Source organism: Amphiprion ocellaris, chromosome 15, assembly GCF_022539595.1.
Source record: "Amphiprion ocellaris isolate individual 3 ecotype Okinawa chromosome 15, ASM2253959v1, whole genome shotgun sequence".
Taxonomy (NCBI): Eukaryota; Metazoa; Chordata; class Actinopteri; family Pomacentridae; genus Amphiprion; species Amphiprion ocellaris.
This window is the reverse complement of record NC_072780.1, coordinates 33905993-34024386: the sequence shown is the minus strand read 5'-3', so window position 1 is coordinate 34024386 and position 118394 is coordinate 33905993. Positions and strand designations below refer to the sequence as shown.

Below are 118394 nucleotides of genomic sequence, written 5' to 3'. Positions count from 1 at the left end.
GTTTTAGATATTTTTAGGAAAACACTGTAGGAGCTCTTTAAATCGGTGAAATCTGCCATGTGGTGTGGATTCAATCAGGCCTTTAAAGTCAGTAATGATGGGGGCTTAATCAGCATGAAAGTGAGAAAAGCTGCAGATTTTTAATTGTTTTGTTGACTTTAAAGTTTAAAAAGCTGCAGAGTTTTAACTGTTAATTAGAGATTTATTTAAAATTAACCGGCGTCGATTTTGGAGCATCTATCTGAAACGTAAGATACATTTGTGGACCATAACTGATTATTTTTATTCATGTTTTTGTATTTAAATTCTATTTTAGCCAGTTGTGCGCAGCAAAAACACAATGTGAACACAACAATGTTAAATTATCACTTTATTTAGACATCTAGCAGCTGTGAAGCAACATTACCAGTCATTCAGGATTATGATTTCAGTATGTTTATGAATGTAATTCCACTAGCTAGGTATTTAGCGTATAAGCGAAACGAGCTAATACGCTAGCTAGCTATTTGTGTGTTAGCATAACGAGCTAACAAGTATTAGCGTAATTCGGTAATACGTGAACCAGTCTTAATTAGCCAGCTAGCTTAGCGTATTGTAGTACTAATATGTTAATACGTGAACCTGTTTCAGATAACTGGCAAACTACTTAGCTCCCGTATTAGCGTAACGTAGTAATGACATGTATTTGCTTAACGCGACGCTACATACGAGTTAGCATAAAGTGCTAATACTGGAACCCGTGGTGCTAAATACATTTTCTACTCTGCTTGTTAGCGAGCTAACAAACAGGCAGCTACAAGACAGAAGCTTTCTTCTTGAAGAAACGATTTCAGCAGAGAGAAAAAATGTGAAACTTTATGACAGAAACGTCAAACAAGCATTTTTTTTAAACATTATTTAATTTGATTTTGATTTGTGTTTTGTCTTTGACTCGAGTGGTCATTTTGCATGTTTCAGTGGAAATTTTGTGTCTTTTTGGGGTGATTTTCCAGCAAGTTTTTCCCAGAACTCAGATGTGGTTTTCCTCCTAAATGTCATGTGTCTATCTGCTGGGCTGATGAAGTTCTGAGGCTCAGAAATGATGGAAAAGTCCATGAAAAAGTGATAAATCTGGACCCTGAAGAGGTCAGTAGGGAGGAACTGATTAATTTTTAGAGGAATGATGCAGCAGGAAGTATGTAATTTAATGACATTCAGTGCAATAATGTGTTTCTAACGTTTTTAGAATGATTTTGTGTGTTTATGTCAAATACTTTCAGGTAGTTTTTGATTTAAAGTTTAACGCTACAACAGTTGAATTTTCAGTCCATTGTTTTATTTGACTGTTTGTTTCTGTTCTATTTTCTCTATGGAAGCAAATCAAATTCATCAGATTCTGAATTTTAAAAGCTGCTGAATTTCTTACTTTGAATTTTTTTTGCATCAAAATTACGTATGTGAATTTTTTATGCCTGAATTTAGCTCATCAAAATTCTAAAAACCAGTTAAAAATTCAATGTCTTCAAAATTCGCCATCAAAAAAATTCAATGTTCAAAATTCGCCATCAAAAAATTCAATGTTCAAAATTCGCCATCAAAAAATTCAATGTTCAAAATTCGCCATCAAAAAATTCAATGTTCAAAATTCGCTGTCAAAAAATTCGCTGTTCACATCTGGGGGACTCAGGCGTAAACAATCGATCCTGGCCAAAATCGAACCAACGCCCAGCCAATCACGTGGCGCTCCTCCGGTCATGTGACGCAGACGGTTCCCCTCACAAGACCGGGGTCAACCACAGCTACCAGCATGAATGACGGCGCTTCAGTGAGTGTATTAATCCTTTTTGTCCTGTATGTGGTTTGTTTTTGTGAGAGTCAGTAAGCTGTAATGCATGCCGTTAGCTGCGCTAGCACAGCGTTAGCCGCGCTAATACAGCGCGAGCACAGCGTTAGCCGCGCTAATACAATGCTATCACAGCGCTATCACAGCGTTAGCCGTGCTAATACAATGCTAGCGACGCTAATACAGCGTTAGCCGCGCTAATACAGCGCTAGCCACGCTAATACAGCGTTAGCCGCGCTAGCCGCGCTAATACAGCGCTAGCCACGCTAATACAGCGCTAGCCGCGCTAATACAGCGCTAGCCGCGCTAGCACAGTAATGAGGTCACACAGACAGCACGTTCTGCAGCTGGGTAGTTGAGTAACAATTTTATAAACGCACAAATGGGTGGAGGTGTGATTTATGCGCCCGAAAATGCAGTTAAGTCACAGAGCAGTGTAAAGAAACTGGTCACCTAGCAACCTGAATTAGTCTAGGTAACACTTTGTTTAATATGTGTGTTTTCTGCTCAAGTTAATGTTCTGGTTTGATTCATTTTAAATTACTCCTGATCTTGAAAGGTTTTAAACTGTGCAGTCAAAGTAGTTACAACTGTGAGCGAATAGCTTGAAATGAACTGCCCTAGACTGCTCTGTTCATAACCCACCATTCTTTCACAGCAGCTATATCAAGAGTTATTGTGCAATGATAGATAAATGCAGCCCATTTTTTCGACTGTTTCCTGTTTAGTATGCGCACCCTAGATTGTTTTTGATCATTTGTTGTAGCCATTTATTTAATCAATTTTAATCCACTCCATAGCAACACCGTCTGAACTGACCAGTCTGGTGAAATTCTGGACTGGATGGGAGACTCTACCAAGAACTCTCTCTACAGAAGTAGTGAATGGCAGATACCTGACAGCCTCCACCTGCTATGAGACCTTACATTCCCAGGACATTACAAGGACTACACATCATTTAAGACTGACATCCTGGCCTGTATTTGCACTTGCCAGTCAAGATATGTTAGGTGTTGTTCTCTAGTTAGTTTTACTTGACTGACAAAACTAAGTGCACTTTTGGATTCCCTCCCCTACCTGTTCTCCCAACTCACCTGACAGGTTATCTGGCTCAAGTATGCGTGTTTCTGTCATACATTTAAAGTATCTGAAGTTAAGAATATTTCTGGTGAACAATACATGCAATCACGGCATTAAAGCAGGAGTTAAAAATGAACTGGACTGTACTGACTTTATTTTCTCACTGGTGAATGGGATGAAAATCCGTTGCAATATTACAAAACAGCAGATATATATATATATATATTTATTTATTTATTTATTTATAGGTTGACTATATATATATATATATATATATATATATATATATATATATATATATATATATATATATATATATATATATATATATTGTATTCCAAAATTCCAAATACTGTCAGAGCAAAAAATATTTTTAAATTGGCTGTCACTGTCAACCTACTTCAACAGGCATTTTTTTGCACATTAAAATTTGAGGTTGTTTGAATGACACTATCTCAGAACAATGATGAAGAATCTATAATACTGAACAAGTAGATCAATAATCTCAGATTATGGGTGAGTTGAAATATGAAAAAAATGAAGGGGTCTATGAAAAGTCCAGTCTTTGAAACCTGACATGTTGTTTTGTGTAATTTCTTTGTAAATTAGCCCTGCATCCAGTCATTACCATGACATTGGCATAATGGAACCATGACCACATATATCCTTCTGAATATAGTGGCATTTTTCTAATGGCAAATTTTCATGCTTTGACAGATACAGTGGTGGAAAAAAGTTTTCAGGCACCTTGAAAATTTTCCACAATCTCAAATATTATCGTGAAATATTTGTTGGAAAGTCTTTTGTGTTTCAAAAGGTGTGACTGCATTAGACAGACACAAATGATGCTTTTTTTGTTTATTGTTTACATGAACAACAAAACTAAATTCTACCAAAATGACCCAATACTCAAAATTTCTTATTTTTAAGGAACCAATGAATTTCAAGTTTTTATTGACTTTTTTAGGATTTGTTTCGTATTATGGCTGTGACTGAACTAATAGAAATTGCATTTGAAGACCTCAGAGGGATTCTTAATGCAATATTTCACAAATGTATGAGGTGTCCAAAAACGTTTTTCCACCGCTGTATTTAATAGCAATCTGATATGCTTATGTTAGCAAGACAAATAAATGAAGATTTCAGGCTTTTATCTTGAATTATTCTTGAGATATTATATATATATTATATATAGCCTCAAATTTTAATGTGAGAAAAACAATACTGAAACTAGGTCTACTGTCCACTTAAAAAAATCTAAAAGTATTTGACATACTCAGCTAATATTTCACAGATACCATTATCTATACATGGGACAGACATATTAAGTTCCAGTAAGTTATGAAGGTGCTCTGGGGATGTGACCATTCTTTGTCGCCCAGCTGCTCCTCTCTCTGAGTGCACAGTTGCAATGTACTGATTCCTGTTTTCTTTTTCTGAGCTGATAAGATGGTGTAGCTGTGTCAGTGCATTTAAAATAGCTGGGCAAACTTCTACTTGGTTAGATAAATTATTTAAAAACACAAGTTCTTGTGTGCAAGTGAACTCTAAGAAGTCCAGATCCAGAGGCATGCGTCCGAGAATATGCTCCAAACGAGAACAAAGTCTCACATAAAGATGATTTAACAATAGTTCCTAGAACAGAGAAAAACAAAGCTATATAATGCAAACCACCAATGGGATAAATGACTGAACCTGACTGAAAGACTAGACTGCCTCATTAGACATTTCTTTTAGAACAAATTAAGAGGAGGTTACACATACTAAACAGGAAACAGTTGAAAAATGGGCTGCATTTATCTATCATTGCACAATAACTCTTGATATAGCTGTGAAAGAATGGTGGGCTATGAACAGAGCAGTCTAGGGCAGTTCATTTCAAGCTATTCACTCACACTTGTAACTACTTTGACTGCACAGTTTAAAACCTTTCAAGATCAGGAGTAATTTAAAATGAATCAAACCAGGACATTAACTTGAGCAGAAAACACACATAATAAACAAAGTGTTACCTAGACTAATTCAGGTTGCTAGGTGACCAGTTTCTTTACACTGCTCTGTAGGGTTGCCACCCGTCCCTTAAAATACAGAAACGTCCTTTATTTGACAATTAATTGTTGCGTCCCGTATTGAATCAATACGGGACGCAAGTTGTTCCGTATTTTCATAAATGCTCCGTACACGTCTGTCACACACTCATCAAAACTGCATAATGAATAAAATAAAACACAGGAAATATTAAGGGCAGCCAGTTTCATCTTCGTAGGACCTTTGCAGCGAGGACCCGATGCCAGGTCCAGTGGACAGACTTCAGACGTCTCTGTGTGTCCCGTCCTGTCCGGTCCTGTCTCTGGTTGCCAGGTTACAGACGCTGCTGCACCCGCACGTTTAAAAATGTCTACACCTGAAACTCCACCACGTCTAAAGAAGCAAAAACGTTTGCAAATGTACAGACTGGAGTGGGAAGAGTGGAACCCCTGGCAATGGATACAAGGCAAACTGTGTTTATGTTGCTCATGGACTGGCTGAAGTAAGGCAGCATCAGGAGACAAACGTGGAGGAAATATGAGAACAGAGAGAACCCAACCAGCAGGTCACAGTTTATCATCATCTAATCATCTCCTGAAGTCCATATGGTAAGTGGACATCATGATGAGATCAGCTAGATTTCCTACAGTATATGGCTGTGAATTTACCAGAGGATGCTTATAATAATGCAGATGTGGCCGTAGACTCTACACTATTTTAGTGACTCAGTAAATGCCTAAGTTGGTTATTATTTTTTAATGCTTTTTAGTTTTTAATAAACATTTATTTAATAGCCTATATGTAATCAAACATGGCCTTTGCCTAAAAAGAATAATATTTCATTGCACAAGTAAAAGTATAGTAATTTTTAAAACTGTTCAAATTATTATATGTTGCTAAAAAACAAAAAAACACAAACAGAAAACACATCATAGTAATATGTCAATTAAAAAAGCCTATAGTATAGCATGTTCCCAACAAACATCATAGTATAGCATGTCGCTCTAAAAATCTCATAGTGTAGCATGTTGCTCTAAAAACGTCATAGAAAAGCCTTTAGTCCACAAAACGTTGTTCTGTCCTGGCTGTCTGAAGTAGGTGAGGAGCAACACAAAAACAGTCCAAACGCTGGTTTCCAGAGGGTTAGACGAGAATTTATTTGAAAGACTAAGTTTACAACAACACAACATGTGAGGGGGTTAAAAACAAATGGGTGTTAGTAAATCAAAATAAATAAACAGAACTAAAAGTGAACTTCATGTTGACATTGATGGACATTCCAACCAGGAACAAAGTAAAAGATAATCAATAGGAAAAAAAGCTCTTCCTGTTCACCTCTTAAAACCCAAAAACACACTGCAGTAGCAGCCTAAACTAAAACTACCAATGGGTTCCCTGTTTTCCTTTGTGAACAATTCAAAGGTCCCTCTCTATCTCCCCACACATCCACCAACCACTGGAACACATCTCCAAAGTTCTGCTGGACCAGCTCAGCTTCCCCTCAGAAGAAGTGCTGCCACCTGCCAGATGAAGGAGCCTTTTGAGAGGCAGCTGGGATTGGACTGTAAAACTCCTTTAACTTAACATCTGTAAACAGAACAAAAACGTATCAACAAAGTTTTCTGTTAGAGTTTGTGTTCTTCTAAGTTTAACTCCAAGATTTTAAATATTTTCATTTACTGCAAATGAATATCTACTCCAAATGTCTCACTAATAATCATTATCAGCCTTAAAAACCCACAAAACACCCCTCTATACTCCACCACACTTAGTACAGTCCGGTTCCCCCTTCTATAAACCTGCTTGGAATCTTCCACTTCCTGTTTGTCAAAGTGGCCTTCTACCTGGACAGGTTTTGTTGGAGCTCATGCAACAAACATTTTGGGTAACTGCACTTTAACATGGATGGATGACACTGAATTAGAGTCTGTTTTAATGAGACTGAGTTAAGATGTGTAGCTCTGTCATTAAATAGGAAATTATTTCTCAGAATTCACAGAGAAAAGTCTGAAATGTTTGCTAGGTTAGCGTCCCACATGTTCTTTGGCTCAGCTAAAGCTAACTCTCTTCAACTTCTGGATCTCTTGAGGTGCTTGTTGTTAAAATATCTTGCTAGAGATGCTGAAGCTCAGAAAGTCTGAGATGTTTGTTCAGAATAAGCTCATTCTCAAGTCTGATCTGAACTGTCCTCTTCTGTTTGAACTTTCCCTAAACTTAGGAGTTAATGACAGAGCAGCACATCCAGACTCAGTCTCATTTATGTAGAGATTAAACTTCAATGTCATTCATTGATGTTAAAGTGCAGTTTTTCAAATGTTTGTTGCACATGCTCCTGACCAAACCAGTCCAGGTGGAAGACGATGTGAAGAGAAAGCTCCAGAGGATGAATATCACACATTTACATTGGAAATAAATGTCCTTTAATTAGACATTGTCATGTAAAAGTTGGATTTCCCTTTAATGATGTACAAATCTTTGTTGAGTGTTTTGTTGATGTTGGTTTCTAAATGTTTTCTGACACTCGGCCCCAAAGATTAAAACCTTTTACGGCTCACAAGCTGCAACAATTCACACATTATCAACTATCTTTCTGACTAAACGAAGATAAAAAGTGGAAAAACTGCCTGATTCCTGCATCATGAATGTAAATCTTTTTGTTTTTTATGACAGTAAACTGAATATATTTGGGTTTGACATTTTATAAACCAAAACAAGAAATGAATTACTGGAGAAAACAATCTACAGATTAATGGTCAAAGAAAATGTGTTTTCCAACATATATGGCTGAATTACTCCAACATTACAAGATACATACAATTTAAATTCAGTTTTATTTATATAACGCCAATTACAGGTCAAATTGTCTCAAGATGCTTTATTTTTATATTTTCTGTCACATTTAAAATATGACAGTAAGAAATTTAAACCTCTTGACTAATCCAATTTATTATTTGGTTTTTAAGAGACTAATCGACAATTAAAATAATTTTCTCCACTAAAACTAATAAACATGAGGTCAAATAGAAGGAACAGTTTTAAATACTGCAGTCCCACAATGACAAGAATAAAGTTTCTCAACAAAAACTAAATCTGCTGGTGGATTCCATTAAAGTCCTAATAAATGATAATAAAGTGTGATACTAAAGGTTTGTGGTGCTAAAAATGTCAAAGTAAAGAGATGAAGTTGAACATCTGGATGGAGGTTGATAAAAGTTGACGTCCCTTCATTTCTCTGGAGCAACTCCATGGATTTTATGGATGGTGGTTAAAGACCTGCTCTTCTAGTCGTCTTCCTTCTAGTCGCTGTTAAAAGTCAGTCCATCCTGGCCGACTTCAACACCTCTTCATGACAACTTGTTCTGCCTCTGACCTGGTGGAAACTCCAGAAACTCAGGAAAACCTGTGGAGACTCGAAGAACTCGTGGAGACTCGAAGAACTCGTCGGGCGGGGGAAGGTGTGGTGGGCGGTGGGGGGAGGTGGGGGAGTAGAGGGGGGAGGCCGCCACCCACCTCCCCGCCTACTCTCCGCCCTGACTCCACCCAGACTCCGCCTCAGCTCCACCCATGTGGTCACTTGAGGAACTACGATGTCAAAGGGACGACGAATTTATTTCTTTGTATCTGATCTGTAGCTCAGTGAGTTAAGGATTTGCCTATGGAGCTGCAGGTCGCTGGTTCAAGACCAGACACTTCTTAAATTTTAACAAAATCCTGACAAAGACAAACAAAGAAAATTGCCAGTGGTGGGTCTTGAACCTGCGACCTTCCGCTTGGTAGTCCTCTTCTTATCCTCCTGAGCTACTCGCTCAGATACTAATTCTTCTTTTTTTTGCGCATTTGTCATCTATTTTTTGTCGTTTTCGAGTTTTTTTTTAACTCGAGTCTCGACTCGACCGTTTTTCTCAGGAGGTTGGACTTCAGCCTTTGTGCTGGAGGGTTGAACCCTCAGTTCCAAGACTTTCCAAAGCCTCCAGACCTCCCGAGTCCTCAGGACCTGAGCTTTCACACAGTCTGAGGGCTGAAATTTTCAAAGTTCCACAGTAGTTCTCTGTTAGTTTGAACCTTCAGACAGTCCAAGGACTGATATCTTCTAAGTTCCTGAGTAGTTCTCTGTTAGTTTGAACCTTTAGACAGTCTGAAGGCTGAAGTTTTAAAAGTTTCTCAGTACTTCTCTGTTAGTTTGAACTTTCTGGTTAACAGAAGCCTTAAAACTTGTGACCATGAGTCTTGATTTCACATTTAGATCATCCATCTGAGTTCTTCTCAGATCTTCACCTGTGGGTTTTTTAGAAATCCTCAACAAACTTTGATTCTCTTCACTGAACAGTAAAGTTTGTGGAGATCAGAAGGTAACATTAGTTTGATCAATGCCTTCAACTACTAGTAGACTTTATCTGGAAAGCAGTTTTCTGAAATGAGTTCTTAGTAAATCTGTCCACAATCAAACCCAGAACATAGAAAGAGGAAATGTTTGAAGAAACAACTTGATGTTTTCATTTCAGACTAGAAAACGCTTTAAAACCTTTATCTGTTTTTGCTCTTTTGATCCTTTTATTGTCTCTTCTGTTTAATTTGATCTTCTAAAGTTTAACTGGTGTCTTTTCAAATGTTTTGTCTTTAGTTTGATTCTTCTTAAATGTTTAGTTTTGCTCTTTTCTCACCTTTTATTCTTTTCTAATGTCTGATTTGATTTCCAAATGTTTTGTCTTTTTAATGTTTAATTGTTTTTTCAAATGTTTTATCGGCTTGTTTGAAAAATTTCCTTTTCTTTCCCCGTGTTTAATTTTTCGATTAAATCTTTAAGGTTTTTCTTTTTAAATGTTTTACCACCTTTTAATGTTTAATTTTCTTTTTAAATGCTTCATTGTATTTTCTGTTTAATTCCTATTTAAAGTTTTATTGTCTTTAAGATTTAATTTTCCAATTAAACATTTAATTTTTAATTCAATGTTTTGTATTTTTAAAGGTTTAATAATCTAATTTAATGTTTTGTATTTTTAAAAAATGTAATATTGTTTAATTTTATTTTTTAAATGTTTAATTATCTAAAATATTTAATCTTCAATGTTTCATATTTTTGTTTAATAAATTTAGTTTAATTTCATAATTACATTTTGTATCTTCTGTTTATTTAATTATTTTGTCTGTTTAATATAATTTAATTGTATTTAATGTTTAATTTTCTTTTTAAAAGTTTTGTTGTATTAAATGTTTTTTTCCTTTGATTTAATTGTTTTTTTTTAAAATGTAGTTTATTTCTTTAATCTTTTTTTTCTGTCAAAATTTTAACCTCAACCTTAGAAATGAAATAAACCCTTAAATCACAATGAAAATACTTCTGTTGTCACAATCATGAGTTAGTCAATTATTCAGTTTATTAATTGAGCTTTATTTGTTCAGCACCTTTTACACAGATGACAAAACTGTGAAAAAAGAGAAAAAACTATGCTAAAACTATGACTAAAACAAAAAACATATTTAAAAAAAAATAAATAAATAAATAAATTAACATCGTAATAAAATGTGTTGTGTCCAGGGGATGGAGGGAGTTTATTGAAGTCTTCTTGGGCTCACATGGCAAATCATTTAAAATATAAACTTTATATTCAGTCTAAGGAAACTGCAGAGCGACAGAAGAAGCAACAATGTCTCCTGTTTTCTCCTTTAATGAGTCGACTCTTCTTGTGCTTTCAGACCAAAGAACTACAGACTCTTCACAACCTGCTCAAACTCTTGGTACAGGACCTCACCACACGGGTCAAGAAGGTTTCTGTCTCATTTCTACTCTGAAGCTCACCTTCTCCTGCTCTAACTGCTGACAAATGTTTCTGCTGCTCTAAAGTCTGCTCTCCAGAACTTCCTAAAAACTCTCAAAGTCTCTTCTGCTGCAGGTTGCTTTGTAGAACTGTTCCAGAAAACCTCACTAAACCACATGGAGGGGCCTCAAGATAGTCGTCCAAATGAAACCGTACAAAAACCAAAGTAGCACAACCCAAACACTAAAGTCTCCTGCAGCCTACCAGAGAACCTCTGAGAACAGAGAATCAGGACAGGAACTCTTACCTTCTGGACAACCAACGCTGGTTCACAAACAAGAATACAGAATGTGTCTGACCAAAAACCTCTAAAGACTCACTACAGCCAAGATAAAGACACAACTCAGCTGCAGCAAATCCACTAATCACTGCACACATTAGCACCATGTGCTAACTGTGGCTAAAGAACCACATTTACCAAGACAACTATCCAGTACAAAGCCCTAAAACACACCAAGAAACACATTAAAGATGATTTTACTGCTGGAAGCTGCAAGCCAACGCCTAAAGAACAAACAAAAGCAATGGAGCCAAACCCAGTTCACTGGTGAAGAGAAACAGAGGAAATGTTTGTCTGCAGCTAAATAAATCAGGAAGACACTGAGCTGCTCAGGTGTTCCTGATAACACCTAGCAGCCACCTGGACAGCCAATAGGAACACAGCTTCCTGGAAGTCCAGAGGGTTGGCTTAGTGAAGGAAATTTAGTTTAAAGTTGAAGCAGAAAGTTAACAAAGAAAGTTGAAAACCACCTTCTGATCCCTGAAATCTCTGAGTTTTCACACAAAGAACACCTGAACATGTCAAACTGGTTCCATAGTAGAACCCTCATTGTAAAAATGTCATAGTATGGTGTGTTGCTCAAAAAACATTAGGACCCGGCTGTCAGGGGACAAACATGTAAGAAACATGAGAACAGAGAGAATCCAACCAGTAGGTCACAGTTTATCATCATCTAATCATCTCCTGAAGTCCATATGGTGAGAGACATCAGTATCTGGTTGTTCATTTACCAGAGGATGCTTATAATCATGCTGATGTGGTCTGTACTGTACAGTATTTTAGTGACTCAATAAATGCCTAAGTTGTTTTTTTTTAAATGCTTTTCAGTTTTTAATAAACATTTAACAGCCTGTATGTAATCAATAAATGGCCTTTGTCTATCTTAAGAAAAATTCACTCAGAACTCTATGTTAACAGTACTAAATAAATCAATAAATACATGCATACACATAAATAAGTTAATACATTAACTGTGTTAAGATTTAGATTTTTAAAAAGTTGTTTATGTTTTTGCAGAATCCAGTATTGCTCACTGGTTGGTCATTACATTTTATTAGTTTGATTTCACTGTTTAAAATGATTCCACCTCTTTTCAGACAGAACCTGTGATAATAAAACAATACAAAATTTTTAGTTCCGTGTTAATAAAGCACTTAAAGCTTTAAGTATGGCTAAATGCTTTTTTTCAAAATTAAATATATCACTCCTTAGGTGGTAGTGGCCCCAAGTTCAGTAAAGTTGGAAAGATATTCACAGATTGGGACTTCCAGCATCAATAACTCGTTAGATATAGGTTGTCAAAACATAAACGGTGCCTCTTTCCCATTGTTGCAAGGCAGACAATGTGCTACAAGCCCAGTTTTATCAAAAGTAGCTGTCTTTCAAGCTACAGGAATAACATTGGTGTCTATGGAGTGAACAGGGTCCGTCTGCAATTTGCAAAACCGCTGCAACAGTAAAGAGAGACAAATATTCAATAACTTCACTGTTATACATTGTAGTGTCACTAAAATCACTGCAGCCTTCAACTGGCTCCTGTTGACAAAGTGTTTTAACAGAAATGTAAATGCTGTAATTTGATTCTTTTAATGAACCATGTAACTTGAATGGATGTGATGCTGGTGTGACCACAGTGCACACGTCTGATGTTGCTCACAGTGGTCCAAGGGACGCTCAGGGAGTTTGTGTGTTTGCTCACACTCAGACTGAAAAATTACAGGGAACATTGCTCTCCAGCATTGAGAGTGTTTTAGGAATTCATTCATTGTGTTGTGAACTTTGAAGGAGCAGAAACTTTACAGCTGCCAAAGATATGAGCTCCAATTCTGGATGTTTTAGGAAATGAAGTTCATCAAATGAACACTTGATTTTTGCTGATAACTCTCATTAAATTACTGAAGAAATCCAACATAAAAACCTGTAAACTCTCAGGCAGCTTTTGTTAAAGTTTGTCTATAATTCTATCATCATGTTCTGGAACCAGGACTCTGCAGAAGTTCCTTCAATCAGATACTTGTGTGTTTCTATTTAAGGCCTCAGGTTTGAACCTACAGCAGAGGATTAGAAAGGAGTGATTTTAATATTTTAATCAGTCCAGTAAATGTTTGGAGTAAAAATGATTAAAATTTGGATTTAGATAGATTTGTGTCAAATAATATTGTAGAGTCTCTCCAAATGAGTTCAGTGTATTTACATTTTATACAATATTTGATTTCTTAATCTTAATACTGTAGAGTCTGACCCTAAATATTATAATAATGATGTAAATCTAAATAATAAATAATATTGCAGTGCAGAGTCATTAAATTTAATCAGTTAAACTTACATAATAAATATCACTGCACAATCTTAACCTGAACATTCATATTATTGAGGTAAATTTACATAAATCCTGATATTCTAGTCTTAACTGGAATATTTCTAACATGAATCTTTTTGTATTGTGCTGATAAACAACAATAACCCGACTTTCAGAAAATATTTATTCACTGTGTATTGGCTAGTACAGAAGTATTAGTACAGAATATTATTTCTTGTTTTATGTGTGATAATTGGCAGTAAACATTCTAAGAAGTGGAAATTGTCAGGGTTGTAATAGTGCTGTTCTTGCACAATATTTGTCACTTAATTGCCCTCAGGATGCTGTTGTTGAGCTACCAGTTTTACAGAACAGGCAGATGTTGCAGCTAATGATGTTGTAATTCACATAAACAAGGAAACAAGTCCATCATAATTTGAATGTTAACAGTCCAAAATGAAAAGGTCATATACAGCTTTCCTATTGGGTTAAAGAGCAAAAAAAAAAAAAAAAACATGAAAAAAAACTTTGTAAAAGCGCGAGGTCGGTAGCAGCTTTAAAACTTACAACCCCCCCCCCCCCCCCCCAAAATATCTGTTGTACCCCCCGTGCCCCCCGCCCCCCACTAAAATTAATCTGGATCCGCCCCTGTCTGACATGAAAGCTGGGATCGTTCTGCAGTTACTGTCCTCAACAAGCAGCAGGTGGCGCTGTGAGCTCCTCCCCTTCCAAAGCACAGGAGGTCAGTCTAGTGACCTGCAGCATCCCACTGTCTGATTAGAGGAAGGAGACCCACATCACTCCATGTCCAGACGGCAGATGAATCAAAGTCTCTGCAGATCCCGTCCTGCTTACAGAGCGGGATGGAAATGAAAATGTTTCTTCACTGTCACACTAAAATAAATCACTGCATTTAGCCTCTAGTTCAGAAACATATTTTGGGTATTTTAAACTCACTTTTTGTCTCTCCTACAACGTTGATTACAATTACATGCAAACAAGAAATTATGCAAATTAGGCGATGACATCATTTAGCGACTTCTAGTGACTTTTAGGACAGCCAATAGCTACTTTCCTTACTGAGGAGTTGGCAACACTGGTCAAAACATAAACGATGCCTCTTTCCCATCGTTGTAAGGTAGACAATGTGCTACAAGCCCAGTTTTATCAACAGTAGCTGTCTTTCAAGCTGCATGAATGACATTGATGTCTATGGAGTGAACAGGGACCGTGTGCAAATTGCAAAACTGCTGCAACAGCAAAGAGAGACACAACTATTCAATAGCTTCTCTCTGATACACTGTAGTGTCACCAGAATCACTGCAGCCTTCAACTGGCTCCTGCTGACACCAATGTTATTTCTGCAGCTTGAAAGACAGCTACTGTTGATAAAACTAGGCTTGTAGCACATTGTCTACCTTACAGCGATGGAAAAGAGGCATCGTTTATAATGAGTTATTGATGGTGGAATTCTGAATCTGTGAATATCTTTCCGATTTTACTGAACTGTGGCCCCAAGGAGCCGTGGTGGGCGTCCTTTATTTTCATTTCTGAAAGGTGGCAACCCTACTGCTCTGTGACTTAACTGCATTTTCGGGCGCATAAATCACACTTCCACCCATTTGTGCGTTTATAAAATTGTTACTCAACTACCCAGCTGCAGAACGTGCTGTCTGTGTGACCTTATTACTGTGCTAGCGCGGCTAGCGCTGTATTAGCGCGGCTAACGCTGTACTAGCGCTGTATTAGCGCGGCTAACGCTGTGCTAGCGCTGTATTAGCGCGGCTAACGCTGTGCTAGCGCAGCTAACGGCATGCATTACAGCTTACTGACTCTCACAAAAACAAACCACATACAGGACAAAAAGGATTAATACACTCACTGAAGCGCCGTCGTTCATGCTGGTAGCTGTGGTTGACCCTGGTCTTGTGAGGTGAACCGTCTACGTCACATGACCGGAGGAGCGCCACGTGATTGGCTGGGCATTGGTTCGATTTTGGCCAGGATCGATTGTTTACGCCTGAGTCCCCCAGATGTGAACAGTGAATTTTTTGACAGCGAATTTTTTAACATTGAATTTTTTGATGGCGAATTTTGAAGACATTGAATTTTTAACTGGTTTTTAGAATTTTGATGAGCTAAATTCAGGCATAAAAAATTCACATACGAAATTTTGATGCAAAAAAATTCAAAGTAAGAAATTCAGCAGCTTTTAAAATTCAGAATCTGATGAGTCTGATTTGCTTCCATATTTCTCCCTTCTGTGGAAACACTGCCTGCAGTTCAACCTGATTTCTGTCACATGATTGTTGGTTGAAGCTGAGTCAATCATGGCTTCTTGGTTACACTGAATGTTTTGTATCAGAATTTGGTTCAATTTTCATAAAGTAAAATTGATGAACATCCTGATTTTCAGCTGAGATTTGGCTTTTTTTAAACGACAGAACCGAATGTAATCCACGATGTGTTCAAAGACTGTCCATCAGAAAGCTGAAAACGTGATGATTCTTTGTTTTTGTTAGTTTCTGGCTCTGATAAATGGTGTCAATTAGGCAATTTATTTGTTTTAAAAAGGAAAAGATGTCTTTTAAACTTGTGGGCAGGTTTTGTCGTTCACGGCGTTATTAAGTTTCCAACAAAGGGGGAAAAAATGACGACTTAACCTTTAGTTATTGATAATTACAATTTTTTTCGCTAGAAAATTCCCCACAAATTGTTTTGAAATTAGGGTAAATTCTGATAAATGGTTTAAAATCTTTGCTTTTTCCACAACTACTTTCATAGTTGATTCATAAAAAATTAAGATTTTAAGTGAAGAATCTCTTTTCTGCAGCTGCTTAAATGTGAATATTTTCTTTTTTTTTCTCCTCTATGAATGTAAAGTGAATGTCTTTGGTCTGTGGATTAAACAAGACATTTTTCATCAACATTTTCACCATTTTCTGATATTTTTTAGAGCAAACAACTAATCGATTTGTCGAGAAAAGTATTAATTGAATATTAAAATGTCTGATGTGGCCCTGTTTGTTTGTACAAGTGGGTTTGTGATGTGTGTAGATTCTGACTGTAAACGTTGAGTTGTGTTTGTTCTGTAAATCAGAGGCCAGCGCTTGTCTGTAAATGAGTTATTATGTTGTGTCGTCTCCTTTGGAGGTGTGGTGGTGATGAATCCTCTGGCTGTATGTGTCCTCCTGCAGAAACAGAGGAGGTGTGTTTCTTCTGCCCTGGTGGCCTGAGGAAGTCGACAGTTTTCATTTGGAGGTATGAAACCAGGAACAGCTTCCGGTACGTCGTCTTGATGAAGACCTCCTGAAACAGTCTGATTGTCGCCGAGACTCTGACACACAATCGCTGCTCTCCTATGTGATGTGACATTTGGTGTGATGTGCTTTTCCTCTGAGGACAGCAGCTGAGGTATTTATAAAGGAGGCCCTGAATAACTGAGGAGGAATTTAATCAGTGGGCTCAGAAGGACAAAGGTCCCGGGTTGTTATCACCTTGTTTTTTGTTATTTTATTCTTTAATGAGCAGGACGGCAGCTCTGGTTTCCACTCATCAGCAGCCTCTGGGGATGCTGGTTTTATAGCCAATCAGAGGCTGAGGAGAGCTGATAAGAGGTCAGCGGCGCTCTGAGGGCAGGAAGTGTTTCATAAGAGCAGAGGGAATGTTTGATGGATGTTTGGTGAACGGAACAATGAAGTTTGTGCTTTTAGTTGACCTCAGATCTCAGAGAAACGGTGCAGTATGTCAGACCTGGTTCCATGCATTAGTCTGTGACCGTCAAGTAAATATACCAGAGTATTTTCTTTCTATGCTGCTTTATACTTGTTCTTGAACAAATCCGTGGATCCAGACTATAAGCCGCATCACTGCCAAAATCTAATCACTTAGTCCTTGAGTCATTTCTGACCTTACCTGAAAATTTCATCCAAATCCGTTACTCTGTTTTTGAATAATGTTGCTAACAGACAGACAGACAGACGGACAGACGGAAAGACAGACCAACGCCAATCGTCACATAACTCCGCCGTGTTCCTTGGTGGAGTGAAAATATGAATTTTAGAGGAAAGAATACTGGAGGTTGTGTAGAGAAACAACAGGACTGTTCAACTGGACTTCTCTTGAAGTACTGTTCAACCGGACAGGATCTTGAAGATGTTCCATCGCTCATCTTGGATGAGAGATGGAATGTCTTCAAGAACTTTCAAGAGAAGGTACAAGAAAAGCCCACTGGACTTCTCTTGTAGGTTCTTGAAGGCATTCTTGTGGTCCTTGTGTCATTTCTGTCCTTCCCTGAAATTTCATCCAAATCTGTTACTCCGTTTTTGAGTAATGCTACTGACGGACGGACGGACGGACGGACGGACGGACGGACGGACGGACAAACGCCGAACGTCACATAACTTCTCCAAGGCTTGCCTCCTTGACAGAGTAACTATTTGCATTTGGGAAGAAAGTAGTATTTTGGGTAGAGAAAACCTTTAAAACTATAAATACTTCGACAGAAAGAAGTATTTTTGGTGGAATAAACTTTTAAAACCTATAAATACTTCGACAGAAAGAAGTATTTTTGGTGGAATAAACTTTTAAAACCACAACTTGTTTGTTAGAAAGTAGTATTTTGGGTTGTACAAACCTTTGAAAATACAACTAATTTGCTGGAAAGTAGTATTTTGGGAGGAATAAACCTTTAAAGGTTTACTCCACATAAAATACTACCTTCTGATAAACAATTTATGGCTTTAAACTGTAAATACTTGGACAGAAAGTAGTATTTGGGGTGGAAAAAACTATAAATACTTGGTATAAAACATAAGTATTTTCCGTGGAAAAAAGTTTAAAAACTTTTAAATTCTAAATACTTGGAAAGAAAGTAGTATTTTTGGGTGGAATAAACTTTTATAACTATAAATACATGGACCAATCGGTGGGTCCAGACTATAATCTGCATCCTTGTGTCATTTCTGACCTTTAGTTAACTTAAACTGATGACTGAGGAACCCTTTATTAGCATGAGCTGCTGTTTCTCTTTGATAAATGCATCAAAAGGATCATTAAAGGCTAAAAACTGTCAAGAGTCTCTTTGAACACGTTTATATCTGGAATAACTGGAAACCTGTAAAGAATGAAGGAACATTTTCTGCATTCTGTGGACTGTAAACAGCCTCCATCCTGACTCAGGCTTCATTGTGTGACGCTGCAGGAGAAAACGTTCCCTGTTTAGGATGTTAGAGACCAGGAGGATCCGTCAGATCCCAGCTGGGTCCAGACAGATGGAGACGGCTCTGTTTGTCTCAGCTTTATATACTGAACATTATGAGCAGCTGGAGTGGAGTCAGCAGCACAAAGGCAGGTCAATAATGAGAAGTGATCCTCCGAGTCCAGAGCCTTGGCCTGCAGCCAGTCATTGTGGAACGGGAGTTCTTTTCAGAGAAAGTATGCGATCCCCTTGTCTGCACTCAGGCTCAACTCTTGAGTATTTCCTGAGCAGGAAACAATAAGACAATAGCAGCAAGCGGCCCAGTGGTCGATGCAGGGCCCAGTCAGGGGGGTTTGGAGGATAATCTGATCTGGAAAGCAGCTGCAGCGAAGAGGAAACAAGATTCAGGTATATTTATGTACAAAAAAACAAGCAGCTCCAGGAACAATCTGTCACACACCGGAAGAAAAACATGTTTCAGAGGCTCTCAGTAACTGAGATGCTCCACCTGGATGATCTTTATAACACTTGATCAATGTGATCTTAATTCACCACAATTAAACTCAGCATGTTCCATTATAAACACGAAAAACGCCCTCAGAGAGCGCTGCTCAGTCGTTGGATCATTTCTGACGGAAAAGTCCTGATAAGTCCTCAGCGGTGGATTTGTAGTAGGATCACAATCATGTGATCGTCAGCTGGCTACAGACGATCACATGATTGTGATCCTACTACAAATCTTTTTTGCAGTGGAAGTGACACTTATTCTCTCAGCAATCATTTTTTAGTCATTTGTTTTAGCAGATGGTTTTTAATTATCAGGTTATCATCCTACTTTATGGACGAGGTACTCTTAACGTGGATAAATGTAATCAGATTACTTCATAATACACTCCCCTTTGCTAAAAATGACCTGTGGACGTCCTCCTCCTGTCTCTGGTCCAGTTTTCTGGTCTTAGATTAATTGATGGTGATGAGTAGTCGTTCTTTTGTTGTCCAGAGCGTCGTCTCGGTTCGAACAATGACCGCCCTCCGTCCTCCGCCCTCCGCCCTCCGTCCTCCGCCCTCCGCCCTCCGTCCTCCGCCCTCCGCCCTCAGCCCTCCGTCCTCCGTCCTCCGTCCTCCGTCCTCCGCCCTCCGTCCTCCGCCCTCCGTCCTCCGCCCTCCGCCCTCCGCCCTCCGCCCTCCGCCATCCTCCATCCTCCATCCTCCATCCTCCACCCTCCTCAAGGCTTCTCCTCCGCTGATGATGACGTTCTGATGGTTTCTATTGTCCAGACCAACAGTTGTGGCGTGCGACGGACAGACTGATAAATATACAGAATCTCTGGCTCCAGCTGCAGACGGGAAACCATCCAGAGAACCATCAATATTCTAAATATGGGATGTATGAACTGAATAATACTGCAGGGACTCAATGTACCCAAACTCTGGAGTACAACTCTGATCTTTAGGACTTTCATGATCATTTCATTCATATATTTTCTGAGGACAACATGCTCCAAACGTCCACCTTCATGCCTTGTATTTGACAGAAAACATGTCTTATATAGGGCTTCGTAAAGACATCCAAAATGACCCCAAAAGTCACCCAAAATGATCAGAAACATCTCCTAAATTATTACATTGTTGCCCAAAATGACAAAAACTTCTCCAAAATTACCCAAAATTGTCAAAAATGATGAAAATGTGGGTACAAAATTTGTTTTGAAAGAATTTAAAAATAATTTTGGACATTTTTCAAGCTGTTTTTGACCATTTTTGAGTAATTCTAGACTATTTCTGTGTCATTCTGGACAAATGTTGGTTCCTTTTGGACAAATTTGATCACTTTAGACACATTTTGAGTCATTCTGAATCATGTTTTTGTGACAGACACATTTTCTGTCATTCGGGACAACTTTTGTGTCATTTATGATGACTTTTGAACCATCTTGAACAAGTTTCTGTAAAACTGATGCTGATATGAGCCTTAAAGTTTACCCAGAATCACCTGTTTAAAGTTTTCTCTGGTGAATTATCAGAAAACAGAAACTCAGATGTGTTTCTGCCTCCTAAATGTCATGGTTCTATCTGTTGGACTGATGAAGTTCTGAGGCTCAGAAATGATGGAAAAAGTCCATTAAAAAGTGATAAATCTGGAGCCCACCTCTATGGACTTCAAGGACCTGGAACTGTGGAAATATTCCCAGTATGAAGGTAGAACTCTGATCATTGAGAAAGGTACTGGACATGAAGAACCAGATGTTCTGAGGAGGTCAGGAAGGAACTTTAGTTCTATTTAGTTGATTTTTTTGTGCTGAATTTGAGTTTTTATCACAATTTCACCTGCTTTGTGGCAGTTTTGGTCCTTTTTGTGGCCAATTTGACTGCTTTTGTGGTGATTTTCCATGTTTTTGCTGACATATTTGAACGTTTCAGGGTAATTTCGGCTCTTTTTGGGGTAATTTTGCAATTTTTTTGTGCCGAATTAAAATTTTTGTGGCAATATCACCTGTTTTGTGGTAATTTTGGTGCTTTTTGTGATGATTTTCCATGTTTTTCCTGGCATATTTGAATCTTTCAGGATAGTTTTGGCTCTTTTTGGGGTGATTTTGTGTCTTTTTGTGGTAATTTTGGCTGTTTTTATGGTGATTTTGCATTTTTTTGTGCCAGATTTGAGTATTTGTGGCAATTTCACCTGTTTTATGGTAGTTTTGGTCCTTTTCGTGATCAGTTTGGCCACTTTTGTGGCCATTTTCCATGTTTTTGCTGTCATATCTGAATGTTTCAGGGTAATTTTGGCTCTTTTGGGGGTGACTTTGCAAGTTTTTTGTGCCAAATTTAAATTTTTGTGGCAATTTCATCTGTTTTGTGGTGATATTGGGTGTTTTTGCTGGCATATTTGAAGCTTTTAGGGACAGTTTTGGCTCTCTTTGAGGTTATTTTGAGTGTTTTTTTGGTGATTTTGGCCATTTTTGTGATAATTTTCCAGATTTTTTTGCTTAGTTTTAGTTGCAGTTTCTACAAGACCTTGGATGTCATTAGGTCAATGTGTAACGAACATAATCATTAACGACTACATTTTATAGATGACTCAGACGACAGAACAGATTAGATGATTGTGAGTTAGTGAGAACACAACAACTGCTTTCTTCAGATCTTTTCTCATTAATTATCGCACATTATTTGCAGCTTCTTTGATTATTATTTAGTCTTTCTGTGCACCTTTAAGTAGAACAGCTCATAAACTAACACAGGAACGTCTTTATTATGAGATGAACACCTCAGTAGGATCATTGTGTGGGCTCTAACAGGACAGAGTTGTTGTTCTCCATCAGGTCCAGCAGAGGGCAGCATCGCACAGCTCAGAGTTCCTCCAGTCCAGTTCTCCCAGTGGGATCCCAGTGATTCATGCTGGGAGCTGCTGGGAGTCTCAGAACCATTATCCACTCAGTGTCTGATGATCCTTTAAACCAGGATTCAGCCTTTTATCTGGAGCAGTAGAGAAACACCGATGGACGAATAATAATCAGGAGGAGAGGCTCCCTCATTTATTATTATTATTATTGTTATTGTTATTATTATTATTATTATTATTATTATTATTATTATTATTATTATTATTATTATTATTATTATTATTATTATTATTATTATTATTATTATTATTATTATTATTATTATTATTATTATTATTATTGGCCTCCAGAGGGTCCAATCCAGTCCTCAAAGTGTAAAAATTCCAGAGAAGACATTAACTGCAGGTTGTAAATTAGTAAAACTATAAATTTAAAATCATTTCTAGACCATGACAAGTTGTTTGGATCATAAAGTAAAATAGATTGTTCATTGTTCTTTTGTCATTTTGTGTCTCATTTTTGTAATGTTTTGTGTCGTTTCTGTCTGACTTTTGTCATTTGTCTTGCAATTTTGTCATTTTGTTTCCTTTTTGTCTTGTTTGTGTTTTTTGTCTTATTTTTGTCGTTTTGTGTTTTGCTTTAGTTGTTGTTTTGTGTAACATTTTTGTCGTTTTGCGTTTTTTGTCTACTTGTGTTGTCTGTTTTTATGTCATTTTGTTTCTTGCTTTTGTCATTCTTTTTATCTTGTTTTTGTCGACTTTTTTTGTCTTATTTTTATACTTTGTCCATTTTTTGTCGCTTTGTCAATTTTTGTCTAATTTGTTGTCATTTTGCTTCTCGCTTTTGTTCTTTTGTGTCTCATTTTTGCAATATTTTGTTGTTTTTTTGTCTGACTTTTATTGTTTGTCTTAAGTTTTTGTCGTTTTGTGTTTCCTTTTTGTCTCGCTTGTGTTTTTGGTCTTATTTTCTTGCTGCTTTGTGTTTATTTCTAGGCTTGTTGTATCTGTTTGTGGTCATTTTGTTATTATTTATGGCTGTTTTGTGTCTCTTTCTGGTCATTTTCTGTCACTTTGTTGTTATTTTATATTTATTTATGGCTGTTTTGTGTCTCTTTCTGGTCATTTTACATCATTTCGTGGTCATTTTATATTAATTTATCTCTGGTTTCCATCTGTAAGTGGTTGTGTGTCTCCAGGTTTTCCATTCTGGACTTGAACCAGCATCTCTCTGGTTTGTGCCTTCTTGACCAAACATCATCGTCAGAATAAATTCTGCTTTCTTTTTCTGTTTCAGCTGGAGCGTTGTGGTGAATCTGGATGAGAAGTGTCGCTGTGTGTCTCCCAGCTGATAACATCTGGCTACACACTGAGCGACTGTCAGAATCCCTTCAGATCTCCTCCTCTGTGCGTTACGTAAGAACTCGTCCTCATCAATAATGGATCCCGCTGTGGAGACGTTTGTCGTCGCTGCTCTTCAGGAGCGTTAGTCCAGTAGAACGGTTCCATAAGATCAGGAGGAGCTTCATTAACAGGGTTAAACGTTCTGACATGATATCAGTCAGCTGCTGCTGTTAGTAAAACGACTGGTGGCTCCTTCTAGTTGATTTGTGTCTCCTTATATCTGGTGATTTTAGGCTCTTTCACATCTTCTTCCATCTGTTTGTACTTAATTTAAATGTATTGACAATCATTTCACGTTTCTTTGTTGTTGTTTTTTTTGCATCTTATCATTATTTTCCATCCTTTTGTGGTCATTTTGAGTCTCTTTGTTGTCATTTTGCATCTTTTTGTGTTTATTTTGAATTCATATATAGGCTTTGCATCTCTTTCTGGTCAATTTAAATCTTTCTGTGGTTGTTTTGTGTGTCTTTGTGGTCATTTTGTACCACTGTCTGGTACAAATTTTCATCTTTTTGTTATTGTTATGCATCTCTTTGCCCCTTGTGGTCATTTTGTCGCTTTGTGTCTTATTTTTGTAATATTTTGTTGTGTTTTGTTGTTTTTTGTCTTTTATACTCTGACTTTTGTCGTTTGTGTCTTATTTTTGTTATTTATCAGATTTTTTGTCAATTTCTGTCTCACTTTCGTGATTTTTGTCTCATATTTGCAGGGGCGGATCTACTGGGGTGGCATAGGGTGGTAACTGCCACCCCTAGAAGATGCCTTGCCACCCCGGCTGCCACCCCAGTTCTGAACGATCTTATTCAAAAATATGTATATGAAAAGTTTGTGGCCGGCTGTAAAGAGCGAAAGTCCAGGAAAAACGAATAACGGGTGAAGCTCTGATGTCCGAGTGCTTTCGAATGCACCATGTTGACGTAACGTCCTGTACAGTCTATGCCAGTGGTTCTCAACTGGTCTGGGCCTGGGACCCACCATAAAACTGAAATGACAAGTCGTGACCCAAACAATATTTCTCCAAAAATCAACAATTTATTGATTGAGCGTTTGAAGACAAAACTTTTAAACCTGAACTCAAGTACTTCACAACAACTCAAAATCAAGCAGCAATACTAATTCAAGTACTGAGGACTTTGAAACAAGTAGAACAATAGCCTCAAGTAGTTCTCAGGATATATAAAAGTGCATTTTTTTTCTACAAAAAAAGTGCAATTCAACAAAACCAGTAGCTTCTCATAATACTGCACAAGTCTGCAACATTGCTGTTGTAGCTGGAGAAACTATGTATAGAAATATGTGCAAAAGAGTCCAAAACATGAAAACTGATGAAGTGCATTCAACAAATTATTAAAGTGAAGAAATGCTTAATGATCAATCTCAAAATGTAAACACAATAAAACATTTTTCAAAGGGCTTAACTATATTTGAAAGCCAATATTTGGGGAAAAAAATAGTGTGCAATATTGAAAGAAAAGTGTGTTTTTAAGCACTAACAAATAAACAAAAGTCACAAGTCACAATAAAAGTACTGCAGAACTACATGAAGTTCTAATGGCTTAGCTGAGGATGCTTTTTGGCCTTTACAAGAGTCTCAAAATCTGGCTGTATGCATGATAAAGCAACTCTGAGGTCATGCTCAATGTTCAGTTTATTTGGGTATTTTGTTTTCAGCTGAACAAGAGCTGAGAAGCCACATTCACAGAGGTATGTGGTGCTGAATGGTAGGAGGATTTTTACAGCTCGACTAGCAATGGAGGGATACTCTCTCATCACATCGTTGCACCAGAACTGGGAAAGGCTTACCTCTGTGAATTTCTTTCTGAGAGTGCGGTCACATGATAGCTCCACCAGCTGACATTCATCGCTGCTAGGCAACGTGATGCTTTCCATGTTTATTCCAAACGGGTCTCGCACCCAGTCGTCCTCGGGTTGTTTATCGGGAAAGTAGTCGCTAAACCGCTCGAAAAGTTTATTCAGATGCGTGCTTTTGGACTCCTTTGTCTTCGATGTAGGAAAATCCATATTTAATGTACTCGCTGTCGTACTTGCGTTTAGCCATGCTGCTGTTGCTATGAAAACATGCAGTTTCTTCTACAGTAATACGAGTGTCCTCACCGGTCGCTGCTGACACGACGACCCCCTGCGGGTGCGGAGGGGAACTACAATGACTCGCCACTAAATTGGATTATCTTTATTTTTCTCTCTTTTTAGAAAAAGGCTCGCGACCCACCAAAAACGGCCCCGCGACCCACTTTTGTCGCGGCCCACCAGTTGAGAAACACTGGTCTATGCTGCTACAGATACGAGGCGACACGCCCCCCTGAGGGGCTGATCTTAGATCTCACTCATGTGGATGACAGCCGGACTTCAGTGTGACAGTAAGACACTAGTTAGACTGGGTTAGACTACATGCTAATATAACTGTTCACTCTGTATTAAATGCTAATAGTTAGTGATGGCTGATCGAGGCTTTGTTGAAGCTTCGACACTTCATTCAAAACATGGTTCATTACTTGAGGCCTCAATGACACACAATGCTCGAGTAGGACATCTAGTGGTCAATAATATGAAGTGCAATCAAGACGTGGTCGTCGGTTCATGGATTGTTTTGGATTTGATTCGCCATGCGCACATTCCTGTTTGACTACACTAGATGATTGTATGGGTTGTAGTGGACACAAAAATAATATTACTAGTAATAATAATGACAATAACTATTGAAGAGCACGTTTCTCTTCTTACCCCCTGAGCTACTCACTCAGATACTTTTTTTTTTTTTTTGCGCATTTATCATCTATTTTTTTTTTTTTGCCATTTTCGAGTTTTTTTAACTTGAGTCTCGACTCGACCGTTTTTCTCAGAGGTTGGACTTCAGCCTTTGTGCTGGAGGGTTGAACCCTCAGTTCCAAGACTTTCAAAGCCTCCAGACCTCCTGAGTCCTCAGGACCTGAGCTTTCACACAGTCTGAGGGCTGAAATTTTCTAAGTCCCACAGTAGTTCTCTGTTAGATTTAACTTCCAGACAGTCCAAGGACTGATATCTTCTAAGTTCCTGAGTACTTCTCTGTTAGTTTGAACCTTCAGACAGTCTGTTAATGTTTCGATTAAATCTTTAAGGTTTTTCTTTTTAAATGTTTTACCACCTTTTAATGTTTAATTTTCTTTTTAAATCCTTCATTGTATTTTCTGTGTAATTCTTATTTGAACTTTTATTGTCTTTAAGATATAATTTTCTAATTAAACATTTAATTTGTCTTTTTATTGGATAGGTGTAGTGAGAAACAGACAGGAAACAGGGGAAAAGAGTCGGGGGAAGATTTGCAGCATAGAGCAACTACTAGCGGGACTCGAACCCGGGACGCTGCATCAGGGACCAGCCCCTGTACATAAATCACCTGCTTAACCCGTTGAGCTATATGGGCACCCATGTTTTGTCTTTTTAAGGGTTTAATGATTCAATTAAATGTTTTGCATTTTTAACAATGTTTAACATTCTTCTTGTTGAATTGTATTTTTTAAATGTTTAATGATGGAAAATACTTTATCTGTAATTTCTAATATTTGTATTTTTAAAATTTTGTTTAATTTCATAATGACATGTATTGTATGTTGTTGAATTATCTCATTCCATATTTTGTCTGTTTAATAGAGTTAAACATTAAATTACATTACATTCTATTAAACAGACAAAATATGGAATGAGATAATTCAACAACATACAATACATGTCATTATGAAATTAAACAAAATTTAAAAAATACAAATATTAGAAATTACAGATAAAGTATTTTCCATCATTAAACATTTAAAAAATACAATTCAACAAGAAGAATGTTAAACATTGTTAAAAATGCAAAACATTTAATTGAATCATTAAACCCTTAAAAAGACAAAACATTTAATTAAGAAATTAAATGTTTAATTAGAAAATTACATCTTAAAGACAATAAAACTTCAAATAGGAATTATAGGTGGTAATTTAATTATTAAAAGGTGGTATATGTACATATAATTTAATTGTATTTAATGTTTAACTCTATTAAACAGACAAAATATGGAATGAGATAATTCAACAACATACAATACATGTCATTATGAAATTAAACAAAATTTTTAAAATACAAATATTAAAAATTACAGAAAAAATATTTTCCATAATTAAACATTTAAAAAATCAAATTAAAGAATACTAAACATTTTTAAAAATGCAAAACATTTAATTAGATTATTAAACCTTTAAAAATACAAAACATTTAATAAAAAAATTAAATATTTAATTAGAAAATTACATCTTAAATTTCTTAAATCTTTTTAATAATAAAACTTTTTAAAAGTTTTATTGTATAAATTTTTTTTGTTTGATTTAATTGCTTTTTGTTATGTAGTTTATTTCTTTAATCTTCCTTTTTTGTCAAGATTTTAACCCCAACCTTAAAAATGAAATAAACCCTTAAATCACAATGAAAATACTTCTGTTGTCACAATCATGAGTTAGTCAATTATTCAGTTTTTCAACTCAACTTTATTTGTTTAGCACCTTTTACACAGATGACAAAACTAAACAAGCAAAGAGAAAAAAACTATGCTAAAATTATGATTAAAACTGAAAAACAAACAAAAACAAAGATTTAACATGGTAATAAAATGTGTTGTGTCCAGGGGATGGAGGGAGTTTATTGAAGTCTTCTTGGGCTCACATGGGAAATCATTTAAAATATAAACTTGATATTCAGTCTAAGGAAACTGCAGAGCGACAGAAAAACCAACAATATCTCCTGTTTTCTCCTTTAATGAGTCGACTCTTGTGCTTTCAGACCAAAGAACTACAGACTCTTCACAACCTGCTCAAACTCTTGGTACAGGACCTCACCACACGGGTCAAGAAGGTTTCTGTCTCATTTCTACTCTGAAGCTCACCTTCTCCTGCTCTAACTGCTGACAAATGTTTCTGCTGCTCTAAAGTCTGCTCTCCAGAACTTCCTAAAAACTCTCAAAGTCTCTTCTGCTGCAGGTTGCTTTGTAGAACTGTTCCAGAAAACCTCACTAAACCACATGGAGGGGCCTCAAGATAGTCGTCCAAATGAAACCATACAAAAACCAAACTAGCACAACCCAAACACTAAAGTCTCCTGCAGCCTACCAGAGAAGCTCTGAGAATAGAGAATCAGGACAGGAACTCTTACCTTCTGGACAACCAACGCTGGTTCTCAAACAAGAATACAGAATGTGTCTGAGCAAAAACCTCTGAAGACTCACTACAGCCAAGATAAAGACACAACTCAGCTGTACCAAATCCACTAATCACTGCACACATTAGCACCATGTGCTAACTGTGGCTAAAGAACCACATTTACCAAGACAACTATCCAGTACAAAGCCCTAAAACACACCAAGAAACACATTAAAGATGATTTTACTGCTGGAAGCTGCAAGCCAACGCCTAAAGAACAAACTAAAGCAACAGAGCCAAACCCAGTTCACTGGTGAAGAGAAACAGAGGAAATGTTTGTCTGCAGCTAAACAAAGCAGGAAGACACTGAACTGCTCAGGTGTTCCTGATAACACCAAGCTGCTCAGGTGTTCCTGATAACACCTAGCAGCCACCTGGACAGCCAATAGGAACACAGCTTCCTGGAAGTCCAGAGGGTGGGGTTAGTGAAGGAAATTTAGTTTAAAGTTGAAGCAGAAAGTTAACAAAGAAAGTTGAAAACCACCTTCTGATACCTGAAATCTCTGAGTTTTCACACAAAGAACACCTGAACATGTCAAACTGGTTCCATAGTAGAACCATCATTGTAAAAACGTCATAGTATGGTGTGTTGCTCAAAAAACATTAGGACCCGGCTGTCAGGGGACAAACATGTAAGAAACATGAGAACAGAGAGAACCCAACCAGTAGGTCACAGTTTATCATCATCTAATCATCTCCTGAAGTCCATATGGTGAGAGACATCAGTATCTGGTTGTTAATTTACCAGAGGATGCTTATAATCATGCTGATGTGGTCTGTACTCTACAGTATTTTAGTGACTCAATAAATGCCTAAGTTGTTTTTTTTAAATGCTTTTTAGTTTTTAATAAACATTTAACAGCCTATATGTAATCAATAAATGGCCTTTGTCTATCTTAAGAAAAATTCACTCAGAACTCTGATATGTTAACAGTACTAAATAAATCAATAAATACATGCATACACACAAAAATAAGTTAATACATTAACTGTGTTAAGATTTAGATTTTTAAAAAAAAGTTGTTTATGTTTTTGCAGAATCCAGTATTGCTCACTGGTTGGTCGTTACATTTTATTAGTTTGATTTCACTGTTTAAAATGATTCCACCTCTTTTCAGACAGAACCTGTGATAATAAAACAATACAAAATGTTTAGTTCCGTGTTAATAAAGCACTTAAAGCTTTAAGTATGGCTAAATGCTTTTTTCAAAATTAAATATATCACTCCTTAGGTGGTAGTGGCCCCAAGTTCAGTAAAGTTGGAAAGATATTCACAGATTGGGACTTCCAGCATCAATAACTCATTAGATAGAGGTTGTCAAAACATAAACGGTGCCTCTTTCCCATTGTTGCAAGGCAGACAATGTGCTACAAGCCCATTTTTATCAAAAGTAGCTGTGTTTCAAGCTACAGGAATAACATTGGTGTCTATGGAGTGAACAGGGTCCGTCTGCAATTTACAAAACCGCTGCAACAGTAAAGAGAGACAAATATTCAATAACTTCACTCTTATACATTGTAGTGTCACTAAAATCACTGCAGCCTTCAACTGGCTCCTGTTGACAAAGTGTTTTAACAGAAATGTAAATGCTGTAATTTGATTCTTTTAATGAACCATGTAACTTGAATGGATGTGATGCTGGTGTGACCACAGTGCACACGTCTGATGTTGCTCACAGTGGTCCAAGGAACTACTCAGGGAGTTTGTGTGTTTGCTCACACTCAGACTGAAAAATTACAGGGAACATTGTTTGGGACTCAAGCAGTTCCTTCTTTTACTCACTATCTCCCCAGCCTTAGGAAAAAAAAAACCTGTTCACACGGCACAGATGAGGCTGAGGTACACAGGAAATGTTTGGCTCCATTGTACAAGTTTGGGTAAACAGTTTTGTGGGTTGCCCAGTAAGCCAGTGGGTCTGCCGTTCTTTCTACAATTGCATTCGCTGTGGCGCTTTGCATTTGCCAGGCTCTACTTGCGTCTTCGTCTAATAGGCTCCACAGTTGAACTGAAAAATATTGAAGATCATCATCATCATCACCAGAAATGTCAGTCATTCCCTATTCAGAAGAGAAAAAGAATACCTGTGGAAGGTGCTGCTGGTGGTGGAGGACGAGGCTGTGGTGGTGCTTGTGACGTAGATGACTGCTGCTTGGCATTCTTTATGTTAATTGTTGTGCATTCTGTTATTAAATGTTCTTTCACACTGGCTGCCACTCTGATTGGTGAATCCAAAAGTTTTGAACTGCAGAGCCACAAGTGTAGCAACAGTCAGTGAACTGTTCTTTTCTTTGGTTTGTAGTCTGTCAGCTAAGTACCTGACAAGGTTCTGTGCCAGGTGTTGTGTCGTAGGGGTGGTGAGTTGGGAATATATATATATATATATATATATATATATATATATATATATATATATATATATATATATATATATATATATATATATATATATATATATATATATATATATATATGCTGTCATTTTTGTCATTGTGTTTGTCCATTTTCTTGTCGCTTTGTGACTTTTTAATCAATTTTTTGTCTCTTTCTTGTTTTGTTTCATGTGGTTTGTCTCATTTTAGTCGTTTTGTGTCTCCTACCTTCACCTCAGTCAGCTGGGATAAACTCCAGTCCCTAATGAGGATTAAGTGGTGTGCAGATAATGGATGGATTTTTGTGATATTTTGTCTTGTTTTTGTCGTTTTTTTGTCTGACCTTTACGTCGATCAGTAGGAACGGAACTCTGACGTCAGTCGAGGACCTCCTGTAATTTGAATTTCTCAAAGTTTAGGAACCGATATTCCTCTAAGACGACACAGTGATAAAATGACTGCAGCTTTTTGTCAAACACCTCGATGATTCTTTTTATGGAGCTCTTCAACAGGTTTTATCCCTGATGCTAAAAAGAACTGATAGAATTCTGTAAAATATGACATGGTACAGTTATATTTTTGCTCTGTAGAAAAGCTCCAGTTTCTCTTTAATGTCTTTAATTCCAACACATTTTGGTGTTAAAATGAAATGAAAATTAAACGGCTGCACATTCTGGACCAGTCCGACCGACTTTATGAATTCCAGCGGTTGTTGTGACAAAATCCATAAGAAATAAAAGAAGTTTTTTCAAAGATTCTTGAATCACTCGATACTAGGAATCCTTAACTCTGTCGTCACTTGATTATATAAAGTTCAGCTGTGATTTCTCTGTAGAATCCATCAGTTGTTGCTCGTCCTGCTGTTGACAGAACAGTTTCACTACAGGATCCAGTGAAAGCTTTTCTGGAGCTGAACTTCATTCATTTATCCGTTATGTAACCTGCTGAGGAGAAAGCTGGAAGTCCAGGCTGTAGATCCACAGGAGAACATCTGCACTGTGTCTGGATCAGCTCTGGGTTCTTCTTTAACTTATTAACTGCAGTTTATTTCTGCTCAGAAAACCAGACGTGGTGGATTTTAACTCCTCATGTTAAAGTTTCTCCTGTGTTCTTATTATTTTACACTGCAGAGGTCCTTTAGGAGGATTAATTATTATTATTAATGTTTATTTTCAGCCTCATTCTGGGGAGAAAAACGACCAGTTTCAGTGTCTTTGTTTCTATCTGTAGTCAACTCGGTAGTCTTTGTGGTTATTTTGTGTCTTTTTATTTTCATTTTGCGTGTTTGTGTTTATTTTGTATTCATATATAGGCTTTTGTGTCTCTTTGTGGACATTTTGCATCTTTTCTGGTCATTTAAAGTCTCTTTTTGATTATTTTTGTTTCTCTTTGTCAGTTTGCATCTTTTTATAGTCATCTTATTTTAATTTACAGCCTTTTTTCATCTCTAAATGGTCATTTTGTGTTTTTTCGTTTTCATTTTGCATGTGTTTGTGTTTATTTTGTAATCATATATAGGCTTTTGCATCTCTATGTGGTCATTTTGTGTCTCTTTGTGGTCATTTTGCATCTATTTGTGGTCATTTTGTGTCTCTGTGCCAACATTTTTCAACTTTGTGTTTCTTTTGTACATCTTTGTGGTCATTTTGCATCGTTTTGTGGTCATTCTGCGTCTCTTTGTGGTCATCTTGTGTCCCTTTGTGGTCATTTTGCATCTTTTTGTGTTTATTTTGTATTAATTTATAGACTTTTGCATCTCTTAGTGGTTTGATTCTTCAGGAGGCTGATTAATGTTTATTATGTTTATTTTCAGCCAGATTCTGGGGAGAAAAAGCTTCCAGCGGGATGAAGATGCAGTCGTATGGTAACAGCAGCGTACAGTTGGGAAACGTCTGAACCGATACTGTTCTTATTCTTCTGAGGGACGGGAGGTGGTGGGTGGGCAGATTGTGGGGTAAAAATAAAGAGCAAAGAGAATGAGTCACCGTTCCCTCAATGCCAGTCTGGATATAAATACATCCACATACGCTGCTCCACGCGTGGCTGGCGTTACGTAAGCTGCAGCGTGGGAGGCGTGATGCCGAGCATGTTTAATTCATCCACCCAGAGAACCCCGACACATCAGCAGCGCTTGGGATAAAAATGATGCTGGATTCGAGTGGACGAAGCCCAGAGTCTGGAATCAGAATGACGGAAAGATCAGGAGAAAAAAGAGTCACTTCATCCTGATACTACAGAGGCAGTTTGATTTAGAGTGATTTAGAGAAAATACAAGTGAACTTTATCAGGTTCTCTACATGCAGAGAACATGAAATACCCACAGTGTACACGAAAGAAAAATACGAATGTACACATCAGATCAAAAGCTTAAGACCAGCTGAAAAGTTTACGCAAAATCACCACAAAAGTAGTAAATATGGTAAAAAAAGACGCAAAATTTAGACAAAAAGAGACAAAATTGGCAAAAATGGTCAAATTAATTTAATAATTTTGACATTTTTGGGGGTAATTTTGCATATTTCAGTGGAATTTTTGTGTCTTTTTGTTGTTATTTGACCCTTTTTGCTGATTTTGTCTCTTTTTGTCTAAATTTTTTATATTTTGTGGTGTATTCACCTGTTTTTGTGGTGATTTTGCATCTCTTTGTGGAAGTTTTGTGTCTTTTGTGGTAATTTAGGATAATTTTGGTGCTGATTGTGCTTCTGTTTGTGGTAATTTTGCATCTTTCAGTGGAAATTTTACACATAATGAAGTTAATGAATAATATATCTGTATGAGGAGGTTTTTTGTGAAAACCAAGAAATAACAGCTGCAGCTTTTCTCTGCAGATGAAATAATTCTTTTTTTATTCTGGAGGGAAGTGAATCCTCTCTTTATAAATACTACAGCAGGACGGTTTGCTGCTGTTCTTCATTATTTATCTGAACACAGAAAACTTCTAGAGCAGTCGTAGAAAGTTCTGTAGTTCAGTCCACAGGGGGCGCTAGAGAGCTTCAACCCTCCAGTCAGCTGCTGTCCAGTAAAACCAGCCTTCTGTTCAGGTTCTGTCCTTCAGGATGCAGCAGATCCAGGGACTGTTTTTAAAGCCCGTCAGGCAGAAGCAGCAGAATTTAGATTAGAGATAAAACACTAAAACTGAGTAAAACCTGGTGTTTCCAGCCAGCAGCAGACAAACCTGAAGGATTTATGACCAGAGAAGATGAAGATCCAGTGAAGGAGCGGTTTTGTTCAGATTTCACTGAGGAATCTCTGCTCATCTTCAAAATAAAATGAAATAAATGAATTCAAATTATCTCTTTTAAGACACATTATTCACATTTTCTGCTGGAAATAATTAAATATTTACATAATTGCATTTCAACCGTTTCAGTTTAATGGAAATATTTAAATCTTCACCTTTTTCTTTGCTGTTTATCAACCTGATTAAAGGACGCAAATATTTTCTGAAACGCTAGAAAGACTGAATACTAATTTGTCATAAAAATAGAGATCATATCACCTTATTTTAATGAAAAAATTATGTTAAAATGTAGAATTATTACCAGCTTTTACCAGTCATATCAGTCCTGACGTAAAAATTTGAGTTTTTGTAGAAAATTTAATTTTGGCAAAGATATTCGAGTCTCTAGCTGTTTTTATTTTGAATTCTGCATTTATCAACCTGTTTGGATCACTGAAATATTTTCTAAAATACCTCAAAGACTAAATACTAGTGTGCCATAAAAATACAGAGATAATTTCGCCTTATTTTAATGAGAAAATGATGATAATCTGTAGAAATATTACAAACTTTTACCACTCATTCCAGCCATGACTCGTAAAAAATAGATTTTTTTTTTATTGAAAATTTAATTATTCTATACATCTAAACTTCTGTTTGTGGTCAGATTTAGTTGATTTGGTGAAAATAATTGTGTCTCTAGCTGCTTTTATTTTGAAATCAACTCTTCATCAACCTGCTTGGATCACTGAGATATTATTTAAAACGCTAAAAACACACACACACAAAAAATCCAGAGGGAGTACAGTCACTCTATGTATAACTTTAAATCAACAAAACATTATAAATAAAATATTACGCATTAAGGATGTGATATGAAGGCAGGCAAGAATAAACAACATCATTCTCTAATAAAATAGTTAAATATCCAGTATGAAGGGAAGTGGAATCCTGACCTACTTTCTGGTCTTTTTGGGGAAATATTTAATTTCATGTGTTCACAACAGCAGCCAGGATACTTTCACTTCCTTCTTAAAATGATGAAGAAAGAAACCGAAAGAATATAAACCAGTTAATCCAGAACTGAACACTTGAACCTGTTAAAACAAAAGAAGACCAGTTGTAGAGAGACGATCATGTTTTAATATTAGTTCATTAAATATGAAGCTGGAGAAGGTTAGTTAAGATTAGCATAAAGACCTAAAATACAGGAAATAACCTAAAAATCATCACCTTGTTTGGTTTATCTGGCAATAAAGTGAGTTTTCTCTGTGAGTTTGTTGCTGTATTTTGGTTTTTGGAGAGATTAAACACAACTATAATGTGCTACTGTTTGCTAATAGCATAGATAAACAGCCTTGCTAATAGTATAGATAAATAGCTGAAACTGTTAGCTAGTAGCATAGTTTTGCTAATAATTTAGATAAATAGCTAAAGCTGTTAGCTAGTAGAATAGATTTGCTAATAATTTAGATAAATAGCTGAAACTGTTAGCTCATAGTATAGATAAACAGTTTTGCTAATAGTACGGATGGTTTTGATTTTTCTCCAAACTTTAGTTGTTTTCTCGCCCAAACAAACTTAAATTTTTGAGTAAATTAATGTCATAAAAAGCAGAAATAACAGGTAAAGTCACAAAATGTTACTGTAATTATCTTATTTTTTTAGACAAATGCCAAACGTGCTGCAGATTTTTGTGGGTCTGTGGAGAAATGTGCATCAAACTAAGGTTTTAAAAGCAGAAAATCTCCTTGCAGCTCCCAGAGAATAATTGTTTTATGAATAAATGGTGGAGGTTTCCTGACACACTGACCTGAGGCTGTCAGACTCTGATTTTCAGGCTCATTATTCACCGAGTGACCCATAAATCCTCCTCCACTGATGCAGCTCCGCGGCTTTGTTTTCCACAGAGGAGCTAAAAATAGCAGCAACACAGCTGTCAGGAATTTTTTTAATCTGCTTTTTCCCACAAATATTTTCCAGGAATTCGACCAGTGGCAGATGTGACACTTTAACTTGATAGTCAGTGTGTCAAAAGTGTTCGATCTCTCAGGAAGAAAACACAAACTCACCGACAGATTTATTAATTCCAGAAGCCAGGGAACATTATCAGCAATCCTTTATTTTCTCACACTGTTTCATAATGAAAATGAACACGGGAGAACAAGAACGTCTTCAAGAACCAAAGTCCAGTGGAGTCCAGTGAACTTGAAGATGTTCCACCTCTCATCCAAGATGAGAGGTGGAACATCAAGAACCTACAAGAGAAGTCCAGCTGAACAATCCTAAGCCAAGGAACGTGGTGGAGTTGTGCAGTGATTGGCGTTGGTCCGTCTGTCTGTCTGTCTGTCTGTCTGTCTGTCTGTCTGTTAGCAACATTACTCAAAAACAGACCAACGGATTTGGATGAAATTTCCAGGGAAGGTCAGAAATGATCCAAGGAACAACTGATTAAATTGTGGGGGTGTTTCTGAGTCCCATCAATTCCTGCTGCTCGCTACATATTTAGGTCATGTGATCCGGTATCCGTACATAACGTACACATGCAGAACACACACCTGTGCTCAGAGCAAGGTCATTTAGTTTGTGGGTTCATCTATATTAACCCTCCTGCTGTCCTCATTTACGCGCAGAAAAAATAAATAAATAAATAAATTTCCCAAAAATGTTGAAAATGTGGAAGTTTTCACTGTGGAAATTAATTTTTTTCCACATTTTCAAACTTTGAAACAGGTCAATTTGACCCGCAGGACAACACGAGGGTTAAATGTACACATTCTATGGTGCTGTGATTTCAGATCATCAATAACTAAGAAACAAATGCTGCATTTCTAACATATGGGGGAATGAGCAGCCTTGGAGCAGGACTGAGCTCTCTGAATGTTTTTCTAGTTTAGATTTGTTTTGCTGTCATTTTGCAAAAAAAGTTCATTAGCCCTGATGTACATATTATAGCTCAATCATTTCATTTTGTCAGGTATTTTATTGATTTATTCTGGATTAATCTAAATCCAGAAAAACAAAATGAGCATTTTATGTTGATTTTATTTTGGCAAACTGTATAAAACATCACAGTTTTGCACACATGTCTATTTATCTGTTGACCACTGGTAAACTCATGTGTTTACTGTTTGTATAGTGCTTTGTAATTTCCCATATTGTTGTATTTTTCTCATTTTTCACTATATTAATGGCTCCCAACCGGGACCTGAGTACTAATTCTATGCCATCTCCTGTGGATATGTGTGCTGGTTTGACAATAAAGAACCTGGAATCCTTGAATAATTAAAGAGAGATTATTGGTGGTGTACCTCCAAAAGAAATCTAAATTTACACCACTGTTCAAATGTTTGGGGTTGCTCTACCTTAAAGTTGTTCTATATTAAAGTTGCTCTGCATTAGTTAAGGTTGCTCTAGAGCTAGTGTATATTAACCTCCATTCTCCTGTAACTCTGGACGTTCTTCCTCTCTAACCCTGTACCTTCACTCTCCTCCAGCAGCCTCTCCAGTATTTTCCCTCATTAGAAGTTGGTCTTCCCAGCAGCAGGATTTTTCCTCTTTGGGAACGTCACTGGAAATGTTGACACAACCGCAGCTTCTCCAGAAAACACTCAGCAGCCTCAGATCCAGGAATCCGGTCTGGGTGTCGTCACGGCCTCGGCTCGGTGTCGTTCTGCTGGTTCTGCTGGTTCTGCTGGTTGGTTTCTGCAGAGGGATGGAAACTGAGCAGGACTGTGGTGATTCATGGCCGTGACTCAACAGCAGTATCTCAGAGAAGGAGGATGTCGGCTCTGCTTTTTAAAACCAGGAGATTCTTTCCCTCTGGGCTGCATGTAGGTCACCAGGGAACAGTGAAAAAAAGGAAATTATTCTTCCTCGGGCTGCTTCTGCAGATCCTGGGGTTAAACGAGGCTCAGATATGGAGTTTACCTCAGCGCTGCTTTTTCCGAGAAGGCCTGTGTTTAACCCCCCTGTTGTCTTCACTTATGGGCACCAAAAATATTGTTTCCTTATATGAAAAAAATCCAAAAATTCAGCAAAGAAATTACCCAAATTTCTGAAAATTTGCAAAACCTTCAGGAAGAAAATTCCAATAATTCCTTAAAAGTTTCCCTTGAAAGTTTTATTTTTTAAAAAACATCCCTCAAATTTGGCAAGAAAATGCTTGTAAATACTTTCAAAAAATGAGTAAAAATCTTCCAAAATATCAGTAAAACTTTTAATATTTTCTTAAGAACATTCACATAAAAATCAACCAAAATCCAGTGAAATTCACTGGATTTTAGTTGATTTTGATGTGAATGTTCTTAAGAAACATTTTTAACATTTCTTTTTTTCCACCAAAAAATGTTCAAAGATTTCCCCAAAATGTTGAAAATGTGGACATCAGAAATGGGTTAGGGTTACACATAAAAATCTATGTGAATGTTCTTAAAGAAAATATTAGAAGTTTTACTGATATATATGGAATCACTTTAGATGTTTTGGGGATTTTTTTGGGAAGATTTTTACTCATTTTTTGAAAATATTTACAAGAATTTTCTTACCAAATTTGGGAATATTTTTAAATAAAACTTTTAAGGGAAACTTTTAAGGAATTATTGCAATTTTCTTCCTGAAGGAATTGTAAATTTTCAGAAATTTAGAGAATTTTTTTGCTGAATTTTGGGATTTTTTTTCAGTCAAGGAAACAATTTTTTGGTGCCTGTAAATGAAGACAGCAGGAGGGTTAAAGGTGACAGAGGTTGTTCTGGGACCGTTTCCTCTTTAAAAGGTTTTGTTTTCCTGCAACATGTACAGTCAGACAGTTCATGCTTTCACACATTTCTGCCTGCAGAGGATCCACACGGACATTTACGTCACATTTACCTTCATAGATCCATGGAGAGAAGCAAATAAAAACATTAGAAGCAATCTAGAAAGCTCGTGATGATTGAAGATTGCCGTTGTCTGTTGAAAGTTCACCTGCAGCGTTGAACTGAGCGTCAGTCGGCTCATGGATGGAGCCCTGAGACGCTCTGAGAGAAGCTTTTCTCCAGCGTGGGGAAGCCTGGTGGTGGTGGTGGCGATGTTCGGCTCTCCTGACCTTGAATCCATCCACTGATTGCTGACTCACTGACAGCAGGAACGCCGGGATGACATCACGCTGGATGTTGGAGAAGCCATAAATAACCACATCATTTCTGCTCAGGCAGTGAAATGCTTAATTTGTTCATCAAACGGCTCCGATGTGAGCCATCAGAGCCGAGATATTCCTCCTCCTGGTGGCTGTAAAGCATCTCTAAGGAGCGTTTGAGGCCTCCAGAGAGCTCATCTAGTTAGTGGAGAAGACCAGGGAGCTTTAGACCAGCAGAGGAGGGTCTGAGGATGTGTATTAATGTGTGTAGTTGTGTGTTATTGTGTGTGTGTGTGTGTGTGTGTGTGTGTGTGTGTGTGTGTTAATGTGTGTTAATGTGTGTGTGTTATTGTGTGTGTGTGTGTGTGTTATTGTGTGTGTGTTTACGAGTGGTTGGGGGGGGGGGGGGGACTCTCGGCGTTTCCACAGCAACAGCCTCAGTTATGTAACATGATAGGGTGTGATGTAAACAGAGCATCCAGCAGAGCCGAGGAGGAAACACCCAGAACCCGACTCTCAGCTGGTAAATCTAAAAAAGAAAAGCAAGCGGCCGACATTCCCGCCTCATCAGTCAGCTTTTACAGCCGTGTGAGGCAGCTCTGACTTAAACCCTGAATACAGGTAGTCAGGGAGGAGGGCTGTGTGTTTGTGCTCTGGTCCTGGATGCTGTAACGGTGTTCAGAGAGAAAACGTCCTGTGTGAGGAGTGGTTCAGGCACAGCTTATCTCCACAGCACAGCCATCGTACAACGTTTATACGAGGCGTTTATGGTCAGTGTGCAGCAATAGGAAGCCTACAGAGAAAATAAAGGGGGATGAAAGGACGTCACCCTATAAATACTTCAGCTGCATCAGTCTTTATCCAGACATGCTGCTGTGAGCCCAGAGAAACAGGACACTGAGGCATTCCCTCACGGATCCGCTCTGTCTGTGGAAGGTTGGTAGAATTCCATGTTAGATGTGGAGGGAAACAAAACAGAGGAGAAGGAAACTCATGAACATGAACCTACAGGAGTGTCTTCCTCCACATGCACTACTGTTAGTAGTTAAAGTTGTTCTATAATAAAGTTGCTCTATATGAGTTAAAATCACCGAAAACAAAGTATGAATTTACACATTAACCATGAAAAATGGCTATAAAATAATGTCCACATCACAAATCCATATTTTTCTACATGACAGATGACAGACTGATTTTTATGTGGCTAAATCAGTTAAAAAATATATATTTTACAGATATTACTCATTTCTATATTATCACTCCTGTGTTCTAATGCTACATTGTGTTAGCTAATGGTGTTGAAAGGCTCATTGATGATTAGAAAACCCTTGTGCAGTTATGTTAGCACATGGATAAAAGTGTGAGTTTTACTGGAAAACATGGAATTGTCTGGATGACCCCAAACTGTTGAACAGTAGTGTATGTCAACTTTAACTAATGTAGAGCTACTTTAATCATTACAGTTTAACAAAACTTAAATCAGCAAATTGTAAAAAAAAGTTGCACTTGTTAAATGTATTTATTTTGCAGTGTTTAGCTCATTAGCTCAGGTAATCCTTCAATGCTCCAGCGATTGGACCCTACACTCTTCCATAAGTGGGTAAAAAATGATCCCTACAAAAATCAATCTATTTATAATTTATATTATTGTTTCTATTCTATTTTTGTCCACACAAGAATGATTTCATGTTTGAAATATATTTATTTTTCACTTTATAACAGATTTTTAACATTTTGATTATTGAAAAGAAGAATATTACACAGAACAGCATTAGAAGAATGTCAACATCCATTTTCATCTCCTTTAACTGTCGCTGCTCTCCGTCCCTCCATCACCTCTGTATAATATTATCAGTGATAAAGAACTCAGGGTAGGAATAAAAATACAGAGGATCTCAACTTATGTTGGAATTCCGTTCCTACGGCACAACATAACGTGATTTTCACCGTAAGTCAGAACTCACATACGTACATAAGTACCTATGCCATTCACCTACGCTAACACAGTGGTAAAATCATAATCTAGGACAGAAGTGTCAAACATGCGGCCTGTGGCCCAAAACTGGCCCTCCAGAGGGTCCAGTGCGACCCGTGGGACGACTCAGCATCACGCACAGCGTTTAATGTCACAAACGCTGTACATTGGAATGATGGAACCAGACTTTCTTCATACATTTATGGGAGATGGCGACGTAACCGCGAAACGCTGTAGGTCGAGGACGTCGTAAACCGAGGACCTGCTGTAATACAACTTCTTTAAAAGTCTAAAAGGGAACTTAAAAATTTAAATGCAGTGATACCAAAAACATGTTTTTTGAGGCACGGCTGGAAAAAGAAATGAAAAAAACACTTAATTACAAACATATTGCTAGAAAATGACCCACTGATGCATCTTAGGGTTAAGAAACTTTGACTTGTTTGAGAGCTGCTGAGGTGGAACATATAAACCTAAACTTCTCAGCTACAAACGACCGAATACCGTCGATCCAGCAGTGAAATTTTAATGTTTAATATTACTCTAAGGTTGAATTATCTAGAGAGAAGATCCACATCACCTCTCTCCTTTTACTATAAATCTATAAACCCTTCAGAGCGATTCTACATTTCTGCTGAGCCTTAAAGACACGAATGGATCGAGTCCAAGTTCCACCAGAAACTCTGATCTGATCTGAGCTCAGGTTGACTTTAACCAGCAGAGGGGCAGCTGAGGGCTCCATTAATAATCTATTGTTCTCCTCTTGGCGTTGCATTCGCTCAAACCAAACAAGCCGTCTTCTCAGGAAAAATGTGGTTCTGTAAAAACACACAGTCGATCCACCTCCTTGGCTTCTCCATCCTGCACTGAAACACCAGAAACATCTCAGAGTTCATGTGGGTGTGCAGAGAAACGACGACAGCTGCATTTCAGGCCATGCTAGCTGTTTCTGAGAAGAACCAAACTACATTCACGGAAAATAAATCCTCAGAGAAGCTGCAGCACGGTTCAGATCTGGTGAAAAGACAACAGCTCGCTCATGTTGGTGCAGAAAAAAAAAGTTCCACTATTCAGATGTGCCATTTTAAGCAGCTGAAACAGGTGAGTCATAAAGCTGAGCGGAGTTCCTCTCTGCAGCAGGAAGCCTTGAGAAGAGGTGGGTGGCTTCACACAATCACTTATTAATGCTGCAGCAGAGTTTCTGTGGGTGACACTGTGTTCCTGAGACTCTGTGCAGCAGCTGAGGTTAAAAAATAATCAGGCTGCAGCGTAGATTAGGAATCACAATCAGGTTTTAGTGCCAACTTGGTTTTTGAATGTGTCTTAGTGCGTAACAGGAAACAGTGACGGTGTTATGACACAAATAAGAAGCAGTTTTACAGGTTAAATTAGCAGTTAAAGATTAATAAAAGGTTAGAGGAAGTAATATAAGTACTTCCAGTGTGCAGGAATGTGCAAATGAATGGCCTGTAAATGTGCAGCAGGGAAGGACTGATCTGGGTTTTGGTCAAGCCTGACTATGTCTTTGAATGGTAGACGCTGTTTACTAAGCTAACGGTGGAGTTGTGTGACGATCGGCGTACATTAGTCCGTCTGTTAAAGCCTCGAATCTTCCACTGAAACCAGAGAACAGTTGATAATGATTGTTGATGTTTTGAACGATTTAAAAATTGTTTTCTTAATCGCTCGGTCTGTTAAATGTCCATCAGAAGTCTCCAAATGTCTCATTTTATCCAAATAAATTCAATTCTGAATGATTTAACACAGAGAAAAACTGCAAATCATCCACTAAAACCAGAGGATAGTTCACAAATCAAAGAAAATATGAAGAATAAACATCAGAGACCTCCGTAAATTTAGTTCAGAGAAAAAAAAATGTACTTTTTACTTCACGATCAGCGTTGGTTTGTCAGAACACACACCTGTGCTCAGGTCATTTAGTTTGTGGGTTCATCTATATTAAATGGACACATTCTATGGTGCTGTGATTTCTGATCATCAATAACTAATAAATGCTGCATTTCTGACATATGGGGGAATGAGCAGCCTTGGAGGAGGACTGAGCTCTGACAGCTTTTCTAGTTTTTAAAATGGGACTGTTCATATTAATGAACATTTACATGTAAATACCAGAAATTATAGCAGGTTAAAAATAAAAAAAATACCAACAACAACAACACGAAGTGCACACAAACAGACAGAAGCTGGAGGACTAAGCATTAATTAACATTTGCACATGATTATATTGCATGTCTCTTAATCACTATTTTACATATCCATGTCTTCATTACACATAATTACACTATACATGTCCCTTTAACACATATCCCATTAGCACTATCGCTAATGACCCTTTAACCCTTTGTTCAGGCTTGTTTCCATTGACCTGGTTGCTTGTTTTTATCGACTCTGATTATAATATGTAAAATAGAAATAGGAGTGATTAAATTATGAGATCAATCAGTGTCCTGCTGTTCTTCTCAGTCTTTCACTGTTTGATCATTTTTATTTCCCACTATGGTCCATATTTAAATCCTTATTAATTACTGTTTTCCAGACTCTGTTTCAGGCTAATCTGCATGCTAACTTAGCCGCTAGTCATTAGCATTGCATTAGCCTCTGTGAGAGAAGCTAACTTCCTGGTTTGTGTTTGTTGTTCAGTTTCTGTTTGAGAGACATTTCTGAACCACAGAGTGAAACAAACCTGACCTGAAGTTCTGAATTTATCAATAATCGGTCAATAAAAATGCTGATACTAATCATATGTAAACAACCTGAATGTGCAAGAGGATAATATTAATCAGCGAAATATTCCTGCTATAGAAATATAATCTAGTGCTAATTATGTGTATTTTTCATGAATAAATTCTGGTTTTAATGTGGAAACGACACCAGGATTCTTCCTTCCACGCTGCTGTTGCTCTGCAGACACATTTCTTCACAGGCAGCCGGTTGCTGGGTGAAGTCTTTCAATTTATTTACGCATTTATCCTAGAGCTATTTCTGACTGTGGGGTAAAAAATAGCTTGACCTTTTTGGTTCAGTGATGTGTCATAGCTGGACCGGTCCACAGATCCAGGAATACAGCGACGGGATAAAAATAACGACAGCAGAGCAGCCAGGCAACTGCTGCAGAGCTTCTGCTGCAGACCACAACAGAAATGAAATCATAATCAACCCAGTTCAACACTTTTACAGCCCCGTCTGCAGCTGAGTGGGCTGGAAGAACATGCAGCAGTATTGTTTGATGGTATTCTCACAAGCTTATTAAGTGAAACCGAGCGAGAAGAGAAATTTCCCTCCAAGCTGCAGTTTATTGTCACTGAGAACCTGAACGGTTTGCTGAGATGAGGCTGCTGTGGAAAATATGAGTTAAAGTCGGGGAAACACAAGTGTGAATTCACAAAGGTCATCTGAAACAGAAGGCAACATGTGTGAATCTGCAGAGGAAGACCTGTGGATCTGTGGTATTTGTGTCGCCTTTATCTGATCAAATATTAAAATGTTTAAACTAATTAGTAAAAATTAGCTGAATGTTTGTTGCACTGGGTCAGTCCTGAACCTCTGAGTGGCACAAACCCACCTCAAAAATGATTTAAATGTCATTTTTATTTTATTTCAATGTTGGTTGCCCTTTTAATAAGTTTAACAAATATTATTAAGTCTGCTTTCACCAAATCTGCTGCTCTTTTACATTCGTAAATGAGCTGTTAGCTTCATGTTTGATAGCTTAGCTAGCAAAGACAGCAGGTAAACAAATGTTACGTAATTTTAATTTCTTTGCTAACAGCTCATGTAATACTGGAAGTGATACTGAAGAAGATACTTATCATTTCTCAGCTTCTACAATGGCAGATTTTTGTAGTTCTGGGTTAAAAAACAACCTCTAAGCTCCTCACACTCCTGCTCAGGCTAACTAGCATAACAAGCTCATAGCTAGCTAACCTGGGAAAAACAAAGGATTCACAAAGGTGACTTAAAACAGAACACAACACATTTGCCTCTTCAGTTAGACCTTTAGATTTGTATAATTTTTATCTGATCAAATCCAAAAATGTTGACCTGAAGTCAGATTTATGCTAATTAGAAAATGCTAGATAAATTATTGTGTCTGTTTAGTGTCAATCCTGAACATCAGAGTGACAGAAAACCTTCTATTTCTGCTGTCAAAAATTATTTGATATTTTTATTTTAGGGTAATATTAATCTTAACAAATATTAAGTCTGCTTTGGATGTAAATTCTTCCACTTTTAGCCTTTGAGACTCTGGATGAGCTGTTAGCTTCATGTTTGACATCTTAGCTAGCAAAGACAGCAGATAAACAAATTCAGTGTAAACTAAATTTCTTTGCTAACAGCTCATGTAATAATGGAAGTGTTGCCGAAGAAGATATTTTGCACTTCCCAGCTTCTAAAATGACACATTTTTAGAGTTTTATGTGCAAAAAAAATCATCTGTTCACAGTGCTTCAGCTAACTAGCATACCTAGCCTCACAGCTAGCTAGTCTGCAAAAATGAAATTAGCCAGAAAGTTTCCTGATGATATTTTCATGTGAATTTATTGAGCAAGTCATGGGTAAAAGACTAAAAACATGAGGATAAAACTGAAGGGGGAGAACTTGTTGGGATTTAAGCGTTTTCTGTGTCTCAACATTAGCTTGTAGTTAGCCTGGTTTGTGAGTAAATTGACTATTTTTCACAGATATTAGTTACTGTTTTATTCAAATGAGAGTGAAAATAACATGCTTTGATTGGCTGTATGCAAATGAGTTGTAGCTGGACAGGTAACCAATGACAGGGCAGATGGCCTCATGCTGCTACTGGTGCTACTGGTTGTACTGGGATTACTGACATGTTTAATGGGATTATGTGATAATGTGCAGAAAGCACAGGAACATATAAGAATATCAAAGCTGTGAAGGCTCCTCTGTCTCCAAGTCTAGTTTTAAAAGCTTTTTGTTGTTTTAGTTCATATTGTGCTCATTTGCTGTGTTTCATTTTTCCTATAATTTTCTACTGTGTCAAGTAATGAACACACAGAAAACCAAAGTTGGTGCAAATTCAACAATACATTTCTGCTCTAGAGTCCCTTAGGAGGTTAATGCAGTCATGCTAGTATCATTACTACTATTAATAATAATAAAAACAATAACTGGACACTAGTATTTGTCAGAGTATTAGGTAAAACTGTAAAAATAAAGAATACAGATGGAAAATATAATAAGCACTTTTCTTGTATATAATTTAAGATTGTAAAAGGTAGTAACTTACAGTTAACAAAAACAAAATATAAAAAAGGTTAAAAGTGTACCAAATGTTCACATCAAAAATTTATATTCTAAAAAAAATAGCAATTTGTTCTTTTGACCCTTTAATTTTTAAATTTTCTGTCTATATCTGCCTTCTCATTCAATAGTTTTTCTTTAACTATTTTTTATATTGCAGATTAATACTGAAGACATCAAAACTATAAAAGAACACATATGAATTATGTTGTAAACAAAAAGTGTTACTTGTCAGTATTAATCTACAATGTAGAAAATAATACAAAAAAATTTAAAAAGCATTGAATAAGAAGCTGTGTCCAAACTTTAGACTGCAGATAAAACAAATATGTTATTTCCACTCTTTCTGCAGCTCTCCAATGTTCCAATATTCCATTTTTCAAGTATTTTTCTTCCACCATTTGCTGCCAGATTTTCACAATTTCACAACGTATTTTTACATTTTTTTTACAGTGCAGGTTTTTGATGTCTTGTGTTTAGTTTTCCTCTCGGTTTTGGTGATAAATAATATTCCATCTATTAGATATGATTTATTCACTGTAAATTACTAAATATACTGTAACCTGGTCTCCCATCATGCAGGTTTATTTTAGGGTTTATTTTTCTTATTTTCTACCTGAGGAACCGGAATCCTCCGGGTTGAACACCGGTACCGGCCTCCTGCTGCCTATTATCGGTAACTCTGTGTTTTAGCTCGGTTTTACTCTGGATCATAAATCCTAGAAACCTCCGGAGGTTCATTTGGCTCCGGTTCATCCGTCGGTGTTGTGTAGGACCGCGGGCACCGGGCCTGCACGGAGCACGGAGAGCCGCGGTTCAGGCCCTGCTGCGGATTTGTGATGGGGAAGCCCGGTCGGTAGTGGCGGAGGGGCACAACGTGACCTGACAACGAGGAACCTCCGGGAAAACCGTCAGTCCTCAACTATGTGCAGTCAGAGCCCGGAGGGGGCCTCCAGGTGGGGTCCCGACCGGCGGCGGCAGCGGCGGCCGAGAGGAGGCGCAGCGGAGCGGGCGGGCTGAGAGCGGGCCGGTCGGCCGTCGGGAGCCCCCCTCGATAAGGGGAGGACCCCCAGCGGCTGGGAGGCGGAGACGGGACCCCCGCTGACGTCAGTGGGCCTGTCGGTTTCCTGCAATAGAAAGTGAGAGAGACGGTGGAGCAGAACGGACCGGACCCTCCTCACCGACGGGGTCCTGCTACCGTGACACCGGCCCGACCCGCACCTGTGAGTACCGACCCGCCGCCCCGTCGCTCGGCTCGGTCCGCGGCCGGAGCAGCGGCGCTCTGCCCCCGTCTGATCGGTCGAGCTCGGCGGCTGCAGCGGACGGTCGGACCCGCCGTCCGGTTGGAGCCGCCGTCAACTTTCAGGCTCCGCGTTTCGGGAGCGGTTTTTGGCGCAGTGCTGTCGGTGTGCAGCCTGAGCTCCGGTTCCGGTCCTCGGTGCGTGGCTCTTTGTTGCTGCTCGCGGTGAAGCGGATCCTTCGTGATCAACCGGAGCCGTCGGTCGGAGGTGAAGATCCCGATCGGACTGCTGCAGAGACGGTGAGGGGTTTTCCCAGGCTCCGCCCCACTCGCAGGGCGTTCACGTGTTGCAACAGGCACAGAATACGCTATTCCCACGCGTGGGTTCCGCTCACTGCGCTGCACGCAGATAAATCACAGCGGAGTCCGTTAATTCTGCAGCTCCGGTCAGAGGCTTTACACCGGCCGTCCTCAGGTGAGACCGGATGCATCAGTCACCTGCTGGACCGGACCGCGTGTTTCCTCAGACACACAGACAGACAGGCAGACACACGCACACACACACACACACACACACACACACAGACAGACAGACAGGCAGGCAGACAGGCAGGCAGACAGACAGGTGAGGACTCCTCCGTGCTCGTGTTTTTGCAGGACGTGGTGCAGCAGACCCGCCGTGAGATGATGATGTCATCGCTGTAGCCACATGTACCGACTGTATGAGCAGAACCTCCGGTAGTAGAGTTATGTAACGGAGCCCAGACAAAGACTGAAGGTCTGGGAGGATGGAGGCAGCAGAGGGGCTGGAAGACAGGTGGATCTGAGCTGTAGACAGGTGGATCTGAGCTGTAGACAGGTGGATCTGAGCTGTAGACAGGTGGATCTGAGCTGCAGACAGGTGGATCTGAGCTGTGGATCTGAGCTGTAGACAGGTGGATCTGAGCTGTAGACAGGTGGATCTGAGCTGTAGACAGGTGGATCTGAGCTGCAGACAGGTGGATCTGAGCTGTGGATCTGAGCTGTAGACAGGTGGATCTGAGCTGCAGACAGGTAGATCTGAGCTGCAGACAGGTGGATCTGAGCTGTAGACAGGTGGATCTGAGCTGCAGACAGGTGGATCTGAGCTGTGGATCTGAGCTGTAGACAGGTGGATCTGAGCTGCAGACAGGTAGATCTGAGCTGCAGACAGGTGGATCTGAGCTGTAGACAGGTGGATCTGAGCTGTAGACAGGTGGATCTGAGCTGCAGACAGGTGGATCTGAGCTGTGGATCTGAGCTGTAGACAGGTGGATCTGAGCTGTAGACAGGTGGATCTGAGCTGCAGACAGGTAGATCTGAGCTGCAGACAGGTGGATCTGAGCTGTAGACAGGTGGATCTGAGCTGTAGACAGGTGGATCTGAGCTGCAGACAGGTGGATCTGGGGTCTCCAAGGTGCAGCTGTGGTGATGCTGCTGTGAGGTTCTGTCAGGCAGGAAACGGTGACTCTGGGATCAGACTAACTCCTGGACCTTGTTGCTCCTCCTCAGGAACCAGCCAGCAGCTGTGCAGAGGTTGGACAGATGTGAGGAACGTCCAGCGTCCTCCACCTGTTAGAGGGTCTGAATCTAATAATGTGTGTTTGTGTGTTTTCCTGCAGATGCATCCGGACCGTGGCTCAAGACTCGACTCTCCTCAAGGTTAAATCGCTCTTTTCCCAAGATGCACCTGTGAGCTGAGGCAGAAAGATGCCGCGCACCAAACAGAACCACCCCAAGAACCTGAAAGGTGAGTTCATACCTGAGCTGGAGCTTCATGAACCCTCTGAGCCCCGGGCAGGTCGGACACCTCCTCATGTTCCTCTGGATTCTGTTTTTATTCACCGGTGGTTCATTTTTCACCGCAGAAACAGAACAACGGGACTGGAACTCAGAGTTATCTTCTGTGTTAGAATGGCTGAAATCATAAACAAAAAAACAAGACCGATAATAATAACTTTATTTCTGTGGCAGCCTGAAGAACAGCCTCGAAACATTCAACCCAGACGATCAAACAAGATACAGGAGACACACATCACTGCAAATACACAAAACTAGACTCTAAATGTGTCCTCAGTGACATAAATCTGGTCAACAATTAGCCAAAAATAGTCCAGAACGACACAAGTTTATCCAAAATTAGACCAAAATGACAGAAAAAAGTCTAAAATGACTGAAATGTGTCCAAAATAATGACCACGGTGTTCTCACAATGACTCAGAATGAGTCTAAAACAACATAAATCTTGTCAAAAATGTTTTTCTAAATGTCCCAAATGACTAAAACTGATCCAAAATTCCCAAAATGTGTCAAAAATGAGGTGAAATGAGTTTACATTTTCCTTAGTTTATCAAAAATTGGTCCAAAATGCATGAAATATTGTCCAGAATGACACAAAATGAGTCCAAAATATGCAAATAGAAGAAAGAAGATGCAAAAATAACACATCCTTGTGTGACTGTTCTGCTTCCAGCTGCACACATCACTGCAAATACACAAAACTAGACTCTAAATGTGTCACAATGACATAAATCTGGTCAAAAAATGTTTTTCAAAATGTTCCAAGTGACTAAAATTGATCCAAAATGACAGAAAAAAGTCTAAAATGACATGAAAACATGAAACACAGACAATCAAGGCAGACATAGGAGACGAATCAGAGCAGTCAGTTAAAATAAAAAGTAAAAATGATCATAAACTAAATGAATAATTAGACAGATTAGCACTCACAACAAACAAAGGAAGTAGGAAGTTTGAAAATTAAAGAATAAGATTGAAGGTTAAAATTAAAAATAAAAAAATTAGAAAATGATAGAATTAGAGAGACGACATCACATTAAAGAACCAGGCAGCTAAAAGTCAAATAAAAGAGAACATCTGAAATAAACAGAATAAAACCCTAAAACTGGATAAAGCTGAAAGTAAAAATAAAAACACGTCTATAAAGGTTGATTTGAAGGAATGATTTAAAACAAGTTCTGGAAACGTTGAATATTCTTCATTATTTTACAAAAAATAAAGCAAACTGTTGTTAATGTGTCAGAAAACGCTGCAGATAGAAAACCTTCAGCCTGTCATTAGCCGTCTACACATCCTGCAGTTCAGTCTAAAAGTCAGCTGATCTGATCCGTCTCCACGGTTACAACAAACACAGCTGAATGTTATAGTTTTTACCAAATGTGTTTAGTGTCATTTTGGTGAATTTTTAAACCAGACCTGCAGAATAACGTGATTTAATGAAATACCAGTTTGTGTTTCTGTAAATCTGAACGTTCTTCGTGTTTTTACAGCTTCTGACTGTAAAATAATTTAGTTCTGGCTTCTTTTCCTGTCAGACATGCTCTGGGGTTTGCAGGGTTGAATGAAGTCATTCTGCTGTTCGTCTGCTGGATTTGTTGAAATGTTTCGTTGCTTCTGTTGACCACAGAGCAGATGGATCTAATAGGTAGTTCAGCTGTTTTAAGGATAAAATATGATTTCCTGAAATGTCACAGCGGAGTTGAATGAAGTGAGATCATCTGGTGACTCTGCAGGTTGCTTCTGCAGTAAAATATTCTCGTTGATTTGATGTTTTCTGGATAAATCCTGACTTTGGTGTTAAATCTGCTCCTGGGTGTTTGGTTCTGTTCATGGAGGAATCAGTTTGTTGTGTTTCCTCCAAACACTGTCGCTGTGTTTGGCCTTGTTCTGCCTTTAAGGTTGTTTTATGTATTTGAAGTAGTTTTATGTGTGTTTTAAGTAGCCTGATGTCTTTTCTTGGTTGTTTTAGTGTCTGTCTGAGGTCGTTTTCTCTATCTTCGTAGTGGTTTTCTGGCTCTTGAGGATGTTTTATGTCTTAATAGTCATTTTTTTTACCAGTGTGATTGGTATTTGTTGTTTCCTCATGGTTTCTGTGGAACGTCTCCATGAATGAATGCTGTCATTTATAGTCTGTTATTGTTGTGTTTCTGCTTTCTTTACATGCTTTATGTGTGGATCTACACTATTGTTCAAAAGTTTGGGGTCACTTAGAAATGTCCTTATTTCTGAAAGGAAAGCATTTTTTTTTAATGAATATAACATTAAATGAATGATAAATCCAGTGCAGACATTGTTAATGCGGTAAATGACTATTGTAGCTGGAAACAGCTGATTTTTAATGGAATATCTCCATAGAGGTACAGAGGAACATTTCCAGCAACCATCACTCCTGTGTTCTAATGCTACATTGTGTTAGCTAATGGTGTTGAAAGGCTCATCAATGATTAGAAAACCCTTGTGCAGTTATGTTAGCACATGGATAAAAGTGGGAGTTTTCATGGAAAACATGGAATTATCTGGATGACCCCAAACTGTTGAACAGTAGAGTATGTGAAGCATTTTGGACAATTTTTGAGTCAGTTTGGAGAAGTTTCAAGGTATTTTGGACCAATTTAGAGTCAGATTGGACATGTTTTTCTGTTTTCTAGTGAGTTTTTATCGTTTTTTGTCATTTTGGACAAACTGTGAATAATTCTGGATGAGTTTTTAATCAATTTACACAAGTTTGGAGATATTTGGGACAAATTATGAGTCTTTGTGGATGGTTTTGGAGCCATTTTAGACCATTTTTGAGACAGTTGGAGAAGTTTTAGTCATTTTTGACAAGTATTGAATCCTTTAGGAGTCATTTTAGACAACCTGGACAGGTTTTAAGTTCTTCTGGACCATTTTTGAGATGTTTCAGATGAGTTATTATCATTTTAGACAAATGCTGAGTCATTGTGAACCACAATTATTGAATCATTTAGGACATTTCTGACTCATTCTGAGCAAGTCATTTTAGCCACTTTAAAGGAAACCTGGACAGGATTGAAGTTATTTTGGTCATTTTGGAAACTTTTTGACTGATTCTGGGCAAGGTTTTGTCATTTAGAATTTTTATTTTCTAGGGGGTCATTCTAGACCATTTTTGAGGAAACCTAGAGGAGTTTTAAATTACTTTGGATAATTTTTAACTTGTTTTAGACAAGTTTCTATCATCTTGGACATATTCCATTAAAAATCAACTGTTTCCAGCTACAATAGTCATTTACCACATTAAATATGTCTGCACTGGATTTATCATTCATTTAATGTTATTTTCATTGATAAACCTGATTTTCTTTCATCAATAAGAACATTTTTAAGTGACCCTAAACTTTTGAACCGTAGTGTAAATCAGTTGTAATTCTGTAGAACCAGTAAACTTCCACTAGTTGCTCCTACTAGTTGTTTTATGTCTTAAAAGTCATTTTTTACCAATGTGATTGTTGTTTTGTGAGTTGTCTGACATGTTTTTGTAGTCATTTTCTGTTTCTTTGTAGACATTTTCTGGCTCTTCGGGTTGTTTTGTGTCTTTGAAGTCAGTTTCTCGTTTGTGTTTTTCATCAGATGTCTTTTCCTGGTTGTTTTTGTGTCTTTTTCAGGTTGTTTTCTGGATCTCTGCAGTAATTTTCTGGCCTTTAAGGTTATTTTACGTGAGTTTTAAGTTGTCAGATGTCTTTTCTTGGTTGTTTTTGTGCCTCTTTCTCTTTCTGGATCCCTGCAGTCATTTTCTGACTCTTCAGGTTGTTTTTGTCGACTCGGTTGTATAGTGTTTAGTGTGAAACCAACTTTAGTCCCAACGAGGCGGTAGATTGTTGATTTTACACTAAAACTGTAAAAAACATCAGCTGCTTCACTTTCACTTCCTGTCTGCTGCCTGCTAATGAACATGGAGGCTGTTAAACTCATCATACCATCTCTATTCTCCTCGTTAGGATGGAAGTATTGTGATGTGAAGTTCTCCTGCTCTCCTCCTGATGGAAACAGAGGATTGTGGGTTCACTTTGTGTGTCTAAATGCTCGTTTTAACGCACAGCGAGTGTGTTTCTGCATCGGTTTCCTACAGCAGCTATGGTCTGATGGAGCCAAGTGTTCCCGGGAGGCGTGAATGAAACAGAATGTGGTGTTTAGGAACGTGTGAACATCAGCAGATCTTTAGACTAAAACACAATAACGCATGAGTCCAACATGTTGGAGCTGAAGGAGCACATATGGAAGCGGTGCGGAGCCTCCGATTGGCTGCAGGGATGGCGTGTTGTGTTGAGAAGTGTGGACAGACGCTAGCGGTTCACAGATCTGCGGTTGTGCAGCGTTCCATGCTGGGTGTGAAAACGTGCATCAGTGCCATCCCAGCAGTCCATCCACGCCGACTCTGTTTGTTTATCATGATAACACTTCCTGTGTGCTTTTCATGGGTCACACTCGGCCAAACTGCAGAAATAATCCACATCTAGAACAGTTCTTCACTCCGGCCAACAGAGGACGATAGAAACGGTCCTCAGATCTGTTTATAACGGCAACCGGTTCCTTATTCCTGCAGGAATTAGTTCAGAATTCATGATGAGAAACGTCTGAATGGGAGCAACAGCTGGAAAGAAGATTTAAAAAAGGAGCTAAACGTGTAAAGATGTGTTAAAGTTTGTGTGTTTCTGAAATAGTCTGGTCAAGTCGTGTCCTTCTAGGTCTTCTTTGTGTTTTTCAAAGATGTCTGATGTCTCTTTGTCATAGTTTTTTGTCTCTTTTAAATAGTTTGGTGTCTATTTGTGGTTATTTTGTGGCTTTTGAGTCCTTTTTTGTGTCTTTTTGAAGTTGTCTGATGTTTCTTAGGTTGTTTTGTCTATTTGTAGTCATTTTGTGTCACTTTGAGGAGGTTTTCTGTCTCTTTGAGGTCATTATTTGGCAATTTGAGGTGTTTTGTCTCTTAGTCATTTTTTGTGTTGTCCGAGCTCCCTTTATAGTTGTTTTGTGTCTCTTTGACCTAATTTTTGTATCTTTGGGGTCATTTTGTGTTATGTTATTTGTCTCTTGGAGGTTGTTTTCTGTATCTTTGTCGTCAACTTTTGTCTCTTTATAGTTGATTTTGTGTCTCTTTGGGGTAATTTCTGTCTCTTTGTGGTCATTTTGTATTATTTTCAGGTCATTTTCTGTCTGACTCAAGGTTGTTTTGTATCGTTGAACTCATTCTCTGTCAATGTGAAGAGTGTTTTTGTTGTTGTAGTCATTCTTTGTGTAGTAAGTGCCCTGATCCCTTGTTGTAGTTGTTTTTGTGTCTCTTTGAGGTTATTTTATTTCTCTTTGTGCTCATTTTGTGTCCTTTTCAGGTTGGTCTCCGTCTCCTTGAGTTTGTTTTTGTCAGTTTGAGGTGTTTTTTTCTGCTGTAGTCATTTTTTTGTGTTGTCTGATCTCCCTTTATAGTTGTTTTTGTGTCTCTTTGATGTTGTTTTTGTCTCTTTGTCATCATTTTCTGACTCTTGAGGTCATTTTGTGTCTCTGTAGTCATAATCGGTCAATTTAAGGGTTGTTTTCTGTCTCTTTAGAGTCATTTCTCTCCATTCTACTGCCTGACTCTGTCATATATATGGTATTTTAAACTGTGCTTATTAAGGGTGAACTTTGTCCAGACTAAACGGTTCTTCTGTGTGGGCGCTGGAGGGTGTAAATTTGGAAGTGCTGGTTGGTGTTGTGGTGTGAACGTAGTGACCTGGCTTCTGTAGAAATGTTGTTGTCTCTCTGATGCATCAGGAGGTGACCACAGAGCAGCGTTTAGTTTTCTGAAGAAAAGACAACGGCTGCTTTGCCAACGTGGAGCTTGTTGCAAAAGCAGCTTCTGGTTGATCTGTAATGAAACCAAAAGTCAAAATTTGTCTCGCTGGAAATATAAAGAAGGATGCATTCAGAGGAAGAAAGGAACCAGAACAGGTTCTTCTCTGGGGGTTTTCTGAGGCTGGTTTCCTCGTGTGTCCAACAAACTCGTCTGTTTTAGTGGTTTAATGTAGACGAAGGTTTAGAAATCTCCTGAACCTGGACTAACGTCATTTTTACATGAAAACAGAGTTTATAAATACAAGACTTTGGTGCTTTTTGTTGACATATTTTGTGTTGACATATTTTGAGTCTTTAAGTTGTGGTCATGTTCTGTCTCTTTGAGGTTATTTGTTTTTGCAAATTTCAAGTGTTGATTTTGTTTAGAGGTCGACCGATATGGGATTTTCAAAGGCCAATGCCGATACAGATTTTTTAAAAAAGCCGATTGTAGAAGCCGATTTTTAAGGCCGATATCCTTGTTTTTTTTTAAAGCACATCGATTACAAAAGGCAATTTAAGCACTAAAAGTATATACATGTATATATTACAAATTAAATACACTAGTAGAACTCTAACATTTATTGAACACAAAAAGTGAAAAAGTACAATAACATAAAAAAAATACTTAAAGTTTACAAAAAATACAATTAAAAAGTAACCTGAAAGTGCAATTGCTTGTTCAAGTATAAAAGATAAACATGATCACAAAATAAAAACTGTAACAAATGCAAATTAAATTAAATAACGTAGTGCAGTTAAACATTACATTATTATCCGCTCTCTGAGTGCCGGGGGTCCTTCTAAGGGAAAAGCGGTCGCAGCAGCTGCCCGTACAGGTGCCTGATCACAAATCGGCTTTTTATTTGTAAATATCGGCCGATGGCCGATATTGAAAAAAAGTCCATATATCGGCCCAAAATATCGGCCGGCCGATATATCGGTCGACCTCTAATTTTGTTGTAGTTCTTTTTTGTTGTCTTCCTTTTGTAGTTGTTTTTTTTTGTCTCTTTCAGGAGGTTTTCTGTATCTTTGTCGTCATTTTCTGACTCTTGAGGTATTTTTATGTCTCTGTAGTCATAATCGGTCAGTTATTTGTTTTATATCTTTGAAGTGATTTTTTGGTCAGTTTGAAGTGTGTTTTTGTTGTCACAATAATTTTTTTGTGCAGTAAAGTGCTCTGATCCCTCATTGCAGTTGTTTTGGGGTCTCTTTCAGGAGATTTTCTGTCTCTTTGTTGTCATCTTTGATCAATTTAATGGTTGTTTTCTGTCTTGTTAAGGTGATTTAGTCATTTTTTGTGCAGTGAAGTGCTCTGATCCCTCATTATAGTTGTTTTTGTTTCTGTTTGAGGTGATTTTCTCTCTCTTTTTTTCTTCATTTCTGACTCCTGAAGCCTTTTTATCTCTTTGTAGTTATTTTGTGTCACTTTGATGTTGGTTTCTGTCTGACTCAAGATTGTTCACTAATTTTTTTGGCAATTTGAAGTGTGTTTTTTTGTGTGATAAGTGCTCTGATTCCTCATACTAGTTGTTTTTTTGTCTCTTTCAGGAGGTTTTCTGTATCTTTGTCGTCATTTTCTGACTCTTGAGGTATTTTTATGTCTCTGTAGTCATAATCGGTCAGTTAGTTGTTTTATATCTTTGAAGTGATTTTTTGGTCAGTTTGAAGTGTGTTTTTGTTGTCACAATAATTTTTTGTGCAGTAAAGTGCTCTGATCCCTCGTTGTAGTTGTTTTGGGGTCTCTTTCAGGAGATTTTCTGTCTCTTTTTTTCTTCATTTCAGACTCCTGAAGCCTTTTTATCTCTTTGTAGTTATTTTGTGTCACTTTGAGGTTGTTTTCTGTCCGACTCAAGATTGTTCACTCATTTTTTTGTTTTTTTGTGCGATAAGTGCTCTGATTCCTCATGCTAGTTGTTTTTGGGTCTCTTTCGGGTTTTCTGTATCTTTGTCGTCATTTTCTGACTCTTGAGGTCGTTTTGTGTCTCTGTAGTCATCATTGGTTAATTTAACAGTTGTTTTCTGTCTCTTTGAGGTTGTGTAGTCATTTTTTTGTGCCGTAGGTGCTCAGATTTCTCATTGTAGTTGTTTTTGTAACCCTTTCTGTGTCTTTTTTTCTTAATTTCTGACTTTTGATGCTTTTTTAAAAATCTCTTTGTAGTCATTTTGTGCCTCTTGTAGTGTATTTTTGTTGTCGTAAATGTTTTTTGTGAGGTAAGTTGTCTGATCCATCTCTAGTAGTTGTTTTTTAAGGTTGTTTTTGTCGTAATTTTCTGACTCTTGAGGTCGTTTTGTGTCTTTCTGGTCATGTTTGGTCAATTTGTGGTTGTTTTTTGCGGTCGGTTTTTGTATTTGAAGCCTCTGTTGTGTTGTTTTTGCTGAAAGAGTGCTAGTTGAAGGTAGTTGTTTCAGTTTCCCCTTAAATCCATCCATCAGTGAGGCGTTAACCTGAACTCATGTCTTGTTGGTTTTCTTTTGCGTTTGTTTGTCTTGTTGTTGCCTTCTGACCCAGTTCATCACCTCTCCTCCACTCCTCCATCACACAGGAAATGCTAATAGCGTAGCGCTATCACATGCTTCTGCTGTGCTGAGGAGAATCAGTTAAAGAAGCTTCGTCAGCGTGTCCTGAAGCCTCACATGACGATGTTAACGTCCAGAAAACAGCAGCGAGACGAGGATTTAAACTCCAGAGTCGCACTAATTAATCAGATCCAACAGATAAATTTAACTCAGACTTAGAGCCTCGTACAGTTTTTATCTGGCAGCAGCTGAAAGAATCATGTTTTAACTTCATTACATCTAAATTATTTCACCGACACCAGGTCCAGCTGCTCACGCTGAATATTTCACAGTAATTCTCACTTCTTATTTTAATTTACACAAACAGCCCTGCAGTCAATCTGTAGTGAAATACAGTCAAATATATAATTTATATATCAGTTTTTCTTTGCTTTGTGTCTTCAGTGTTGGGCAAGTTTGTTGTTTAGGTTCATGGTTTCTTCTGTTATCACACAATAAGTCGCTTTTTGAGCTAAAAATGTAACATTGAAGAGTTTATTTAGAGCAAACTCACAAAATAATTTACATCAATGCGACATAAAAGACATGATTTGTCTGTAAAAAGTGAGAACATATGAAAAATACTTGGTTTTAGTGAGGTTTGGATCATTTTTTGGACAGAACATGACGCCTAAATACAAAGAAATTCACATTTTTGGGTCTTATTGCTCCACAAATGAAGCAGTTTGATTCAAGTTTCTGTTGATAACTTGAATTCTGTTCATTTAAATTAATCCTAAAAGGTAGTTTGGTCCATTTTGAAGCATAAACTATAAAAATCTTGTGATATTAATGACTCCTGTCTTCAATTTTGAGCATTTTTGTTGGACAGGTTCACAATAATCACTTTTTTTGCTAAAAAAAATTGAACGTTTCTGGCTGCTTGAAGAGTTCATTAGAACAAACTCACCAATGCAACATAAAAGACATTGTTTGTCTGTAAAAATTGAGAAAATAAAGAAAAATCCTTGGTTTTATCACCATTCAGCCCAAAAAAGTGTATCTAGGTGTCATGTTTTGTCCAAAAAATGATCCAAACCTCAAATAATTTCACATTTTTTCATCTTATTGATCCACAAATGAAGCAGTTTGACCAAAGTTTCTGTTGTTGACTTGAATTCTGTTAATTTAAATGATCCTAAAATATATTTTGCTGCGTTTTGAACCATAAACTATAAAAATACCCTAAAAATGTAACATTTCTGGCTGCTTTGAAGAGTTTATTTAGAACAAACTCACAAAAAAGACATTGTTTGTCTGTAAAAATTGAGAAAATGAAGAAAAATCCTTGGTTTTATCATCATTCAGCCCAAAAAAGTGTATTTAGATGTTATGTTTTGTCCAGAAAATGATCCAAACCCCCAGTAAATTTTTTGGTATTATTGATCCACAGATGAAGCAGTTTAATCAAAGTTGAACATTCTAAAATATATTTAGCTCTATTTTGAAGCATGAACTATAAAAATCCTATGATATTATTACTATTAATGACTCATATCCACATATATTTAGTAGTTTAGCTGTCAGCGTGGCACAAAGGTGTGAATTCATCTCTGGTCGTGTTTAAAGCAGCTGAACGTTGTTGTGTTTTCAGGTGTTAATATTTCATATTTATTTCTAGTCATTAATGAAATCAGCTGTAAATAAAAAACACACCTGATGTTTGGAGCCATAAACAGGAATATTAAATATACATTCAGGTAAAACCATAGCTGGAGTCAGAAATATAAAATGGTTGAAGGTCAGCAGATGAGAAAATGTGACCCTAAAGAACCCGTTTTATTCTGATGGATCTCTGATGGGGAAACTTCCTGTTTGGATTTTATTGCAGAAAACACAAAACTGTCGACTGTTTCTCCCTAGAGGCTAGAGAAGAAAAACCTGGTCTCAGCCAATCGTTTCTCCTCCTGGTCTCAGCCAATCGTTTCTCTTCCTGGTCTCAGCCAATCGTTTCTCCTCCTGAACCGACGGCTTCATTCTTGGAGTTTTTATGTCGGATTCATCTGATGACAGTTTGAGGGAAGTTAAATATTAATTTATAAATAAATTATGTTATTTTTTAAAAGAATTAATATTTTTTAAATACAATTATTACCATCAATAATAATAAGAATAATTGTTATTATTATCAAAATAATGATAATAATAATAATAATAATAATAATAATAATAATAATAATAATAATAATAATGATAAATTTATAGTAAAAAATAAAACGTAAATCTTTTTTTAAATTTGCAAAAATACTGGTATATTATAACATTCAAAAACTGCAAATGTAGTTTAAATTTAAATGCTGCAAAATTATGTCATCAAAAATATTATATTTTTAAAAATACAATTATATTTTATTATTATTATTATTACTATTATTATTATTATTAATAATAATAATAATAATAATAATAATAATAATAATAATAATAATAATAATAATAATAATAATAATAATAATAATAATAATAATAATAATAGTTCTTCTTAATAAAATATAATGACATAATAAGTAATAACAATAATGATAGTAATTATTATTAATTAAATAAATAAATTCATTAATTAATTTACAGTTTTGGTTTATTTCATTAGTTTTTGACAGTCAATCTAACGTTTTAAATGAAATTTTTCCTGAAAATTTAGTGAATTCTCCTGATTGAACTGTGACCTGTGATAATTAAAGAACATCATTACACTAAATATTGATAGAAATGATTAATAATGGAGTTAATAATGAGATATAAACTATGTTTATTGAGATTATTTTGGTTTCTGAATTCTCGATAATTCAATAAGCATCGCTGCTGCTCCTTGAGTCTCTTTTAACAGCAGAAACATGAATGATAGTTTAGTTTTTTCCTGTTTATCTGAGGTGTTTCTGATGAACATTCACTGGTCTGCAGTGAGCAGATGAAGAGTTAACTCTGGTTTTTTACGTGTCGTGTCACGCTCAGGCAGCCAAACCAGTGTTTCCGTTCAGTCCTTTAAATTACAGAGATCCTCACAAAGGGAACTTCTCTCCCAGAGGCAGGAAAAAGGAGGCTTTTAGCAACGGTAACTACAACAGACGGGCTGGGACGAGTCCAGAAGTTCAGCTGGGATCTCCTCAGAGCTCCACTCAGAGGGATGTGGGTTAACGTGCTGCTGCTTTCATTCTGCTTCTCAATGAATGTTTGATGAAGGGAAGCCACTCGTCCTGGTTGGTGTGAGCTGCGATAGTGAACTGTTTTAATCACCTCTAAGTGGAGGGCGGTTCCTCCCCTCAGGGTAACCAACGGCAACCTCCCCAACACCTGGAAACATCTGCAGCTCAGGAAACCAATCTGTCAGCTGTTAATTAAAGTTATCATTAAATAAATACGGATCATCCCAGAACTGGAGGACGTTTTACATCCAATAATTCACATATTAAACCCTAAAACATCAATAGTGTGTAAATGTTCTTGTCCTGAGACCAAATCTATAAAAACTAGGAGAAAAGAATGTTTAAAATATTTTAAACACCAAATAAGTCTGGAGTTCCCCTAAAATGCCATTTTTCTCTTGTCCTCCCCCCTGATGACCAAACTGGATCTCTGATAAAACAGTTAGAATCTCATTTAAATCTACTTTTACTGGTTTTATTTTTTCATTGATGTCTTTTGATCAACATAATATTTTAAATAATAATTATTATATATGGAACGTGTCCCACGTTGATGACGTTTGTCATTTTCTTTCTCGTTCTTGTCATTATATGTCTTGTTTTTTCATTTTGTGTCTTTTTTTGTCTTTTTGTGTCTTATTTTTGTTATTTTCTGTCAAGTTTTTGTTGTTTTATGTCTCATTTTGGTTGTTTTGTGTCTTGTTTTTGTCATTTTGTGTCTTGTTTTTGTCGTTTTGTGTCTTGTTTATGTCGTTTCCATCATCAACAGTGTTTCTACAGAATGTGTAGAGCAAAGCTATGTCCTCTCTTCTATTTTCCATCTTTTCATCCCATTGTCAGCCTTGATTGAATGTCTCCCTCCAGCTCATATTATCAGGATCAGACTAATTCTTTGGACTGTTTTCCATCAGTCAGTTTGTCCTCTTGGTCAGCAGTAACAGCAGCTAAATATCTAGCTTCTACTGCTGAGAAAAAGATCACATTAGCAGGGATTAGAGTAGAGTTAGCAAACAGCACAGAAAACATGGAAGAAGAAGCTGAGCCCATCAATACCTATTATTGATCAATATGGAGCAGAAAGGTTGATTTTTCACACATTTTGAAGGCCAGATGTTCTGGAATGATCTGTATCTGCAGCAGCTCTGAGTTCCTCTCCTCAGGTTGACCTTCTGTTAGTGAAGCTGCTGCTACACTTCTGTGCTTGTGGCTGATTTTAATTCCTCCCACCTCACCAGAACCCAGTGCAGACTCTCAGTTTGAATGTCTGTCAAAGTGTTTATCAGATGTTTGGTGACTAATTCTGCATCTAACCGCCGCATGCTGCAGCACTAAAGGTCTGGTGTGTTTCTGAACGTCCTTCTGCTTCGTCGGTCCGATTATTGGGCTCAGACTGTTTTGGTGAAGGGCTCAGCCGGAGGAGGTAAATTAGAGCTAACGAACGGTGACCTGAGCCAACACATGCAGTGTTTCCCCTCCATGGGTGTCGTCTTGTGTCCTGTTTTTGTCACTTTGTGTCTTGTTTCTGTCGTTTTGTGTCTTCTTTTTGTTGTTTTATGTCTTGTTTCTGTCGTTTTCTGTCTTCTTTTTGTCATTTTGTGCCTTGTTTTTGTCATTCTGTGTCTTGTTTTTGTTGTTTTATGTCTTGTTTTTGTCATTTTGTGTCTCGTCTTTGTTGTTTTATGTCTTGTTTCTGTCGTTTTCTGTCTTCTTTTTGTCATTTTGTGCCTTGTTTTTGTCATTCTGTGTCTTGTTTTTGTTGTTTTATGTCTTGTTTTTGTCATTTTGTGTCTCGTCTTTGTTGTTTTATGTCTTGTTTTTGTCATTTTGTGTCTTGTTTTTGTCATTTTGTGTCTTGTTTTTGTATTTTCTGTCTTGTTTTTTTCATTTTGTCTTGTTTTTGTCATTTTGCGTCTTGTTTTTGTATTTTCTGTCTTGTTGTCATTTTGTGTCTTGTTTTTGTATTCTCTGTCTTCTTTTTGTCATTTTGTGTCTTGTTTTTGTCATTTTGTGTCTTGTTTTTGTATTTTTTGTCTTGTTCTTGTCATTTTGTGTCTTGTTTTTGTCATTTTGTGTCTTGTTTTTGTATTTTTTGTCTTGTTCTTGTCATTTTGTGTCTTGTTTTTGTCATTTAGTGTCTTGTTTCTGTCGTTTTGTGTCTTGTTTCTGTCATTTTCTGTCTTCTTTTTGTCATTTTGTGTCTTGTTTTTGTCATGCTGTGTCTTGTTTCTGTCGTTTTGTGTCTTGTTTTTGTCATTTCTTGTCTTGTTTTTGTCATTTTGTGTCTTGTTTTTGTCATTTTGTGTCTTGTTTCTGTCATTTTATGTCTTGTTTCTGTCATTTTCTGTCTTCTTTTTGTCATTTTGTGCCTTGTTTTTGTCATGCTGTGTCTTGTTTCTGTCGTTTTGTGTCTTGTTTTTGTCATTTCTTGTCTTGTTTTTGTCATTCTGTGTCTTGTTTTTGTCATTTTGTGTCTTGTTTTTGTCGTTTTGTGTCTTGTTTTTGTCATTCTGTTTCTTGTTTCTGTCATTTTGTGTCTTGTTTTTGTCATTTTGTGTCTTGTTTTTGTCATTTTGTGTCTTTTTTGTATTTTCTGTCTTGTTTTTGTCATTTTGTCTTGTTTTTGTCATTTTGTCTTGTTTTTGTATTTTCTGTCTTGTTTTTGTCATTTTGTGTCTTGTTTTTGTCATTTTGTGTCTTGTTTTTGTATTTTCTGTCTGCTTTTTGTCATTTTGTGTCTTGTTTTTGTCATTTTGTGTCTTGTTTTTGTCGTTCTGTTTCTTTTTTCTGTCGTTTTGTGTCTTGGTTTTGTCATTTTGTGTCTTGTTTTTGTCATTTTTTGTCTTTTTTTGTATTTTCTGTCTTCTTTTTGTCTTGTTTCTGTCGTTTTGTCTTGTTTTTGTCATTTTGTGTCTTGTTTTTTGTTTTATGTCTTGTTTCTGTCGTTTTGTGTCTTGTTTTTGTCATTTTGTGTCTTGTCTTTGTTGTTTTATGTCGTTTCTGTCGTTTTGTGTCGTTTTTGTCATTTTGTGTCTTGTTTCTGTCATTTTGTGTCTTGTTTCTGTCGTTTTATGTCTTGTTTTTGTCATTTTGTGTCTTGTTTTTGTCATGCTGTGTCTTGTTTCTGTCATTTTGTGTCTTGTTTTTGTCATTTCTTGTCTTGTTTTTGTCATTTTGTGTCTTGTTTTTGTCATTTTGTGTCTTGTTTCTGTCATTTTATGTCTTGTTTCTGTCATTTTCTGTCTTCTTTTTGTCATTTTGTGTCTTGTTTTTGTCGTTTTGTGTCTTGTTTTTGTCATTTTGTGTCTTGTTTTTGTCATTTTGTGTCATGTATTTGTTGTTTTATGTCTTGTTTCTGTCGTTTTATGTCTTGTTTTTGTTATTTTGTGTCTTGTTTTTGTCATTTTGTGTCTTGTCTTTTTTGTTTTATGTCGTTTCTGTCGTTTTGTGTCTTGTTTTTGTTATTTTGTGTCTTGCTTTTGTCTTTTTGTGTCTTGTTTTTGTCATTTTGTGTCTTGTTTTTGTTGTTTTATGTCGTTTCTGTTGTTTTGTGCTTGTTTTTGTCATTTTGTGTCTTGTTTTTGTCATTTTGTGTCTTGTTTTTTGTTTTATGTCTTGTTTCTGTCGTTTTGTGTCTTGTTTTTGTCATTTTGTGTCTTGTCTTTGTTGTTTTATGTCGTTTCTGTCGTTTTGTGTCGTTTTTGTCATTTTGTGTCTTGTTTCTGTCATTTTGTGTCTTGTTTCTGTCGTTTTATGTCTTGTTTTTGTCATTTTGTGTCTTGTTTTTGTCATGCTGTGTCTTGTTTCTGTCATTTTGTGTCTTGTTTTTGTCATTTCTTGTCTTGTTTTTGTCATTTTGTGTCTTGTTTTTGTCATTTTGTGTCTTGTTTCTGTCATTTTATGTCTTGTTTTTGTCATTTTGTGTCTTGTTTTTGTCATTTTGTGTCTTGTTTCTGTCATTTTCTGTCTTCTTTTTGTCATTTTGTGTCTTGTTTTTGTCATTTTGTGTCTTGTTTTTGTCATTTTGTGTCATGTATTTGTTGTTTTATGTCTTGTTTCTGTCGTTTTATGTCTTGTTTTTGTTATTTTGTGTCTTGTTTTTGTCATTTTGTGTCTTGTCTTTTTTGTTTTATGTCGTTTCTGTCGTTTTGTGTCTTGTTTTTGTCATTTTGTGTCTTGCTTTTGTCTTTTTGTGTCTTGTTTTTGTCATTTTGTGTCTTGTTTTTGTTGTTTTATGTCGTTTCTGTAGTTTTGTGCTTGTTTTTGTCATTTTGTGTCTTGTTTTTGTCATTTTGTGTCTTGTTTCTGTCATTTTGTGTCTTGTTTTTGTCATTTTGTGTCTTGTCTTTGTTGTTTTATGTCGGGTGCTGGCAGTGGGGAAAGGTGAACGTCGGCGTGTGGAATGACGAGGGGAAAGAACAGGGCGGTGGGATTTTCGTCTGCTGGCGTCGGCACACAGACCCAGAATAGTGGCAGAAATCCTGCAGAGGATGGAGCTGGTGGCGAGGAGTCGGGTCATGTGATGGACGGGATCGGCAACAAAACCTGCCTCTGTTGGGAAGCTGCTTTATGACGGCAGGGAAAATGTGATGCGGTTAAAGCTGCTGGAAGTTAGAGAGAAATAAATAAATAAATGAATGAAAAAGCTCTGGAAAAAAGCTGCTGGAATTAAAAAACAACACCCAGAGCTGCCAGCCGGAAAGCCTTTTAAGGAGGCTATGTGGGCGCTGGGCAGCGTGCAGCTGCATCGGTGTGTATGCGGAGCTGGCGATGCCTCATGGAGGGGTTGCCACGGAAACAGGCAGCATGCAGGTGCTGTTCTTGTGTCCGACTGCTGGATCCTCCTACGAATGAGGAGGGAGGAAGGAAAAGACTGGTAGAAAGAGGATCAGAGGGTAGAAATGGGGTGAGCCGGGGTTATTCTGGATGTTAACCCTTGTGTCGTCCTGCAAGTCAAAATGACCCATTTTTAAGTTTGAAAGGTGGAAAAAAAAAATAGTTTCACACTGAAACTTCTGATGTCCACATTTTCAACATTTTTGGGAAATCTTTGAACATTCTTTGGTGGAAAAAAAGAAATGTTTCACTGTGTGAGCAGGTTGGAGGAACCAGAATCAGATCCTTCAACCTTGAGAGTCTGAGATCAGACAGAGAAAACCTGAATTTACACACTGAGATAAATCGTTCTGGAAAAGTCGACCTTTTTGTGGATGAGGATCAGAACCTCCAAGTCCAAGGCCATGGTTCTCTGATGGAAACCAGTGGATTGCTCCCTCTGGGTTGGGGGGGAGTTGTACTGAACTGACATGGTGAAGAGGCGAAGTTCTTGATTTACCGTCCCTCTACGTTCCAACCCTCACCTATGGTCATGAGCTCTGGGTAGTGACTGAAAGAACAACATCACAGATACAAGCTTCTCTGATTGTTCCTCGTCATCATTTTCCAGTCAGCTCCCATCATGCATTGATTCATCAGAGCCTCGTGTCTGTTTATGAACGCAGCGTTTAGTATTAATGGCAGCGGTTTGCTGCAGCTCGCTGCATAATTAATTCAAAGTCAGAGTCTTTATTCCGCTCACGGAGGTTCCATCTGGGGCATTAATGTGTTTCCTCCAGTGATTATGTAGAGTTAAAGATCACGGTTGTAGTGAAGGTTCTGCTCAGTATTCAGGAGGCGTTGTCCTCGACTGCTGTGGCTCCAGATGTTGAGGAGGGCAGGTGGGCTGAGGGTGGCTGTGGTTTCCTTCAGGTCACACTGACTCTGCTGCAGCTGGCCAATCAGAATGCAGAAGAATGACTAACCTCCCTCACATTAAAACCTGTCAGATGGTCTCCATCAGAGATTCTGGCCTCGCCCGGCCTCTCAGCAGAAAGAAGAGGCATTTTAACAGCGATGTGTGTTCAGCAGCACAACAAGCAATTTGAAATGATTGGAGAAAATTGCAGCGAGTGTTTTGTTGTGTTCACTGAGGATGTTTGTTGATGAGAACTGTGGAGACAATAGAAGCTGCAGAAAAACAAGAAATGTTGGTCCAAACCTGACACCACAGTGTGTCGTAGTTATTACCCTGTCAAGGAACGATGGAGTTATGTGATTATCAGCGTACGTCTGTCTGTCTGTCTGTCTGTCTGTCTGTCTGTCTGTCTGTCTGTCAGCAACATCACTCAAAAACAGACCCACGGATTTGGATGAAATTTCCAGTGAAGGTCAGAAATGACACAAGGACCAAGTGATTAGATTCTGGCAGTGATGCAGCTTATAGTCTGGATCCACGGATTTGTTCCAGATTTCTTAATCATGGAACGGCGTCACTGTTACCATGACAACAAGTGAACACTACATCAGCTGCCTGCTGATGATCACATGATTGTGATCCTACTACAAATCCACCACTGAGGACTTATCAGGACTTATCCATCAGAAATGATCCAAGGAACAACTGATTAAATTGTGGGGGTGTTTCTGAGTCCCATCAATTCCTGCCGCCCGCTACATATTTAGGGCACGTGATCCGGTATCCGTACATAACGTACACATGCAGAACACACACCTGTGCTCAGAGCAAGGTCATTTAGTTTGTGGATTCATCTATATTAAATGGACACATTCTATGTTGCTGTGATTTCTGATCATCAATAACTAATAAATAAATGCTGCATTTCTGACATATGAGGGAATGAGCAGCCTTGGAGGAGGACTGAGCTCTCTGAGGGCTTTTCTAGTTTTTACTGTGTTCTAGATCACTGGGAGGACTTGATTAGACTAGAAAAATTGCCTGTTTATGCAGTCAATTGGCATCCATATGTTACACGTAAACTACTGTGGTTGTAGCATAATCTGCATGAAAACTAATTTCTGACTGCAAACGTTGAGGAACTGATGATATTTACACGATGCAGACTCTTGTGGACACAGAAATTGCAACATCAGAAAGCAGCAAGTAATCTTTTTTTTGAAGCTGGAAGTTGTTAATGTTTTTACTATTTCAGTTATTTCCACCATATAAGCAATATTAGAAATTAATGGCAGGTCAGTGTGACGGTGAAGCAGGTTTTAAATTTCATTCTGTGTGGTCTTAGAAAGCCTTAAGTAGCTGAAGCTCTGGGTCAGATGGTCACGTTGAGCCTCCCAGCGAGTCGACTGTCGGGTCAGTTGACCGTAGAAACAGCTTCTTCTTCTTTTTTTAAATGGAAAGCCGCTCAGCCGTGCAGCAGCCGTGGAAAAAAACAAAAAAGAGATGAATGCCAGCGACAAGAGGGTGAAAAGGAGAAATAAAAGGGGCAAAAGAGAGGATGTGGGTGGCATTGAGCCAGAGTTAAGGCTGTGAAAGAGAGAGTGTGGTCCAGAGAGCGAAGGGACGACTGTAACGAGGGTCCATAAGGAGGCTGTGGAGATATGTGGAGGACGGAGGGCTGCCTGCTGGCAAACCTTCATCCTCTTGCATAACGTCTCTTCCTTTAGCTGCTGTTGCCATGGGGAGAGATGTCGGAGGTGGAGGGGAGATTCTCAGAGTCTCCAGGGAATTCTGCTCCGTGACGATCCCAGACTTCCCTCCTCTTCCCCGAGGAAAAGCTGCAGGAGAAGCCGTGATTGGTCGTATTTTTAGACTTCTGCAGAATTTCAGTGGAAGCGAATCGAAGCCGCAAACCCCAAACAGAATGTAAACGACAGAACAGAGGAAGCTGCTGTGAAGGTGGCAGATGGTGAGAACCTGCAGGGCGTCGCTCTGACTCAGGTTCAGGTGTGCTAGTAAAACGTAAATCCAGCCTTTGTTGATAACTCAGACTGTATTTTCCGTGTGAACGGCGTGACTAACGGTGAGTCTCCACAGGAATCCTCACCTGTAGTGTTGAAATGATTCATTAAAATAATCAGGTTGGGAGGTTACATAACAGAGTCCAACAGCGTGTGGAGGCAGGAATCAGCAGGTTAGCTTAGCTTAGCACAAAGACTGGGAACGAAGGGAAACAGTAGCATGTCTTTGTTAAAGTTAAAAATGAGCATCAGCAGTGAGTTAGCTTAGCTTAGCACAATGACTGGGAACGAAGGGAAACAGTTAGCATGTGTTTGTTAAAGTTAAAAATGAGCATCAGCAGTGAGTTAGCTTAGCTTAGCACAGTGACTGGGAACGAAGGGAAACAGTTAGCATGTGTTGAAGTTAAAAATGAGCATCAGCAGTGAGTTAGCTTAGCTTAGCACAATGTCTGGGAACGAAGGGAAACAGTTAGCATGTCTTTGTTAAAGTTAAAAATGAATGACATCAGCAGCTTAGCTTAGCACAAATACTGTTAATGAAGGGGAACAGCTAGCGTGTCTTTGTTAAAGTTAAAAATGAGTTGCAGCAGCATCTTAGCTTAGCACAATGACTGGGAACGAAGGGAAACAGTTAGCATGTGTTGAAGTTAAAAATGAGCATCAGCAGTGAGTTAGCTTAGCTTAGCACAATGACTGGAAACAAAGGGAAACAGTTAGCATGTGTTTGTTAAAGTTAAAAATGAACATCAGCAGTGAGGTAGCTTAGCTTAACACAATGACTGGGAACGAAGGGAAACAGTTAGCATGTGTTTGTTAAAGTTAAAAATGAGCATCAGCAGTGAGTTAGCTTAGCTTAGCACAGTGACTGGGAACGAAGGGAAACAGTTAGCATGTGTTGAAGTTAAAAATGAGCATCAGCAGTGAGTTAGCTTAGCTTAGCACAATGTCTGGGAACGAAGGGAAACAGTTAGCATGTCTTTGTTAAAGTTAAAAATGAATGACATCAGCAGCTTAGCTTAGCACAAATACTGTTAATGAAGGGGAACAGCTAGCGTGTCTTTGTTAAAGTTAAAAATGAGTTGCAGCAGCATCTTAGCTTAGCACAATGACTGGGAACGAAGGGAAACAGTTAGCATGTGTTGAAGTTAAAAATGAGCATCAGCAGTGAGTTAGCTTAGCTTAGCACAATGACTGGAAACAAAGGGAAACAGTTAGCATGTGTTTGTTAAAGTTAAAAATGAACATCAGCAGTGAGGTAGCTTAGCTTAGCACAATGACTGGCAACGAAGGGAAACAGTTAGCATGTCTTTGTTAAAGTTAAAAATGAGTGAGTGTCAGCAGCAGGTTAGCTTAGCTTAGCACAAAGAGTATAGTAGTAGTGTACGTGAGCATTTTGGACAATTTTTGAGTCCATTTGGAGAAGTTTCAAGGTATTTTGATCCAGTTTAGAGTCAGATTGGACATTTTTTTACCTGTTATCTAGTGAGTTTGGATCGGTTTTTGTCATTTTGGACAAACTATGAGTAATTCTGGATGAGTTTTTAATCAATTTACACAAGTTTTGAGTTATTTGGGACAAATTATGAGTCATTGCTGATGATTTTGGAGCTGTTTTAGACCATTTTTGTGTTGTTTTAGTAATTTTGGACAAGTATTGAATCATTTAGTGCAACATTGGAGGTGATTGGAGATGGTGGATTTTCCAGCCTGTGGTCGTGCTGGAGGCCGTTCATCACCTCCAGATGATTGGTCTTCCTCCTGTTAGCGTCTTCATCTGCGGCAGCATCGATCGGATCAATGAACAGCAGATATTTATAGCCGTGCGGGGCGTGGGTTAGCGGCTAATCTGGTGTTGACTGTGTTCGCAGAGGAATTAGAGACCTGAGCTGTTTTTAGAGCCTCCATCCTGCTCTGTTTTGCTTTTTTTCTGCCACTTAGCTCGGGGAAGTCAGGCAGGGAGGGCTTTCCCTGATTTAGAGCAGGGATTAGAGGGAAAGAGCAGCGAGGAGGAGGAGGAGGAAGGAGGAGGAAGGAGCGTGTTGCTGCTCTGACAGCAGAGAAAGCAGAGAGGACAGACGGCGGCTTTCCGCTCAGCTTCTCCTGCTTCTGCTCTCCGGGAGGACCAGGAATGTCGGCGGTTCTTGGTCTGTCTGGGTCGGGAATGTCAGGTGTTTCCCCCTAAGCGTGTTGACTCCAGGAAGGAAAAGCAGCTGCTCTCTGAGAAAGTGTCGACTTTCCCTCCTGCCAGGTATCGAGCTCGTCTTTGTTGCTGATCACTTTGTGGTTTTTTTTTTTTTTTTTTTATTCCTGCTGCAGGCTTTTGTTTCAGTGTTCGCTGCTTCATTGTCCTCGTTCTGTCTTCTCTCACTGCATCCCTTTGGTTTTCCTCAAGTTTCCTCTTTTTGTCTGTCTGGTGGAAACGGTTTGGAGCTGCTGTGGAGGGAAGATTCATCCTGAACTTCACTTGTTTTCACATCTGTTGAGTTGTTTTTTGTGATTTTAGGCTAGAAAACAGCTTAAAAGGCTCATTGCAGAGGGACGTGCTGCATCATGTCATTTTCTGCTGATGGTTTCTGGACAGTTTAACAGAAAAGGAGCTCGGTGTCAGAGTCTCCAAGTTTTCCCGTCTCCTCTGAGCAACATTCATGTCGGTCAGAAGGTTAACGGTAAAGTGTCGGTTGGGTGTACGGGAGGACAGGATGCTGGAGGCGTTATGCAACAGCTCATCCAGAGATCGAGCAGAACTTCCATCCTCCTCCTCCTCCTCCTCCCAGCTCACAGAAAGAATAGACGTCCAGGCTGCTGGTTGTGCTTTTTAACGGTAGAAACGTCCTGTCTGTTCTCCTAGAAGCTCGACCTCCGCTAGTCCTCTGGTTCTGCAGGGTTTTCACTTCAGCACATTCCCTCAGTTTCCATCTAAAAGCATCTAGAAGCATCAAAATCTAAAACTTTACACTCAAAAGCATCTCTAAAGCACGTCTAAAGAGTAGATTAAACTCAGCCTTAACCCTCCTGTTGTCTTCATTTACTGGCACCAAAAAATATGGTCATCTTCCAAAAAAATCCTAAAAACATCTAAAGTGATTCCATATATATCAATAAAATTTCTAATATTTTCCTTAAGAACATTCACAAAAAAATCAACCAAAATCCAGTGAAATTTGCTGGATTTTGGTTGATTTTTTTTGGGATGTTCTTAAAGAAAATATTTTTTTAACATTTCTTTTTTCCACCAAAAAATTTTCAAAAATGTGTCTCTTTTTTGTTTTGTTTCATGTCGTTTGTCTGATTTTTGTCATTTTGTGTCTCATTTTTTGTCTGACTTTTGTCATTTCTCTCATGTTTCTGTCATTTTGTGTTTTCCTTTTTGTCTTCCTTGTTTTTTTGTCTATTTTTTGTGGTTTTTGTCATGTTTTGTCTTGCTTTTTTTGTCTTTTTTGTCAGTTGTCTCATGTTTTTGTTGATTTGTTTCCCAAAAATGTTGAAAATGTGGACATCAGAAGTTTCACTGTGAAAATATATATTTTTTCCACATTTTCAAACTTAAAAACAGGTCAATTTTGACCCGCAGGACGAAACGAGGGTTAAAATAAACAAACTAAACTAAAGTCCATCAGATGTTTGGACGGATCTGACTGGTTTCTGTTTTAATGACGTCCTAAATTAGCTTCTTTTACAGTTTCTTTGGGAGATTTTTAGCAGATTTAATTTAAATTTCAGCTACTTTTAGATGCAAATTTCTCCAAGGGGACATACTGGCGTTAGAAATAGGAAACATGTTGTCAGATTTAATAATCATGTGAAACTGTAGAAGCTTCAGTTCTTGATGTGGAACATCTTTAGAGCTGAAATTAGTGGATAACTAATAACCTCAGATGGCAGTAGATTCATTTGTAGCCGTTTTTCAAGTCAAAACACCAAAAACTGTGATGATTCCAGCTTCTTGACTGTAAGAATTTGCTGTTTTTCATCACTTTCTGGCATTTTCTAGACAAAACAACTGTTTTTATTTCAAGCTGGACACAGTTTGTACCTAGAACTTGATCAATTAGTCGGTCTGTAATTGTTTTTAAATCAAAAATGCACCTTTTTTGGTCCCAGTTTCTCCAGTTAACAGGTTTTTATCACTGAATATCTTTGGATTTTGGACTTTTGGTCATAAAAAGTCAGTCATTTAATGATGTTACTGTGATTTCTGGGTGTTTTCCATCATGTTCTGGTTTGATGTGAAGCATCTTTTGAGCTGAAATCAATGGATGACTAATAAACTCAGATGGCAGAGGATTCATTTGGAGGCATTTTTCAAGCAAAAACACCAAAAACTGCGATGATTCCAGCTTCTTGACTGTAAGAATTTGCTGTTTTTATTGGACAAGTTGAGTGTTTGTGGATCCAGGAAGCTCTACGTGATTATTAACGAGCGTATCGGTTTGGATTCATGAGACGGACTCGATGTTTTCGAGACCAACGAGGGGGAAGTGAGGATGAGGAGGAGGAAACGGCGGTGAGGGAACGCTGTGTTTCTGGTTATGTAACGTTACCTCCTGCCCACTGATGGAGCTCTGGATGAGGTGGAGGTGGAGGTGGGCGGCTACATCGGTCCCTCTGACACGCTCCCATGATGTTTATCAATTAGCAGATAAACAGGAAGTGACATCAGCTGCTTCAAGAAGAAGGTTTGCTGCTTTTTGTTGTTTCACGTTGAAGTAAATCAAATCTGTGTTGTTTTAAAATGTTCTCCAGCTTCAAAGCTTCTTAATTTAGTGGATTTTCTGTTTCCCTCCGACTTGAATGTGAATCTTGGGGGTTTTTGAATGAAACAAGCTCAGTGGAGGATGTTCTACAGGATGTTCTACAGCTCTTTTTATTTCTATCTGGACCCAGTTTGTGACTAAAACTGGAAGAAATTAGTTGGTCTTATGTAAAAAATGGCAAAACTGTCATCATTGTAGCTTCTCCAGTGAGACAGTTTGCTGTTTTTATCACTAAATATGTTTGGATTTTGGACAAAACCTTGTATTTTTCATAATTTTATTGTGTTTTAGAGGAAAAACAACCATTTTCAATTCAGCCTACATTTGTGACCGACACTGATACCAATTCTTTCTTTTATGGTAAAGTTGGCAGAATTTTTCTGATTCCACCACTGAATATCTTTGGATTTTTAACTTGAGTTTGGACAGAACAACATATTTAATTACGATATCTTGTGCTCTTGGTATTTTTCATCATTATCTGGCATTTTCTAAACAAAGCAACCTAAAATATACCTAAAATTTGATCAGGTAGTCGGTCTGTAATTGCTTTTAAGTCAAAAGTGCATTTTTTTGGTCCCAGTTTCTCCAGTTAACATGTTTTTATCACTGAATATCTTTGGATTTTGGACTTTTGGTCATAAAAAGCCAGACATTTAGTGACGTTACTGTGGTCTCTGGGTGTTTTCCATCATGTTCTGGTTTGATGTGAAGCATCTTTTGGAGCCATTTCAAGCATTTTTTTAAGCAAAAACACCAAAAACTGTGACGATTCCAGCATCTCGACTATAAGAATTTGAAGTTTTCATCACTTTCTGGCATTTTCTAGACAAAACAACTATTTTTATTTCAAGCTGAACAGAGTTTGTACCTAAAATTTGATCAATTAATCGGTCTGTAATTGTTTTTAAGTCAAAAATGCATCTTTCTTGGTTCCAGTTTCTCCAGTTAACCCTCCTGTTGTCCTCATTTGCGGGCAGCAAAAAATATAGTTGGTTCGTCTGAAAAAAAATCCAGAAATTCTCCAAAAAATTCCACAAATTTATAAAAAATTGCAAAATCTTCAGGAAGAAAATTCTAAAAATTCCTTGAAAGTTTCTCTTAAAAGTTTAATTTTTAAAAAAATTCCCCAAATTTGGCAAGAAATAAAAATTTAAAAAATAAAAAAATAAAAATTGTAAATATTTTCAAAAAAATGAATAAAAATCTTCCAAAAAAATCCTAAAAATATCTAAAGTGATTACATATATATAAATAAAACTTTGAATATTTTCTTTAAGAACATTCGAAAAAACTCAACCAAAATCCAGCGAATTTCGCTGGATTTTGGTTGAGTTTTTTCTGAATGTTCTTAAAGAAACATTTTCTTTAACACTTCTTTTGTTGCACCAAAAAATTTCCCAAAAATGCTGAAAATGTGGAAGCTTTCACTGTGAAAATATTACTTTTTTCCACATTTTCAAACCTTAAAATGGGTCTATTTGACCGCAGGACAGGAAGGTTAACAGGTTTTTATCGCTGAATATCTTTGGATTTTGGACTTTTGGTGATAAAAAGTCACACATTGAATGACGTTACTGTGGTCTCTGGGTGTTTTTCATCATGTTCTGGTTCATTTTAGACAAAACAACTGCTTTAATTCAAGCTACATATAAACTAAAACTTACAGTTAATTGATCTAAAATCTGATGTTGGTCAAACAAAACCAGACATTTTTAATCATTTTCTGTTATTTTATCGACCAAAAAGCAAATGGATTGTTAGTTTTCAGGGCTGAGGACAGTAAACGGCAGGAAGAAGCTGAGTTGAAGCGATTTCCTCGAGTTTGTGTTGGTTTGTGGTGATGCTGACGGAGCCGTTGGTTGTGTCAGGACTTGTCCCGGTGTGTTTCCATGCAGGACCCGCCGTGTATACGAGCTAAATGCGCTATAAAAGCAGATGGTTGTCTGGCGGCTCTCAGAGAAACCAGAAGAGGCTGAGAGCAGCTGCAGGAAGCCCAGCGGGAGTCCTGGGTCTCTGGACGACGCTGCACAACTAAAACACTCGCCTCTATGTCGGAGGCCACAGACGTGTCGGGTTTCATCAGAGGATAACTTTAAGAGGCTTTGACCTGAACTGCATTTCCCACAAGCCTCCAGTGGGTCAAACGTTAAAGTAAATAGAGCTGGGATGTCTGTTTTTAAGTGTTTATTAGTGTTCATGTTGATTTTTAGATCAAACTTCTGTCAGTTCTTTGTCATGGAACCTTTTCATTCATTTACATTTTAGAACAGGAAAGTCGAACTGATCCTAGTTCAGGTTCCACATCCAGTCCAGTCTGATCTCCAGTAAAACCAGTAAAACCACAGCATAATAACCTAGAAATAACCACAACTCCTAATGGTTCCTTTGTTTTAGTGCAGAAATGTTCACATTTCAGGAATTATCTTTTTACTAAACATCATGAACAACCTGAAATTTATGAAGAAAAATAAATTCAGTTTCAGCAACATTCAGCCTCAGTTTATCATTTCCACATTACAACTTCCAGATCACAGACTGTCGACAAAGTAACAACATTTAGTCGCCTGGAACTGAACCAGAGTGGATTTACTGGAGGATCACAACCACAAAAGTCAGACAAAAAACAAGACAAAATATTATCAAAATGTTTCTTTAAGAACATTCACAAAAAATCAACCAAAATCCAGCAAATTTCACTGGATTTTGGTTGATTTTTTTCTGAATGTTCTTAAGAAACATTTTTAACATTTCTTTTTTCCACCAAAAAATGTTCAAAGATTTCCCAAAAATGTTGAAAATGTGGACATCAGAAGTTATTTTTTTCCACATTTTCAAATTTTCAAATTTTCAATTTTACCCACAGGATGACACGAGGATTAACTGCATTTAAAGCAGCTAAAATATTTTACAGACTGAATACATGAAATATTTTTACAGTTTTTTACATGTTTTTTTCTGGTAGTTCTGCTGTCAGATTTCCAGATTTTTACTGGATCTTTCATGCGATGTAGGAGGAGTTAAACTTCACAGGTCATCTGATGGTTGTTTTCTAACTGATCAGGTCATAAAATGTCATAAATAAATAAATAACGTTCCCAGAGTTCGAGGTAACGTCTATGAAGTTGTGTTTTGTTTGTCCAACTGTCCAACATCCAAACATATTCAGGCTGCAGTGAAATAAAACAAAACCGCTGGAACGTCTCCAGCTGAATGACTGGTGATCGATTAAACATGTGAGGTTTGTTTAAATGAAATCATAATCAGCTCATTACCAGACCGACCAGGTGATGGAGGCTGAACAGGGTTTTCTGGTCTCCTTCTCGTCCTGATGTGTTCTTCAGTCTGTCGTCGTTCATTAAGACTCGTCTCTGTTCCTGGAAGTGTCTCCTCCTGCAGCGAGGACGAAACCGTGATTAAATCCAACAGCTGCCAGCTGGAGGAAACTTATTGGCAGAATCGTGTCAGATTCCTCTGATTGGGCCGAATTAGAAATGTGTCTGGAACCTGAAACCAAAATGAGCTGTCGGCAGCAGCAGAAGGTCTTCAGGTACTTTAGTAAAACTAGAGTGTGTCTTTACAGTACAGAATAAATTAAACTGTAATCCTGGAGGTGGATTCACACTAAAGGACGACAGGAAACGTGCAAATATGAAATAGAAACATTTGTGTTTCAATGAAAACAGCTTTTTGTTTTAGTGATAGCCTCTCTGGTGTTTTAAGTAGTATAAAACATTTGGGTAAGTGGTGGATATTACACATTACTGAACATACATGAAACAGCGATGTCTGAGAGTCGTACAAAAACAGCATACAAGGTTTAGTTTCAGTACATAAATACAATTTTAGTTAAAATTGCTCTATATTAGCCAAAGTGAAGTTCAGAGGAGAAGCTTGTGGTGGGACTGTAAGCAGAGCGTCTGACTGGGATCCTCCTGTGGTCCTGGACTGGTTCCAGTCTGGTATGTGGGGTTTTATGAGGTCAGCGTGAGCGACTCTACAGCTCTGTTCATGTGTCTGGAGGCTGGATGTGATCCTCTGACCCTGGGAGGGTGTTAGTAGCTGGACTGGTCCCTCTAAAACACGGTGACCCTGGGAGGGTGTTAGCAGCTGGACTGGTCCCTCTAAAACACGGTGACCCTGGGAGGGTGTTAGCAGCTGGACTGGTCCCTCTAAAACACGGTGACCCTGGGAGGGTGTTAGCAGCTGGACTGGTCCCTCTAAAACACGGTGACCCTGGGAGGGTGTTAGCAGCTGGACTGGTCCCTCTAAAACACGGTGACCCTGGGAGGGTGTTAGCAGCTGGACTGGTCCCTCTAAAACACGGTGACCCTGGGAGGGTGTTAGCAGCTGGACTGGTCCCTCTAAAACACGGTGACCCTAGGAGGGTGTTAGCAGCTGGACTGGTCCCTTTAAAACACGGTGACCCTGGGAGGGTGTTAGCAGCTGGACTGGTCCCTTTAAAACACGGTGACCCTGGGAGGGTGTTAGCAGCTGGACTGGTCCCTCTAAAACACCGTGAACCAGCGGCGCTGTTGTTCCTGGGCTCCCCTTAAAGGACAGCAGCGCTCCAGCCTGAGTGACTCACTGCTTATTTCTTCTTCCTCAACGCTGCAGCTCCTAATTACAGAGTGTGATGTTGATCCTGGAGCCTGCGAGGCGTTTATCTTCTTTACCCCGGCAGTGACGGGGCAGAAAGTTGTTGTCCTGGTCTGGGTAAATATTTGGTTGTAAAACCCTCAGAATTCCCCATCGTGACTGATCCAGAAATAGAGCAGAGGGAGCTTCCTCTTCTGTCCAGTGAGGTGTTTATGCAGCGTCCTCCTCCAAAGCCGCCTCCATCCTCAGAGAGCTGCAGCCACAATCTGATGTTGACTTAGAACATTCTCACAAGGAGCTGCAGTTTTCACTTCCAGACGCCAGGTTTGTTCCATCACAGGCTGCCTTGAAGTTGTTTTGATCATAAAGTAAAATACTAGATTGTTCTTTTGTTGTTTTTTTGTCTGACTTTTGTCGTTTGTCTCATTTTTTGTTTGGCTTCATGCCATTTGTCTCATTTTTTGTCATTTTGTGTCTTGTTTTCATCATATTGAATGCAGAAAGCAGCAAAAAAGGTTTGTTTTTTACAGAATTTGGTACAAACAGTTTATTTTGGCAGTTTTTTTGAATGAGATGTGCAGAATAAATAGCAGTAAGACATAAAAACAGTTGGTTTTGACAAGAAATTCTGCCAAGGAGCTGCAGTTTTCACAGCCACTTCCAGATGCTGGGTTTCTTCGCCCACACACTGCCTTGAACGCCTCTTTTTTTGGATTATCAAAGAAAAACAAGGTTTGCTTCTGGGTGTTTAAAGAACAGCAGCAGTTTAAAAGCAAAGAAAGGGAAACTTCTACTCTAGTGTTTACTGAACTATTTATACATGAAACCAAATCAGTTTAACTTTATTATCTAGCATCAATCATTTTAAAACTAAAGTTACTGAAAAACATCCAGAAATAGTTTAGATCAAGGGTGTCCAACATGAGGCCCGTGGGCCAAAAGCGGTCCTCCAGAGGGTCCAATCCAGTCCTCAAAGTGAAAATATTCCAGAGAAGACATTAACTGCAGATTGTAAATTAGTAAAACTATAAATTTAAAATCATTTCTAGATGATGACAAGTTGTTTGGATCATAAAATAAAATACTAGATTGTTCATTGTTCTTTTGTTATTTTATGTCTCATTTTTGTAATATTTTGTCTCGTTTCTGTTGTTTTTTTGTCGGATTTTTGCCAAATTTTTTGTCATTTGTCTCATGTTTTTGTTGTTCTGTAACTTTAATTTTTTGTCAAATTTTTTGTTTTGTTTCGTTTATCTCATTTTTTTTCTCATTTTTGTAATAGTCTTGTTTTTGTTGTTTTTTGCCTGACTTTTGTTGTTTGTCTCATGTTTTTGTCGTTTTGTGTTTCCTTTTTGTCTCTGTTTTTTTTTTAATCTTATTTTAGTCATTTTGTGTTTGGCTTTATTTGTTGTTTTGTGTATCGTTTGCGTCGTTTGTCTGCTTTTCTGTCATTTTGTTTCATGCTTTTGTCATTTTTTCTTTCATTTTTGTCATTTGTCCATTTGTTTGTTTTTTTAACTTTTTTGTCTCATTTTTGTTTTGTGTCGTCCGTCTCATTTTTTGTCGTTTTGTGTCTCGTTTTCATCATATTGCATCTCATTTTTGTAATATTTTGTCTTGTTTTTGTTGTTTTTTTCTGACTTTCGTTGTGTCTCATATTTTGTCGTTTTGTTTGTTTTTGTTGCTTTGTGTTTCCTTTTTGTCTCGCTTGTGTTGTTCGTCTCATTTTTGTAATTTTTGCTACACAAAACCATGAATAAAATCAAGCTAAAAATGACTAAAATAAGACAAAAACCACAAACGAGTCAAAAAGGAGACGCAAAATGACAAAAACATGAGACAAACGACAAGTCTGACAAAAAACAACACAACCAAGACAAAATATTACAAGTATGAAACACAAAACAACAAAAACGAGAAATAAAATGACAAAAAAATGAGACAAAAAAAATTGACAAAAATGTGACACAAAATGACAAAAACGATACACGAAACAATGAACAAAGCAAAACACAAAACGACAAAAACAAGGCACAAAAACACAAAAGCGAGAAACAAAACCCCAAAAGTCAGATAAAAAAAACAACAAAAACAAGATAAAATATTACAAAATGATGCACAAAACAACAAAAGAACAATGAACAATCTAGTATTTTACTTCATGATCAAAACAACTTGTCATTGCCTAGAGATTATTTAAATTTATAGTTTTACTAATTTACAATCTGCAGTTTTTACACTTTGAGGGCCAGATTGGACCCTCTGGAGGACCGCTTTTGACCCGCGGGCCGCATGTTGAACACCCCTGGTTTAGGGGGTTAAAACGTGCCTAAACAGGTCCTTTAAAGGGTAAACGTCGTCTTCACGCATACGAACATTTGGTAAAACTTCTCCTGAGTGCGTTTTTGATTTAAATGTGACGACAAAAAGGCGTCCAGCTGCGAACATGCAGCCTCATCGTCAGAGAGGAAGTGAAAAAGCTGCAGAGGATCAGACGTGCTGCTCCGGTAAACACTCGGAGTCCTGCCCTCCCGCTGAGCTGTTGGGCAACCGGCAGTAAATTCCTGCGCCTGGCGGAGGGAGGGAGGGAGGAGGATCCCCCGGAGCTACCGGCGCCGGTTCCAGTGACGTCGGCCGCTCTGAAGCCGCCCTCCCCCTTTCTGCCTGGGCCTTACAGGAATTCCCCTCCTCGTCACATTATTCTGAGGAAACCGCTGCGACGCCCCGCACCGCCACAGCTGACAGGCCGGAAACTCACACTGGTGCGCCCCTGTTGACAGAGTCCGTGCGCACTTGTTGTTCTTTCTGCTGCTGAGTGTTTGTTCGTTCCCTGAAACGTTCCCTGAAACGTTCCATCCCGGAGCAGAACAGTGCTCGGCTCTGGGAGGTTTAACTCTCAACTCGGACCGGAAACAGTCGGAGCTGCTGGCTGTCAGTCGCTCAGGGCGCCACGGTAACCGACAACAACAGGACGGAGGATCTACACTGGTTTATTTTGAAATGTTTGGCTGCTGTGGAGTCTGTGTTGGACAGAAAGCTGCTGCAGGACTCCGGCTGCTCTGCTGCTGATGTGTAAGTCCTGCGCTGTTTGTTTACAGGTTAACTTTAGAGCGTTTAAGCAAACACAGCAGCTCCAGTCATTTATTGATTAACCTCAGTGTGTTGTTGGTTAACCCTCCTGTTGTCTTCATTTATAGGCACCAAAAAATATTGTTTCCTTGTCTGGAAAAAATCCAAAAATTCAGAAAAAAAAAAAAATCATCAAATTTCTGAAAATTTGCAAAACCTTCAGGAAGAAAATTAAAAGTTTCCCGTAGAATTTAAAAGAAAAAAAAACTCCAAATTTGGCAAGAAAATTCTAGTAAATATTTTCAAAAAATGACTAAAAATCTTGTTTTAAAAAATCCTAAAAATATCTAAAGTGATTCCATATATATCAGTAAAACTTCTGATATTTTCTTTAAGAAGATTCACATAAAAATCAACCAAAATCCAGCGAAATTCACTGGATTTTGTTTGATTTTTTTGTGAATGTTCTTAAGAAACATTTTTAACATTTCTTTCTTTCTACCAAAAAATGTTCAGAGATTTCCCAAAAATGTGGAAAATATGGACATCAGAACTTTCACTGTGAAAATATTGTTTGGCACTTTGAGTGTCAGAAAACAGTGAAAACTTCCTGACGTGGTTTCTCAGATAGTTGGACATTCTTATTTTCTTTCTGACAGATGTGGAGAGTAAACAAACAGCTGGATTAGCAGACTCTCAGCTCAGCAGAAAGACCGGAATGTTCTTCTGAAGCTCGTCTATGAACATGTTCTGTCCGGTTTCATTTGTTCATAACCTGAAGTTTAGATGATTCCTTGTTCAGGATCAGTGACTTCCTGCAGTCTCTGCTGGTTGCCTGGCAACTGGTCCCAGCCAAAATACAGCATGCCGAAAAAACAGAGTGCTAATAAAGATAAACAAAACTCTAATCAGCATTAAAAGTGCTTAGATTTAGATGCTGATTGTTTCCATCTGTTTACTTCAGGTGTACTTTCTCATCTGTCAGCAGAAAGTTTTCCTCAAAACTGACCCGTTTTAATGTTTGAAAATGTGTGAAAAAAAAATCTATTTTCACAGTGAAACTTCTGATTTCCACATTTTTAAAATTTTGGGGAAATCTTTTAACATTTTTTGGTAGAAAAAAGAAATATTAAAAATGTTTCTTTAGAACATTCACAAAAAAAATAAACCAAAATCCAGCGAAATTCACTGGATTTTGGTTGATTTTTATGTGAATGTTCTTAAAGAAAATATTAGAAGTTTTACTGATATATATGGAATCACATTAGATATTTTTGGGATTTTTTTGGAAGATTTTTGCTCATTTTTTGAAAACATTTACAAGAATTTTCTTGCCAAATTTGGGGGATTTTTCTAAAAATAAAACTTTCAAGGAATTATTGGAATTCTCTTCCTGAAGTTTTGCAAATTTTCAGAAATTTGGGGAATTTTTTTGCTGAATTTTTTTATTTATTTATTTTTTGAGACAAGGAAACAATATTTTTTGTTGCCCATAAATGAGGGTTAAGACAATCAGAATGGTCTTTTTCAGAGCTCAGCCCAGGATGCAGGGATGGTGCCCCTGCAGATCCGTTCCTGGGGAATAGTTTTAGTGGAACGTCTGTTATTAAAATTCATGAAAGAATTAATCTCATGCTGTTGTCTGAACTTAGCTTTTGCTGCTCAGACGTTGTTGTTGTTGTTGTTAGAAAGTGTTTTGCAGATAGAGAAAGGAGAATGCTGTGTTAAACATGGAAGGCTTATACCTGAAGTCAAAGCTCCAGAACAGAAACTCACTGGAGTTTTTGGTCGACTAATATTCTATTTACTGTCATTTTAAGACACAGAAACACAGGAAGGTTCACAGTTAAAAAGCTGGTTGTGTTTGATGAATGGATGTTAACGGCCAGCAGTTAATTGATTCATTATTTAGCCTCATTCACATGGGATCAGTGTTACCTGGGGACCTCTGGTAGTTTGTGAATTACCAGGACGTCTGTGTTTCGCACGGGATAATCCGAGTCCGTGTTGTGCTGGAACTTACTGACGTTACAGCCTGGATATGATGTCGAATCTGTGCAGGTGGCAACATCTGCTGTTGTCACGTCCATGTGCAAAGTGGACGGCTGCTACTCGCAAAAAAAAAAAAAAAAAAAAGCAGAAAAAAATCCCAGACACCGGTCACGTGAATAACCATTAAATGTTGTAGCAACGCTATTGTTTGGGTCTCGTTAGGTTTGGGCACAAAAACCACTTGGTTAGGTTTATGGAAAGCTTGTGGTTCAGGGTAAAATGACCACTTTTAACGTGGTATGTAGTCGTCATGGCAACAGTAAATATGTCAAAGCAGCAACGTGACCTGAGAACAGCGGGCAGCGTTGTAGGGATAACGGGCCGTCAGGGTGTTTGGATTAAAGCTGTTGAAAGATATGCTTAGCGCAGGCTGCTACGCATCTCATCCATCTCTATATCCTCCCAGATTTCCTTCTTCTAGCTGATCTGATTCTGCCGTTTCTGTGATGCTCCATAGGCTTGTTGTGTATCAGCCTACTGCTGCATTTGCTCCTAAAATGCCGTTAAAATTTCAACCGCAGCCTCCAGAATTCATCCAGGAAAGATGTAGAAAAAAGTGCGCACTAAAAAAAAAACAACTAAAATACCCCCCAATCACAGAGATGCAAATTTGCACAGGACTAGTATTATCCCAGGACGTCTGTGTTTGGTGAAATATAGTAGGTGATTTGCGGGGGAATTATTACTTTACCAGTTACAGACATGGTGCATTCACACAGGATTAAGATCACAGAACTCCTCCGCAATTATTCCAAATCACCAAAGGTCCCCAGGTAATACTAATCTTTATTTATTATTTTATGGATTAAAACAAAATTAACTGATGAGGCAGAAGACCAGCAGAGTACCTGGTTCCAGACTGTTGGAGGCTGAGTATGGAAAGCTTTACTAGCTAGCAACAGGCCACCATGACAAAGACTTCTGTGGCGGTTAATGACTTCCAACCAATGCTAATGGATTTGAGCTTAAGTTTTTAGGACACTGACCTTAAAATACAACAACTATCAGCCTTTTAAATTTGTCCTAAGCTTCTTTTAACCCTCCTGTTGTCCTCATTTACGGGCACCAAATAATATAAAATAATAATAATTCCTTAAAAGTTTTCCTTAAAAGTTTTATTTTACAAAAGTCCCCCAAATTTGGCAAGAAAATTCTTTTACATATTTTCAAAAAATGAGTAAAAATCTTCTAAAAAATCCTGAAAATATCTAAAGTGATTCCATATATCCAAAAGCAAAATTCGCTGGATTTTGATTGAAACATTTTTCACTTTTAGTTTTTTCCACCAAAAAATGTTCAAAAATTTCCCAAAAATGTTGAAAATGTGGACATCAGAAGTTTCACTGTGAAAATATATTTTTTTTCCCACATTTTCAAACTTTAAAACGGATCAATTTGACCCACAGGACGACATGAGGGTTAATGATTAATCGACTATTGACTGATAAAGAGAAATATTTATAATTTACATCCCATCACATCAGAACAATTAGTTGAAATCAAATGAAACTGACTTGCATTAACTTCAACATTTAAATGATTTGAAGTCTCAGCTCCTCTCAGAGTTTACTGTCTAGTTTGCTGAATTAGTTTCCGTCCCGTGAGGCCCGTCACCGTGACAACACGTTGGTAACGTAGAAGTGCTGTGGCGGTGTTTCTTCAGTGTCACGGCCTCCACATGCCAGGAGGAAGTCGGGACGCTGACTGGATGCAGTTTGACGTGCGGCTTGTTTTTACTTCCAGTTTTTCTTTTTTTTAGCGTCCGTGGAGAAAGAAGTGGGCGTCTGTGTACAGCCGAGAGCTCGCTGCTGAATCCCAACGACCGTTTCACGTCCTTTCTCAAAGCTCGGAGGTCAGATCTTTTTATAGAACAGTAGCTGTGTGTTGGAGGATGACCAGTAGCTTCGCTGTTGGTTAAATTATCGCTTCTTTAACGCCTGTTCAGTTTCATGCATATCAGGATCAGGAACTGAAAGTAAGTAGATTTATTGAATTGATTAACTACATTTTAGCTTGTCAACTCGCTGCACTTTAACAGAGGATTTCCATTTTCTGCTGCTTTATGTTTAGAAAAACTACATCTAAGAGGAACTTATTGTGCTTTTAAAGGTGAATTTTTAACAGGCAGATTATATAAATAACTTTAAAAACATGATGCATTAGAGAACATGACTAAAAATAGACGGTTGATTGATTAGTTGATCGTCAGATAATTAAATATTTCTTCATTTCAGCTCATCTGTTGACATTTAAATTACAGTAAACTATTAATTTGAGGCTCTGGCTGGTTGTGATTTATATTTTTCACCAGTTTCTGGAGCTTCACAAACCAAAATATCGCCATATTGATCCAAAACATTGATAAATTATACATGAAACTAAGGATTATTTGCAGCCTTGTGTAAAATGTTTAGCTCCAAACTCCCAAAGTAAGATGCTGCTCACATAACAATGAATCACTAAGAATCTAATGATTTATTAGCAGAAGTACACTGAGTATTGGTTTTACTTAACTGGAAGTAGTATTTTCACGAGGGGACTTTTATTTTCATCGAGTATTTTCCCCGTGTGATCGTGTCTAATAACGTGATCTGAATACTTCCTCTATATCACTGGACAGAATTTGATGCTTTTCTCTGTTTTATATCGTTTTAAATGAGTATATTTGGGTTTTGGACTCTTGACTGGACAAAATGAGCACTCGTTGTAGCTTTTTCAGTTACTTTATGGGTAAATATCTGCCATTTATTCATGTTGCTGTGCTAATCTTGTATTTTTTCTTTAGATAACAGCAGCTTCTAGTACTCATTAAGTTCATATCTTTGACCTGAGTGTTGCACAGAAGATGTAATTTATGAGTTTATTCACACAGTAAACAGTGTTTCTGCACAAGGTCACATTTATATTACATTCAGATTGTTATCTGTGTTTTAATGTAAACTTTCAGGATATTTTTCTTGGAGCTGCAGGCTGATGTTTGCCGCCGCTTTAAAGCAAACCAGTGTGTCAAAATCGCTCAGTAATTCATAAATAAGCAAATTTAGAGGAAAGCCTGAACCGCGGGGGATTTCTGCAGAGAACGAAACGATTAAAAGAATCCAGATTAATCAACAAAGCAAGTAGTTGTCGGTGACGGCTTCTAATTTATTCTGCAGCTTCACGCCTCCCATGATTCACAGCAGCTCGTTGTTCATCTTTCTGTTTCGGCTCTTTCTATTTTGGATTATTTTGGGGGGTTAAATGTGTCTGAAAAAGATGGAAGAGGCAATATTCATCTCCACCTGCACCATTAAAACCCCTACACATGAACACACACACTTCTGCCCGCCCAGTAGATTTCTGGTTCTATCAATTTTTCGCCAGGGTTCCCACACAGTCCTGATAATCAGTGGCCTCCAGTCTGCTGCTTCTTCCACCTCCAGCTTCCTGCGGGGGCAGCGCTACTGTACAGATACCACCAAAACCTCTGTCTTTGTCTGCCAGTGGGAGGCAGGGAGGCAGGAGGGAGGCAGGAGGGAGGCAGGAGGGAGGGAGGAGGGAGGCAGGAGGGAGGCAGGAGGGAGGCAGGAGGGAGGGAGGGAGGGAGGCAGGAGGGAGGCAGGAGGGAGGCAGGAGGGAGGCAGGAGGGAGGCAGGAGGGAGGGAGGAGGGAGGCAGGAGGGAGGCAGGAGGGAGGCAGGAGGGAGGGAGGCAGGGAGGCAGGAGGGAGGCAGGAGGGAGGGAGGCAGGGAGGCAGGAGGGAGGCAGGAGGGAGGCAGGAGGGAGGCAGGAGGGAGGCAGGAGGGAGGCAGGAGGGAGGCAGGAGGGAGGCAGGGAGGCAGGAGGGAGGCAGGAGGGAGGCAGGAGGGAGGCAGGAGGGAGGGAGGCAGGGAGGCAGGAGGGAGGCAGGAGGGAGGCAGGAGGGAGGCAGGAGGGAGGCAGGAGGGAGGGAGGGTGTGGTCAATATTTCATTTGTTGACTCGCAGCTTTATCCTGAATTACAGGGAGGACGGAGCACTTTTATTATCCACGTTACAAGACAGGACCGGATGGTCATCATGTCTGTGATGCAGATAATGAAAGGTTTTTTAACTCCTGCCTGCCGTCGACTCGCCGTCAGTGGAGGGTAAACAGCTCCTCCATCCATCCATCCACATCCCATCTCCCGATTGGTCGCCACTGAGTCGTGGGATGTTTAGCAGTCGGCAGCAGAGAGAGCAGGGTTTGCTTCACTGCTTCTGTTCTGTGTTTTAGAAGCCTCGTCTGTATCTGAGACGCCAAAACGATGTCGCAACATGTTTGGTTTTCTGGAATGATAAATGTGGTGTAAACATGCTGCCTGATTAGAACTCTGTTGTTGTTGGCATGATTTAGATTTAAATCTGGAACTTATTCATCAAAGAAAAGGTCAAACAACGGTTGGATTGATTGTGTAACTCTTCAACCACTTCAGGAAATTCTAATCGCATTTTTTCCATATTGTTGGACTCCATGCATCAAACATTTAATTAGTGAATTGAGAAGATATTCGGCACGAGGAAAACTTTCATTTCCAATTTATTTTACTTGTAATCAAACATTTTTTGAGTCTAGTTTTAGTCTCTTTGGTTTGCAGAGCTGCTGTTAAAGAAACAAAACTTGATAATGACACATAACTGGTTTAAACTAAGCCCTTAAATGTTTTTAAATGTTAGATATTGCAAACAACAAGTGCAAGTTTCTGCTAAGTGTTGCTTTAAGTAATTAGCTGATATGAAATTACAGATCAAGTTTTTGGGACTTTTAGTCATCAAACAATGTGTTGATTAATTATTTCTATTAACATATAATCTATAAAAGGTTTCATGATCTTTGCTTCATCAAATTAACCGTTAAATGGGGTGTAATGTTGTCTGTGCTGTTTTTATCGGTGTTGTTGGTCCTCCTCCAACCACAGACGGGAGTCCAAAAGATGTTTTATGTGTTAATTGCATGGCCCCTAATCAAATAAATACATTTTAAAAATAAAATTACGGTCTTAAATAATGAACGCTGCTTAAAGACCTGCAATTTTCTGCAAAATTTTACTTTAAATAATGATGTGTCTGATATAAACTTACAGATCTGACGGTAATGGTTTCAAGTTTTTGGTATTTTCGTTATTAATCAGTGTGTCGATCGATCTTTTTAATTAATAGTCTGTAGGCTGAAAACAAGTTTCCAGAAGACAAGCTGACGTCTTCAGAAGTAAATGCTCACATTGGAGGAGCTATAATCTGCAAATATTTGGATGTTTTTTCCTGAACTTGTTTTCCTGCTGCTCTCCGTCCGTCATCCTGCCGTCATTCTTAGTTTCTGCAAAGTGTTGCTTTAAATAATGAACTGTCTGATATAAAATTACGGATCGGATGTTAATTTAGTTTCAGGTTTTTGGTCCTTTAGTCATTAACCAGTGTGTTGATTGAGCTTTTTAATTCATATATAGCCTATAATTGACATCTTCAGAAGTAAATGCTCACATTAGAGGAGCTGTAATTTTCCTGAACTGGTTTTGCTGCCGTCATTCTTGGTTTCTGCGTGGTTTAGTGTTGACTGGATGTGATGATGATGATGTGAGCTCCTGGTTGCTCTGATGATGATGGACTGCAGGGTAATGGGGGATTCCCTGCATCATCATCATCATCATCATCATCTGGGAGCTCAGTGTTACTTCCTCTCTGAGTCTGTCAGTCTCAGTTCTGCTTTCAGACCAGCAGTCTCTCTGCACAGGCGTGTCGGTGGAGATAAAGACGCCTTCTGGCTGCTTATTGCATCAGTCAGCTGCTGAGGGCTGCAGAAAAACGCTGCGTCTCCTCCTCAGGAAGAAAAGCTGAGATAAGATGGGCTTCCTTTAAAGGTGGCAGTGAAATCTGCAGAGCTCCAACATCTGCCAGCTGCTGTTCTGTCACAGGAGGAGCTTCAGCAGTTCACAAACATGAAGCCTTCCAGTGACAGATCTGGATTCACTGTCAGGAAAAGGAAACGTTGCTGCTTCTACAAACAGCCTTCCTGTCTGCTGGTCCTCTGATCAGAGAGAATGAATTTAAAACTCTTTGAGGAGAAGCTTTGCTCAGTAAAGCTGCAACTGATGATTGTTTCCATAAATCTGATAAACACTTTGGGGCTGCACAGTGGTTCAGTGGTTAGCACTGTCGCCTTGCAGCTCCCCGGTTCGCATCCCGGCCTTCCCAGCATGCATGGAGTCTCCATGTTCTCCCTGCTGGGTTTCCTCCAGCTTCCCCCCACAGTCCAGAAACATGCTGAGGTTCAATGGTGATTCTAAACTGTCTGTAGGTGTGAATGTGATTGTTTGTCTCTATGTGTAGCCCTGTGATAGGCTGTTACCTGTCCAGCTGTGATAGACTGTTACCTGTCCAGCTGTGATAGGCTGTTACCTGTCCAGCTGTGATAGACTGTTACCTGTCCAGCTGTGATAGGCTGTTACCTGTCCAGCTGTGATAGACTGTTACCTGTCCAGCTGTGATAGGCTGTTACCTGTCCAGCTGTGATAGGCTGTTACCTGTCCAGCTGTGATAGACTGTTACCTGTCCAGCTGTGATAGGCTGTTACCTGTCCAGCTGTGATAGACTGTTACCTGTCCAGCTGTGATAGGCTGTTACCTGTCCAGCTGTGATAGACTGTTACCTGTCCAGCTGTGATAGGCTGTTACCTGTCCAGCTGTGATAGGCTGTTACCTGTCCAGCTGTGATAGGCTGTTACCTGTCCAGCTGTGATAGGCTGTTACCTGTCCAGCTGTGACAGGCTGTTACCTGTCCAGCTGTGATAGGCTGTTACCTGTCCAGCTGTGATAGGCTGTTACCTGTCCAGCTGTGACAGGCTGTTACCTGTCCAGCTGTGATAGGCTGTTACCTGTCCAGGTGAACCTGTGATAGGCTGTTACCTGTCCAGCTGTGATAGGCTGTTACCTGTCCAGCTGTGATAGGCTGTTACCTGTCCAGCTGTGATAGGCTGTTACCTGTCCAGGTGAACCTGTGATAGGCTGTTACCTGTCCAGCTGTGACAGACTGTTACCTGTCCAGGTGAACCTTCACCCTCAGTCAGCTGGGATAGACTCCGCCCCCCATGACCTTAATGAGGATTAAGTGTGTAGATAATGGATGGATGCTAAACACTTTGTTGAATAAAAAAACATTAAGAAAATGAATCACAACACTTCTTCACGTCGCTTCTTTTGCCTAAAACATACTTCCGAACCCGAAAATGTTGGATTGACCGTCAAGCAAGACGAATTAAAGCAAAAAATGTTCATATTTGAGAGATTAGAGACAGCAGATTTGTCTTTTTTTGAAGTAATATCATATAAAAATCGTTTTAATCACTGAACAAAGTGCAAAATTAATTCTAATCTGCTTAATATGTCAAATGTTGACGATTAATTCCTTGTTTAGTCTTCAGATGACTTGTTTTGTGCTGATATTCAATGTTATAACAGAAAAAGTCTTGTAGTTTTACTTTTGAGAAAAGAGTTTTCAACACAACAAAACTGTTAATTACTCTGATGGTTATTTTATTGATTATTCCAGTCGCTGTTTGGTCTCCATGCGGCAGTTTTTTCTTTAAAGCGTCAGACGGTCAGTTGATAGAAGACAAAGAAAGAACCAGGTTATGTGCTGCTGCTGTGGAATTCTTTATAAATGAGTCGATATATTGCTTTGGTTGATTACCTCTCTGCTGACGGACTGATGGAGGGGATCTGTTTTTACTGAGCTGTAAAACGTCCTTGTTGTGAGGGTGTGTTTGATGTGGGTGTGTTTGCTCACAGCTGGGTGGGAACAGGCTGGTGGAGGTGCTGCGTTACATAATCTCCATCTTCCTCCTGCACCGTGACGCTGAAGAAAGGGGCAGCTGCCGACTCTCATCATCCTCATGCTGCTGACTGGTTGCTGAGAGTTTGTTTGGCTCAGACTGATCCTGATCTTTAACTCTGTGTGTTTTTTGTCGTGCATCCGGGTCAGTCGCTCACAGATGCTGCTTTGCTGGAGGAGGACCCCCTCCTGAACACATATCTGCGATGCTAACAGGAAGTGCTGAAGCCACACTGAAACACGTGACCGCTGTGCATATGGCTGCCATGAAAAGCTGCCACGGCGCCGCCGACGGCCGCCATGTTGAGGCCCAGCAGGGCGTCTGTTGGCCTGCTGGGAACAGGTGGGGGTTCTCACTGGGAATCTGGTGGCAGGAACATGCAGTTGTGATGCGGCTCCATATGGGTCGCTGTAATTACTGGGAACTGTTATCTCCACTCCTTGTTGTTATTATTTGCCTGTTTTCTGGAAACTCCACTAGCTTGCAGATAGAAGCCGTTTCAAAGCTGCGTTGTGAAGCACTTTTTGACTGAGAACAGATTTTCATGGAACAACCTTAACCCTCATGTCGTCCTGTGGGTCAAAATTGACCCGTTTTAATGTTTGAAAATGTGGAAAAAATATAAATTTTCACAGTGAAACTTCTGATGTCCACATTTTCAACATTTTTGGGAAATGTTTGAACATTTTTTGGTGGAAAAAAATGTTAAAAATGTTTCTGAAGAACATTCACATAAAAATCAACCAAAATCCAGTGAAATTTGCTGGATTTTGATTTTTATGTGAATGTTCTTAAAGAAAATATTAGAAGTTTTACTGATATATATGGAATCACTTTAGATATTTTTAGGATTTTTTTGGAAGATTTTTACTCATTTTTTTGAAAATATTTACTAGAATTTTCTTTGCAGATTTGGGGGATTTTTTAAAAATAAAACTTTTAAGGGAAACTTTTAAGGAATTATTGGAATTTTCTTCCTGAAGGTTTTGCAAATTCTCAGAAACTTGGGGAATTTTTTGGGTGAATTTTGGGATTTTTTCCAGACAAGGAAACAATATTTTTTGGAGCCCGTAAATGAAGACAACAGGAGGGTGAAAAGGTTTAAAGGACTGCACAGTGGTGTAGTGGTTAGCACTGTCGCCTTGCAGCTAGAAGATCCCTGGTTCGCATCCCGGCTTTCCAGGATCGTTCTGCATGGAGTTTGCATGTTCTCCCTGTGCATGCGTGGATTTTCTCCAGGTTCTCCAGCTTCCTCCCACAGTCCAGAAACATGCTGAGGTTAATTGGTGATTGTAAATGATCTGTATGTGTGAGTGTGATTGTTTGTCTCTGTATGTAGCCCTGTGACAGACTGTTACCTGTCCAGGTGAACCTGTGACAGACTGTTACCTGTCCAGGTGTCCCCTACCTTCACCCTCAGTCAGCTGGGATAGACTCCAGCCCCACGACCCTAATGAGGATAAAGTGGTGTATAGATAATGGATGGATGGAACTTTAAAAGGTTCTTCCTCTGGCATACATGCACCTACACACCCCAGTCAAGACTTAAAATATAGGATTATTCAAAAGGAATGAACTGATTTCATGACGCATTGCTTCAGTTCTCAAGCGTTGTCATGGAATGAGTCAGTGACTATTTGAAAGAGCAGTTTTCCTCTTTTAAATGGTATATAGAATGTGTATATATATATATATATATATGTATATATATATATATATATATATATATATATATATATATATAGATATATATAGATATATAGATATATAGATATATAGATAGATATAGATATAGATATATATATATGCATAATGTGGAGAGAGGACAAACAGCTGACATCATGGCTACACATGGAACCATTAACAATCCAGAAAGAAAAGGATCAGAGGTTAGATGGAGAGAAATGATTGTCTACGCTGAAGTTCATGCCACTTGAGTGATTGATTGATTGATAACTGCTTACTAGAAATGTTAGTTTTGGGGATTTTTGCCCTCAGTGAGGGAGTTTTCAGCTTCTTTGGAGGTTTTATCAGTGTGTGCGATCGGACCAGCTACAGTCTCTAAATAACGTCAGCAACATGCTCCAGAATGGACACATTTATCTCCATTAGAAGATAATTAAAATGCAGTCACAAGGATCTTCTCTCTCACAATGTTTAATCGATATAAAAGTCACTTTGGAGGCTTCATTTGCTGCAACAGGGCTTTCCTTCCAGACTCTTACAGCGTCTTACTTTATGTTTGTAGTGTTCTGGAGAGGCGTGATGTATTTTCATGCTCAGCAACTGGAGCTGAAAAGCTTCGTTCTTAATGTGAACCCTGTGGAGCTGCTGGACTATGGTGGCTGTAGCTCAGTGGAACCACAGGAGATGTTTGGATGCAGGTTCTGGGTTTGATTCCAGCAGACAGAAGTGATGCAGCGTTTAGATTCAGGTGTGATGTTATTCATTAGTTGGACAGGAGGACGCTCTGGATCTGCAGCTGTCACGTCTCTGCTGATTATGGTCTGTTGGATGGGCTTCCCTCCTCAGCTGATAGGTTGGAACCTCTCTACAGGTGAGCCACGGGATCAAGAGCACGTTTTTGCGTCATTTTCGTCCTCGGGACACGAGTAATCACATTTCCCACTCATTGTAGCCGGAGAGAGGAGTGGGCTGGAAGATACGAGGAGGAGGAAGAGGAGGAAGAGGAGGAAGGGGAGGCATTAAAGGTTGGTGGTTGTCATGACAGCGACCAGCGAGGAGACTGACTCCCTCGCCCACAAACTCCTGCCCCTCCCAGCCTGATGCTCCTCGGATAACGGAGACCAGGACTGGACCTGGAGGCCGAACCTCCATCTGCTGTTAGCTGCCGTCCTGTTTCTGTTTGCTGCTGCTCCAGGGGTTGGTCAGACTTCAGGAGCATCCAGAGACTTAGAGGGAAATAGTGACTGTGAAGTCTCTAGAGCCCAAACAGCGATTTCTGGGCTCTGGATATTCAGATATTTGGGTCCAGCCCTAAAACTCTGTGACTTTTTTTCTGTAACTAACTCCGGTGAGGATTCTTACTGACTCGTCTGCAGTCTATACAGCACATTATTGCTAAGTAGGAGTTTTAACTTCCTACTAATAATTCCCTCTGTTCTGTTTGAAACCGCACTTGTAAACAGTTTAGTTCTAAGTGGGACCTTGTGATCTTAGGATCCTCAGACTGTTTTCTCTCACATTTCGTGGTCGTGCTCCACAGTGTGCTCTGCTTTCCATCAGCGCCGACATTTGTGTGGATTCCTTTTGTTGTTTTCCCGTGGTTACAGCACAATTACACAGATTTCAGATGGCATGATGTAGTGAAATATCACCCGGACAGCCGTAATGAAGGAAACATGAACGGGGCTGTAATCATTCCCTGCTGCCTTAATAATTTGGACTCTGTGGATGGAATATTTTTTTTTTTCTGAGGTGTTTCCTGTTCTTTCCATCCTCCAGAGCTCCACTTCATGGGTGTCATTCAGCGTGAGGGGTCTTGTTTGTGGCTTGTTATGTAAGAAGAGGAATCTGATGTGTAATAGCTTACACTCATACACAACCGCCAATAAGATTTTTGGTGGGCAGTAATCACTTCTGCCTCGGTTTGCCAGTGCGGTCTAATACAAGACACATGTACGCAGCTGTGCAAACAATGAAGCACATGCCGGAGAAAACCTTCGTCCACATCCTCCGACCGCTAAACCAAGCATTTATTATCTCAGATCAGCGTTTAGCGGAGGAAGCTGCGAGGTTGAGCCGAGGCGGACACGACTCTGAGGGAAGCTTCGGGATTCTCTGTTTGGAGAAATACCACGCCGCCTTTGTTGCCAGGAAAACAGCCATTCCTCTGTCGGGTATCATTTATATGTAAATAGAGCAGTCGCACAACACATACCTCTCTCAGTCTAGCTTTGTGTCAGAGGCAGCTCGTAAACAAACACTCCTGCCTCTCCTCGTGAGCCTCGGTTGCTGTGTTTCTGCTGGCAGGGTGCCTTTGTTTTGCTCCACGGCAGCGCTGGGTGGGGAGGCGTTATGTAATGCGTGGCGTGTGCCTGGATGTAGAGAGAAGAAGCAGGGTGTGACTGTAGTAACACACACACACACACATGATGACATAATCCACTGACCTCCTCCGAGTATTCCCGGCATCGCTCCGTGAATTTGGGAACCACAGAAGAACATCCTCTTTCACCCTCCATTAGCGGTTCTGCAATCTAGGACAGAATTGCTCCCACCGTTCTAATGTCATATGCGGGGCACGGAAACCTCCACGGCTTTGTTTTTAATCCAGTTTCCATGATCCGGGGAGGCAGGAAGACACTACAGTACTGCTGGGCTTCTCTGTGATCGTGTAGAAGGCTAAAAAAACAGCTGATCACAGGAGTTTGTATTAAAGTAAGCTGGTAAAAAGGCTCAGAATACAGTTTGCATGATGGAAAGTAATGAGAAGAATGGACAGAAAGACTTAAGGGTTGGTCTGACCTCACTTTTAATCCTTAAACATCAATAATTTAGTGGTTTTAAAATGCATAAACCGATAAAACAACTACAAAGAAAGCTTTCAGGTTTTCTGCATCTAATGCTTGGAATAAATTAAAATCTCAACTTCAAGCCCTTGTTCTACTGAATGAGTTTAATGTTCTGGTGAAATTATTACAGTCTATGTGGTTGGTGTGCAAGTGTTATGTGTGAGCCAGTTCTGATGTTAATTTTATCTGCTGTTTATTGTTTTTAATGTGAAGATGCTGACGCCCTCTTGGTCAGATCTCCCTTGTAAAGGAGATCTCTGATCTCAGTGGGATGAACAGGGTTAAATAAATGTTAAATGTTTAAAAAATCAGGAGATGAGGAAAGTACATTGCAGACTGTCTTAGTGTTTGTCTAGATGGAGTTCCAGGTGTGTTTGCTTAAATCAAGCACCTGTCCTGCTGTCTAACTGCTAACTGGACGTCTTGTTGATGATCTCCTTCTGATTTTTTTTTGGTTTTTAGTGCTGTTATTGTGTATTTGTGATTTTATTTGCCTTGTTCTGGATGTGCAGCACTTTGTCTCAATCTGTGGTTGTTTAAAGTGCTGTATAAATAAAGTTGGATTGGATCTCTGCAGCTTTGTGTTGTATAAAGGTGTCTGGTTTAACTTTAGCTAGGGTGTTCAAACGCCAGCACAGGCTGGAAGCTGATTTTTAGCAGAGATGCTGCAGGACTTTTCCAACATCGTGTGATGAAGTTTATCAGTGATGTTCTGCTCTGAGTGTAAATCATCGTTTTTAGAGGCGGTAGTAAATACTGACAGATTTCAGCAGCTGGATAAACGATGTTGAACAAGTTTCTCCGTCATGTAGATCAGCTGTGATTATTCAGATGTTATGTGACGATCGGTGCTGCTTTGTCCATCCGTCCGTTTGCAACATTACTCAAAAACAGACCAACGGATTTGGATGAAATTTTCAGGGAAGGTCAGAAATGACACAAGGACCAAGTGATTAGATTTTGGCAGTGATGCGGCTTATAGTCTGGAGCCACGGATTTGTTAAAGATTTCTGTATCATTGGCAGATAGCAGCACAGCATCACTGTAACCATGACAACAGGTGAACGCTATGTGAGCTGCCTGCTGACGATCACATGATTCGGTATCTGTGCACGACGTACACATGCAGAACACACACCTGTGCTCAGAGCAAAGTCATTTAGTTTGTGGGTACATCTATATTAAATGGACACATTCTATGATGCTGTGATTTCTGCCACAAATTTTTTTTCAAGATTTCATCTGTCAGAAATGATACAACGACTGAGCAGCGACTAAAAAAACGCTCCGAGTGGTTTTCCTGTTTATAATAACAATGATCCAATGTTGACTTTATCAGGTCTTCACATTTTTAATGCAACCAGGCTTGTTTTAGGGTGGTTTTAAGTGCCAGTGGTTCAAAAACTGTTTTATTAGAATATAGAAAAACATCCACTGTGTGCGATTCATCCCAACAGTAACTCTGTTATTAGCTTTAACCTTTTAACGCTGATCATCGCAAATTTGCATCATACCGCTTTCATTCAGACTGCAGCTGAGATCGCGTATCCATTCCCCCAGTGCTGGTTTGTGCATATTCAGTATGTACCTAGGAACCTTTTGTAAGCATTGGTTTCTCATAGGACTGGTCAGAGTGGGACCTACATTAATATACATCTATTATTATTTTATATCTATTCTATGTGCTATAGACAAATTAACAATCTCCACTTAACCCTCCTGTTGTCTTCATTTACAGGCACCAAAAAATATTGTTTCCTTGTCTGAAAAAAATCCAAAAATTCAGCAAAAAAAATCCCCCAAATTTGGCAAGAAAATTCTTGTAAATATTTTCAAAAAATTAGTAAAAATCTTCCAAAAAATCCTAAAAATATCTAAAGTGATTCCATATATATCAGTAAAACTTCTAATATTTTCTTTAAGAACATTACATAAAAATTCATTTTTTTGTGAATGTTCTTAAGAAACATTTTTAACATTTCTTTTTTCCACCAACAAATGTTCAAAGATTTCCCCAAAATGTTGAAAATGTGGACATCAGAAGTTTCACTGTGAAAATATATATTTTTCCACATTTTCAAACTTTAAACTGGGTCAATTTTCACCCACAGGACGACACCAGGGTTAATTTAGCATCATCTGGAATGCAAAAACACAAGTATTTATTTTTTAAATATAATTGTAAATAAATTCAGGCGTCAGGGGGTTAATGTGACCGACTATCAGTTAAGGAAATTGTTTAAAATTTGCAATCCCAGTTGATCTTTATTAAAATTTCCCCTTATTTTTAAAGTTTATATTAAAACATAAAGTAAAATAAACGCACGCTGGAGTCCATATGTTTCCTCCCTCACACAGCTGGCAGCAGTGACCTGTAGCAGCAGGAAATGGAGGGTTTACCTCGTCTACCCGCCTCTGTTCCTCTGTGAATAACCTATTCACACCACAGTGAGCCGCTGTATATAATTAATATTGATTACAGTAACGCTCAGCCAGCACTGCGTCACCTCCCACACAGCTCAGACAAAAACAGGTTCTTCACCTGCTGGCTGGTGGGTGATGACTGTGACATATAAAAGGCCTGAGTGGGGTGAATCTGTCTTCCCTGAGGGCAGTAAATGGCATCTGAATATGTAAATGGCCCTGTGGGTTAGAGCTCACATTAAACATGCTGCTGCTGCTGCTGGAGCTCCTATAAGTGGGTGTGTCTGATTGTTTTTGTGTGCGCCCCCTCCGTGATTACAGCAGTTTCCATCATGGAATCGTGCACTCTCTCTGCTGTGGAAGAATGTCTGTTTTTCATTTGAGAGACCTTCATCCTGCTGCAGCCGTGTGGGAAGCATCTCCAGTATCATTAGTTTCATTCTGCACCGAGGAGCGCAGTCCTCCGAGCTGAAAATTGTTTCTGCTCTTGTGTTTCAGATAAAATCGAAGAGGCGCAGAAAGAGCTTAAAGACCCCAAAGGCCCACAGAAAGGTAAGACATCTCTTATCCAGACTCTACTTTCTCTTTCACATCACTGCTTTCTAGGCTTTTTCTTTCTCTTCACCATCTGGTAGCTAAAAGGGAGTTGGACAGCAGCGAACAATTATTTTCATTTTCATTTCTTGATTATTCCATTAGTTACATTTATCGAAAAAATGGTGAAAAAACATCGAGTGAAGCCCAGAAATAACATCCTGTCAAGCTGTGATGAGTCCGTGAGGAGGACAGAAGCCAGAAAATATATTAAAGTTAAGAATCTAGGATCACAGACTTTTAAAACAAAGAAAACTAAATCTAAATAATTAAAAAATAACAACTCATCAATTAATAGTTTCCATTGTGAGACAAATACTAATAAAAACAATTTAACATCAAAGAATTTTTCCACTAAAATTAATTCAATTTGATGTGTTTTTTTATTGTTAGTGGCATAAAAAATATGTATTCCATCGTCACTGCAGTCGTGGCTCTTTGCAGTTAATTTTAATCAACAGTATTTGTACATGAATGATGTCTTAAGAAATGCTGCATTTATGAGGGAGGTTAATAATATTAATAATGGTAGAATAAGCAGTTGCTGTGATGGAGGTAGGGTCTGGGGTTTTTGCAGCTGTCTGTTTTAATATAAATGTCTTTAATGGCTTCTACAGACAATATTGTCCAACTGCATTATTTCATTTTTTGCATCAAGTTTGTTTTGAATACCTTTAGCAGTGTCCTAAAATTTAATGGTGTTTAAATATTTAGAGAAACAACAACTATTGTGTAATGTTTCCTTGGTTTTTAATAGTTTGCGTGGATGTGTCCAGTGATCTTTTTACAGACACTGTACTATGGCATGACTAAACACATGAAGAGCAGCTCCTTTTGTTAAGTGGCTTGTTATGTAACTACATCCAAACAGAGGAGCCAGCTGGGTTAAGCCTCGCCTGAGAATTAACCTGCAGCTTACCTCATCGCCGCAGCGTCGTCCTTTTAAAAACACCCTGCTTATTTGCGGGACAGTAAATGGGATTGGGTGGTGACACTGAACAGCTCCTGATGTCACTGCTGCCGGCCGGTTAAAGGTTAATCCCTATGACAACCATCCTGATAATTCTGTCAACAGCTCAGCCACACTGGGTCACTGACGGCGGCCGTCATTTTACATTAAACATGCCCACACAGCTACAGGAAAATATGGAGAGAAAGGTTGTTAAAGGTAACAGCCTCAGCAGCTCACAGACACGAATACGTTTGTTTGTGAAGAAGAGCGAGTGGTGAAGTCATGGAATCTCCTTTAAGACTCGTGTCATCCTGGGAGTCAAAACTGACCCCTTTAAAAATGTGGGGAAAAAAATACATTTTTTACAGTGAAATTTCTGATGTCCACATTTTCAACATTTTTGGGAAATCTTTGAACATTTTGGGTGGAAATAAAGAAATGTCAAAAATGTTTCTTAAGAACATTCACATAAAAATCAACCAAAATCCAGCAAATTTCACTGGATTTTGGTTGATTTTTATGTGAATGTTCTTAAAGAAAATATGAGCACTTTTACTGATATATAAGGAATCACTTTAGATATTTTTGGATTTTTTTCAGACAAGGAAACAATATTTTTTGGTGCCCGTAAACGAGGACAGCAGGAGGGTTAAGACTCGTTGAGCAGTGAGGAGGAAGAACTAATCCTTCTCCACGTCTTTCAGCAGCCGTTCATACAAATGCTCTTTGTAAAGCATCTTTCAGAAAAGGCTATTTAAAAAAAATCCCAGGCTTTGTTTAGCGGCCGTGCTACATGTTCCTGTGCGTGTTTTAAAGCGTCTTGCTGCGTGTTTGCGTGGAGGATGGATTAACTTACGTAAAGACCAGGCGTTCCTCAGTCTAATTATGCCAGAGGCCTTGAAGGAACCCTGACCTCATCTTGGGAAATACCTCCACCAGCCAGGAAACAGTGACAGGGCACTGCTAAGCCTTACGCAACATGTCCTTAAAAACACGGATTGCAGGCCACCCTGACAGATTATGGGATGCCATGACATGGCCGCGCCCGTTTAAAAACACTGCTGTTGTTATAGGAATGCAGTTTTGCAAGCGTGCCGATGCAGTTCGTCTATACCTTTCATTTGTTTGTTGCGTTTTCTCATCGGCCCCGTTGACATTTCTGAAGAACAAGAAAGGGAAGAAATGATTGTTTTCTTATATAATGAAGCGTGGGCCCACACGGTGTTAGTCACACAGCAAATAAGGCACAGTTATGGTGATGTGTCTCAACTGTAGCGTGTATCACCATCAAGCTCTAACAAAAGAAGGCAGTGATGAACTGATGGAAGCGCAAAGTAGAACAATTCAGCTTTAAAAAGACTCTGTTATAAAACAACCACAAATGTTGAAATTATGCATAATAAGGGCAAAAAAATGCAAACCTGAATACTTACTTAAAACTACTTTTGTATATTTATCTTTCAGAGTTGTGCTGTTGGGAGAACGTTGCTTAGAGTCAGAGTGGTGACTACAGATTGAGGCGTCAAATATTTTACTGCATCTGGAATCCATTAAAAAAAATTTCATACCGGTAATCACAAACACAATAATCAGTCAACACCTAAAACATATGAAAGATTGTATTTGTACATACTGATGCAGAAACCAGAGTTTATACAACATATACAGCATGGATTTATTATATAATAACATAACTAGATTTCACAGTTGAGCTAAAATAAAGGTAGTATAATTGGGATGCACTACTTATGTAATAACAGGTGTGAGTTGGACCAATTATTGGATCCAATATTAGCATTTTTCTGATTATCTGTATTTTTTTTTAACTGATCCCTCATAGAATAAAATAATTTAAAAATGCACTTCTTTGGGCACACACTATCTGATTGGTTATAAATTACAGTTAAAAGCCAAGAAAGACTAAAAAAAGACTAAAAAGAAATATTGGTCAGTGACTAAATTTAATTCTAATCTATTTTACTGTATTCTAAAATATTGTACTGACGCGTAGAAGAAATCCAATATCATGTCTCCAGTTTGTCCTCTATGTTTTCACTAAATGCTTTTAAAGAAAATGTGACTTTTAAATTATAATTAATACCTGTAATTAGGTTTCACCTATCAATCAATGTTAAACATTGTTCATGTTACAGAAAAAAATAGTTTTAGTTTTCTTTCAAGTGCTAAACGTTCAACACAAACATGTATAAAGATTAATTAAATGAATTGCTGATGTTTAAATTTAAAACAGGTACCCAACAACTAAATAGCTAAAACTTCAGATTCCTTAATTAAATATATAATGCTGCTTTGGAATTATGTGCACTGTCTATTAGAGTTTAAATGATATTTGTTTCATAAGCGAATATGGAGGTTTCAGCGTTTCATCATAGGGGAAAAGTTCTTTAGTGCTCACTCTGTATAGTAGAGAAAAGTAGTAAAAAGATGTTTTTATTGGACCAACTTTCCTCAGTTTCTCATTGTTGTCTCTTCCTCCACAGGGATCTCTGAAAGCAGTCGAAGAAATGCGGATAATATAAAAGGCCTGAAGAGGAAAAAGGTCGTTGCAGAGAATCAGCTGAAGAAAATTCCAAAATCTCCGGTGAAGAAGCCCCTGCAACTGAAAACATCTGAAGCTGCTCTCCAAGGATTATCATCCAAGGAGACTACACCTTCTTGCTCGTCCTCCTCCAACAGTCCTTCCCACAACCCTCCTTCTTCACCCAGTGAGAAGAGAGACTCCCAGTATGGCCAACCAGTGGCAGCGTCCCCGGACAAGGGGTCGTTTTCCACCGATGCTGAAAGGTTGAAGCAGGAGAAAACGTGTTCGAGGTCGCCATCACTTGAGCCCACAGATGGTGAGGATGGCTCTTTGATCGCAGATAAAGTGACTCAGCCAAAAGACAGCAAGAGCCAAGAGCCCAGCTTTGAGGGGGAGCCTTACCACAGCAGTGCTCCTCTGGATGTCCTGCTGAAGGCCATGGAGCCGGACTTCAGTACTCTGGCTGAGAGGAAGAACTCCATTCAGATCACAGCCTTTGGTAAACCAGCTGCCTCCCTTCATGCTCAGTCCAGTGGTGAAGTAACAACAACGCCAGCTGTCAATGTTGGTCTGCAGACCCAAACTTCTCACATGCAGACTTACTACATTGACAAACAAGGCAACTTCATTGGCATTGCAGCAGCGCTACAGGGAAACGTGCAGACGCCCACGCAGAGTACGCCTCATTTTATGCCAGTCGCTTCGAATCCAGAAAAGCCTAGCTTACACATGAACTTCAATGCTGGACCATCCGCTATAACTCATGCACCCGTTCCCTCAGGCTCCAACGCTTTGCCGCAAAGCCAGCCACCAGTTGTGCACACATGCCAGTCCCTCTCAGCCAGTGTTCCCAGCACCATTCAGGTCCCAGTTACACCTGGCAGCAACCAAGTTCAGATGACCACGGTGATGAACTTTGGTGCTGAACAGGTTTCCAAGGACCAAAAGCCTAAGAAGCCAGGAAAGTACGTTTGTGAATACTGCAACCGGGCATGTGCAAAACCCAGCGTGCTGCTCAAACACATCAGGTCTCACACCGGAGAGAGACCATATCCCTGTGTTACCTGTGGCTTCTCCTTCAAAACCAAGAGCAACTTGTACAAGCACAAGAAATCTCATGCTCATGCCATAAAGCTGGGACTGATTGCACGCTCTGAATCTGGAGGTGGATCGCTATCTCAAGAATCTGACAAAGCCGTTGGGACACATTCGGAAGCCGAGGAGAGTGGGGAGAGCGATGAGGAAGGTAGTACTGCAGACTTGGACCCGGATTCGTCACAGAGCAGCGTGGCAGCTTTGTCTGAAAGTAGTTTACAGAGTGCAGGTACAACACAAGCAGGCCACGGGGAGGCGGACTCGTCAGGTGTGTTTGAGTCGGTCAAATCATCCCCAGGTCAGAGGGCTCATGAGCCTAAAGTGACAGCTGCACTTCCAAAAGTTGTTGTCTACCCAGTTAACGTTTCCCCTCTGAGGGCCGACAGTCCTAGAGTTACAGGTGCAGCACCTGAACAAGCTGCTGCACAGCGACAACGAGAGTTCCAGACTGCAAACCTAAGATCAAACATCACAGTCCTGTCGTCTCTGAAAGAAGTGGACGGTACGAATCACTCACTGGACACTGTGAGTGAAGATGAGGACCACCAGTGCAAGTCTCCGCTGTTGGGTGGACATGCTCAGCTTCAGCGGCAACAAGCGACGGACTTTTCTCAGCAGCAGCAGCCCAAGTGTCTCCTCAGTCCTCGCAGTCTGGGAAGTACAGATTCTGGATACTTCTCACGCTCTGAAAGTGCAGATCAGGCCATGAGTCCACCCAGTCCGTTTGTAAAGATAACACCTCCTGTAGATATTGACATTGCCAAGAATACCCTTCCCAGCGTCCCTCCTGTGGTTGCCACAGTAATGCATGTAGCAGCTGAGCAGAGGCCACGGCCCACCGAAGGACAGATGCGTCCCCCGTTAGAAGCCAGTGCACGCTCTTTGGAGGAACGAATTTCAAAGCTGATATCTGACAATGAGGCAGTAGTTGACAACAAGCAGCTGGACAGTGTAAAGCCAAGGAGAACCTCTTTGTCAAGGAGAGGCAGCATAGACTCCCCTAAATCCTACATATTTAAAGACTCTTTTCAGTTTGATCTGAAACCAATGGGCCGAAGGTCAAGTTCCAGCTCAGACATCCCCAAGTCCCCCTTCACTCCCACAGATAAATCAAAGCCAGTATTTCTTCTCTCCGTACCTTCTCAGTACCCTCCGATGGATTGTTTGCCAATAACAAGGAGTAACTCTATGCCGACGACACCTGGACACTCTGCTCTTCCCCTGAACGTGGCTCCCCTCCCTCACCCTCTACGAATCTGTCAGTCATTTGATGACAAAATCAGCCCATTGAATGATGATGTGTTTTCATCAGCTCCGTCAACCCCAAACCCTGCAATACATTCTCGTACTTTAGTCAGACAAGCAGCAGTAGAGGACTTTTCCACGAATGAGGGCCACGGCCTTCCTACTGTTCGCTCCATGGATGAAGGCTATCATGGTCCAAGCAGCTCTGCAGAAATGATGCAGAGAAGCAGATCTTTTGAACACAGTCAGGACAGAAACAGAAAGCCTCAGCAGAATAAAGGCACAATGTATGAGTGTGAAACCTGTCGTAACCGGTACAGAAAGCTGGAGAATTTTGAAACTCATAAGAAATTCTATTGCTCTGAGCTTCATGGTCCAAAAAACAAGCCAATGGCTGTAAAAGAAACTGATCAAGATGTTTTTCAGGGTAACATACAGCATCCTATGGTTGCAAGAGTGACTGGTGGTTCTGGAATACTTGATCAACAGACATCAATCAGGAAGAGAAGGAAAATGAAAAGTGTTGGCGATGAGGATGATCAATCTCCGACTGACACCATTCCACCTTGTTCAGTTAGTTTTGAGCTACCAACAGTTCTGGCAAATAGGACTTTTACTCAGCATGCTTTAATAGTAGACATACAGCCCAAAAACAACCAGTCAAAACTACCTCAGATTCAGCTTGTAGCAAGAGGTATTAATACTTCAGATTCCAGACTGTCACCAATACGGGAGACCCAGATCAGCGCTTCTACTAAAGGAGAAATTCAACGGCAAGGCAGCGGTACTTCAGTCATCAGACACACCAACTCTCTCAGCAGACCCAATTCCTTTGAGACAGAGTCTACTGACAGGGTTTCTCCTGTTGATAGCATGGAGAAGGATCCTCTGAACAAACCCAAAACAGACGTAACAGCAAGTGTCTCAGCTGACAGCTACCATAAAAACATGTCCAAACCCAAGAGCATCGACTACGGGAAACAAAGGAAGGAGCAGAGCGCTGAAGGTGCAGCAGTCAGTGAAAACTCTACTCCTGTCCATCAGTCTCGCCTTGTTCGTCAAAACAACATCCCTGAGATTCTGGTAACAGAGGAGCCTGACAGAGAACATGAAGCACAAAATACTGAGCCAGCCGATAAGCCTGCAGATCAGTTTAACTGGCCTCAGAGAAGCGAGAGTTTGTCAAAGTTACCAGCAGAGAAACTTCCCCCTAAAAAGAAGAGAATTCGTCTGGCTCAAATGGACCACTCGTCGGGTGAATCCAGTTTTGAGTCCAGCCTGTCCAGAAGCCTCAGCAGAGACAGCAGTCTTTCTCGTTGCTCCAGTATCTCTGCCTCTTTTGACAGAGATGAGCCATCTCGGTCAGAAAGTCCTTCTAGAGGAGAGTGTGTTGGCAAGATTCCAGAGCCTCAGTGTTTGCCAGCAGCCTTCAACACCCTCGGTGTGCCAGGAATGATGAGGCGTGCCGCATCTGAACAGATAACTTGTACGCAACCCTCTGTCGAGATTTCATGCGACTACCGTAGCAAGTCCTTTGACTGTGGCAACGTATCTCCCCATAGATCTGTGTCACCTGTTGGTCAGCCAAAAAGTGGACTTTCTCAAGCTGCCCAGGTCCCACTAATTGAAAGGAGGCGGGGGCCATTAGTTCGGCAGATGTCTTTAAAGATAGGTCCAGAGAGTCAGCAGCCTGTTCGGAAGGCAGTCTTACCTCTGGATAAACCTCTCATGACAAACGTTAGCTCTTTCACTCAGAATAGATCCCAGCAGATTCACATTGCCAACAGGCGGAGCATGGCTCAGCCTTTCGTTCTGCACTCTGGAGAACCACCACTGCAAAAGAATGAGCAAATGGTGCAAAGCATTAATTTGGGTAGCCCAACTCAGCAGCCTCAAGTCCATGGCCTTCCACACCCTTGGCATCAAACATCAAGGGTTCAAATTTGCCAAAAGATACAACAACCGCTCAGCCAGATCTTAGTTTGTCGCGAGAATGTCAAAAGCAAACCACCTGACCCTGAAGAAAAGAAATGTTTTGTGCCCAAATACCAATTGCAGTGTCCTACTCTGAGTGCCAGCCAAACATTTTCATTCTCCAGCACACAGGGAACTCAGATAGCCTTGCCAGTTTTAACAATACCTATTGCCAATCCGATTTTGAGCATTTCAAAATCTTCAGATGTAATTCAGAATGTGTATGTGGCTCATTCAAACCAACAGGCCTCAGACATGAAGACACAGACTGTTGTTTTGTCGAGTGAACAGCAAAGGGATCCATTTGATCAGACCCAATCAGGTGCAATACCATTGCCACAGATTCTGATTACTCATGAGCAGATGCACCCTGTTTCATCTATGTCAAATAAAAACAGCCTGTCATCCAGTCACAGTGTAGAAAGTGAGACTCATGTTGTACCAACTATAAAGAAAGACAGGACTCAGACTCAAACAGTCAGCACTCATAAACATACTGGAGAACAAACACCTTCTCTTGGGTCTTTGCACTGCACTCAGAAACTGGCATCGGTAACTCTGTGCCCTCAGCAGGAACCTACTGCTTCTAGTAAACGGATGTTGTCACCTGCCAACAGTCTGGACATCTACATGGAAAAGCACCAGAAGCGGGCTAAGGATGAGCATGGTGTGGCCTGTTTAACTGATGGCAGATCAGTCAATTATCTTAATTCTAAGATGTCAGAGGTGACCCGACAACGGAAGCTAACACTTGTTAGGCAGGTTTGCACAACAGAACCAGCAGACAGCCCCATTGAAACTGAGGCCCCACCTCTGCCCCAGGTGAACTCAGATGGGGAGAAGGACTCGGAGGCCACTGATGATGTTAAACCTATGTCACCTGATGCTGCTGGGCTGCATAAAGACACAAGAACTGTCATCCATGAAGAGGCAGGCTCTGTTCTGAATACCACAGCTGGTTCTCAGGGCACCTCCATGCCAGCCAACAACACTCTGAAGCCCCAAGAGAAAGCTGAGGAACAGAGGTGGACTCCTGCCAAATCCCCCATTAGACCCTCCAGTTTCCACGGTGGTCAGGTGAAATTAACCACATCTGTGTCTGTGGTTAACACCAAAGACAGCCACCGCCTGTCGTTCCCCAGCCTGAAGACTGCCACTACTTTCACATGGTGTTTCTTAATGAAGAGAAAACCTCTTCATGTTCCCCAGACGGACCTGAAGACTTCAGCATATTCTGCTTGGACAGTCAGCCCCAGCAACCCCAACCCGCTGGGGTTGCCCACCAAAGTGGTCATGTCTCTGTTCGACTCCAAGCAGGGCTCAAAGAAGATACACTACACCTCAGCCATAAGGACAAGTGGGAAATCAGATATCTTGTCTTACTCGGGCAAGCTGAAGGATGTCATGCCCAGGGTAAGAACTAACTTCCTGCAAAGTTTCAACAGCCAGTTTTAGATATATTTTGACTTATTTCTTGAATCATATCAAAAAATACGTGAATTACTTGTTCCTGCAGATCCCAATAACCCAGAAGTCTGTGTCAGTTGAAACCAGAAGTAAAGTTCAACCAGAAACTCAGTCCAGCAACGATTCAGACAAGGACTTGGCATCTACAACGGAACCAAGACGAGTCAAAATATTTGATGGCGGGTATGATTCAAAACAGCTAATAATTTGACAAACTGAGGAATTTTTCTGTACTTTTATTATTGTTACTTGATTGGTTTCATATGTTTGTCTTTCACAATGTGTGTCCCTTGCAAACCCACAGATACAAATCTAATGAAGAGTATGTTTACGTACGTGGGCGTGGACGGGGTAAATACATCTGTGAGGAATGTGGGATTCGCTGTAAGAAGCCGAGCATGTTGCGCAAACACATCCGCACCCACTCTGATGTCCGGCCATACCACTGTGTCCACTGCAACTTCTCGTTCAAGACAAAAGGTTGGTGTCAGATCCGTGAATCTCAAGCTACTGTCCATTACTTGCATACAAATTTAATTAGAAATGTCATTATCAGTCTGTAAAATCATTGTGAATGTATTTGTCCTTTCGATGATCCAGATCCATTTATGGAATTTTTTAAACTGTATTATTTGGTTTTTTTTTTCTTGATATACTGCACTATATGTTGTTCTAAATTATGTGATAAGGTGCATAAACTCCACACACCATGATGAATATTGTTAGCGTAGGACATTGAGAAGCAGCTGTACAGAAAATGAGTAGGGCCACTGTGAAACGCTTATTTGAGTTCTGAATTTTAAGTCAAAAAACGCAACACTCGCACTAGATTCTAATACCCAAACAGCAGCGTTTTGTGCTGTCTTGTTCTGCAAACACCTAGTTTATGTCTACTGCTGTTAGTCATGCAAGTTGAATGCTTGCATGTATTCCCATCACTTAATGCTTTAGTCTTAATAAATCATGAGTCCAGTGTTATTCTCAGTTAACCTACACAGCTGTTCCTGAGTTCCATTATTAGTAAATGATTCTACAAAATGTTTAACAAGAACAGGATTGGACTCTGATACAGTTACAGTAAACACAAACAATTCAAGAAGCCATAACTGTCGCTATGGTTTCTTCTGCTTCCGTCTATCTGTGTTAAATGACTTTTCACACATTTACTGTGAAGAATGCAGGAGAACGCTGTAGTAACATGACATGAACAGAGACTTTATTTCTCTACTGACAGTGAACACAACTGAATAAGCTAATTTTACTGCCTTTTTAGCAACATTTTTCTGTGACTGCAGCAACTCGCCCACCGAGAAAAACCCACTACCCACAACAAACCCACTCATCTACGTCACCAGCTTCATTAAAGGGGATGGTGCAGCCAAGCTGTGGCTTTGTTACCTCACTTGTGAAAAAGCACATTAACTCACATAATAAAGTGTTTGTTGACTTTCATTGACATAGATGGGAATGCCTAAATGCATCATGGTGGTAAAAGTGAAAGTAGTAAATGCAGTAAATGTCTCCTGTGACACTAGATTATTCCTCGTGTTGATATAAAAGCAGAATTTTACAGTTGCAGTAACCACCTGCTGTCCACAGAATCTGAAATGTTAAAATACAAAAGATACCCAAGAATACATATATGTAGTCCTATTAATTTAATAAAATTTGATCTGGTGACTGATCCTGCATCGGAACATGAAATTTAAGACAATATATTGCAAGTGAAAGGGTTTACCTCCTCCTTTTACAGACTATGAAACTGAAGATGTTCCTTCTCCATCTCTTAAACCAAGACAGTATGATTCACCATTCTTTATCGAACTTGCCTTCCCACGCGACACTGCAGAACAGTACTTGGTGTCAGCAACCCACATTCATTTAAAAATGTCTTTATCAGTTACTCACCCTTTACATACAGCTTGCCCAAAGACCGCATACTCTTACATAAACTCCTTCTGTGCTATTGTTCGAGCTCTACCCACCCGGAAGACCTTATTACCTCTGTTTTGCAGGGAATCTGACCAAGCACATGAAATCCAAGGCCCACAGTAAGAAGTGCATGGAGATGGGGGTGCCTGAGGGTCTCATTGACGATCAGGATGCAGAGGACTCTGGTACAGTGCTTCACTGCTCAGGCTTAGCCTAGAGGAAATACAGGACTGCTGAATGCATAGAAGCCATAACTTACACAACATGAACAATTTCTCTGTTAGATCAGGTGTATTTACAGTATATTGTAATAATGACTTCATCCAGCCTGTTTCCATCTTAAACAACAGGATTGGCCTTTTTTTATAAGTAGTTCTTCTCCTGTTAATAGCATGAGATATAAAATGTGGATTGTCCCTGCTTGTGCTCAGTTGCTGTGTCGATCAATAGCTTTGCTATGGTCTAATTAGAAATTCTAAATGCAGCTTCTTCCTCTGTTAACTCAAAGCGCATGTGGGCGGCATGCACAGCGTTTAGAAAGAGGAAATTGCTGCATCTAATTTTAGAAAAAAAGAGTGAGAGAGAGAGAGGCTGCCTGAAAGCATTCTATGGTCCAAGTCTCTACCAGCATATTTGTTTTTCCTCCTCTGTGATGGAGCTCAGGGCTGAACGCTGGTCCAGGGTGTGAACCGCAAAACATCCCTGAGTAGGATTCTTAGTGGTGGAAGCAAGTCCTAGATGATAACGGGGAATCTCAGGGCCTGTCTGTTTTCATACTAGCTGTGATGACTCATTGTCTGCAAAATGCCCAGATTAGACTAAATATTCTGTCATCTGCAGGAGACCGCAGTCAGGTGAGCAGCGCTGACCGTCAAGATTCAGACGGAGACGACTCTGACGGTCCTGATGATGAGGAGAATGATGACAACGAGGAGGAAGAGGAGGACAGCCAGGCGGAGTCTGGACTGTCTACCAACCCTTCTGTCTCTGCCAGTCCTCAGCACATCCCCTCCAAAGAGGCTGAAGTCCCTCCTAGTGCCCTCCTGGCCCAGATGTCCATCAGCTCCGTGTCCCTCCCTCTGTCCCAGCCTCCAGCTCCTGATCCCCACCCATCCTACTCTGAATCTGTCCCCATGATGAGCCCCGTCTCCCTGAGCAAGCAGATCTCCATCTCAGAGTCCTTCCCCACCTCTCCTCCACCTGTTGCCACCACATCAGAGTCCTACACCTCAGACACAGAGTCAGTGCACATGATGAGTCCAGTGTCCCCATGCAGGCAGATGTCCATCGACTACCCCGACTTTGATGTGCCCCCTAGTCCCCCAGTTCCAGGCAAGGCCTCCAAGCTGGCCCAGGTGAGACCCCGTTATTCTCTCTGTCTGTCTGTCCACCCCTCCCTGTCTGCGTCCGGTCTCTCCTATCCATACCCTCATTTTGTATCCTGCATGCGAGGCACTTCCACAAAGCTCCTGTGAGTCTAAAGGTGAATACAGGCTCGGTGGATCATTCTGATAACATTTCATCTTCAGATCTTATAGGATTTTGCAACCATTAAGTCTTGAAATAAGATTGCTTCTCTGTTTTTCCAGGACATCTCTGGGCCTCCTTCCGTAGCCACCAGTGAATCCAGTGTACCGGTGGACCGGAGCACACAGACCTCCTCCTATGCTTCTACAGTTCCTACCCAGACAGCCGGAGCAGAGACACACCTGTTCAGTCACCTGCCCCTGCACTCCCAGCAGCCCTCTCGCTCCTCCTACAGCATGGTCCCTGTCGGGGGGATCCAGCTGGTTCCTGCTGGCCTGGCAGCTTACTCCACCTTCGTACCGATCCAGGCCGGCCCGGTCCAGCTCACCATCCCAGCAGTGAGCGTCATTCACCGGAACACCAGCCCGCTGCCGGCTCCCAACACTCCGCCCCAACCGGAGAGCCTGCAGACCCAGCCCCTGGTGGTCCAGGAGCCAATCAGCAGCGTGGTGCCCTGCTTCCCTCTGGGGCAGGTCACCGGCCTGCAGGCTCAAACCATTCAGCCGGTGGGTCTGGAGACTCTGAACCTCATGGGTCTGACCAACACAGGCCTGGCCTCCACACAGCTGCTGCCCCAGCAGGGCCTCACCCTCAACGCCACGCTTGGGCTGCAGGTTTTAGCTGCCAACCCCACCTCCCAAAGCAGCACCGGCCCCCAGACTCACGTCCCAGGCCTGCAGATAGTTAACATCGCCCTGCCGGCCATCATTCCCTCTCTCAGCCCTCTGTCCACCCTCAGTCCTCTCCCCGGGTCCTCTGAGAGGCAGGGCAGCCCTGAAGCTCCAGGAGCACAGCCATCCCAAACTGAACTTGGACTCGGCTCTTTACGGAGCTGCATGCCTGCTTCACCACCCGCCCCTCTGAAGATCAGCAGCTCTCCAGAACCCCCCCCAGGCAGCAGGGCTAGTCCTGGAGGTAACGGTGGAGCAGAGCTCACACAGACTGCAGAGAAGGAACAAAGAGACAAATCCCCACAGCAGCATCCATCACCAGCTCCACAGAGTCAGGCAGACAGTCCCAGACAGTCACCAGCTGAGGGCGCTAGCGATCCTGCACATCTCAGACCAGCACCAGTGACCAGCTGGCAGAAGGTCATTGATGACTGTAATGAGGTATCCAGTGACGATGAGGACAGACTGGTCATTGCCACCTGAAAACCCCGAGTGTAAAGCTCTTCTTGTTCTCTTTTTGTAATTCTTGTCACTTTGTAAGACTGAAAACACTTTTCAGGGGTTTGTCTCTTTACAAATCACCTGTCAAAAGCACAGATGCTGACATTCATGTTGTATGTGCAATCACATGATAATTATAATGACGACCAATCATTTTATTTCTACTTTGTCAGCTCCAGACAGTTTTTTTTTGTACATGTTGTATAGACAATTGTGCCTTTATGGAGTTTCTTGTTTAGGAACCTGTACATAATTCCTTATTAATTCAGTAGTTGCTTGTGTTTATTTCAAAAAAAAGGAGTAAAAAAGGCAAAGAATGGAGGATATGAGTTTTATTTTGGAGGATTGTCATTCGTAAATTTATGGAAATATAAATGTTGTACTGGTATATGTACATTTCTATGGATTATGGGGCAATGTTTCTGTGTACAGATGTTGTGTTCAACTATTTATTATAATCCATCTAGTGCCCATTATGATTCATAAGTCCATAGGTATGTGCATTATGGTAGCTTTACATTGCTGTATCAATATTCTTAACTGTATCAGTAAAAATTTGTTTATAAACCTTTAAGATGTTTTGTTGTATTTTTTCTGATACTGTTATCAGCCATACTTGGAAATTGATTACAGGTAACTGGTAGTAATTTATAATTTAACAATGAACAAATGGGACGATGGCATGAAATTGATTGTGTTTGTGATTAAAAAAATGTTAATGTTGTATTTTCCAACTAGGGTTCATTTCAAAACATGAATTAAACCTGCAGCGATCAGCGATCAGTTGATTTTAGGGTTTAGCTTTTCAAATGTTAATACAGGAAGTCCTCGGTTTACGACCTACGGTGTTTCGTCGTTACGTGGAACTAGTTGACGAGCAGAGCGGATGAATACGTCGTCATGGTGCTATCAGACGGCTTTGTTTCCATTCTCTGGTTGTACGCCACCTTGGATTGTGCTACATTCACTAAGTTGTAACTTGTAAAATGACTCATACATGCATGAAAGTCATTGATGTTCATGACTTTTCCAAAGAACTGATTGGTATCATGATGCACATAATGGTTTGTTTACATTGTCGAGGGAGTTCCGACTTACGGTGAAAATTGACTCACATCAATCCGTAGGAATGGAACTCCTACGGAAGTCAAAGACGCCCTGTATTCGGCACTGGAAAAATTGCTTCTCTCAAAACAAGGAAAAAAAACTTATTTCAAGGAACTTTTACCTTGAAATAAGTGAAAAATCTGCCAATAGAACAAGTGAAAAATGTCTTGGTAAGATTTCTAGAAATAAGATTTGATATTTAGAATATTGAGATCTTAAAATTAGCTGGGAAAACTTATTTTAAGCTCTATTTTACCAGGATTGTCAAGCTTAGGTGTCTTAAAATAAGCCAGACATGCTTAAAAAAATAGCAGTTTTTCACTCAAAAATAGATTTTTGCGTTCATGTAACCTCCTAATCTGAGATGTATTAACCCTCCTGTTGTCTTCATTTACAGGCACCAAAATATTGTTTCCTTGTCTGAAAAAAATGCAAAAATTCAGCAAAAAAATTCCCCAAATTTCTAAAAATTTGCAAAACTTTCAGGAAGAAAATTCCAATAATTTCTTCAAAGTTTCCCTTAAAAGTTTTATTTTTTTTTTAAATCCCCCAAATTTGGCAAGAAAGTTACTGTGAATATTTTCAAAAAATGAGTAAAAATCTTCCAAAAAATCCTAGATATCTAAAATGATTCCATATATATCAGTAAAACATGATTTTTTTTGTGAATGTTCTTAAGAAACATTTTTAACTTTTCTTTTTTCCACCAAAAAATGTTCAAAGATTTCCCAAAAATATTAAAAATGTGGACATGAGAAGTTTCACTGTGAAAATATATTTTTTCCTCCACATTTTCAAATTTTAAAACGGGTCAATTTGACCTGCAGGACGACATGAGGGTTAAACTTACTTTGAGTTTTCTTGTGAAATTCAACTCAAAACAAGATAATTTCCAGATTGTTTGACTTAAGAAGATATTTAAGATGCATTGTCTTAAAACAAGTCCTTCCATCTGCTGAAATGTCTCTTGTTCAGTGAATTTATCTTAAATCAAGTGGGACGAGACATTTAGACTAAAAATAAGACAAATAGACTTGATGAGATGTTGGGGTTTTGCAGTGAGTGATATTACTACTCTATGATAGTGCACAATAAATTTGACTTTCGGTCTGTAGGTGAAGCAAACTATGACAAAAAATGTGGTAAGCATTTTTTCAAATTTAGAAATTTCACAGAACTAATTTTTAAAGCTGGAGTATGCAAGAACACAGGAACAGCAAGTGAAAGCTAGATTTTAAAAGCACGGCTACCATCCCTTCAGGGCTCCCTCCAAAGTACATGAACAACTAATGCGTACAACTGGAGGGCTGCACTGGTGAGTACAGGAGAACGTCACATCTAAAAACACACCAACAGATTCCGTTTTAAAATGTGCTATTCTAAACTAAAATAGCTTAGCATCAAACGAGACTTGCTCACAACAAAATGCATTCAGCCAACACATACACGTCAATGCTAACGAAAGTGAAGGAGGATGGAGACCAAAAAACACACTGAAAGACCACAAAATGAACACAATCGTCTGGCGTGTTTAGGACTGTGAGAGGTTGTGTGTTTTTCTGAAAGTGTAAAATGTGGCTGCTATGGTCTGCTTTGCTCCAGTGACAAACAGAAAGCATTACGGTAGGCTGTGAGTCGTAGGGTGTGAGTTGGCCGTATTGATTGCTGTCAAGGTTTTCAACAAATATCTATAACAATGTAAAAATGCCTCAGGATTATACAGTGTACGCTAGTTTTAACTAAACACACGAAACACGAACGTCATTAGCAGCTCATCTAAACAACTACAGCCAACTTCTGAAAAAAACACTCCAAGCTGCCAGATTAACCTGAATGTGTGCAATGTTTTTAACAGTTCACCAGACTCTGAGGCGAATCACGAATATTAAACCCGCAGTGTGGAGCTTCTGTCTCCCCCTTCAGGCAGTGAGAATAATTACATTCTCACTGACGCTTGATTATGACGTACGCCTCACCACAGATCGCCTTCTTTTTGGACTATAATCTCAGTTTATTAATTATCTGGAACATTTGTTGGACATTTGCTCGGTTTTTCCTCTATACTCACTCCGTCGCCACTATGTTTAACTAGAGATACAGATATTTACACGGCACTGATGAGTTAACCCTCATGTTGTTCTGTGGGTCAAAATGACCCATTTTAAAGTTTGAAAATGTGGGAAAAATATATATTTTCACAGTGACACTTCTGATATCCACATTTTCAACATTTTTGGGAAATCTTTGAACATTTTTTGGTGGAAAAAAGAAATGTTAAAAATGTTTCTTAAGAACATTCACAAAAAATAAACCAAAATCAAGCTAATTTTGCTGGATTTTGGTTGATTTTTATGTGAATGTTCTTAAAGAAAATATCAGAAGTTTTACTGATATAAATGGAATCACTTTAGACATTTTTAGGATTTTTTGGAAGATTTTTACTCATCCATCCATCCATCCATTATCTATACACTGCTTAATCCTCACTAGGGTCATGGGGGGCTGGAGTCTATCCCAGCTGACTCAGGTGAAGGCAGGGGACACCCTAGACAGGTCACCAGTCTGTCACAGGGCTACATACAGAGACAAACAATCACTCTCACATTCACACCTACGGGCAATTTAGAATAATCAATTAACCTCAGCATATTTTTGGACTGTGGGAGGAAGCCGGAGTACCCGGAGAAAACCCACGCATGCACAGGGAGAACATGCAAACTCCATGCAGAAAGATCCCGGGAAAGCCGGGACGTGAACCAGGGATCTTCTAGCTGCAAGGTGAAAGTGCTAACCACTACACCACTGTGCAGCCCCAATTTTTACTCATTTTGTGAAAATATTTACAAGAACTTTCTTGCCAAATTTGGGGGATTTTTTTTTTTTTTTTTTTTAATTAAACTTTTCTGGGAAGCTTTTAAGAAATTACTGAAATTTTCTTCCTGAAGGTTTTGCAAATTTACAGAAATTTGGGGAATTTTTTTGCTGAATTTTTGGATTTTTTTCAGACAAGGAAACAGTATTTTTTGGTGCCTGTAAATGAAGACAACTGGAGAATTAATCAGTACTCTGTGAACTATAACTACACCAGCTGTACAAGAAACACCATCATTCCCTGTACATTCTGCAGAGCCAAAAATGGAGCTGCTAGCGTGACTGTAAATACTAGTAAAATAAACAGTTGGTTAAAGTTATAATCACTGTATTACAGCCAATGTTCCCTGTAATTTTTCAGTCTGAGTGTGAGCAAACACACAAACTCCCTGAGCGTCCCTTGGACCACTGTGAGCAACATCAGACATGTGCACTGTGGTCACACCAGCATCACATCCATTCAAGTTACATGGTTCATTAAAAGAATCAAATTACAGCATTTACATTTCTGTTAAAACACTTTGTCAACAGGAGCCAGTTGAAGGCTGCAGTGATTTTAGTGACACTACAATGTATAAGAGTGAAGTTATTGAATATTTGTCTCTCTTTACTGTTGCAGTGTTTTTGGAAATTGCAGACGGACCCTGTTCACTCCATAGACACCAATGTTATTCCTGTAGCTTGAAAGACAGCTACTTTTGATAAAACTGGGCTTGTAGCACATTGTCTGCCTTGCAACAATGGGAAAGAGGCACCGTTTATGTTTTGACAACCTATATCTAATGAGTTATTGATGCTGGAAGTCTGAATCTGTGAATATCTTTCCAACTTTACTGAACTTGGGGCCACTACCACCTAAGGAGTGATATATTTAATTTTGAAAAAAGCATTTAGCCATACTTAAAGCTTTAAGTGCTTTATTAACACGGAACTAAAAATTTTGTATTGTTTTATTATCACAGGTTCTGTCTGAAAAGAGGTGGCATCATTTTAAACAGTGAAATCAAACTAATAAAATGTAATGACCAACCAGTGAGCAATACTGGATTCTGCAAAAACATAAACAACTTTTTTTTAAATCTAAATCTTAACACAGTTAATGTATTAACTTATTTTTGTGTATGCATGTATTTATTGATTTATTTAGTACTGTTAACATATCAGAGTTCTGAGTGAATTTTTCTTAAGATAGACAAAGGCCATTTATTGATTACATATAGGCTGTTAAATGTTTATTAAAAACTAAAAAGCATTTAAAAAAAACAACTTAGGCATTTATTGAGTCACTAAAATACTGTAGAGTACAGACCACATCAGCATGATTATAAGCATCCTCTGGTAAATTAACAACCAGATACTGATGTCTCTCACCATATGGACTTCAGGAGATGATTAGATGATGATAAACTGTGACCTACTGGTTGGGTTCTCTCTGTTCTCATGTTTCTTACATGTTTGTCCCCTGACAGCCGGGTCCTCATGTTTTTTGAGCAACACACCATACTATGGCGTTTTTACAATGAGGGTTCTACTATGGAACCAGTTTGACATGTTCAGGTGTTCTTTGTGTGAAAACTCAGAGATTTCAGGGATCAGAAGGTGGTTTTCAACTTTCTTTATTAACTTTCTGCTTCAACTTTAAACTAAATTTCCTTCACTAAGCCAGCCCTCTGGACTTCCAGGAAGCTGTGTTCCTATTGGCTGTCCAGGTGGCTGCTTGGTGTTATCAGGAACACCTGAGCAGCTTGGTGTTATCAGGAACACCTGAGCAGCTCAGTTTCTTCCTGCTTTGTTTAGCTGCAGACAAACATTTCCTGTGTTTCTCTTCACCAGTGAACTGGGTTTGGTTCCATTGCTTTA

General features: G+C 39.2%; 1 protein-coding gene and 1 long non-coding RNA gene across 8 annotated transcripts; both read left to right on the top strand.

Annotated features, from left to right (window-relative positions):
- Positions 1–1353: 1353 nt before the first annotated feature.
- LOC129350611 (uncharacterized) lies at positions 1354–8356 on the top strand. The gene is made up of 3 exons (XR_008604072.1): positions 1354–1804; positions 5169–5538; positions 6353–8356. It is a non-coding gene; the product is annotated as an uncharacterized LOC129350611 (long non-coding RNA).
- A 39181-nt stretch (positions 8357–47537) lies between these two features.
- hivep1 (HIVEP zinc finger 1) lies at positions 47538–113130 on the top strand. Of its 7 annotated transcripts, none has more exons than XM_023296124.3 (9): positions 47538–47685; positions 49343–49470; positions 98555–98608; positions 102104–107871; positions 107975–108108; positions 108230–108405; positions 109941–110042; positions 110698–111212; positions 111447–113130. In XM_023296124.3, the coding sequence occupies exons 2-9, from the start codon at positions 49431–49433 to the stop codon at positions 112536–112538; spliced, it is 7881 nt and encodes a 2626-aa protein (XP_023151892.1). In that variant the 5' UTR covers positions 47538–47685; positions 49343–49430; the 3' UTR covers positions 112539–113130. The 7 variants fall into 7 exon arrangements, with proteins under 7 accessions (XP_023151892.1, XP_023151894.1, XP_035797827.1 ...); XM_023296126.3 differs by having other exon boundaries at positions 47626–48002; XM_035941934.2 differs by lacking the exon at positions 47538–47685 and adding an exon at positions 48156–48177.
- Positions 113131–118394: the final 5264 nt, after the last annotated feature.

Excerpts from the sequence above, each read along its gene's own strand:
- hivep1 (XM_035941933.2), top strand. The coding sequence starts at position 94,735 with ATGTACGCAGCTGTGCAAACAATGAAGCACATGCCGGAGAAAACCTTC. Across the intron at positions 98,609-102,103 it reads CCCCAAAGGCCCACAGAAAG|GGATCTCTGAAAGCAGTCGA; the intron begins GTAAGACATCTC and ends CTTCCTCCACAG. Across the intron at positions 107,872-107,974 it reads TGAAGGATGTCATGCCCAGG|ATCCCAATAACCCAGAAGTC; the intron begins GTAAGAACTAAC and ends TTGTTCCTGCAG.